The 144,179-nt window shown below is 38.5% G+C and overlaps 3 protein-coding genes across 15 annotated transcripts; 1 reads left to right on the top strand and 2 right to left on the bottom strand.

Annotated features, from left to right (window-relative positions):
* Positions 1-3,535: 3,535 nt before the first annotated feature.
* ESRP2 (epithelial splicing regulatory protein 2) lies at positions 3,536-81,367 on the bottom strand. Of its 13 annotated transcripts, XM_048958420.1 has the most exons (25): positions 69,839-69,925; positions 59,326-59,478; positions 58,917-59,057; positions 57,973-58,161; positions 56,907-57,027; positions 54,848-54,868; positions 54,611-54,657; positions 53,884-53,920; positions 48,345-53,783; positions 47,601-47,739; positions 45,703-45,855; positions 44,662-44,790; positions 24,393-24,506; positions 22,454-22,568; positions 21,727-21,825; positions 21,551-21,605; positions 20,239-20,349; positions 19,926-20,058; positions 19,711-19,753; positions 18,949-19,250; positions 17,180-17,401; positions 16,111-16,309; positions 15,124-15,316; positions 13,997-14,174; positions 3,536-4,927 (listed from the first exon to the last, which is right to left on the bottom strand). In XM_048958420.1, exons 11-25 carry the CDS (start codon positions 45,835-45,837, stop codon positions 4,769-4,771), a joined length of 2,187 nt encoding a protein of 728 aa, XP_048814377.1. In that variant the 5' UTR covers positions 45,838-45,855; positions 47,601-47,739; positions 48,345-53,783; positions 53,884-53,920; positions 54,611-54,657; positions 54,848-54,868; positions 56,907-57,027; positions 57,973-58,161; positions 58,917-59,057; positions 59,326-59,478; positions 69,839-69,925; the 3' UTR covers positions 3,536-4,768. The 13 variants fall into 13 exon arrangements, with proteins under 13 accessions (XP_048814377.1, XP_048814375.1, XP_048814371.1 ...); XM_048958418.1 differs by having other exon boundaries at positions 48,345-54,006; XM_048958414.1 differs by having other exon boundaries at positions 48,345-54,868.
* Positions 81,368-81,515: 148 nt separating this feature from the next.
* Positions 81,516-85,616, bottom strand: LOC125699180 (leukotriene B4 receptor 1-like). Its single transcript, XM_048958462.1, has one exon. The coding sequence runs from the start codon at positions 85,505-85,507 to the stop codon at positions 84,500-84,502; it is 1,008 nt and encodes a 335-aa protein (XP_048814419.1). The 5' UTR covers positions 85,508-85,616; the 3' UTR covers positions 81,516-84,499.
* A 15,753-nt stretch (positions 85,617-101,369) lies between these two features.
* Positions 101,370-121,415, top strand: PLA2G15 (phospholipase A2 group XV). Its single transcript, XM_048958450.1, has 6 exons — positions 101,370-101,608; positions 108,974-109,130; positions 111,691-111,809; positions 113,327-113,425; positions 114,763-114,987; positions 118,699-121,415. Exons 1-6 carry the CDS (start codon positions 101,467-101,469, stop codon positions 119,208-119,210), a joined length of 1,254 nt encoding a protein of 417 aa, XP_048814407.1. The 5' UTR covers positions 101,370-101,466; the 3' UTR covers positions 119,211-121,415.
* The last annotated feature ends 22,764 nt before the right edge of the window (positions 121,416-144,179 follow it).

Genomic DNA, 144,179 nt, shown 5'->3' on the forward strand with positions numbered 1-144,179 from the left:
TAAAAATTAATGCTTTTGTTACAACTAATATTAAATGTGATTTGCGTGGATTTTCTCAGTAAAATTATGGTGGTAGAAGGATGCATTTCATTAAACAGAAGACAGACCCACCAAGCCCAATGAGAATAAGACCCATGCTTCAGAGCATGTTTAAGAACTCACTGGATTAAGTTACAGCAAAATACGTCAGACTTCAGAGGAGACCCAGTCTGCCCCTTCCTCACTTCACCCCTCATGCCCTGACTGCAGACCAGGAAGCACCTGCAGCCAGCCCACCTCTTCCTTCAGTTCAGTTACACCTTGCTTATGCTGTTATCCTACAGCCAGTCTGTATCTGCCATTCACAAAGACGGATTTAGGAAGACACAGCCCTAACAGCAAATAGTGCAGAAAATGTTTGGAAAAGCATTCATGTAAGGAAAAGTAAGACCTAAGCACTAGCTTTTGATGTAACAAAAAGAGGTAAGTTCTCTTGCTACTCCATAGCATGGAAATATGCTCTCTTCATCCTGTTCTCACATACTTTTACATACTTTTCTTTTAAAAACACTCAGAGTAAAGCTTTTGAAGCTCTATACACACAAGCATTTTCTAAAAGCTACATTTGCATCCATTTAAAGTGTTCCAAGTTGTTTTTCAAGTGAAGATACACATAAAAAAATAACACATTAACTTTCCTCCCCACCAAGCAGAAAATTTAGTGCTAATGACAAGTGACCGTTAAAAGCAAAAGTCTCAAGATAGGGGAAGCACGAGAGCAACACTAAAAACCTCTCCTGTTTTTTATGACCATCACCATCACCTACAAACAGGAAGGGAGTCAACTCTTTGAAAGGGTAGATAACAGCACGACAAGGGGTAATGGTTTTTAAGTTCAGGAAGGGAAAATTTAGGTTGGATGTCAGGGGGAAGTTCTGTACTGTGTGAGTTGTGAGGTGCTGGAACAGCTGCCCAGAGAGGCTGTGGATGCCCTGTCCATGCCTGGAGGTGTTCAAGGCCAGGTTGGATGGGGCCCTGGGCAGCCTGGGCTGGTATGAAATGTGGAGGTTGGTGGCCCTGCGTGTGGCAGGGGAGCTTCGTGATCCTAGAGGTCCCTTCCACCCCTGGCCATTCTGTGATTCTGTGACCTTTCTTTCTACATGATGTACAAACTGTCCTCTGAGTGATTAGTGTACACAAGATCCTCACCAAAAAGAATTTATGAATGCTGTCAGTTCACAGCGGTTATTCCCTCTGGTTGAGCAGTTTTGTACATTTTTAAACACCTCTGTCAAACCACTGTAGGCAGAAAACATTTAAAATAATTAAGAAACTAAGAACAACAAAAAACAGGTACAAACTAAAAAAAAAAAAAAAAAATCTGGTTTTGTGAACTTAATGACCTCGGACTGTAGGAGCAGCAGACACGGATGGCGCATCGCCATTTGCACGTCGCTCCCGCTGCAGCCGCTATCGACGCTCTCGCACGTCACGCGCGCCGCTCGCACAGCCGGTGGGACGGCGCCCCCTAGCGGCAACACGGCTCAGTGCAGGCAGCGAACAAAGGAACGGGCCGGCTTAACGAAGTCACAGCGCCCAGCTAAAACCCACTGAAGCAGCTGAGAAATCTCGAGGCTCCTGTCGCTAGGCAGACCTCGACACAGATGAGGAGAGATTTCTGCTTTAGGCTTTTCCACCATCAGGTACAACCAACTCCTAGGAGATGCTGTATCAGCCCCAAAAGTTATTACCACGGACTTTGCCAAACATACATCTCTACAGAACAGGATGCAAGCAGCTAAACAGCAAGAGTTCTGATTTATTTTAATGGGCCAAAAAGATACAAAGAGCGCTTCAAAAAATAAGGAGTGGATTTTCACCAGCTAACGTTCACTGAAACTATCTTCATTAACATAAACAAGCAAAACTTATCATAGGGCAAGAGTTTGCTCTGCAGATGAAGCAATTCCAGCACAGAACACCTGAGCCAGAAGCACAGCTGCAGCCATAAGCACAGGGAGCTGCCTTTCAAAGCTCTTCAGTCTCAACTCACCTCAATCTCAGCTAATAAGCACACAGCACCTTCTCCCAAAACTGGGAGCAACACACGAAAGGACAAACGTATCAGTAATTCCTATGTACAACCATCAGCGTCAAGCAAACAGGAACACGCAAATAAACTCCTCAATGCATCCTCTGCGATGTGGCAGGTCAAAAAATTCAATTGCAAAGAATAAACGCGCACACCAAAGACAAAAAAAAAGTGAATTTCGACCTTACCGTGAATTCTCCAGCGCTGCAAGTCGTCATCTGGAAGCACGCGAGGGAAGCCGCGATCCGTTCGCACAGAGCTGTCGGCGTGAAGGCGGCCGCACCACGCAGCAGCAGCACGCGGCCCTCAGCAGCACGAGTCGCACCTGCTCCTGCGGCCTTTTTTTGGCCGCCCCGCACCGCCCCTCCCCTCGGCAGCACGCAGCTGTGCCACGGCGCCTCGGGCCGCCAGCCGGGCCTCGGCTATCCGGGTTCACGTGCACGTGGAGCGCTGCTGGGCGAGGGAGGAAACCCGGAGCGGAGGGGACGCAGCACGGGGAGGCTGAGGCGGGTCAGCGCCGCTGAGGCGCTGAGGGGAGCAACGGCCGCAGCCTCCCTCAGTCCTGAGGCTGTGGAGGAAGGCTCGCCTAGGAACAGGGAAAGGGCCGTAAGAAAGGAGATGCTCCCGGGTAAACGGAGCATCACTTCAGATAGCAGACAATCACGGATTTAATGCAGGGTACTAAGAGAACAACAAGTCTTTTCAACTCCTGGCAAAGCCACGAGATGTGGTCAACGGTGGTGTGGCACAATGTAGCAGTGTAATAAACTGTCTGCTAACCAAGTTTCTACCTTCTGTACTCCTCAGAAACACGAGAAGAGCAGTAATTATAATGGCGTGGTTCTATCTTCTGTGAAAGTTCCTCTCAGATTTGTTTCTGGTTGTAAGATTTGCCTGAAGCGAGCCTGCTGCTAACAGCCTCCGTAGAGCACCAAACAGCATCATCCATCACAGCTGTGAGCAGCAAGGCTTCACCTGGAGGTGGTAACGCTGACAGCAGCTGTGGCATGAGATAATTGGGTGTGTTTGATTTGAACCATCTTAATCAGATGTTTTCCCCTTCATTTTTTTTTCTGCAAAATTATATCGAGCTCTGTCACAACAAAAAGCCGCACTTGGATTGCACAGAAAAGGGAATGACCCATCAGCAGTGGACACTGTGTGCACTTTTGGATTTCAGGTTCCATACTCAATTTCTTCTGGCACCAAAATGAGAAGTGAGCATATGAAATGTTACAACACTCTCTGAGAAGAGTTCCACTGAATAAATAAGTGTTCACCACACACATTTCTGGCTTACCAGAACATTTGAAAAACAACAGACGCCCCTACGCCCTCCCTCACAAAATACATACACTCTTCTGAAGTCAAGGGGTGAACAGAGTAGATAATAGGCTGTTACCAGAAAATGATGCCCCGTGAAATTACGTTCAAGCATAAGTTACTTTCAGAAACCAACACACATCGTAAGCATCTCTTTTATTCGTTGTAATATAAAGAAGCATACATCATTCAGTTCCTTTAAGTACAACGCATTGTACGCTAACAAAACAAACAAAAAAAATCAATCCAGACATCCATGAACATGTCACAAAAGGACTCATGTTTTGCTCTGCTGGTATTGCACTTGGAATAGTTTTGAAGTAAGGCACGGTAAAAACAAAGTCATTTAGTGCTTCTACAGCAGATGTCTTTTTTTTTTTTTAAACACATGCTACATGACAAAGTACTTCTAGCTTATGTATATACACACAAAGAAAAAAGCATGCACTAGAGAATTTAGATTTCAACATATCTTGTTGTTTCATAATATACAAATAAAGTAGTTCAAAGATGTAAACAAATTGCATGCACATAAACTAGAGCAGAATCTTTAATACAGTATTTGAAAGCTATTATGCTTAAATAAAAAAATATAACTTATTAGTACTCAGGTTTATGTGCCATTTTTGTCCTGTAGAGATTAAAAATTTGGGGTTGGGTAGGGAATTCTGGTTGGGCACAGAAGATTCTTCCGTTTTTGCCATTGTTTTTATTTTTTGCTTTACACATTTGGCAGCAGTACATTGGTAGGAAAGACAAATATGGCTTTGCAAAACAACATAACGAAAACATGAGAAAGCACAACTGTATTTGGGGTCCAGCATCCTGGTATTTTCCAATCAAGAACAACCATGGAAAAAAAAAATAAATCAATGAGCTATATGCTTTGAGTTGGGAATGCTACACATTCCAAAAGCCCTTTATAAAGACATTTCAATTCTACAAAAAACAGACACTTTGCTGAGTGTAAACTCTTAAAAACTAAACACAGAAGAATCTGAATGACTCAAGCTTCACTTTCCACTTCAAATGCTACTGAACAGGCAATAGGTTCCTCCCATGGCTGCGACAGCTGAAGTGCTATTAGACTGTCTTCAGAATTAACAAGTTGCCAATAAGGGGTTCGCTTATTTTCAAACAAGTACATAAGAGAATAAGTAAATTAACTGCATATATTTTCCTGTTGCTTTATCTTTGGCATACAATACACCCTTTTTCAAATTAAATACAGGACATGTACCATTCTACATTCCAACACAGCATGTTGAAAAGGCACATTTGACGCTGCAGGGGTGGCAAGGGAAGACTCCTTATTTTGTAAAAGGCACAGTGTTCAGCACGACATTCCTTCCCCATGCCCCAGAGTGTGTTTAGTTAGACCAGCAACAGTTCTACACAGCAGCCTCCCAGGAGCTGTCCATTTTTCTCAGCCACTGCTTTCTTAGCTAGATCCAGGCTTGGAAAAGTCACCAATGCCTCTCCACTGGGCTGGCCACTAAAGTTGTAAAGCATGAGGATGGAATCTGTGTGGAGCTGCAACGGTACAAAAAGACAAAAGGAAATGTGCTATTAAAACCAGAGATGACATCTGGAACAGCAGTTTTTTCATTCTCTGTATCAGGTTCATTCCACTCCTGCGTTTGCAGTGAAGAGATTCTGGATGCAAGAATGAGAAAAAAAGAGAAGAGACCAAAGATTAACAGAAATATGCTTTCAGCAGCAGCTCCTACTCTGCTGGTGTACTGAACAGAATGATGTAGACATAATTCCATGCAGAGTTTTTGCTAGAGAAGTAATTCAGCTTAAAGGTTGACCGGAAAGACTTAGACGTTAATAAAGGGTTAAAGAAGCAAGAAAATGCAAGCATTCAGAAGGTAATTCTTGTAATATGTGGACTACTGGCCAACTGACAAAGGCTGTAACAGCATGTGACTTGCATGCAAAGATTACAAAAAGAGACAGATGTATTACAGCTCTGTGTTGCAAAGATCCGCTGATCTTAACCCAGGTTTACAAAGCAAGAAAGACTTCTCAGCGAAAGAAAGCTGAAGTACTGCACCAAATCTTACTGAACCAAGGAAGACTTTTTAATCATTTTAAGGAAGCTAAGAAAAAGACAGGATAGCAAATTAAATTAGTTATTTACTGCAGTGTGCACCTGCAGTGCCTGATATGGAAGACAGTTTCAAAATGCTGAGTTTAAAGCAGATGTGTCTGCTCCCCTGTGGTACCCAGCCATCTCTTACAGCACTGGAAACCTGTACAGGTTAAGTTCAGAAGTCCCACTTGTACACTGGACAGAAATGGATCTGAGTGAGATTTCTAAACAAAAGACTGAAGGATTAAAAAAAAAAAAAAAAAAGCCCAGCATACAAGATTAATCTGTTGCAGAATTCAGTGCCAAACAAAACACACAAGCTATGCTGCAAGGCCAACCATTTTAGGAGTATTTTCCTGACTTAAGTTCATGTGACATCTGCCCTCCTGAGCTTATGAAGGATCAAAATGCTGAAGTTGAACAGAATTCATGTATGCCTCACTGTCTGAAATGAATACTAGACTTCTCAGTTATTATCAGAAGAAGTTTTTGATCAGCTTTACATTCAAACATAGAAAAATAAAGCAACACATGCTGGAGCTTCACAAACCCAAATATTTGGCAGGCAATAAAATTATTCTTAAAGATAGAAGCAACAACATATTTTAGAAACTAAAAGCATGGACATAGCATAAAGACAGCTAGCACAGATTTCACATCCATTTCATTTTATAAAGTTAGTTAAGAAATAGCATGCAGGAAGAAATTCAAAGACAAAACATCATGTCTGAAGCCCAGTTCAGATTTAGAAATAAACTGAGTTTTATTCCAGAATGACACTGTGCTCAAAGAGAAAAATTGCACAAATCTGACATAAGATAGTCTGCTCTAAAATAGCTCTTTACTACTGATCCTTGTAACAGCAAGTCATTTTCTGCTGGTCCTCTATTTAAGCTAAATAATGCTGTTAAAAATCAGTTGAAAACATACATGGAGCATAGTTAGACTGCTGAGCACAGAAGACAGCAGGAATGGTATCTATAATCTTTGAAGTATGTAGAATTCACATTGAGCTACTCTACAACTTCTTTTCTAGTCAAAGACCATTTCCATCTAATACACAGTAGAACCCTATTGCTGGTTGGATTTCCAGAAAATCTGGGTAAAAGAAGAGAGACAAATGGATTGTCCCAGTCTACATAAACACAAAAATGCTCCAAGTAGTAGCAGGTACTCTGCATACCACAGAAAATGCAGCCTCTGCTCCGTCTTCTCCTTAGCAGATCTAATAGTAACATTATAAAGCAAGTAATTAAAAAACAACTGAGCAAATGCTGATTATATGAGAGTAGTTACGTTGATTATGGAGGGCATGAACATACTGCTATTAAGGCAAAGTATTTGATTACCCTTTTGTTGCACTGAAACTTTTTTTAAACCCTCCAAAAGGGGGAAAAAAATCCCACAGCAACTAATCAGTAGCATTTTGAATGGAATACAATAGAAATGATTAATTGCACCTAAGTATCAATGGCATTTCTCTTCAAAGTATATGGTAGTACTGAAAAGTACGCCATTAGTTTGTGGTATTAGAAAAGCACTATACCAAAAAATCTCTCCTAAAAACAAAACAAAACAAGTAGTTCACATTTCTTCAGTGAGATCAAGAGGCAGAGAAAAGATCCAGAGGTTTGGGAATTTTGTGCACACATTCTATAGTCACATCAAGAAAAAAAAAAAAAAAGACCATCTGCCTGTATGTTAGATACTGGACTGAAAGCTTTACATGAAAACAAACATTTTTGGAAGGCTAACACACTATCTGAGCAAAACCAGGCAATCTCACCACAGCCACTCCACCAATTACAGATCATGATTGGCCTTTTTGCTTAGGTTAGTAGATTTTTTTTTTTTTAATAGGACAAAAGCAAAAGATTAAAGCAAGGATCCCAACGCAAGCTAAGAAGGGGGAAAGAAAACAAAAACTGCATCAAGAAACCCTGCTTTAGCTTCCCATACACCATTGGAGATCCAGTTGCTTCGAGTTGCATCTTACCTTCTTTGGAAGTTACAAAGAGTTACAAACAGACCCACTCTTTCGGTGCTTGTAACACACTCCTTGCTTGTTCGCTCAGCTGAATAAGGCCATTGTAGTCATCAGGTGCATACTACAGTACAAGTGTGACATATGATAATCAGCAAGAGAAGGAACAGTTCTGGTACAGCAAGCCACACAGACTATCATTTGCAACCACAATTAAGAGCATTAGCTATGACAACTGGCAGGAGACAGTGAATTTGACAGATGCTATTTTTAAGCAAGATTGAAAAACAACCATCAACTGAATTACTGGTTGTAAAAATGGAATTGAAGTATAAGCACGTGGGGAATATTCTGAACTGTGTATTTGAGCTGCTCCTAATTAACAAAAGGAAACAGTTTAGACCATGAAGTATTCCTTTTCAACTTGTACTCGTGAGACAGTAGCATTAGTTAACAAATATTTTAAGTCTGCACAATCACGCTCCAGAAATGACTCTCACTGGGACAGCTAAGCATCTTTCAGCATGCATACTGGGATTAGAAGTACATAGATCTCATTCAGATCTTCTATGCAGTCATGGAAATAATCTGCTGCTTCCCTAGTGCAGAGTGCTAAACACACTTCAGCTGTATAAAATACTTGCATTATACAGACTTGACATCAACAAAGTCAAACAAAAATGATGTCCCAGCATGAATGTACTTAATAGATTTTTTTGAAGGCATTTATACTAATATAGCTTATTTCCACATAAGAAAAGAAAAGCTACTCAGGTTAACTGCATCACAATAGACTTGTAGAATATTTCAAATAAGAACACTGGCTGCACAGTACAGTCACACCAAGGAATAGAAGATAAAACCCCCACATATGTGGGTTTTATTTAAGAAATATCTGAGATCCTGAATCTGAACAGTTATCATGCACACTGCCGGGGAGCCTGGTACAAACATGAGATCTATGATCAGAAAGATTATCTTGGGAAACATGGAACATTGTTTTGCATGTCTCTCATTGTCTCTCCAAACTGACATATCCTGGAAAAGGACTGAGCATACTTGCACATGCTACAAACGCTACTGGAGTGGTTCCTGTAACCCAGATGACAATGTCTACCACAACTCAAGTTACAGAACAACCTTTCAGTGGCAAGGAGAGTTTTCTATGTCCCCGAAAATGGTTTTGCATTAATATTTTTAGAAGATTGCCAAATGCACACAAAGTACACATACTGCTTTCTTTGATATTTCTATAACACAAGAAGTCTCCTGCCAGCTTAGGGAGGAAATGATACTATACTTGGGTGTACAATACACACTGTATTCATCCAAAGCGAAGCTGAAGAAAAAAAACAAAACCAAATCAACCATCACAATATACACCTTCCACAGAGAACAAAAACCAAGAGCCCAGAGAACAAAAAAGAAAAGAGACTCTCAGAATTTTTACTACTATTTCTAGCCACCTCTTATATCTAGAACCATGCCAGTAAGTAAAAGACAAATATAAGAAGTATTTTCCAGATAGTCTCTGCCAGGGCAACCAGAACGTGCAAATATTAGATTTATCAGTTCCCAGACCTGCCCTTGAAACAAATCTACAAAATGTAAGTTTACTCTTTGGAAAGAATGTCTCAAGATAGTACATACTTTAGATTATCAGTAGATGTATAGTAAGTAAAGGTCTACAATTTCTACTGAGGGCAAGTGTTCAAAACACAAGCAATGAGGAAAACATGAAAGTAGGAAAATTACCCAGCAAAGAAACATGGAAGTTGTAGCTTAGGCCTAGCCATAGGCCTGAAAAAGAAAATGGAAATAAAAATATCTAATGATAGAAGTAGCTTTCAATCACAGCAAGTGAAAGTGAGATTGCATTTAATTAAAGCATAAGTTATGGAATAGTAAATTATTCAAATTTACAGGTTACACAAAAAGAACTATTGCAAACGAAGACTGAAAAAAGAAGTGGGGAACAAAAACATGTGAATGAAATAGAAACTACCTTAGTTTGCCTGATTAAAAACACAATCATGAATACTTCTGATTCTGTTCACAATTCAGAAACCCACGCAAAATAAAAACAAACAACTCAGGATGGACAGTGTAAAATCCAGGCTGAATCTATAATCCCAGTGCTCCAAATGAAAATACTGTTCTGCTGGTGGCCAAATTCTGCTTCCATTTAGATCTGAGAAATTCCACCCAGCGATTTAAACGCCTCGTACAACCAGTTGCAACTTCACTGAGCTAGGTTCTAGAGCTTGCTTGCCATAAATATTACTGAGACAATACGAAACTTCATACTGTATTTTTGAACTCTACCCTTAACAGACAAACAATCAATAAGAAATACTGCAATAGTTGCCTTTAAATGCAATAAAATTATAAGCATATCTCATTGTTCCAGTCTCCAGTATCCTCCTTATCATCTCAGTCCCACCTTCTTTGCTTCTCTGAACTGAAACACAGCTTCTTTCCTCAGACTGCTGCCTTTTCACCTGCTGAGCCCATGGCTCTTCAAGGGCTGGGCTGAAGTTGATGTGAAGAGTTCCCCTCCATCCTAAATGATCCTGTGATTCAGAAGCAAGCAATTTCTCCCCCACACCCACTCAGCAGGGACAGGGGGATGCACTATGGCAGAAGGAATATGCATACATACTGAACAAAGGGGACTGAAAAACAGGGACATTGACAGACATTGTCAAAAGTAAAGCAAAACAATGCTTGCTGAAGAATGTGTTGTTTCTTAATAGAGCCAGTGAATTATTGTACAAGTGTATCTACCCTTCTAGGTATTAACATTTGAATTGGCAGAGGCATTTCAACTCATGTATATTAAATAACACTATAATATTAAATAGTATCTATTATAATAATCTTTAATATTATTAAGTCGCAGATGTATATTAAAAAAAAACAACAACAAACACCTCTGTCCTAAAAGAGATGACGAAAATCACAGCTTGGAGTACTGCCTTACTTTGCTGCATCAAACGCAGGAGGCAACTGACAGAAACTGTAAGCACTAATTTACTAACCCCATGCTCACAGAGGCTTTACCTACAAGAACAAAGTTTCAGAAAGAAGATAAATTTAGGAACAAAGCAACAGTAAGTGGGATTTCTCCATCATATCCCCTTATTCCCTTCCCTGGACCGAAGGTGCTGAGCCAAGAACAGGCACACAGACAGTGGCTATCCCTCTCTGACTATGGAGCATCAGATTTCAAAAGGAACCCAATGGAAAGAGAGAATAGTTCTTTGTTCAAACATGCATTTCGGAGAAAAAGAACTAGTCCTTAAGAAGTCTGTAACAATGAAGCCTGATGTCCTGATACAAGGGAGAAAGGTTGTTAATGTTCTTGGAATTTAGCCATCCATCCTTCCCCCTCTACCTCCTTATTACGGTTTTAAGTACAACTTCCCACTCCAGCCAGTCTTGAATTTTGGGTCCCTGAAGAGTTGGAGGATTAACACACTGCAAGTTCTATACAGCTGCAGATAAAAGGCATGTAAGCCCTACATTTTTAAAGAACCGCTGTCTACTTTTAATTATAAACACTTTTTTGTTGTTGTTAATTATCTTCCCCTCTTCAAGCATCTTTTAGCTACAAATCCTGTACACGACTGGAGTGAAATCACTGGCCCAGCTACAACAGAACACAACTTAGAAAAAACAAACAACAGTTTAACAGAGTAATTACTAAATCAGAAAGTTTTAATACTGGCTATTTTAAATGTTACAGTGCACTACAACATCATACAGAAAGGTGATTGGGAAAGTTACTATCTCCAAGATTCGCTATTAAGATTATTCACAAGCTTTCTAAGATTGTTTAATGCAAGATGCATTAAACACATGCAAGCTGGGAGGAATTTTCAATGGTAAAAACAACAAAAAAAGCATAACTATAGGAAGAAATTGAGCTATGTGAACCACTCAACAAGAGAACTGTGCTGATAAAATAATTGAAAATGGAAATAAGTGATAAAATGCTGATCTGCAGATGTTTACGTTATTTACTATTAGAAGCATGTACTGATGTTGAGACCAGCTTGTTGAAGCCCATTATACACAAAGTCTGTCTTTTATGAGGCAGGTCTGGTACAGAAGGTGTTTTCACTTCAATAGCAACGTGTGCATACATGCAATATATGGAGCCCATGAAGACTGAAGGAAGAAAACAGAGCATAAAGCAGGAACTCAAAAACTTGTTCCTTTCAGACAAGGAGAAAAAAAATCACCCTTCAATTTCAGCTTCTCCAATCTGTTTCCCAAGCCCATTGAATACCAACATCAATTAGTTATGCAGAGATTAAAACCACGCCCAGAACACTGACAATTATTAAGGGCTCACTTTATAAGTGACCAGAAGCATCGAGCAATACATCCTTGGGCAGCAGCAGTAAGTGAAATACATAACATGAGGAGGAGGAGAAGGGAAAAAAAAAGAAAATTAGTATTTCCTCCAGAGACTCAATATTGTCCCAGTAAAGCAAGTCACCACCTCAGTTTTCCCCTAAAGGAATGAGGGATTATAAAACTAGCATTACCACATGTGGGATCCAAGAACAATTCAAAATAACTCCTTGGCTCCTTTAAGATATTGAACCCGAGCTCATTTGGACAACATCTTCTAAAGAAATCAAAGAGGTGACCAATTTAATAAAGTAACTGATGATGACACAAGGTTGCAGCAGAAGAATATAAATTGCTTTCACATTGTGGTAAAATTTCTATTAATTTCAAACATTTAACTGTGCAATCAAATGCTACAAGCTAATCTCTAAATGCAGAAAAAAGTACAAGGTCAAATGCAGTACCAGACCCAAAGTCCAGCTTCACTAAATTGAAGATGTAGTGGATGAAGATATTGGAAGTCACCGACTTGCTCCATTCCCAGGATAGGACCATGTCCTTTTTCAACAGCACACTTATACTTCTGGCTGAATTTCAGTTTAGAAAACAAGACAGTCCTCACTTAAGGTTTTAATTCAGCCACTGTCTATCCATCAAAAAAACAAAGTCAGGTGAAAAAGAGTGAAGTATCAACAGATAAGAAACAAATTATTATCGCTCTGCTGGGGAGGAGGTGTAAGAAGGGGGAGAGAAAAGGGAATAAATCCATGAACACCTGATTTAGTTTTAATTCTGTAGATGCTCTGTTGAAGAAAAATCCTTAAAGATACAACTAAGTTCAGCACGTTCTTAGTGTGTCAAAAATTCAGCACACCTGTTACAAATTGACCCTCACATTTTTCCACTGAAAAAAACATGTATGCAAAATTATTTGTGAACATAACTGTAACATTTTAAGAGATGCCTCAAGAGGCACGTATCTTCCAAATACTTAAAACTGAGGACAAATACTTAAAACTGAGAAATACTTAAAACTGAGGAGGTATATATTTAAGTACCTGTTCATATTCTGCATACATTTGCATAGCAAATACCTGGTTCTACAAACTAATGCCTACTGTCCTTCAGGATGAAAAAAAAATATATCATGCCTGAATGTTTCATGTTAACTGCTAAACAAATATGCTCAACAAAACAAAACAATTCCAGCCTTTAACAATACCACTGTTCACCAACCTATTGAATTTCATAAGACAAACTCATGCAAAAATTGCATTCTTTTTATGAATACCACTTAACAGGTGCTCGAGACACTCCAAGCAGATTCTAAGACAGGTCTTCTGAGTAGTACCAAAGGAAAGCTCTGGTATTTGTGCAAATGCTGTCACCCAAACAAGATAAATACTCATGAGAATACACACCACACTCAATTATCTTCCATTTTAGTAAATATCTGATGACAAAACATAGGTATATGTAGATACAATATCCTCCAAGATCAAAAGATGACATGGAAAGACCCATTCCACAAATTCAAATATAGACTGCTGAAAAAAAAAAAAGTCTTTGCACATGGTAGTTTTTTTTTTAAATTTTTTTTTTTTATTTTACTCTAGGAGATGAATTTCTATGCTTTCCTACTGATACAGTATTGAAGCAGCAGGTACTGACTGAAGTTACCTATAGCAGCACTTAGCATACTTGCTATCAGTACAACCTGCGTTGGAGAACACTGTTCTCTTCAGGTTGCAGTGTAATGCAGTTGGAATAGCTGTAATGCAAATGTGTTTATTTTGCTTATAGGCATGTGTTGCTGCCTACAAGCAAAACAAATGGCCCAAGCAAGAGTCTGACACTGGCATCTCTCCTCTTTTGTAACCTGGGTGTGGCGACTTGCATCGCAGCCTGTTAACTAGAACTTTGTTCTGAGCAGTCTTTAACAAGTCTTTCATGTGAGCACTAGATCATTGCCTTCAAATTCAGTTGTGTTTATTACATAAAAAATAGAGCAAATTTTACTACTACTGTCTGTCAATTAAATAGGGAACGCTGAAATTGTATAATTGTTGATCGATTTCCAAAAGCAGTCTTGCTTGGTTTGATCATTACTTAAAGGTATAAATAAAAAATCAGGGAGGGAGGGTGACTTCACACTAACCTGGTATCCCTGGAAGAAACTTAGAATCTCCTTCATTCCTGTGTTATACGGCAAACCCTGCATTCGGACTAATGCTCCAGGCTGGGGTAGAAGTGGAGTGTGGGTGGCAGTGGCAGCAGCAGCTACAGCTCCTGGAGGAGCTGTAAGATATCCCACTGTGGTAGGGGATACTGGAGGACTATAAGAGAGAAGAGGCAAAATTGTTATCAAAAGAAATAACTGATTTTAGCAGGCAGATAAAAACTGAAAGTTCAAATATAAGAATAAGGTTAAAAAAAAAAGGTAACAAGCAGCTTTGATATAGAAACTTTGTCAATTTTCCCAACTTCTCTTCAGCATTTAATGACTTGCAGAAGGGACATACAGGAAAACAGCCAGCATTTGTAGTTGATAAGGTAAAAAAAGCAGATGTTCCACTGGGGAGGAGAAAAACGAGCTGCAGATGACTTCTTCTAAGATCATTAACAAAACCATGAAGAAAGTATGGGAGAAAAATTGTAGAATGAAGATCAAGGGAAAAAAATCTGGTGCTTTTAAGCCACAAAAAGTGAGTATAGCAGCATCTCCATTCAAGGCCCATCTGACAAGTTACCATGTACTCAGGCTATTGTCATGAGCCTAGGAAGAGCCAATAAACTATTTCCCCACAGATCCAACCACCAGGCTACAGTAAACCATCTTGATAACATCAGTAAGGGAAGAAAGGCGGAGATAATTTGCTCTGTATACAAACAAAGTATTTTTTGGTCTCATTGATATTAAGTTAGTACGTATCTATTATAAGTATGAAAACAGTATTGTAAGTACAACATCAAGCTAAGAGAAGACAGTAGAGGCATGGCTTCGTATATAGCCAAGAAATAGAACTGCCTTGATGACATCACATCAATGCCAAAAATGCTGCTAAACATTAGAATTACATTATTGCGAGGTTCAACCAGATCCTATGGAGAAGAGTGAGCATCACTAAAAAGCCACAGAGTAGTTAAAATGTCTCCACTGATCAACAATTTCTCAGCATTATCTACATGAGACGTACAATTTAAATAGCTATTGAAAGGTAATTACACAGCTGCCTAATCTATCGCAATAAAATGACAAGAGAAGCAGCCAAGTCTAGGGGATACCTGGGATAGTAAGCTGTGTAGTTCATATAAAGCTGAGCAGCCTGAGCTGGGTAGTAGGTAACAGCTGGAGGAGCAGCAGCTGAGGCCTGGGGAGTCCTTGCTGTTGGCAAGAGGGCTTGTGGCTGGTAAAGCGCTGCTTCTGCTGGGATCACAGCTGCTGTTTGAAAAGCAGCATAAGCTGGTGGAGAAAGACCTAAAAACAAACCAGGATATGAGAACAAAAAGCAGTCAGAACGCAGATCCCTGGCTTTAAGAAAGGACTTGTTCATCCCAGTGAGCTTAACGTCCAGGTATGATTTATGAACACATACAAATACTGCTCTCTAGCCTCTCCCTGAGCCGCATTTCCGCGAATGAAAACTGCAGCATTTGAAGCAAGTTCTTCCTAAGAGTTCACAACTCCTACAGTTGAGCACCCCTGTCTATATGTAAATGGTAAGTAGGGAACTTCAGAGTTATTCAAAGAAAGCATAAAGCCATGTGCATAGAGAAAGCAGGCGTGCACACCAACACACCCTTTCTTCTTTCTAACAGAAGTCGTTCTCTGTGAGACAAGAGAACCATAATTAGCTATACCCAAAGAGTACCTTCTTAATGCTCTAAGGCAAGACAGCAAGAGCACTCATTGACAGCTAGAGTACAGAATTATTCCCTTTTTAAAAATCCCTCTAATTCCAAGTAGATTTCACAACAAGCAAGTCCACTGCAGAGCTCAGAAGAACAGTACACCCACAAAAAGCAAAGTGTGCAACTATTTCACTGGCAAGGCCTTGCTGCCCTCTATGCACCACCGAAAATTCAATAAAAAAAATGCCTCCAATCAGTCCCATTATTGCCCAGAGGGAACAATTCCAATCTCAGCATGTATACAGATGAATGATTATTGATCATGGCAAAACCCAAGTCAAAAGGCGAAAGGCCACAAAGCTTCAGCACCTACCACATATCAGCCTTTAGCAGCAGAGAGCAGAAGAAATGCAGACTTACATGGTAACTTACATGGCGGTGGGGATAAGCCACTACGATTTAAAGTGCCACCCATTAAAACAAAGTTCATCTCCTCTCCTGAACACTGGAATACTTCCACATAACGGTCCTTCATCATTTTTTTGTGACATTTTTGAGCCACCATAAAGGCTTTGTCAGCAGATTTCATTTGGATAAAAGCATCACCTGATGGTCGTCCCTTTGGAAAAGAAAAAGCAATAAGCTAATGTGTAATGTGACCATTCAGAACACAAGAAATGCAAAAAGTCCCAAGATAAATACCTACTTACATATTGTTCTTCTGTATCTAGTACTAATAAGTCAATAATTACTTTTAGAAGCAAAAAGGCAAGACTCAGGTATCCATCACCCAGTTAACTTAATACTACCTCCTTCTGCAGAAAAAAGACTAGAGCTAACATTCACATTACATCAGGCCACACATGATCTTTTCTGTTTGAATTTCAAACATCTCCAGGAGATGAAGATGCTGTAGATCTCTCTCATTTATTTATACAGAGAGTAGCATCTCAATGTTTCTGTGGTCAATGGTGCTTATTCTTGACTCAGGAAGACAAGTTAAAAAATATCCTTACAGCTGCACCAATAAAATATATCCAAAACATAAGTTAAATAAGCAGCTTCCTTTAAACTCCAGCAAGTCTTTAGTCATGTTAGAAAAAGAAGTCCAAAAATGCCACTCAAACAATGCAGCTACCACTGAATAAAAAAAAAAAAAAAAAAAGCCATTTCTATTCTGTGTATTTCCAGAACTTGTCTGAAACACAAAGGACTATTTCAAGGCAGCCTCCAAGACAAAGCTATTGTTAACAAGTCCTGCCACAAGCCTCCCCTACCTTAAGCCTACATGAACAGAAAGAAAAACAGATATGCATGTAGAAGGGAGGGCACAAGGTGGGAGAAGAAAAGACATATATTGAAGTATTTTCTCAAAATCATAGAAGACCTAAGGCATAGCAAATAATAGGTAGGGTACCATGACTTCTAACCATCTCCAATAACTGGAAATAACATGTTCAATAACTTAGCTTTCGTGCAGTGCTGTTACCTGTTGATTAAGGACCATGTGAACTCCATGAGGCTTTATATCAGCTGTGGCATCTCCCATGAAGTCCAGGATATCATCAATGCCAGCAGTATAAGGAAGGCCTCTAAGCCGGACACAGTCCCGTATGCTACCCGTGGCAATTGTATATGGTGGGGGTATAACAGGAATGATGGGAGTTGGGAGGGTGGGAATAAGAGGCGTTGACATGTATCGATTAAGTACCTGTAAGGAAAAAAACACTTGGATAGAGATTTACACAGCATCTAATTTAGCACAAATCAGTTTCCATGACGCTATTTCATACAGTTAAATAAATCCACGTCCAACATCAGAGAAAAACATTTTCTTAAAACCAATTTCTGAGGGCAGCTTTCTGTTGGGCATTTCAAATTCATAACTCAGAAGAAAGACAATACAGATCTGATACATTTAACCTGCTAGACTCTACTAACAGACTTTTGTAAGTTCATTACATTAAAAGATAACAGTTCATTTCTGACCATCCCAAAAAGAAGCATTTGGGAATAACATTTTCACTAATATATCAGTACTGCCACTTACAGTTTTTTCTTAGATTAGGATAAATTAAAGCCAGCCAATTTAAAAGAACTGAGACCTGAAATAAATGACAAGTAAAGCCTAGCTCTAATTCATTCATAAAGCTAACAGGTTAATAAACAAACACCCTTGTTTAACTAGAAAAACTATCTTGAGGCACAGGGTTTCTGAAATGAAGGTAAGAGCCATAGGAGGCCTTGATCTCAACATTTTATTTTCTCTTGACTCATCCCACGTGACAAAGGGAACAACTTACGATTGGGATCTATTGCTGAAAGATGTATTTAACAGTGATTATCAGAAACACCTTCCACTGAAAGAGGCACCAAATGAAGAGATTACAAATCTTTAGCTTTGTCAGTAACGATTCAGCAAAAGGAATTCCTCTCAATAGGAGTCTCTTTCTCAAGAATCTATTCTCAAAACACATTTCAGGCCAGAAATATATTATATACTTATACACATATTTTTAAAATATATTATATATATAAATGGCTATATAAATACAGCCACTGTTTTCTCAAATGCCAGATGCAATCTTATAATAGCACTTTTTGGCATTATTAGTCTAGAAATACTCTGTCAGGCAGAGAAATTTAGTATGTGATTCAGTACAAAGTTGGTGGTGCCAAAATAAACTGGTGCTTTACTGGTTTAAGAAGATGGTAATAGGAACTGGTGAAAGAAAAGAGGAAAAATATTGGAATTGATTGAGAAACATCTCACTTCCTTTCACCAGACATGAGATACCTGCAGCTAATTCTTAGCATCCAACAAAACAATTGTAGCAAAAGCTATTTTAATGTAGCTAGATTTAAATTTTGCATTCAATTCTGCACTGGAGATGAGTTTAAAGACAATATTGCAGCATTTCAAGTATTACTACCATGTAATTACTACAATCTTGAACATTTCTAGTATAATTTTTCAGGTTCCAGATTAATTAATTTCTTTTAATTAATTAATTTAATTATTTAAAATAATCCAATAATTACTTTATGGTCTGAGAAATGTGACAGTAAAAAAAAAAAAAAAAAGAAAAAAAAAATTTACACAATTTTCCTTGCCAATCAGTAAGCATATTTCCCTTCCCAGAACTAAACATCTTTAGTATATCAGACTCCCACACTTGTCCACAGGATATTTGTGTGCAAGTACTGAAAGGAGTCTTTAACTGTTAAGTTTTGAGTTTCACAGCCAATAGTTACAACCTGCTGAACTTCTGCTGCTGTGCTCCTGAAGAGTTCAATGTAACGCTTCCCAAGTATTTCTTTGTGCTTTTTAAGTGCATTCTGTGCATATTCTTCACAGGAAAACAACACAAATGCATCTCCTGTGGGCCTGCCATCTGGGTACTTGACAAAGAGAAGTCCTTCTTTCCCTCCTGTGACTGGACACTCTGGCCCCAGGAATCCTAAAACATCCTCCTGAGTAGCAGTGAATGGAAGACCTCTCATCCGGATGATAACTTGATTCTCTTTAGATAAGAACTGAGCCACTTCGTTGGAGGTACCTAGTACAAAGAGAATAGTGCATGGACAGCCAATTCCATAGGACACAGGAGCAGATGCACATTAAGGAGCAACACAGCAGTAAGTAGCTAGCAAGAAACCCACAGAAGACCAGAAGCACTACTTACTCCCAAACTGATTTATCTTAAAGTGGACCCTCTTACCCCTAAAGTTGCTCATATTTTAATGAAATTGAAACAAATAAGAGATTAATGTCAGGTACAAAGATAATTCTGCTGCAATGGCTCCTCTTCCTCTCAGCAAACTGAGCCTGCTAACATCACAGTCCAAACGCTCACAGCTATAAGTCAACCAAATGAAAGCAAAGTTTCACAGGGTCAAGGAATCTTAGACAGCAAAGCAGGAAAAGCTACCTCAGGAATTACTTATGCCCTCAGCCAACAGAGAAATCAGAACTATAACAATTTAATGAAAGTAACACTGAGCTCCGTGATCACTTACCTCCTGCAATTTTTAAGAATTCTTCCCCAGTTGCTTTGTAAACCTTAAAGAAAAAAAAAAAAACCATGAAAATTACAACATTCAACTCTTTCGTGTGTGAGGCAGTGTATTTTGCTTACTTTGAGCAACTTAGGAGCACACCTTGTTCTTTAAAATCATACTCTAAAATATTCAGATTGCTTTTCAAATATTTGTTTCAAGTTGCTACTTCTTACCTCAATGTATCTGCTACCCATGTGATGCTTATGTCTTTCCAGTGCCAGATCTCTCTGTTCAGAATTGACAAATCGAACTAATGCTTCACCATTTCTTCTTCCTTGAGCATTCAGACAAAGGGCCACGCCACCTCTGGAACGTAAAGCCAACAAATTAAGCAGTGTGATGTTGGATCTCACGCCGTTTGTCACTTTCTCAGCTTCCGCGCAGGGGAAACATTAGCATGGACTTCTGAGAGAGAGCACGCTAAATATTAAACACACACGATGTTAAAGAAAGTGATAAAGGCAAAACAAGTTCTTATCTTCTTACTTGGCAATATTGAGCCCTTTGAAGAATCGGGCAATATCTTGGTCTGAAGACTGCCACGGCAAACCTCTAGCACGTATTACCGTCTCACTATCCACTGTTTCTGATTTGCTGCTGCACAGAAAGAAAAATAAATATGTAAAATCAAGCTCTTGCCTAGGTTTCTCATTATCTTATCAAATTTCCATTTAAATTGAAAATCTAGAGTATATTCATCGTTGAGATTCTTCAATTCTGCTCATTTTAGTAAAGAAAACAAAGATAACTGGGATAATCCCTTCAGATACACAATGCCCAAGGTGTGTTGTCATCACATCCAGTTCTTTAAGAAAAATAAGAAATGTCTCAAACTGAAGTAATAAGGAGCTTCCAAATTTCATTCAGAAGTTCTAACAATCTTCAGGTTTTATCCTAAATCCTGAAATCACTGTAGATGATTATGAAGCAGTCCTAAATGTGAATTATTTATGCTTAGTATATTTGATTCTACAGTTCATGAAGTATATTTGAAAACTGAGAACTGCTCTGTTTGTTGTCGGCCTAGGCCAAATTCAATTTAAATCAGAAAAAAAAAAGGAGGAAAAAAGATTGCAGAAAAGCAGAGCTGTCTGTCTAGAAAACGAGCCCAAAACAAGAGACCTGCATACAGTTAAAATGCCTCCAAAGTTGTAATTCAAATCAAAATATGGTACAGGGAAACGCCCATTTTGATGAGCCTCTGAAGAGGCAGAACAGAAAAAACACCCGAAGTTGGGTAAGGAACATTTCTTTTAGTCAATAGCTTCCATTTTGACACTTGAACAAAGAACAAACTGAAAATACAAAAATATATCCAGGTACTCTTTGGCTAGACATCAAGGCTTTCACAAAAGCGTAAGTTACGCTTCTGTCAGACAGAAGAACCCCTTAAGCAGTCTCTCGAAATGATTTTCTTCTCATTTGCTTCAGCTACAGCTTCATAGATAATTCTTCAAAAGTATCACATAGCTCAGCTCCATACAGAGTGCACAAACCCCTGTTGACACAGGGAGCATTCACAAATATTTTTTCACGATTGGTTAGGATAAGTCAACCTCATTCCCATTCAAAACAGAAACCAGTGAACAGTGTTTCACCTGCTGTGACTTTAAAGGCAGAGTAAAACACAGAATTCAGTATACTAGCTATGGTCTGTGCACCAGATTACTGAATACACCGTTACTTTTCTCAGGATCCAACCTACTTCCATAGTGACAGCAGGGAAACACTTGCAAGCTTTCTCTGCTGCAGATGAGACTCAGCTTTGGTTGTAATGAACTGTGACAAAGGCACTTACCAAGGACCTGTTTCGTACTTGTATTTCACAGTTTCAGGGTCAGTAAATATGTGATCTGCAACAAAGCGGGAAGTTTAAACATAACCAGGGTCAGAGGTTACTTAAGAATGACAGTTCCACTGGCCATTCATCAAGAAAGAAAAAATTTCAGCATTCTGTGTAAATAGATCACTTACCACAATTTTCAGAGAGCATGCTGAAAATGATAGCCACCATTGTTTTTACTTGCCACACGCCAAAGTCCTCCTCTGCTTCATCTGTCCCTAAGCCTAGATCTGAACAGGCAATTAGAGAAAATAACAGACTTGAACAAATAGTTGTAAACAAGCCATAGGCTTTCCTGTTATTAACAAAAAATTGATAATCAAGTGATACCAGCCTTCACAGGGACACATGGGCATCAGGCATTTGTGACTATGCTCACAAACTGGTTAATATTCACTTTCACAGTCAACATTCTGAGAACTACTGATAGTGTTAACAGCTCAAAAAAAGTAGAATAAATTCCTATCACTTCAAACATAACTGAACTTTAGCCACATTCTTCTGGAGCCACAGAATTACTCCTAAAATTTAGATATAGAAGTGGCCCACCAATAGCTAAACCTTTCTCCATTAAGATAAAATACACATGCAAAGGATGGTTTTATTTTAGTGTTGGTGTGCACCTTAGTAACTTACTAAATATGGTCTAGATTCCATTACTAGAGACAAAGAAAAACCATTACAAACAGACCCTTGCGTGCGCACACACACACTTCAGCAAACGTTAATTTGATTTTACAGGCATGAGATTTTTTAAAACCCATTTTAATTTAGGAGAATAAAACCCATAACAATCACAAGGACAAAACCTAAAAAAGAGGAATCAATTCTGTTGCAAAAACTGCAGCAAAAGGATACATTCTGCCATGGTCTTGATAGTCTGGTCTTTCACGGCGGCTGAACTAGGGTAGCACGTGTGAAATTCTTTGCGCAGATCATAAAAGGAATAGAAGCATTCTGACAGCAGGAAATTCTACAAGGAAAGCAAAAAAAGCATTGTACACATTCCTTCACACTCTCATCAGTATTTCTGGACTGAATGATGCCATCTCAAGAGCTACATAGTTGCATGTCATCAGCCTGTCTAAGATAGACCAGGTTGGATTTTTTCCCCCTTTGGAACAGTTCAGACACTGCAGTCTTACAGAATTCTCTCTCTACATGAGCACACCCAATTAGCTGCTGAGAGGTAGGCCTATGCAAAACAACTCTACAAGACATCTAGGAAAAGTCACAAAACCCTCCAAAATTGTTTTTCCTGCTATATATATTCTTCCCATTAGGACACTTATTTCCTCTTTTGAGGTAACATTTAAAAGCAATATGGTACTGAGACGTGGTAACAGTACGTATCAATATTGTCAGAACGTACAAAATATCTTCACAAACTTAAAGACACTCCTTCTTCACTATTACATATTTGATAACAACTTCAGTTATATAACATTATTACACAAATATTTAAGCATTCTTTCGTTTGAACATTGGCTCCTGTCCCCATGTTATAGCCCAGAACTAGTTCAGCTAATAATTTCTCTTTTACTCTCCCCAACTGTTTCACTATATGGAAGTTTGCCTTTGCTCTGAAAATAATTGAGAAAAATCACAAAGCAGCCCTTGTTAGCAATTGCAAGAACCAGCTTCTGAGGCTTAATAATACTTAGTGTTCAGGAAAAATTAAACTGCAGCAAATGAAAATGTATTGAAGAAAAAAAAAAGAGAGAGAAAGAGAGAGAGAGAGAGAGAGAGAGAGAGAGAAAAGAAAGAAATGCAGTACTGGAAGATTAAGAATGTCATCAAGTCCATTGCTTGATCTGGTATGGGCAGTTCCAGTTCCAGGATACCTTTTTTGTTTGTCTTGCTTTAGTTCATTTGTGTCAAGACAGAAATATAAAGAATTACCCACAATCCATACAGCAGGATGGCATATTAAAAGAGAAACAAACAATGCTAACACATTTGAACACTAAATATCATTGTTTCTGTGTTTCATTCCCACAAAAGCATGTGTTTTTATGAAAAGTCACAATGTTATGATTTATAATACAACACAAATGCCAAACAAGTATTTGTAAAAACTCAGCATGACCAGTACACCTATACAGAGAAGAAAAAAACACAGCTGATCAACTCCAATGTCAGCTGCTCCCATTCCTATGGGATTTCTTCAGTCCCTGTCAAGCAGGTTAACTCGGCAGCCACCACCCCAAACAACGGCAAGCTTCTTCCTGTGCAAATCAGGCTTGATTGGGAACTGCTGCTTTGTGTGGGAGTAGCAAATAAGCTGTAGTACTGCATTCTGCTGAATAAATACAGATGGGAAACAACTGCCATTCTCCAGGCCAAGTCACTGCCTGCACATTTACTTTCTACAGGACACTGACATATGGTCCTACCAACTTCAGGTTTGGTACAAACACATAACCCTGCTCATGACCAGTGACTTAATTCAAACCTAAACAGAGGAACACTTCTATCACGTCCACTGAGGTCAGACCTTTGTAATCATGCCCTACAACACAGAATACAGGCAACTTGTAGTTCTTCTTCTAACTTGTCTTTCCTTATTTTCTCCTTCATAATGCTTGTCTGGGTGTCCTCCAGTGCTCTAGCTGATTTTCCAGAATAAGTGTTGAAGCACAGTAATAGTCTACAAGGTGAGGATCATCAGAAGTATTCCTGGAGCACTACAGTTCCCAGGGTGGAACTGTGTTGCTCATCTCAAACTCAGATGAAGGACATCAGAGAATATAGTTAAACACAGTAGTGCTCTTTTATGTCAGTTCTGATCTCATACCTTCTTAGATGTTTCTGGGTGGAGGACTTGTCGAATGAGTAACTGGCCATCACTGCAAAGGGTGTAAGAGTTCCTTCCAAATACTTTCAAATCACTGGATACCAGCTGAATAAACTGAAAAAGAGATAACTTGCATTTACTGACTGACACACGAAATGCAATAAAACAAACAGTAACTATAAAAACTCTTCTTTTAGAAAGGTAAAAAGTTCAATAATTCATAACTTTTGAAAAAACATGATATAGAACAGACGTGAGCTCCTAAGTAAAATGCAGACAAAAAACATTTTATATTCTGCAAACCCATCAAGAACACCAGCAATAAGACAAAAAGGACAACTAGGAAGAATTTAGTGATCATATAAAGGAAGTGGTATTGTAATAGTAAGCTTCAAAATCCAAACTAATAATTAAAAATTGCTGTGCTGTGTTTTAAAGGAAAAAAATCCCTCCAAGATCAATCAGAATACTAACTGTATGACAATCTTTCTTAACCTATGACACCTTTGACAACAGTTACATCCTCCATATTTTGCTTTAAATTAAACTTCAAAACAAAACAAAATCCAACCCATCACAATTTACTGTTTCAAAAGTTATATGCTAGGAAAAACAAACAAACTTCGGTCTGATGCCTTAAGAACTGAAATTATGAGCTAAAATCAAGTTATTCCTTGCATGTAGAATGGATTATCCCCAAAAAGGTCAATCCTCAAGAGGAAAGGGCTGCATCTGTCTCACTCAGTACTATTTTCCATCCTTGGACAACAGCTTCTGGCCTTTTATTAGCCCATATCAGGATTAAATTCCCTGTTCCTAATTGGTAACTAACACAGTATAGTTTCTACATATATGAAATCAGTACAAAGGAGCTTGTTAACCAACATTCAAGGCGACAAATATAATTATTCTAAGCTTCCCTCTTGATGCTACTCACTCCCAGGAAAGCATCACATCACAAACAAAGAAATAACTAATCATGATGCAGTAGCAGCCACCCACTGCTCTCAGCTATAACCTACAGCAGAAAAACACCTCCCCTTTAAATAAGAACAAATCTGCAACTGCAAAGATATATATATATTGTCTTTTAATCTGCGTATGTGGAAAATAACAGCTGGTTTGTTTTATTATCAACACATGCAACACTGTACATAGTTACAGTCTCTGCTTTCTAAAGACAACAGCCTAATGATCTGCTCTCACAGCTACACAATAACTTTGAACAAACATAGCAATTATGTCCCAAAGGTAAGTCTCACAAGGGAGAAATCTTACATTAGACACAGTGGTAGCAGCAAAGACAAGATTACCCAGGCTTTAATTTGAAGTAACTGCTTAAACCCAACATGGGTCCACGTAGAATCATAGAACCATAGAATCACTTTTTAGGCTTGGACAGCTAGCTCGTGTTCTTCTGCCAGTCTGAGTTCAGAAACACTGTAGCGACAGCTATTGCATGTCCCCAGACAGAGAACTGGGGACAGAAGTGAGTAAGGAAAGCTATTTACATCAGCATCTTGCGCAGCTTGCCTAATTTAAAGATAATAAAGATATAATTTGAAGATGTATCTACATATCTCTGTATGTAGGTCACACTGAAAGTAATGCCTCCTATTTATTCCCATGGAAACTACAACAGATAAAAAGAGGGCAATAACAGTACTTGGTAGAGCAAACTGTCAGCTACAAAACATTGTTTATCAACGTAGTCACCACCATTAGCATTCTCACCAGCAATGACCAGGAGCCTGCTTACCACACTCAAAATCCTACAGTAGCAGAGGTGACCCACTGTTACTGTCAACACTGCTGAAACATCACCCACTGCCTCCCTTTGCTCACATCCACTTTTTGGTCTCCACACGTGTTCAGCAAGTGTCAGTGAATGTCAGTGGGTGCCATTTTTTTTCCATCTGGAGGAGGAATTCAGCAACACACCTTTGGTTTCTTCACACTTCCCATGTCAGAAACCATTCCATCAGACTGCCCCTCTGCTGTCATCTGTTGCACAGCAACACAATGTAACAGAATAACAGTGGAAAGGTTCAAGCCAACATGATAAAATAGGAGGCATTACTTTCAGAGCAGCCCTGGTAAGTATATATATATGTGATATTAAATAACTTCATTTTATATAAAAACAGAAGATAATTGAAACTTTTTAAAGGGCGAAATATCTCCTCTAATCCTTTCCAAAGCAACTCTTTGCACACTATCAAAGCAAACAAACAAACCACAAGACATTCTTGCAGACCAGAATGCCAGTTTCCTCCCGACTGGTAGCCCAGGTTCCCACCACGAGCTGAAGGCTTGGAGAACCTGAGGCTGTAAAGCAAGTCATTGTTTAGGAATGATTTAAAGTCAGAAAACTGAGCTCCAAGAGTGCTCAAAATACCTCAACTGATGTGTAAACACCAGAAAAAGAAGAAAATGCCAGAGCTCAAAAAGAACCACTTCAGAAATGCTGTTATGGGGCAGCAACAAATATTCTCACTATAACAAATACAATGATAATTGCCTTCTTACTAAATGCAACATCTTTCTCCTGTTTTAACTTCTAGGCACAGTAAAAAGCAAATATTTGTAAGAAAGGATTGGAAATGGAAGTAGGCATTAGCCTCCAGAAGATGCACAGGAGCTCTTGCCAAAGCAAAGCAGAGCCTTACTGTAGAGCAATTACAAAACACTCCTAGATCTCCAACTTTGCACCCTATGCTTCTGAAGGTGCACAGAAGGCCATATAACTCAAGTGCAATTGGAGAGCTGCTCTGATCAGAATCAAGAAGTGAAGCAGGAAATGCAGGAGTGGAAACTCCTATTTATTTGTAAAGCAAATTGCTCTCAAAAAGTCTTCAAGTTAGAAAATAAAAAGGAAAAAATGTTTGGATAAGAGAGGAAGCACTCAGACCAAACAGTATCAAATACATTGGTAAAAATAAACAAATCAAGACTGTTGCACTGAAATATTAATCTTTTTTCTTTTGTGTTTCCCATACAACTGAGAAGACAGATAAAGTCTATCACACACATTCAGGAGTTAAAGCAACTAGAGCACATACATTTTAATGCAGCTTTATAAATACAAGTTCAGTGATTACAAGTTTCAGCTGAAAGGCCACTTGAGCCTCCTTTTTCACACTATAAATTTCAGGCAGCACCTCAGAACACAACCTGCAACGTTCGTACGCCGTATAAAAACACGTTAAGACCAGTGCCAGATTTACATTACAATTTTCTCTCACACCTTCAACAACTTGTCCACAGTTCAACCATTTTGTAAACTCCACCCACATTCCCTTAACTCCACTTAGAAAAACCATCTCAGCTATTTACCTCCTGTCATCCCCCTTCGTCCTGCTCTCCACAGCGCTGCCCCACATTCAGATTTCCCCCAAGCTCACACACCCTCTTGTCTTCCCTGTTCACCTAGTCATTTTGTAGTAACTGAGTTAAAGAGCGCTAATTATCGCTGTTTGCATCTTGCAACCAGTCCTCACTGCAGGAAGCACAGTGTACAGGCATCATCCTCCACCCCTTATGGTTCCGCCGCTCAGTATGTGCTAGAGTTCTGATGAATCACTCTATATTTAAAGGAACATGTTCAATAATTCGATACACAGATTAAAAATCAAGCAGAGAAAACAGAAAAAATTAAACAAGCTGTTCTATACATTTACCTCCACGAAACACAAAACATTTCTCAGGGAAAATGTGCTGAGAGGGAAGTAGGGAGTCAGAAGACTACTTTGAAAAACTGGCTAAACAGGCTTTTGGTCATGGAGCCGAGAGTACAAAGAGAGCGCAGAGACATGTTTTGCCAGCAGCAAAGCTGGATGAAAGCCAGCACAAGCTGCTGTGTTTCCACAAATGAATCCCAAGTGGCTGAAATGACACAGCCCCCTTCGTGGAGCCTTAACTGAACAAAGCTGTAGATCTTAGAGAAACACGAAGATTCCTCAGAGCTCTTTCAATAGTTACAGTGCACTAAAATAAACCTCTGGCTATTTGGATATTCCCATTTCCCTAACTAAAAATAGCTCCCATCCTTGAGAAAGGCCACTGCATCTGAGCTGTGTCTGTGGCTGGGATGGTAATGAAACAGACGTAATTCAGTTGCAGAAGCCATCTATCTGACAAGCGAACTGTATCTGAACTACAGACCTGCAAGCCTCACCTCTGTGCCAGACAACTTCATGGAACAAATCCTGCTGGACACTATGGCAGAGGGTAGAGAGGGAGGTGATATGGGATAACCAGCTTCACCAAGAAATATTCACCAGCTTGGCTTCACCAAGGACAGGTCCTGCCTGACCAACAACACTGTTTTTTAGGATGGTTTAACCATAACAGGACAATGGAAGAGCCACTGATGACATCTACCTGGACTTCAGTAAAGCCTTTGACACAGTTGTCCATAATATGCTTCTCTCCAAATTGAGAATATAAGAATTTGATGGGTAGACTGTTCAACAGATGAGGAACTGGTTGCAGGGTCATACCCAGAGACTGGTGGTCAACTGCACAATGTCCAGATGGAGACTGGTGACAAGAGGCATCCCTCAGGGGTCAGTACTGGGATCTGTGCTCTTTAACATCTTCACCAATGACATCGACAGTGGGATTGAGTGCACCCTCAGCAGTTTGCAGAGGACACCAAGCTGTGTGACGCAGTCAACACACCCAAAGGATGCCACCCAGACAGACCTAGACAGGCTGGAACAATGGGCCCAGGTAAACTTCAGGAGGCTCAACAAATCCAAGTGCAGCAGCTTGCATCTGGGTCACAGTAAAGTCCACTATCAGTACAGGCTAGTGATGTAAGGATGGAGCACAGCCCTGTTAAGAAGGACCTGAAGAGCACTGGTGGATGGCAAGCTGGACATGATCCAGCAATGTGCCCTCACAGCCCAGAAAGCCAACTGTATCCTGAGCTGCAACAAAAGGAGTATGGTCATCAGGTCAAGGGAGGTGATCCTGACCCTCTACTCTGCACTGGTGAGGCCTCACTTGGAGCACTGCATCCAGATGTGGAGTCCACAGCGCAGGAGAGATGTGGACCTGTTAAAGTGCATCCACAGTAGAGCCACAAAAACGATCCAAGGAATGGAACATCTTCCCTATGAGGACAAGCTGAGAGAGCTGAGGCTGTTCAGCCAGGAGAAGAGAAGGCTCTGGGGAGGTCTGACAGCAGCCTTTCAACATCTAAAGCGGGGCTGTGAGAAAGAAAGAGACAGACTCCTTAGCAGGGCCTGCTTTGATAGGACAAGGGAAAATGGTTTCAAACTGAAGGAGGGGTGCTTGACACTGGATAAGGTTGGGGCTTTTTTGTGTTTTTTTTTTTTTGTTTTTGTTTTTGTTTTCTGATTTTTTTTGTTTTCTTTTTTACAATAAGGGTGGTGAGTCACAGGAAAAGGTTTGCTCAAGAAGGTCATGGCTGTCCTGTCCTTGGAGACATTCAAGGTCAGGCTGGACCAGGCTCTGAGCACTCAATTGAGCTTCAGACATTCCTGTTCACTGCAAGGGAGTTGGTCTAAATGATCTGCAGGGTCCCTTCCAACATGAACAATTCTGTGATTCTAAATCCAAAACCAAGATAATCTGCAGAGGTTCTCTCTTCCATTCACCTCTGAAAATTAACAAACTTTTGGCTGTTTCTTTCTCATCAGGTTTGTTCCTTCTTCAAAACTGGACCATTTCTGTTTATAGCACTATCTGTTTCACTCTGTTAGCCCTACTGACCCAATACATCTAATGAAACCAGGTTAAACACAAAACTGTTCACAAAGCCAAAGAATTAAAGGCATCTTTGGAACTTAACTCTGGACAAAATCAGCTCCCAGAAAGAAGCCCAGCTTACATCCCACACTAAAGCTAGACATGCATCCATATCCCCACGTAGAAAGATGGTACTGGAAGATTCATCAATGTTCTCTGCACAATTGGATGGTCCTCACCACGGAAGAGCATCATTTCGTATCAGTGAAATTAAAAGAATGCTGCTAAATTACCTAGAGATTAAAATTTGGTGCTGAATACATGTGGATAAATAATCAATTTTCTGCCACATTATCTTATTTCAAAGTGCTCATTTTTGACTTCCATGGCATCTTTAGACTGCAGGAAGTCAAGTCACACCTGGTCCAGCCAAAAATTAAGACCACAAACCCAAAAGATGACACCTGATTTAACATGAAGCCCATAAAAAAAAAAAGCTTAACAGCCTCCATGTTCTAGAGTCCTTTGCAAAAGAGGTGTGGAGTCCCATTTTTATACACATACACAAATACACATTAGTGTTTGCCTCTTCCACAAAAAGAAGATTCTAACTGTTGCTTTGACAGAGAATATGCTTAATTAAAAAAAATAAACAACAACCTTATGCAGGAGTGACATCTTTTGGTCACGATTAAAAGGAACACTTTCATGAATAACTCAGAAAAAAAAAAAGTTATTTTAGCTCACCTAGAATCCTATATTCCATTATACTCCCTTGAACTTAAATTACCCATACACAGCTGTCCACGACAAACAGCAAAGATACACTCCACAGAATTTTATAATGTGCTGTTTGAGATAAAAAGTTTTATCTGAGTCATAGGAGTCGAGCTGCTTACGTCCCCTTTGCTAAAACCTTTAAAATTAGATGTGCCTTCCCTATCTCTTAAAGCCCCCATTCTTTCTAAAATAGAATAAGTTCTGACTCTAATAAGCATGCATCTCTATGCAAAACAGGAACTTAACATCTACTTCAGGTCTCTTTTGCAAACATATTCTTTAATCTATGTAAAAGATCTCCTCCATCAACAAGTTGCTAGAATGAAGAGTGGGACAGCATAGGCTCCATTACAGGCATGTAGCTCCTACATACAGATGACTATGTAAGGATCTTCTTTGTATAGAATTATGCATACGGACAAGTTAAACTAGGAAATCTTATCAGATCAGTTGAGCATCTGTGTTTGCATGTCTAATAACTCAGGCTTTCTAAATTTAAATTGAGGTTTCTAAATTTCACATCATTATTTCTCAAAGCTTTGCTTTGGATCCTGAAAATTATCACATTTCCATTACATTTTACTAGCATTATGAATTTTGAGAACTACGGTTTATTGGACAGGTTGACAAAAGGAATTTATCTACCTCAGCGTACCACTGACACTAAGATCTATTCAGATTTGCACATATAACAGTTTTATGTTGCAGAAACAACTTAAATAGCAACTATAAAGTGCTTTCTTCCTTCAACCCATAAACATCAGAGTCCATTTTCATGCAAACTCCCCCACTTTGACACATGTCCTTGGTCAAATGAAAGAGATACTAAACTTTCCTCCTAATCATAGCTCTCCTAGCAATGAGACCACACATTAGTTCACTGCAAAGTGCAGCCTAAATGTGCATCTCATATGCCTCAACTAAAGCCAGACTACTTATCACCATATATGATATTCAGACTTGTGTTTAGAAAAAAAAAAATACAAAATAACCATTACTTATTACACATTACTGTAAGTCACAACATCAGAGCTTTAAGCTGTCTTTTAGGCCTTGGTGTGAGTTATTCTTTGCTTGTAGCACACGTCACAAAACAATGATGTCTTCTTCCTGCTAAGAGAAGCATCAAACACAAATGAAATAACAAAACACAGGCAAAGATATCGCAGGCCTTGGAGACTGATTTCAGAGTGCCCTCTACAATTTATCACCAGAGAACAGCCTCAACCAAGCATATTCTTGCAGGTGCAGTTCCTGGAATGAGATTTCCATTGTCTGCCCTGTGAATTCGCAATCTCCCCATCCTTGGGGATACACAAGACTCAACTGCACACAGTGCTGGGCAGCCTGTTCTAGCTGCCCCTGCTTTAAGGGGTTGACCTAGAAACACAAGTCTGCTCCAACCTCAGCTATTCTATGACTCTGGTCTCTTAGGGCTCTTCGTTTTGTCTACTCTGCAGCTAAACAAGAGTGTTACATCAGTGTCACCTTAGCTCATATGTGGAGTCTGTGTGTGTCTTGAGAGAAAGGGTGAGATGCAGCAGAGTTCGATAAAATAACTCTCCTGCTACCAAACATAAGCAAGATTGGAGCATTGCTGGAAAAAAAAAGAAAAAAACCACCCAGGGAAGTCTCCCTTAAGAATTAAAGGCTTTAACAGCATGAGAAATCTCACGAGTAACAGCTCATCCGTGTGGTATACAAAGCTTGAACATACACACTATATCCATGTGTGACATGATGGCTTTGGAATATGCTCTCACCTGGACTTTGTGCCTTAGACTCAACACCCACAAGGGTTTCACATTTATTTACAATACTCTCCACTGGCAGTTTTCTACTCCTTCACTCTTCAAACCTTGTTGATAATGTCAGCTTTATCCATGCAATGGTGGAATTTAAAGCATGCCAATACTACTGGAAAGTGTGCAGACTGCATTTCAGCAGTATTTACAAGTATGATAACCCTTCATTGTGCTAGGTAACTTTTTAAACAGCAAACCCTATAGTAAGCCATTGCCTTTGTTCATCTGTTAACTGCTATTCCACATGGCTGATAATGGATGCATGGTGACCTTGTACTGAAACTGCTGTATGGAGAAAAAGCAACACTTGAGCCAACAAGCTGCAGCTGATTCCCCCCACCCCTTGTTACATAGAAGTTACTACATTTAGATACCATTTAAACGTGAAAGAAGAATTGCTTCTGGGCTTCATTTCTCTGTGGAGAAAACTTGAAGATGACACAAGCAGCCCAGGTCCACTCACCAGAAATACTAGAAAACAATACTGCCAGTTTGATTTTACTCTCTTCAACACCAGTGCCTGAGATTACTGAGCGACTGAAAACTAGCCTGGACAAAGGTGTGGCTTTCATTTCTAGCATGCCACAGATGGTATAACAGTGCTCAGCATGGTCACCTATAGCATGAAGGTACTGAAATGGTAGGCAATAACTGAGTAATCAATCACAATGGCCACCATAGGCATACCTGAGATGGTGTACCACCGTTAGTCCATGTATTACCCTCAGACAGCACAGTTTCCATCCAGCTTTGGAATTTCGAAGTGTAAGAACAGGTTTGCCTACCTCAGTCTCAAGGAGCTGCAGGAAATGGCACCCAGCATGCAAGCACTGTAAGCTGGCTTCCACTCAAGTCTTCTCTGCAACCTCTTTCTACCTACTAACCTTGTCATTTTGTATTCTTACCTGAACAGAGTTTCAACAACAGCAAAGCAGGCACCACACCTCCTGCTGCTTCTGATGCTTTTGCAACACAGTTTCATCTACACTTAGCATCTGTATAGACACAAACCCTTCTTGTTTCCTTTCTCATATTCACACTTCTCCATACATGGCACAAACTTCTACCAACAAAGATAGTGGGATTAAAGCCTCAATCAACATCTGCCTGGAGTTCTGCCATAAATTCCAAACACAGTAAGCCTTCAAAGCAACATGCAGCTAATAAATAAATACAGGATAACTATTTTTAAAGCTATCTGAAGATATCCATTTTCATCCTCGGTTGCTGGGAATTTGAAATTTCAATAAATAATACTACTCTGTCCTCATTACAACTCTATGGTGACCAGTGTGATGGCAAAGGCAGGGAGCTGCATAGCCACATACACCTCTTAGGGAAAAAATTCCAGTTGATTACATTCTTCCATTCAACAACTTTTAAATTCACCATATTCTTTCACAGTTACACGGAGAGGGTGTACATTTAGCTTAGATGAAGCTAACCTGCTGTTGCTGGTTCAGTAACCAGTATAATATAAATACAGAAACAAAGCAATGGTTGTCATGGATTGTCTGTCCCAGGGACAGCTTGTACACCATCAAAAATATTGCTGTGACTCAGCATCATCAGAAACTTTACACTTCCGAAACAGTTTATACCTTATTTATTTCCTTGCCTCATTTTAACTGGACCTGGGCCTTTGTGTCACAAAGTAAACAAAACTACCTAAAAGTTTAGTTTTTCCTAGGAAAGAATGCCTTCTGCCAAGACAAAGACCTGTCCAACCCACATCACTTGAGGATTTTATGACCATATTTGATTAATTATTTCTCAGATAGAAGTTTGCAGCCCTAGCTTGTTTGTATGCTTTCCAGCTACGGTATCTATAGCATCTAATTCGGGTAATGCATTACGCATAAAAGAGGAGAGCGTGGTTCAGGCCACCTAAATGTCACAGCAATCAGGTCACAGCTTTTATCTTCAAAAGCACGGTCTGTTTTAATAAGAGAGTGCTGAAATGTGCACAGGACCAGAAGTTAAGTCTTGTGTGAGACAAAAGAAGCCCAGTCCAGCAGCATAAGAACTGCAGTTTCTGGACTTACTTCACAATTGTATTATGTGTCAGGGAACCGACCAATAAGAAACACTTGCAGAGAAAAAGCAGGTTGTTTTTCTGTTTAAATTAACCCCTATGGAAGAGGCCACCAGAAAGCAATAATAAACAAAATGCAGAAAAATTACAAACCTTGCAGATCACCTTAGCATGTGTCTGTGTGGGTTATTCACAAGTCTGTCATTATACAAAAGATAAGATTCAGGAAACCTGAAATATTTGCAACAACAACAAAACAATAATAATCCATATTCTGTCAACCTTTTACATATATTTCAAGCAGGATTACAACAGCGTAGTGCCTCACACACCACATAGGCTGCTGGCTGTCAGTGCAGCTCACAGAACAACTCACCACAGCCTGAAAGAAAATGCTGGACATACCTCCTGAACTCTAAGTTTCAATATGGTACCACCAGCATTTCCTACTTTTTTTTTTTAAATTTAAGCACAAGCTCTCTCTCACAGTATTCTATATGACCCCCCACTCTCTCTTACCTCTGTTTCAAGGACAAATTTCAATAGCAATGTGATCTTTAGCACTGGCTCTATTGACTGTAATGCATGGTACTGCTCTATTTACTCAACTACCTCACTGTTTGTAGTGCAAGCTTAACCAGTTGTAGAACAGCCAATGCCTTTAACATTAAATGTTTTTTTCTGTTATTCTTCCCTTTTCTTTTTATAAGTTCTTTTTGCAGTAATGACCAAGGAAAGAAGAGGAAGTATAAAAAGAAGACGTATATATCATCCGCAATTATCTTTTCTTCTAGATTCTTTCATACTTCTGCCTCACCTTTAACCTGTACAGTAAGAATATAATACACTTTGACTGTCCTGAATAACAGACTTGAGATCCATTAAGTATTTTTGCTTATAAAAGAATTCAAGTAATCCTTGCACAAACTTACAAACATGAGCAAAAAAGGTGAAACTTCCATGAAACTGCTTCAAGTTTTCCCTTTCTTGTTCAACATGCCATTATGAAAACAAAAATGAGAAGCAGACCTCTAAGTCAGCTAGCCTTTAGCCTCTGAAATGTTGAAGTCACAGACTGAAGCAACAAGGCCACGCATCAAATATTAAGTTTGATAAAAGGACAAGTGAAAATAAGCAAAATAATTACCTCTGAGATTTGAGCAGTCCACTTACATTGGGCTTTCCAAGGGATTCAAACCTACCCAATGCAGAACAAGAACATGAATGGTAGCGTTATTTAAATGCTGTTTAATCTCAGAGAACTGCATTCTCTTTCCCAGGTAGCTTTTTGCTTCTGGAACTCTGTGACTGAGCAGACTGGATGGGAACTGTACAGAATACGAAACAAACCACACAGCTCCTTGTGATCAGTTATTTCTATCCGAGGTGTGAGTGTAGCAGTGGGAGATGATTCACATTCTCTTGTATTTCTTTATGTATATTACAATCGCAGCAGCTTTCTTCTTCTGCCTTAGATATTTACCTGATGTCCTTCAACACTCTTTACAATAAGCAGAAGTTCATCGTGTAACGATTTGTGATACAAGGAGTAACAGTCCTGAAATTAAGTTTCCTTCCAATATTTTAGCACTAACAATATCCCCTTCTGAGTACATTTTGCCCCTCTCTTGTATGGCACAGTAGCCATGGGAAAGAAAAACTCAAGAGTTTTCAAACTGAAGCGATGGCTTTTTCTTCTTTTCACAAGCTACAAATGCTCACAAACAGTGAGCGCATTAAAGTTTCAATTCCCAATAATTTCCTTGTAATATTTACCTTACATACCACAGAGTTCACAGCATGTGGATTTAATGAGCAAGGGACAGATAAGTAAAGCAGTTGCTTATAACAACGCAAAACAGAGGTTACCATACAGAAGTATATTGGAGTAAGCTGTGAACAGTTTAAGGAATACCAGCACATTTATCAGAGCAATGCAACAAGGTTTCCAGAGCAAATGTGGCTTCAGATCCTGTATCTACTGAGGATACATACACAAAATTGCCTTTCTAAGTATTGATATTTTCCTGGCTTGAAATGAGCATGTAGCTGGCAGAAATTGATGAAAAAGATGAATAACAATATGGTATCCTTGCAGTCTTCATGAAAAGCAGCAACTGTTATGGAAAAATATATTTCTAGAGCAATAGAGGGAATAAGATTTACAACAGGGAAGAAAAAAAGACCATTTGCCAAGATCTATATGAGGACAACACCAAATCACTAAACTTGCAAAGAATTTTAAAAGCAGCAAAGTAAGTTAGTTGAGACCAATGCAATTAACACATCCATCGGTTTTCAATTCATTGTTCCCATTTTTTTTTGCTAAAGATTTCTAACACAAGATTTGTTAGAAATCTTGTGTAACAAGATTTGTCTAAGACAAATCTTTCACTATTCTACTGAATTTCAAATACATATAGAAGTCCTACTTCTGGGGAATAAAATTACATGGCATCAGCTTTTTCCTCTCTCACTTGAGGATACTAAAATGGCCCTAGATTAAAACTTGCTTGCTGCAGTAAGCATTTCACCACGCAGTTTCACATAACATACCAGACACAGAGATCCACAGCCACTTAGATTCTGTGATGCTTTGTTAATAATCTTAAATTATTTGATATTCCATTTTCCTAATTATGATCCTGTCAGCTGTAACTATTCCACTTGTACGCAGTACTTCCATATTAGCCTGCTGGTTTTAGCCTTCTGGCTTCACCAGAAAGACTGCCAAACAGATAGAGGAACAGAGAGAGGAATCACTCACATTCATAATACATTCATAAGCTTTAGATGGCAACAATTTGCTAAGGAGAGGCCACAGATACAAGTGAGAGAAAAGACAGTGTTTCTATTTATGTTTCTAACTGAAAGACACAGAAGCTCTAATTTTAACCACAAGAAGCATAAAACAATACAGAGCTGACACTATGTAAATAGTTACTCCTGAACAAATCAAATCACAATCAGCATTTTTATGGCACTGGCCACAACTCTGCTCTGCTGGCAACATCAACTCCTGTCAGCATCTGTAACTGTGTCACTCTTAAACCTAAACATTCAGCAGGGAAGTGCTGCTAACACTCTGACAGAAGTGTTGCTCTCATTTGGAAGCATCCAGCCACACAAGACCTGCTGCATATTAACCTAAGGGTGCTTTTGTTTTAATAAAAATTCTGTGCAAACCAACACACTGATGCAAGAACAGCACAGCCCTCCCCCAAGCTGTGACAAGGGCCAGATTAAGCGCCAGTGCAGGTTTGCAGACATTGGAGTATCCACAGAGAATTTTCTAAACTGCTTCCATGTTAACATGTAAGGACTGGTAGAACCACTGCATGTATTTATTATTAAAATAGTGGAATCCAAGTCCTTCATTCTTCTTCTATTATCCTTCTGACAATTTTGAAAGCCCTGAAAATAGTTCATTAACACATTTCCAAGGACTTTTTCAGTAACTACTTATGGCAAGTAATAAAACAAAGTTCAAGAATTTTGAGGATCACATAATCACCACCAGCAATGCTTTCATCAACAAGCTTCCACCCTGTACTTTACCATCTTCCTGAGGCTTTTTAAAAGTTGCAAATACAATTTCAAGAGAAGTCCCAGTATTTGGTGTAACACAGCAGTGAGGACACTGCAAACTGCTAGGGATACAGCTCTAAACATTGAACAAAATCAGGCACTTCAAGCCACTCTGAGCAGCCTTTCTCCACACCTGTAATTGTAGTGTTTATTTTCTATATATTCTCGTCCATCTCATCCCAGTGAGAGAATTAACATTAATGTTTATCTTCATTGGAACAAGCAGCAGCATCCACTGCCACAAGCAGCCTGCTCAGGTCAAATCATTCACCCCTAATGAATACTGCCATCTCCCTTCATTTTAAGAGAAGGAAGAAGATAGCCCGTCTCACTGGGAATACCACATTTTTATGCCTTCAGAGAAACTAATACACAGCTTTAGACAAATTTCTTTATTTAATCCTCTGGTCATTCTAAAGTTAAATGCACCTGAACAAAGCTAGGTTTAAATACTCTAGCAATTCAGATAAAAGTTACAGCCTTCAGCTGGCTTTGTCCCATAAAAGCTAACAGAGCACAAATGCTGTTAACAACAAATGCACCCACATTACGCATATTTATGCATGCATTATAGATATAAAACACAGAGATTGTTTCTTCTATTAACTCTCAACTGTTTAAGAGAGCAGATTTCAGTGCTTTAACGATAACTCAGGGGGAGTTGAGTAGCACAGAGAACTTGAAGTAGTAAAAAAAATCTTTTACCTAGCCTACCTTTTAAGGAGGGAAGATTTAGGTTAGATGTTAGGGGGAAGTTCTTTACTAGGAGAGTGGTTAGGCCCTGGAACGGGCTGCCCAGGGAGGTTGTGGATGCCCCGTCCTTGGACGTGTTTAAGGCCAGGTTGGACGGGGTCCTGGGCAACCTGATCTGAATGTGTATGTTTGGTGGCCCTGCTAGGCAGGGGGGTTGGAACTACATGATCCTTGGGGTCCCTTCCAACCCGGGTGATTCTGTGATTCTGTGATAGCCCACTACAGAGTTAACAGAATCACTAGAGCTCTTTCACTTGCTGTCCATTTTCATTACTAAACAGCAAAACTCCAAACTGCAGAGGAGTTAAGCTAAGTTAACTAAGGGAGTCCTGAAGCTACAGGAAGCATTACCACACCCTTATTTCCCCAACATAAAGACTGACAATATTCCAGTATTGGTGTCAAACCATTTAACTAATGCTCAGCTAAATTTATCAGACAGAACAGGAAGCTATTAGATGCTAACACAAATTAAGAACAACACATAAGACTGTACGTCTCAGCCATCCTCCAGGAGCAGGGCTTTGTGTCTCACCTGCTCTGACAACCTGAAGGCCACCTTCTGTCTTTCAGGGGATCCTCATCACTTCTTGTTGACACAAAACCAAGGCCACACTACAAACTGCTTGGCATCCTACCTGCCTTAAAGCATTTCTCTCATTTCACCCGCATGCTTGCCCTCACCTTGGCACTGTGGCTGTCCTCAAACTATCTATCTGCTGCACTGCTCAGAAAGATCCACTCCAGAGCTGGTATTCAACTCAGAACTGCGTCCTGCTCCATTTGCAGCCCCCAAACCCCGTGTACTATCAGAATGCAAGGGAGAGAGGTCCATGTGAGAACCACTAAGTGAAAGGTGCCACAAAGTTTTTGTGCAACTGCAGCTTGAGAGCACGATGTGGGGGCAGAAATACTTTAAGCTGGCATCACCATCAAACAAGCTGGATCATGAAAGAAGCCGAAGGGTGTAGTTTCATGGGATGTAAGCTTGGACAGCAAAGCAGTTTAGAAGATCCCACCCTATCTGCTCATTTCAGTGATCCTGATCATAGCACAGCTTCACAAAAAGCTTTACTGTTACAACAAAGAGGATGGCAAATTATGACATGGGGAGAAAAAGCTGGCTTCACTGCTGAAGCCAAGTCTTGTGAAACTACACCCTAAATATTTGCTGTGGAAAGAACAGCCTGCTCAGTAACACTTGCCAAAGGTTTCTCAAACACCTGCTCCAAAACTTCCAGACTCAGACCCAGCAAATACTCCAACATATAGACTCTAGCAAGTGTTACATTGGGCCAATACAGTCACCAAATAATCTCACACTGGAAGACCAGACACAGCACCAAATAAAGAAATAAAATTTAGGCTGTTATCAGTTTCAATAAAATGTCTTTGAACACAGAGAAATATTTATATGCTTCTTTGTTCTTGAGTTAGCTATACTTAAGGTGGCCAAAACCAAAACAACATGAATTAACCTTCTAATCCAGGAGAACAGCCCAGCATTACCACTAACATACATATGAATCTCCTTTTTTCGTGCCCTGTATTTTTTGGGTTCATATTTATTTTGATTGGCAGTCAGCACACATTTTCAGGCTTCCTTCTCCAGTCTGAAGCCTAAGAGGTGCATTAAAAAAATATATATTTTTAAAAAAATCATTTATCCAAAGTGAAAGTGTGACAGCTGGAAAGAAGGAGCCAAGAACAGTTTCTGCTAGCATTTTGAGAAGAGGAGGCTGCAGAACAAGTTTCTCTTTAAAAAGTTGTAACCGGTTTATCAGGTTAGAGGAATTCAGTGGTTCTTCTACCTCTTCCCCCATTTCTTTCCCAACGCTCACCTAACCAGCTTGTTTCTTGCAGAATTTCTTGATACTTCAGAAAATAAACTGCCCCTGCAGCTGAGGTGAACTATCAATAAGCATTCAAACAGGCTTTAGAGAACTAGTACCTTGTTATCACCTGATGAAGTGACAGCCTCTCACTAGTTTCACTTTATGCACAGTTTAGCGAAGAAGGGCAAAATGAACAGGTCGGCCATTCTATGTTTAAGAATCCAAACCAAATGCATCACTAACATACTGCATCCAACACAGTGTGATGAAAGATCAGCAAGACTAGGACAGTCTTGCAGACAAATTCTTCATGCTGAAATGTCACTCCACAGGTGAAATTTGGATGCTTTCAATGGGCTCAAAGCAGACCCAGCTCTCATGAGAAACTCCCTTTTCATGTATATCGTTCAAAGTAAGAAGGTAATTACAGCTAAATACTTCAGTCAGATCTTCAAAATTGTTAGCTCTTCTGAGACTGTATCCTTTGTCAGGGTGACATGCAAATAACATCTTGCAAAAGGAAAGTAATATGTCTTAAGGCAAATCATGCTGATTCAGCCAGGTTTTCTGCATGGGAAGGATTAAGAAATCCACAACACTTTCAACTTCGTATTCGATCTTTAACTTAAGAATCCCCATGGCTATAATAAGAGAAGCATTTGAAGATGTTAGCCTTTTTAATGACAGAATCATGGGGATGAGAGAAAGGCAAAGTTCATTCTGGTTTTGCTCCTTTAAAGCAAGCTTCCAATCCTGTGAGGTTTCAGAGAGCAACTTGAAACCTCTTCTTCCCCTATAGTCTTTGAAACTGGGAAACCATAAAGTTACAGCAGGTATTCAGAAAACTCTAAATCACATCCTAAACAAGCCAGCGCTATGATTTAGATCTGACCCAAGTAATTTGGCAAGGAAGCCCTAGAAATGCAGGAAGCAATGTAGGACACTGCTCCCTTCAGTAAGTCCTGTAGGTAACATGTGCTAAGGGGTTTACACCACAGGTTCAAGACAGTTCCAGACATACATTGAACCTGAGATTTCCTACTTTGTTTTAAAAAAAAAAAAAACCTCATTTTTTTTTCTACCCAGTAGCATTCTTCACTTACAACAACACATTTCTGTCAGCAGTTATATGTTCACCATTTGTGGCTCAAAAACAGAGCCAAGTTACAACTTTCACTTTGAACTAAATACATCAAGCAGACTGCTTCCAAGGTGAAATAATAATAATAAACCCTAATATTTGTACACTGTGAGGATTCCCTCTTCCCCAACCAAAATAGCTATCTAAACATTCATGCCAAACATGGCACATCACCTGCCAGAACATACAGGTGGATCCCATAAATGCACTAGCACATGTGGAATCAAACATTTGTGAGCTTGGACAAAACCAATATTTAAAACCTTGCAGCAAAATGTACACAATATAAATGTTGTTTATTTAGGGGGCACTGAGATTCAGAATGTCTCTCTGTAAAGTTACACAGTAAAATATATCAGGGAAAACATCTATTCCAGAATACTGAAGTCAAATCCAAGTAATAAGTTGCGTAAGATGCAATGCTGCAGAATATGAAATACAACTGAAATGATGCAACATTTGTGGAAGTGCTTTGTTGGGGAGGGCAGACACAACCACACACTATAGGCTACTGGTAGACTCCATCATTCCTGGAAAGTGAACTAAAAATTAGCAGGTCTTCCACAGTCAGTGGAAAAACTCCAGGCCCACAGAAGTTCATCCACTGTTTATCAGTTATGACTTGCCAAATCAGAATCAAAGAGTGGTTGAGGTTGGAAGAAATCTCCGAAATGCAGACAGAAGTTACAATGGCTTTATGCTTGGAGAGTCTCACTTCCCTCTACATGCAGAGGCTGAGAACTGAAGGAAAAAGCCAGAAGCAGGCACTGAAAACGTTTATTTGTAAGGCTGAGTGTTCAAGTGAGCAATTTGCAGCTGCATCATCAGATTCTCTACCACAACCCAAGCAGGGTGTGGAAAGCTAATTTCACATACTCTATAACATTATCTCAAATCAAGGTACAAGCTTACTTCCTTTTCCTCCTCCTTTTCAAATAATCACTTCATCTACCTGTGCTTTGGCTAATCAAAATACTTAAATGAGGGTAAAAAAAAAAAATCTACATGTACCTATGAACACCTGGAACATCCTTAAAAATACACAATGCAGTTAAATCATTTAATGGACTTAAAAAAAAAAAATGCAGAAAAGTATTTTCTGTTAAAAAATACAGAATTCTACCTTTTGCTACAATTGCAGGTGAAAGGATGAAAGGATGAACTAATTCTCCACAAACTCCCAGAGAGACAGGAAGCATGGAGGGGCAGGGACACAAGCTGAGGTGAAGGGTGTTCTAGGAGACCCAGGACAGAACCAGCTGCATCACAACCGGTATGCCACAATTAACAGCAAAATCACTAGTTGCACAGATATGTCCAACAAAAGGGATAAAACTGTTGTTTTTCAAGAGTCCCTACCACACCTACACACAAAGGTAGTATTTCCTTTTATTTGCTAACGCAGACCCACCTACACTGCAATTTACAGCAATAAGATACAATCTCTCATAAAGTATTGAGTATAATTAAAGTGTGTCTGTTATAAAGGTAAACAGAGTGTACTAGGCTAAGCTGTTCCAGATGTCTTTAGTGCAAGATCTGGGACAAGACCAAACCTGCAGCTGTGCATTTTCTCAGGGGTTATTTTGAAGCTTAAAAAAAAATTCTTTTTTTTTAAATCACCTCTTGATCTTAGAATCCAGCAAAATGTGTAACGAATGGCATTCATGGCTGATGTCAAGAAATTCTAAGACACACTGCAGTTACATATTGCTGTTTTTAAAGATACCCCTCCAGAGTGAAATGTTAGCCGTTCCATATCAAAGAGGGTTAGGAGTCAGTCTGCCAAGCTATCTCTGTGTCACCAGAACTTACAGCAACACGAACCTGTTCTACTGCCTAAGCAAGTTTCTTGCTGAAACACACCTACAAGTGACTCAGACAAGGTGTGGAAAGCCAGTCTTATACGTTCCACAAAAATGCACTATTGTATTTTTCCACTCGAGCACATTTTGTATGTATAAAAGGGAAAGAAAGTAAAATTTCAGGAACTGAGTAAGTACACAGTATTCACATTAAAAGCTTTAAAGTAATTGATGGCCTCTAGAAGTGAAAGGACCATACCAAATCACACATCAGTGTGATATAAGTCAGAGTAGAATACAGAAACTGAAGAAACAATCAATCACTAATTAAGCTCATCAGGAAGACTGATATAGATCAAAAAGCTGCGTTCCACATAAGACAGTTTTTAAAGAATTCATCCAGTTTGAAGAATAACAATTGAGAGATGATTCACACTACAGCAATGAGCCCTAGATTAACACGTGCCACCTGCATTTCAAAAGTTTAAGCAGTACTGCTGTTATCATTCTACTTAAAAAAAAAGAAAGTCTCAGGCAGGAGAAATTTGGAACACAAGTGTGTGCCTATCAGAATAATCAGAAGCCAGAGCTTCTGAGAATCAGCTGGCATTGAACAGAACTCTTTCAGAATTCCAGGGCTCCCAATTCAACTGTTTCAGGTCTTGTTTAGGTTCACTTTGTCACAAACACAACAACTTGCCAATGACTTCAAAGTGAAAGACAGTTAAAGTATTTCTTTTACCAAATAGTTGGGTGTCGTCCCCAGAGTTCACCCTGAAGAGCCCCTTTTCCAAAGAGCAGCATCTCACCTGTTGAAGAACCCGGTCCAGAGGCTCAGCTTTGCCCAGTCCCTCTGGTGTTAAACCACTCACTTCACGACATTGGTCACTTAACTCCAAATTGTCTGCTTTCACCAGGGATTTGTGTAGCGTCCCTACCTAAAAACATTTAAGAAACAAGGGACAAAAGTGAGGAACAAACGAACGGGCTCTTGGTAACAATGCTTTCAGACTGCAGAAAAAAATCAGCAAGGTGCAGTATCTCTGCCCCGGTAACGATCACAATGAGAAAAAGCATTTGTCGATTTCACAAATCGAAACTTTTCGCCTGGGTTTCTTCCCCTCCCACCCGGGAGAGCCACGCTGTCTGCTCCGGGCACCAGAGCTGGCCTTCATGGCACGCAGAGCTCATTTTAGAGGGAGTTGCTCAACGTAAGGGGAAAATCATCTAGTGTTAAGGCAGCTTCCCAGATCTCTTCACAAAATGGATCGTTTTATCAAAGCAAACGTCTTCATTTTGTCAAAGCCCTTTATCTCTAGGGATTCTTATTCGCAATAGGGCTTTTTCTTTTTTTTTTTTTTTTTTCTTTTTTTTTTTTTGTGTGTGTGTGTGGGGGGGGGGTGTTGGAAACTGGAACACGTTTTCAGATTAGCATAAAAATTAAAGGAATTTAAGGTTCTCTTAAGCGTTTGCCAGACGTCGGTTAAAAAACAACAAAAGCCGCCCGCTGCAGGCCGCCCCGGGCCCGACGGTTACGCCGAGAGCCGCCGGGGCAGCGTGCGCGTCCGAGCTGCAGCCAGCTTTGTGCTGGGAGGTTGCAGACGTCCCCGAAGTGGGAACCACCGACGGATCGGCAAGGACGGGGCGGGGGGCGGCGGGAAGCGGCCTAGCTTTCCTTAAAATCGTTCTCTCTTCCCTTGAAACGGGCACAAAACCGACAAGGACGGAAGGGCTTTGTGAAGGAGTAACGCGGTGAGCGGAGGGCCGGTCTGCCCTGCCCGGGGTGCATTTGTGAAATGAACAAACGGCAGCCGCCCGCAACGCGCCCTCGCCGGGTGTCGAAGCCGTACCTTCTTGCTGGGGAGATCCACAACTTGCCACACCAAGAGAATTAGTTCCCTCTCATCCGAACCCAGTTTAGCCCCATATGCACCAGCTGTTGCCCCAAACAACACCACCAAAGAGTCACTGTGCGAAGCCGTCATGACCACAGGGGGAAACAACTACAATCAAAAGCAGAGGTCAAAAAAAGAGAAAAAAAAAGTAAAAGAAAGACACGCAAACGGACAAAAAAAGGAACAACAAAATCCCGCAAAGGTTCACCCCCTACCTCCAAGTGATCGAAGGGGAAAGGAGAGATGAAGAGTACGGTATTAAGAGGAGAGAAAGAGCTGTTCAGAAGTCAGGTCTTTGGAGACCAAAAAAAAAGGAAAACGGAGAAAACTCGCATCTCTACCTGTTCCCGGTGATCTCCTTTTCCCGGGGCCGATTGGGAGGTGAAATTAGCAAGCTGTGGGTTTCTTTCCCTCTGACATCACGGCAGAAGCCCAGCCTGAGCCTGTTTTTTTTTTTTTTTTTTTTTTTTTTTTTTTTTTTTTTTTTTTACCCCCCCTCGCCTCTCCTGAGTTACCTGCCCTCGGTGCGGCTCATGTGACTCTAGTCAATCTCCCAGAGGGACAAGGCCATTGGGTCTTTGGGAAAGGTGTAGGAGGGACAGAAGGAGAATCAACGCCTGGCTGATCTGGCCTGATTGGTTTTTGAGGGAGATCAGAGGAAAACTCCCTTCTGCGGTGCTGCCTGCAGGAAGTGTCTCTACCTGCTTTCAGTTCTGTGCGATCCTGGCGAGCCCGCCCGGGGGCTTCAATGGGGGCTGAGCGCTCCCCCCGGCCCTCTCCTCCTCCTCCTTTTCTGATTTTCAAATCTAGAAAGTATGCACGTGTGCTTCCCAAAGCACAACGTGTGTCTTAGCTTTGAAATCCTCAAAACGAAAAATCGTCACCTGCTTCTAATTAATTGCACTTGTGGACGTTGCTGTGTCCGAACTGAGCTATCAGTGCCAGAGTTTACGTGTAACAAAAGGTGCAATTGAGCACAGGATTTCTTTAGCGGACATCGCTGGCAGAAAGCACTTTGCATTTTAGGCCCTGTCCTGTATGAGGCTTCAATGCTGAATCCTGTTTGTTTTGAGAAGCTGTATGTAGGATGATACACAAAACAGAAAGTCCTGTGCTTTCTGTAGAAAATGGCTGGATAAAGGACTATTTCCTTGTCATTAGTTACAGTTCAAGATAAGCAGTTTTTCCTCTATAACTTTTCTGTTTCACAGGTGAGACTCTGCAATGGTAAAACACCATCTGGTTCAGCTACCACAGAAACGCTGCTCTAGGCATTTCTGCTGGGTGGCAGCAGTAGGAGAATCTGTAATGTTAGGGGCCACGAACATTTTTAGAGACACTGTCAAACTCAAATTTATCTCAAAGCAGCCATAACCAAAAAGCCTCTAAAATGCTCTCATTATGCTATTACTTTTTCTATTACCAGCACTAATAATCTCTAATAATTTTTAGATGACAAATATTGCAAGTTATACATTTTCTAATTTACTTGTTTAAACAGATTTTTAGTTTGTAATTCAATATCAGTGTTGGGTTGAAATACACTTTTTGGTGACCAAAAAACTTTACTGCTGCTAAGTCACTCCTAACACAGGGAAAATGCAGAGCTGGACATTTAACTGTGACTATCCAATGGATTTAAACATTAACATCTCATTTTCTTCCCTTCTTTTAATATATTAGTTTTATAACTGGTCAGTTTTTTATGCTGCTTTAAAGTCTTATGAAGTTATGGACCCAGCTTGGCAGACACCAATTCACATGCTAAAAGCATTATTATTTACATTTATTTCACTGAAAGTAAACTGCAGTTCAGGGATACCATCTTAGAACTCAAACTTACAAGTATTTACCTGGTGGAGACCACGCAGAGAACTTCACAGCACACAGGTGCAGCTCAGTGAACTTCACAAAGTAGCTGTTAAATGCCTCTCAGCTGTTGTCTCTGTTGCTCACGTGCAGCTGAAAAGCAGTCCTGATGATGTATCACTGCTGTAAAAGGGGCACATTCCCAAATACACGGAGGTGAAAACTTCAATCTGTAACATACTTATACTTACAGAATAAGAATATATTCAGTAGTGTATTAGTAGCTGCCTTTATGAGGGTGCCATTTTAAAGCCTTAATGTGTAACTACTTCACACAAAATGATAATTATTGGATTTGAATAGAAGCCTGTACACTTCATATATTCTTAGACAGCTTGACATATATGCTTACAGGCATCTATGAACTGGCATAAAGAATGCCAGTACCTCTGCACCTGTCTTGCAGGATCTAACATGAAAATAAAAGAAAAAAAGAATATAAAAATGAATTTACTTGAGCTACATCTCATGTTAAGGAAACCCAATTCACACCAATGCCAAAGACCTTGCTACATTTGCAAGTTTGGCAATTGTCTTCCCACTCCTCTCTGTGCATAACTCTGCCACATCATTGATTTAAAAAATGCAGAGGAATGACATCGCGTGTCTGCAGAGAACAGCACCAGGATCCACTTCCTGAAACACCACGTGGTATAAGGCCTGCACACTGGGCATTGGCAAAGTTAATTTGTAACCGAGATCTTGTTGAAATAAAGTTTATGGCTCACCTTTAGCTTTAATCCTGGCAGTCATGTTTATAGACGTTCTTGTTTGTAGGCTCCATACAAGGATAATGTCTTGGATGGCGAATAAAAGTTTTAAAGATGAAGATTCATCATTATCCAAGGTTAGCATTGTAGTCATTTTTTTTTCATTTATTTTTTATAATACAGCAAAACTGGAAAATAAAACTGTCTTAGGTTACATAAGAAAGTTGAAGAAGCTCATTTAATACATTGTGCTTGAAATGGACAAATCTGTGACAATTTCATTCTTACCATACACACTCCTCCCTCAGTTCCATAAATAGAAACAACTCAAAACAAAAACAAGGCCCTCTTTTACTACATTATTAAAAACACCACTGACCGAATGTTCTGACCACAGAAGTCTTTTTGAGATAGCCAAATAAAAAGAGGATGAAACTTAGGGACAAGAGATATGGAGTGATATCCTTGCTATGTTCAGATCTACAGCAAAACTTAACTTTCAGAGTAGCTAAAAGTCAGTCCTCTGTTCCAAACTTGTATCTCAAAAAGTTATTTGTCTTCCTCACTTCCTTCCTACTTTACTCATCAGTTAAAAGGAAGACAATGATTATGAATCTTGTCAAATAGCTTGAAGTGCCTTGAGAAATGCAAACTAACTATGAAGTCAGGTCTAACTTCAAAATTGGTCACGCTGAGACTGTGGACAAAATGACCTCCAAAGGTCTCTTCTAGAAAAAATCATTTTGTTTCTGAGAAACCAAGAAGCTAAGTTAAATAAGTATGGACCCTTGTTTATTTGCACAACAGTAACAGAATTTTTTCTGTGTGCCTCAGCCTCTCTGAAATGATTTGTCAGGGGAAATGTCACCTATAAGCAAACATAAAAAGACATCCAGGAGCCATTCAGTTCTTAGCTCCTAGATGAGATTATAAGCAACGGTGGCAACGCTTTCTGAAGGAGGAGCTTACTGTAATTCTTGAAACATAAACCCGTATGTTAAGAATTTTTTGGCATCCTTTCTTTAACAGCAAATGAGTGGGAAAGGGCATGGGAAGAACTGCTTTGCAGTGTTCTTTGATTGCTGTCCAGATGTTTTGAGAGATCTGATTTTTTGGTCTGCCAGGTAGGTCTGTAATGATTGTAAATGTAGTGTGGAGGCCTCAAAATCCCATTGGGATAATCATAAAAGCTTGGTAATATGCAAAAATGTGTCAGAAAGGTGGTTTCTGATGGATTGATACCCTGCAGATATTAGCCTCACCAAGCTGTACTGAAAGCACTCACAATTCTGCACCAGCTGGAATTTAATTTATTTTTGACTCAAACTAAAATGTTAAACTGATGACTAGGCTACATAAATAAAAATGGAATTGCTTTCTCTATCATTTTACGTAGTTTCTCTCCCTTATGGGCTGAAAATCGATCCGTTGTCCAAGCTTACAAAAGTTGTATTCATACTCAGCTCCCACTTAATTCCAATGAACTGTAAGTTGTTTAGTTGAGTTTCTGCAGATTTCAGGCTTTTGAATATCAAAATTCTATTTTTCTATGAAATTTATGGATGGACCAAAGGCACCTGCATGGTACTGTCCTTCATTAATATTATTATAAGCTTATACTAAGGTTACCAGTTTAAACAATTACACAGTAAATTTAGACTTTTGTCTCATTAGAAATCATGTTTCCCTTCAAATAAGTCTTTAAACAGTTTTCCGGAATTAGAATCATTGAAATATTAGCAGGTAGGGACCTCTGGAAGTCCTCCTGTCCAACACTGCAGTCAGAGCTGGACTACACCAACACCAGATTGAGCCACCAATGCTTTGTCCAGGTGAGTCCTGAAAACCTCCAAGGACAATGATTCCAAAACTCCAGGAATAACCTGCTCCAACACTGCAACTATGTTGCTGATGAGAAACTTTTTCCTACTGGCCCATCTGATCTTTCAAATAATTCACAGAAACTAGTTGAGACAGGATCTTAAAGCTGCGGTAAATCAGACAAGCCATGTGATAGGATTTCTGTTACCTAATGAGATGAATATGCAAGTACTTCCTGAACCTTTCAATCTGCCTTATTTGTGACTGCAAAATCACTTTCTGTAAAGCTTTACTGCCCCTAAAATCTGCCCAAATAAATTCTCAATGCAATCAGTAACATTTTGGATAGTCTCAGGTACAACATGAAAACGAAAAATTCAGCAGAAAATATTATTTCTTATGCAAATTAATATTTTGTCTTAGATCAAGACACATACTGATAATACATCTTTATTTGGCCACTGAAAGCATAATGCACTTTACATACGTCAGTGCAAACAGCAGTAAAAAAAAGAAAGATTTTATGTGAGATGTGAGTTGTTACTTCTGCTATAATGCAAAAAAGCCACTGCCACCTTCCTTGCCCCCAGCACCACCACCACAATTTAGTGAAGAGAAGCACATATATTGATAACTCAAACTGCAATAGCTAAAAGCCAAAGTATCAGCTTTCATTCACTTCTACGCCTTCACACTGGAGGTAAAGAAGGTTTTCAGAAATCCACTGAAACACGTAATCAGCCAAAGCTACCCGAAACATGCACTTTCAACTCCAACATAAACTACAATTCGGCAACATATGAAGTGAAAGTGTTACCATCCACATCAGAAGATCATGCCATACACTACTCTCACATACTGAGAGTTGACAATCAATTCTGCAAGATAGCAGTGATGAAAGAATTCATCAGCAAGGGAATACTAAAGACTGTATACTGGAAGTTCAAATGGCTCAGTGAAAAACAACAGACCAAATTGCACAACTAATGATGACTTAATACAAGTTATGCTTTCTCAGGCTTTACTGACAACTTGACACCAGCTTCATGAAAATATCTTGGCAGAGAACAGTAATGTGTATAGCTTTGGCTTTTTATTTAATTGTACCACAAGCCCTCAGTTGACTTAAAACACCGATAAAAATGAGGGTGTGTTCCTATAATGTTTCTTTCCCATTTGACTTGGCTGCTCTAATATTTGATTCTTCATTATAATTTAATTAAACTTATTCCACATGAAGATATGCTAATGCACATCTTTTTCTCACCAAAGAATGAACAGAAGTAAAACATAAATGCAAAACTTAAGCAAAACTTAAACAGCTGTTGAAGCACTTAGGCTTTAAGGATAATTCATTGATGAATTTTTTATAATATGCTGATGAATACAAGTATGTACATCCATATGAGACACCATAGGCCACCCATCGTACAGCGGTTTCTTGATCTTTCATCTTCATTGGGATTATTTTTTTCCAATCAACTTCATCACCAATTATTACATATTCAGGAATTGACACAGGGATTTCTAACATGCTCTGCATCCTATCACATCCATTCTCAAGAATGGAACAATCTTCTCCAGAAAATCAAGTCTCTTACACAACTTTTGTATTTTGGTTTTGACTGTGTTGTATTGAAAGTACATGGCCTTAGTCTTGTCTGACTAGTTACTAACAGACTGGCAGAATTAATATGCCATTTTGCTTCTACTCTATCATTTACAACTAAGTAAGACAACTACAGTTTTGGCAGGTATCCCATTTTCTTCTCCAGTTCCTCTAGATGCAATTGCTTGCATGGATACCGAATTGTACTACATATTTATGTGGATACAGTCATCAGATTCTCACTCAAATTAATGGCACTGCTTCTACTTAACAGATCATCTGTTCATTTTAACTTCTGAGTATGGATAAGCAAATACCATAGTTCCTTTGCCTTGATCATAGATTTTATTGTGCTGTGAAATAAATGATGGAAGTAAGATAGTAGTGTCCTTAGTAATATATTGAGTCAACATTAGAGTGATGTGAATTTCTAAGAAGAAACACTGCCAATTACACATATTGCAGTATGTAGATGTATTCAAGAATATATAGATACATACAATGCACACATACTAACATGTCTGTACTAAACACACATGTACTAAATATGTTCTTCCCTTTGGTGTACTGTAGAAATTTTTAATTTAAGATGTCATCTGATGCAAGTCAGTCCATTTTATCACTTAATAAGCACAGAATTGCTTTATAAACATAGATAATAAGTAAGCACATGGCATGCAGATGGAATTAGTTCTGCCCTTTCTCTTCCCAATTTGCTGGAGTTGTGATAAAATGCTCTGACAGAGCTGTTTTATAAGTGCCAATACTACCACACCTCCTTTCCACTGCCCTCTGTTAACGTGGCACACCCTTGTTTGACAGGAAATATCACCTTGTGTTCAGTCTTTCTTTGATTTTCTCAAGTAACTATTTCAAGTGCAGTGTGACATAGTTACAATACATTAAGATTGTGTCTTTTTTACACATAATTGTATGGTGGTAAGCAAAAGGGAAAGACTCCTAGGGCACACAGAAGAGAAAATTGCCTGGCATAACCTGGGTGTGGCTATGCAGTGAGAAGAGTCAACATACTGATAGTGCTCTAGGTAAAGCAGATGTCTGGGACACAACTTGGACTTACCATCATTCAGCTGCTGCTGCTAACACTGTGGGTAAAGTAGTTGCCTGAGACGTTGACTTAGGTTGACTTGCCATCGTTCAACTGTTGCTTCCCATTGTCCAGTGCTTTGCTTTATGTGGATGGGGAGACAGACAAGTCCAACCTCCTTGTCCACAGTTTATGGGCTGATTTTGGCCTCTCCTCTTTTTTTTTTTTTTAAGATAGATTAAATCCTTACATGCACTATAAAAAACCATACCTGCACTGAAGTAGCAGAAACAGGAGCTGGGTGGCCTGCCATAATATGTGACGAACTGTGCCCTAAAGCTGTGGGTTTAAAAGATAAACACCAGTATAAAAGATAAATACCAGTTTCAGGCATACCTTGTTCATCCAGACTCATTTATTCATTCTAATCCTCATTTATTCATTCTAAGTCATTGCTGTCCTCCCCGATCTTTCATAGCTACTATCTGTGGGGCTGTACCCTGAACTGGCTTTGAAATACCTATCCTGATCTAGAAAGCTAGATACAATTCATTTAAAACTGGTTTTAACTGTTTTGTTCCATTTGGAACACCACACCAACTCAGTTTGGATGCATATTCCTTAGGATGAATCCATTCCCCCATTTGGTTCAGAGGTTGGTCCCACACACAGTTATCCTAAGCAAAAAGAAGTGACTAGTGGGAATAGGAAGATATGGAGGGTACATATGTATTAGAGTATTATGAATCCATGGCCTTAAAGCACATGAAGTGTTTGTGTGGCAGTCACTACAGAATACCTGCAGCTGTCACTAAAGGCAGACAGACTGGCTATCGCTGTAACAGAGGAGTCATGTTGGGTAGTACTTTACACCTACTTCGCACAGGCATAAATTGTAAGACTCTGAAGATCAGATCTGGTCCCTTCAGATCTTTGGTTTACTTTCTATGTGGGTAGGAATCCACGTCTGATGATGTATCTACAGTAGGAAAAAGCATGTTTTAGAGGTGCAGAATTTTGTCGAAGGCAATTCCATCTTTAAATTCTTGCTAGATGAAAGTACTAGCAACCTGACTCACCTGCAAAATTGAAGCTTATGCTATTCATCTTTATTCCCTGGGAAGACAAACATGACAAAGGGTGTAGACTCTGTTTCGTATTAAGTGTTCTGCTCTGTTCCTCTCACTTTCAGATAAGCCGTTCTGTATAGGATGAGGTTTTTAGTAAATGGAACAAGGCTTTTCCCTTTAGCCACATTTTTGTGACTATATAAATTTATCCTCTTTTTCTCACATCTTGCAAAAAGGGATTTTTAAAAACATTCCTTTGCATTAGCATTGAAAGCACTGAAAGACATAATGCATCCAACCCCTGTGAAACTGCTGGATGCAGGGAAACAAGGTGCAGCTCACCACCTAAATCAAAGATTTTATGCTTTAATCAAAGAGACAGCTTGCATTCTCAGCTTTTGATTTCCACAAAGCTTGTTTGTTTTACTTAAGGCTAGTTTACTACACCCGTGTTACCATGGAATTGCTAGGGAGCTAAGCCACACCTTTATGAACATACTTAGCACTTCCTGCACAGAATAGCCTTAAGAGCAGTCTCCTATATGCCAAAGAGATAATAGGAAGAAAAAGAGCATGCATGACTACATCTTAAGATCTTGGCTAGCTGGCAAAGCCATTGCATGTCACCTGTGTGTTCTCATACAATAGTTCATGAAAGGTTTTTGGGCAGTGTTTACTGAGAGATGTATTTTTTCAAATAAATTTATACTTAGGATATTGGTAATATGTCTCCTACCCTTTCATCATCTGAATCCAGCTCTTCCACTGGTGACTGCTCTGTGACTGGAAGAAAACAAATGGTGGATTGCTCTCAAATCCTTCTGGGGTAATACATATTCTACTACTGTATTACAGTAATGGTAGACTGGCAGGATGAGGGTTCCAACAGACAGGATGAGGGTTCATTGTATGTAAACAACCCTCCTTCTCTCAGTGCTTTTTGGCAGTGTGGTATTATTGCTAGTTTACTTACATCTTCCTTTTCCTGGTTCACCTGCAATTTGAATTATATCAAAATATGTGTCAGTTTTGACCACTCCTTAATATTTATATCAAGATAAGGACTTTTTATTACATAGTAAAGACATAATTTTTAAAATACATATTCAGTACTATAAAAATCAAAGCACAAAACTTTCTGCTGAAACTTATGCTGCCTAGAGTTGCCTAAAGCACATTGAACACTCAGAAACCTCTCCTTACTGATGAATCATTCCAGTTGTTTCACAGATTCTTCCTTTAACCTTCTGACTGAGGATATAAAACTATCTTTCATTTTATTGACACAGCGTACTGCAAATAGGCCAGCAGTAGAGTTTGTGTAACAGTAAAGAAAAAAAGTAATTTCATATAAAAGACTGGGACTTCAGATCATTATTTCTTAGAGTTCTGGCAACATGCTACAGATGACAGTAGCTGCGAATGCTTGGGTGGATGGTAATGGTGACTTATATGGTAGCTACTGGCACTGCAGCAAGGTGGAATACATAAAAGCAATTGTATTCTGTAGGAACATGACCACTATCATCCAGTTTATGGACACAAAACTATTTCAAAATCACAACAGGTAAAAGAAATGACAGAAAATCAACAGCATTACCATGCAACATTCCCTTCATAATTTGTTAAAACAGGAAAATATTTACAGACAACACCAGAAACTTAAAAATTACACCAGAAAATTAAAAACATTACACAGTTACTATGATTATCCTCTTGCTATTAGTAGGATTAAACCTGCAGTATAGATTACCATGATACAGGCTCAAATGTAATAGGAAAAGATTCACACTTTGAGTTACAATTTGGTTCCACAGGCCTAAAAGCAGTATAGATATACTGTGCATCTTGGGATTTTAATTGCTGCAGAGCAACATCGTTCTCTACCCCCATACAGTCACAATGTACTACTGAGAAGTGGCAGAGAAGAGGTTGTGAACATACATACACTGAAACAAGGCAAGTGAATATAAAGCAACAGCCAGATTCATTTATTTGTGCAGTTTATCTGTAGTAGCAACCAAAGCCCCAGTATGCAAACAGCCCAGGCAATTGGGGGCGGAGGTACGTAGTCTACAGCCCTGCAAAGAAGTCATGTGAAGCAATACTCTTTTATTAGCAGTCTTTCTCAAGACTTGGCTCAAAGGGATTTACAAATCACTGTATACACAGTCATGGAGCAACTTCTTCATTGTTGTATGGTCAATATGCTGCATAAGGCAGAAAAGTGGTTTTTTTTTGTGCTCTCAAGTAGAATAGAAGACATCCCTTTCTTAGTAGAATCTTAATGGACATGCAAAACAGATTAGCAGGCAGGATTATATAGCCCACAAAAAAGTTAAATCTGTTTCAGGAAAAGGGCTAATTAAGGCAAGAGTTCTGTAAGTCAGGCTCACAGGTTTCTAATTCTTGGCAACAAATGTTCATTGTCATGTGCTGTTATTTAATACCAGATTTACTTTTCATTGTTCATTTCTTTCCACAGTGCAATCAAGGCTAGATTAGAAGCTTGTCACACCTCAACAATGGCATTTGCTTAGCTTTGGGCATGATGGTTTATGCAATGGATGAGGAATACTGAAGTAAAGATGTTTAGGAATGTGTTCTCAAACTTATAAAATCTTACAGCTGTGTCCCTGAGTGAGAAAGTTAATTTTAAGAGTGTGCTTTATATATGAAGCTTAGGAATCTGTATCTTCTAGAGCTAAAAGAGAAAGAAAAAAAAAGACATACAAAGCTAACTTCAATTTCAAATACTTCAATGGCATCAACCTTGAATTCCAGAGAAGGAAAAATATAAAAGTTCAATTTTCTAATCTATTTCCTAGAGCAAAATACATTATTTCAATAACATAATGTTAACATTGACATTGCAAGCTGACCAACGTAGTAGAATCATAGAATCATAGGTTAGAAAAGACTTCTAAGGATGTCAGGTGCAACTATCAACCCATCGCTATCATGCCCATACTGCGTACTGTACATGCTCATACACATGGAGCTTTGCTTATATATTCTTTTTCATTCCTTACCTTTGTGCTCCTTCAGCATCTGAGAGAAAGGCAGACACATGATCTGTCTCCCCTTTAGCCTTTCTGGCTTCCTAGAAATCTTCCTTTGGTTTCTATGTGTTCTACACTTTATCTCAAGCACCTGAAAACGCAGAATATAAACTCAGCATACAGCAACACAATGATTACAAGACTGTATATACCACGGTTTCCCACGATAATAGTGAAAATAAAATGACAAGTATAAATTGAATACATATTTAATACACTGTTTAGGACACACAGTACAACTGGCCTCTCTCCTCCAATGAAGGAAAGAAAGTGACACTCCATGAAACAGTGTCTTAATAGAATGAAATTCACACCTGCTACAGTGCCATTCCATTATAAATTTAATATTTACACACTTGATTTGAACATGACTTTTCTACCAGCAGTACATAGGAGTGTTCTTGGTTATGGTTTTTTTCCCCCATAATGTTTGCCTAGGAAACAAACAGTCTTTCCATTCAGAATGCCCCTTCAGGAAACCTTTCCTCCTTTCCTATCAGCAGTACCATTATGGAATATTCAAGAACTGCTTAAGTTACATTACTGAATTGTCAGCACTGCGTGAATTTTAGAATTAAATGGATATTTTTTATATGTTGATTATGACCTAAATAGTACTATTGGAATGGGTATATATATTTTTACATTGTCTTCCTTTTTCTCTCATTTCTCCTCCCCATTTGTGCATAAATGCATGCATACCCAGCATTGCCACAGTCATAGTCAAGATGCCTCACTTTGCTACCCTTGATACAACAGCAGGGTGAATAGAAGAATTCCCTGTGAGGATTTGGGAGCTCAAGATGCCTGCTCCTACTAGTAAAGAGCCCGAAATTGTATTTGAGTCACAAATGAAGAGGTGTTTGTCTTCTTTGGAGTGAGATGGAGATACGTTTCATTTAATTAGAAAAGTACAAAGGAGTTCTATGGCAGGTTTTAGTTCAGAGCAGGATTGTGACTAAATCTTTCTGAGAGTGTGCACAGATCCCAGATGTGAAGCACTTCACATGCCTAGAAAAGACCTAGTATTTCTTACCATTGAACCCATTTCTCAAGAAGTAGCTTGAGCGATGTGACTGATGTCAGCTGTGATGGCAGCGTCCTGCACATTGCTATTCTGATGTGCAGGGGTTCATCTACTGCTTCCTGCTAAGCAAACTCAATAGAAGTTGGCAGATAAAAGACTCCATTGTTTCACAATCTTCAGTAATGCAAGGGTGAATTTCTGTTGAAATGTAAAGCAACAATGGATTCCATTATTTTGAAATACATCAGCTATATTATAGTTATTGGACACTGGATCTGTATGAGAATAGATCAGGAGAATTGCTCCTGCTGTACTGGATGCATTTTATTTTGCCACGGTAGGACATGCAATGAACACAGGTATGAGGGTTATTCATGATACTGAACTTCATTTTGAAGAATTCAAAACGTTATTTTCTTTGCCCATTGCTAAGGAGAAGAATGATGCTAATGGAACTGTCTTTTAATCTCTACATGACTATATATTGGCTTGGACAGAGCTATGCTCTGAAGAGTTGAAATTAGTGGATGAGACCTTTAAGGGGACATAATATCATGATGCATTTGTGTTTCACCATGAAAATATGAACATCTTAAAAGAAATGCACTGGAAGATGGTGGTGGCACAGTACCCTACAGCAGTGCTCTGCATTTCAATCTCACATTTCAATCAAATGGTAGGTGCTATCATCTGAAACAATACCTAATTATGGAATTCCTCCTCCTATGGTCTCCTATTTAATTACGAATTTATATTAATTTGTATGAAATAGAAAAATGAACCGTTAAGCTGTACCTAGCCTACTTCTGTTGTTGGACCATTGGGCTAATCATACCTTATTCAGATTAACGAAGTCAGCCTTCAGTGACTAACAATCTGAAAATATTCTTGGTTTTGTTGGCTTTACAAAGCATAATGGAAGAAACCTCTGCTCAACAGTTGCACATCCTTACCCTTCTGTTTCTCCTGCTTTGTTCAACGTAATTCTAATAATTCTCCTTAATGTCTTGGGAATGATAAGACATTTGTATGTTCTCTGAATTTATTTACTTTTTTTTTACTCTGAAGATGTGTTTCAAAATAAGTAGTTGTACCTAAAAAATACAGGAGACATGTTTAAACAGTAGCAAGTTTCACACTTCATATGCACTACAAAGAAAACCACAAAATAATAGACATATCCAGTTTTAAATATAAAATATGTATGTTTACATACATGTAATATTGACATGTGGGAATCAGATATGAGACTTTCATAACATTGAGGTGATACATAGAAACTTTGAAGAGGCCATGGATATTCTTTTCCCATTTGTAAGCATGCATTTTTGTCTATAGCCCACACAGAACTTTGAAAGTCACCTTTGAAAATGTTCTTGTACAGTGGATCCACAATACACTCTAGCCAAGAGGACAAATGCTTCTACTGCAGTTGCTCTGCTGTACAGCTTGTCTCAATAAGGAGCATTTCAACTTGTTAGAGAAAGACTTTATCTTCTGTCTTGAGTCATAGTTCTGAAAAGGGGAAGAGGAAAATCTACATCATTGTTAGTGTTTGTTAATGGAAACTGTATCACATATGGTAAATTGAAATACCAGTTTGTTTGTTCAGGCTAGCTTTTATCATTAGTACGTTAACCCTTACTGAATAATGTGGAATCCTCTGCTTGAATGTTTTCTAGTTATCAGGATAGTCAAGCTATGCTCTAGAAAGTGAACACAATTCATGACTTAATTCACGTGATCTACAACCAATCATTTTTCAGAGTGAATTGTTGCTAGGTAATACAGAAGTAGGTACTAATATTTGGCCAGACAAAGGCATTTCAAAGATCTGTTCAGCCTTTAAGTAAGGAATGGACTTGCTATAGATTACTTTGAACAGTTTTGTCAACCATAAAACACATCCCATTTGCTTGTCAGAGCTTCTAAAAAAGTATGTATAGCCATTGTGGTCTTCAGACCAGGGCAGGACACACGATCCAATTTCTTTCAAAGTCATCATCTGCTTAGCTTTCAACAAAAGGTGTTTTATGACATCTGGGATAATTTTGCCCATACACTGTTAGGGAGTATTCACATGATCCTTTCTGCTGGATACTCTGTATGACAGGAAACAGAAGGGTTATCAGTGATAGCATATTAATACGCAGCACTGCCAGGAAAATGCTGAGCTAAGGTTTATTACTATCTTGGCAGTTTCTTAAACTGATACATTGCTCTGCCACTTAGTGTATGTGGTAAGATTACTGCAAACTTGGCTGAGAGCATTTGCATCTTTGTAAGCATTGTTTCATTGCATGATATCACCAAAGGAAACAAATGTCAAAGGAGAAGTCACACCTAAATCTGAAGCTTTAATGGTTTAATGAGGTATAAAACAGGCTCACATGAGCATCTGCAAGTTTGAATTGTATTCTGAACTTCAACTCTGTTTAGGAAATCTTTAGTTTGATGTTTGTCTTTTCAAGCAAAACTTTTCTTGAAGCAAAATATTACAGCTAAGCTGGTTTGACAGCTTGCCACCAGAAGTGGGAGGTCCTTCTTATTTCCCCACTCTTTTCTTTCACAGCTTCATATTTCTCATCTCTTTATACATGCGGTGGTTGTGGTCAGACCCAGGCTGAGCCAATGCAAGTTGTTAAATAATCAGTAAAACATATTTCAGTCATCAACACGACTTTGTTCTGCAGGGTTACTGCCAGAGCCTGCATACAAAGAGGGGCACAGTCAAGAGGGGGATCAAACCATAAAACCGTCCAAAGCCGCAATGCAACATTCTTCTCATGACCTACTGTACCAAAATAAATAAATAAATAGATAGATAAATAAATAAAAAATCTATACATGTTTTTGCATGTGTGTGTTTGTAACCAGGAGTATGAAAGCTGTTTATTACGGCCTAGACCCCCAAAACTATCCTTTAGCTAGACTAAGTTACAGTTTCACATTGTATGTCTTCTTTGATAGGCAAGTTGGGTTTAGAAGAGCTGCTTTTGGAATACTGCTACCAAGAAGAGTGATTGTGGCATTCTGACCTCATAGGGTCCCTCAAAACAAGTGTGTTAGTTTGAGGTGTGACAAGGAACAGACTAAGATTTTATTCCTGGAATATTAAGGTACACATTCTCATCAGTTCAGTATAGACCAAGCCTCCCTACTGGTCTAAAGACACAACATTTACTTCACAGATGCATGTACTGAAGGAGACAAAGCAACACAGTGAGATTAAGCAGTAAGCTGTCTGTTAGTGAATGGGTCATGCTTTCATAGTTGCACAGCGGTGTTATTTTAAATATCCACAGCAACCATTTTAGCCTCTGGGTAATCTTTCAAATTAATTACGGAATTTTACATTTTCAAACTTTTTTAGAGTGAAAACTAACAGACAGACGAAATGGCTAGACAAGAACAGAAAAGCACCATCTTTAAGCTTCCTATAAAAATCAAAGTATGGGACAGAGAAACTGATCTTGGACAGAGCTGCCAGTGTTCGATTCCCACAGTCTCACAAAAGCTTGCTGGTATGAAGGACAGACCTTTTCAACACATCAGACACACAAGCATATGCATTTTGTGTGTGCTCCCTAGGCACCTCCAAACAGATTTATGTATAGCAGTGTGCGTAGACAGAGCCTTTGAACTGTTGCTTTAAGTACAATTTCAATCTGCTATGAGGTGATTCCGATTTTTGAGAAAAGGATTCAATCTGACAACTGGAGTGGTCATTTTAGGAACATCCTGATCCTATCAGCCAGCTTTGCTCATGAATAAATACCATGCAGCCAGATTCTTTTCTTCCCCATCCCACCTCTTAAAAACAAAAGCAGCCTCGGGCTATTAAGCCTTCCCCCATCACCCGTTAATCCCCAGGAAACAGCTTCTTTCTCAACTGTTTTTGCTTAACTGATGCAACATTTAACACCTCAGATGAATCAACACTGGGCAACTAGTCAGCTTCTGACTTCACTGCCGTTTCAGTTCCACAACACTAAATTAGGATTTCAGGATTCAGATGACTAGCATTTTAGGAGGCCACTTTAGAACCCACAATCGCCTCTGACACCTTATTTGCTCTTCTTCCTTTGAATCTGTAGATTCTGGTAATGCAATTCAGTCCTCCTGCATAGACTGTTCTGGTAACTCATGACATCTACATTGTGTAAAATGTTTTATAAGCACGGAAGTTCTTCAATCAAGTTTTTTAAGTTCTAGGATTCATATTTACAGTTATTCCTTATATGACTTTAGCATCAAAATAAAATATTCAATTGATATATTCACTGAAGAGAAAGCAGTTTCAGTGAACAGAAAAACAGTTCTCTTTCTCAGTTGAGCTTAACAAGATATGCTGCTGGATGACAGAAATGGGAGGACAGGAGAAACAAAGAGAATCCCCTAGGAATCCTTTCTTCAGTGTGCATTTATTTTTTAATATATTATATATATTTGTACATACACATTTTTTCAAGCAGTTATTCTAAAGGATGGATATGGATGAAAACCCTTGATTTTTGCAGGAGTTCAATTTGTTTCTATGTGTACTTCTCCTCCACCTCCCCAAGCCATTTTATTGAGCTGAGTGGCCTCTATGTGTAACAGAAATAGCATTAGTCAGCAAGATCTTGTCTTTAGTTTTTAAAGCTTATAACCAGCAAAGGAAATGACCCAGAGAGCAGAAAAGGAAGTCTCTACTTTCTTTGTTTCTATTCCACCAACTCTTCACTGTCTCTACCAGGAAGAATGTATCGTCTTTCAAGCAAGTGATGTTTTTTCATTTCAGCTTTGCCCCTAACCTCCTCCAGCATCCTCACGGGGTGAGGCTATGGGTTACGTTTGCTTAGCAGCCTCTAGCGGCTCACCACAGAAGTTACCAAAGGCTGTATCTTCACGTGCAGCAGCCACAGCATATTTCTGCTCACTGTGCTTTGCCGGGATGCTCATAACCACATAGTAGCCTATGAACAAGGATGAAGAAAGAAAATAAAAAGATAAGCCAATTCCACTGAGCTGTGTGCCATAGGAGTTAATTTTTCTCTGAAACATTTACATGTTGGTGACAAAAGTGATAAATGGTGATAAGTGGTGATAAAAGAAACAGATACAAAGAAAAGAAGAAGCAATAGCCACAAGGTGCTTGATTTGTCCCAAGTGCACTACATATTCCTTACAGTAACATCTGTCTTGGACCTTATGAGTTCATTCTTCAAGTTTCAAATAGAAACAATAGATGCAAGATTTCAAAGATTTCTCTCACATTCTAATAAGAAACTCTTCTAGAGGTTCCTCTTCCATCCACAAATGCAAGCCCCTACAATTTGAGACCTTAAAGTGTTTCTAGCAAATACAGCAATTGCTTACTGGAAAACTAAAGCACTGTGCAAATCCTTGTAGATGTTCTCCCATTTTTAAGAGAAAAGCAAAGAATTAGAGACACCAGAATCACAAATCTAGCCAGACTACCTTTTGAGTCTTGAGCAGACAGTAGGTGAAAGGAAGGAGGTTTAAGATGTGTCCTGAAGATCAAAATCCAGCATGTTTACTAGGAATGATAAACCTCAGTTGCCTACACCTAATTTCATGCTATTAGGAGTTAATTGGTAATACATTTTTTTTTTTTTAATGAAAGTGCATCTGACCTGTATTATGGTGAACAACAAAGCGTTGAACAACATCCTAGAATAGAATGAAGTTATAGAATGAAGTTATAGAATAGAATAGAATGAAGTTATAAGCACAGTTTCTGACTTCTCAGCTAAGTTAAAATATTGCATATATTCTAGGCTACTCCCATAGGAATAACTCAGTTTACCACTGAGCATTGTAAAGCAGAACTGCATCTAAGAACTCATCTGTGCTTTTCTTCCTGTCTTATTTCCAGGTATCCAGATAGTTGATGACATGGAAACCAAAGACAAGGCTATTTGATAAGGCACTGCTACTCCCTGCATTGATAACAGCTCTCTCCAAGCTCGAATATTCTTCATCTCAGCTAATCCTCAGGTTTTAATGAAGCTGTACAGGAAAAAAGCATCCAGTTGATTTCAGATTTTCTGGACAATGCTGGTGAGTACAGAACAGTGAGATTTGCAATGTGAAGTTCTCATCTATATTTCTTCTTGAGAAAAATAAGATTAGTGTAATCAAGTGCGATATTTGGTCCTTTGTAATGGGTAAGAACTGGTTTATTTTAACTGCCCTTGTGGCCTTCCTGTTGATGATTTAGTATCCTGAACACTAACACAGCAGCTGTGTATACATGTAAATAGGCTTTCTGTTGTGCTAATTGGAATTACATTTACTTATTTGGACCTGATCTTCTTCTGAGATTCTTTCATATTAAGTCTGTGATGTAAAAAAAAAAGAACTATTTATTTCAGCCTACTATCCAGTTTAACCGACTGTAATATAAACTGCTTTTCAAAACACCCATAACCCAGCTGTTCTTTCACAAAAGCTGAAACTATAGACTGCTGTCAGTTTGTCTCACATTTTACCTTTTCTCCTTAGTTAATCTCTCAACTAATGGCCTTCATCACACTGAAAAACTCTGTCCTCCAAATTCTGCTTCAGAAAGGAAGTTTAAAACACTTTGTTTAAAAAAAGCAAACAACTTGAAGTCAGGAAATTCAAAGATGAAAATTCAGTATAATTAGGAAGAAAAACCCAAAACCTGTGACCTTACATCAATACAGCCATGGAATGAAGGCTAAATCTGTGCTGTGAAAGAATTTTATCAAGGCTCAGGCAGTTTTTTTATTTTCACAGGAAAGTACATTCATATGCTTAAAGAATTGAAAGAAGTGGGAACAAGAACAAAAGGACATAAACCACCTTAAAAATGCCATTTATTTATAATGCCAGAATTCAGGGACGCTGAAAATATTCTTTTCCATAATGCTGCCCAGGGCTGCAGCTTTCCTCATCATCATGTAATGAGGAAGTAGCTGCACAGTTTGATCAGGGAGAGAACAGCTCCACAATCCAGAGGCAAAGCCTCAGACTAGACCTCATAGGAGATCATCTGAGTGGACCAAAAGGATTTGTGGCAAAACAGATACTAGGATTTTACCTAGCATATTCCATGATCTTTGCTCTGTTTAAGAACTGTGAATCATAGCAGCTATATAACACAGTTGATGCTGTGTGACGCATCAGCAGGCAAGCCCTCAGGTAGTGGAAGTGAGGACTGAGATGTCCAGATTTCCATTATTATCTCCACCTCTGTAGTCAGAGTTCACTAGTCAAAACTTGTTGGAACTGATTTTTAGGTTTTGATGATCAGTCTCCTGTAAGTTAAGGTGTCTGTGTGTTAGCTGTTCCTTATTAGCTTTGTGTTGCCCTCCATTGTATTTCTGATACCTTGTCATATTTGGAATACAGAATACTTTCATTCTACTTAATATCACATGAGATGATATCTTATTAGCCTCTGCTCCTGTGCAGAGGCTAGTCCTGTTTCTTCACAACTGCATGAGCTTACCTTTCCCTTGCCTTTCATTTCTACAGTCCAGACACAGAAATTTCACAAAGCAATCACAAGGCATAAGCAAGATCTGCTACACTGAAGTACTGTCACCCCTGAAATGTAAGTCAGCTGCATGAAGGAAGGGAACCAGTAACAGACATCTTACAATAGAGAGCACAGAGCACATCTGCTGTGGCTGAAATCACAGGGGAAAATTTTGGTAGGAAATGCAATTATCGTACTGGAATTTGGCAGCACCACCTGGATTGACATTCTTCCTTCATAGCAAATCAGGGATTTTTGATGACTGGAAGTAAGAAAAGTCTTGGTTTTCTTTTCTTTTTTTTTCCTAAAAAGCTGCCACTTTCATCAAAAGATTGATCCAGTATTGTCAGAAGGGCTTCTCCAAACTAGAGCTTACATCCAAATACAAACTGGAAGAAATAACTACTTGGATTAGTAACAACAGCTTGGATAGTTTAGCATAGTGCTTTCTACAAAAATGTTCTAGTAACAATTAATTTTCATCAAAATACCTTTTTTTAAAAAAGTAAGATTTTCTTTACCACAGCTCAACACCTGAAGTTGTTAGAAAAGAACACTGAATAGAAGAACATGCATGATCTCTGAGTTTATCTGAAGGATATCTTCGTAGATCCTATAAGTAAGTCTCTTATTTCAAAAGAGTAAATTTTAGTGCACGAGAAGGACTACTTAATGAATCTTCATCCATCAAAGACTGAAAGGAAGGGAAAGATCAAAGTGTGTTTACAGTCAAGATGCTAAAACTATGTATGTTACCCGAACTACAAAGAAAGGCTTCATCCATAACAAGATAAATAATCCATTCAGAAAGACAGAGATCTCAATTAGTGTCTCATATGGAAGTCTCACACTTTATACAGCACAGCTAGTCATGTACAAAAGGTTTTCAGCACAGCAAAGGTATTGACTATATACGAATCATGTAAAACATTATCATAAAATTAATTACTAGGGTCTTTTAATTGTTGCCATTGTTTGTGTTTGCACATGTAAACTTGGTGTTCTGTTGTAACTTTTTGTTATATTAACTTAGAAATTCATTATAAAGGACTTCAGCTTTAGACAGAAATTCAGTGTTATGAAACTCATAAAACCATGATGTCTACTTATTTTGAGATAATAGATACACATTAATATTACTCAAGTTTTAACACTAGTTTTTTTCACTAAAGAGCAATAAAACAAAAGCACTGGACAACAGGGCTTTGGGTTCACGTTCCGTTCTGCACTGCCCTGCATGGATCTCTACATATAGCTGAAGTAATAAGGATCTTGTCCTTCACAGAATCACAGAATCACAGAATTGTAGGGGTTGGAAGGGACCTCCAGAGATCATCGAGTCCAACCCCCCTGCCAAAGCAGGTTCCCTACAGTCCTTTAGAGAGAAAAATCAACTAAATTTTTTACTTACTAGTTACTTTGCGATATGCAAAATATAATTATTTGCTTATGAAAAAAAAAATCAATAATGAAAAGTAGTGAGTATTTTTATTTGGGATTTTTCTTTGCCTTCGATACCCTACTAACACTGGTATTACTATAATACTATTACTATTAACATGACAGTAAGAGAATGAAACTCAGCACTGTCAAAGGAACAGTTATCAGTCTATTTTTCTCTGCTAAATGGAGATAAAAATAATATAACTTAAAAGTTCTGACCGCACAAATCTCTTTTTGTTACTGTCTTTAAATCTGCTATAAAATTTATTGGGAGCCATATTTTAATGTCAGCATGCAGCAGTCATGTTATTTTCTAATCAGACTACTTCAGGTGTGCTTCTTTCCTATACATATGTCAGACTGAGAGTCCTGAAGTTAGAATTACCATAAGGCAACTAAGCAGTAATAGAGGTGCTGATGAAAAATTGTTCCCAGCTATATTCTTCATTTCTGCCACACAGAGGTTCAGATGCTTATGGATCAAACACTGATCCACTGTAGTTTCAGAACACCTTGCTATAAACAGCAGTTTAGGAGGTTATCTGAGAGTGGCTTTGCAGTTCTGACTAACAAAGCTAAGCTTGCCGTGTGTCCTTCCCCTATGCTCTTTGTAGAGGTTCAGCACAGTTGATTGTGAAGCAGTCACTGCAGTGCTGCAATTTAGAATCCAACACTCTGAAGAGAATATCACACATTTTAGTGTTATTTAACATGGTAGGCTGTAAAACACAGAAAAAGTATGGCAGAAAAGCAACTGCTGCATGAATAGCTGTAGCATTCCCAAAGGGCAGCAAGGGCAGTGTGAACTGCAGTCAAAGCAAAGCGTCCTTGCTCATGAATCTCAGCTCTCAGATATCTTCTTGACAGAGTCACTAGCACATACACAGGTCTAGAGATGTCATGAGCCAACCCAAGCTTGGGCCAGAATATTAATCCAGCTCCTGAGGCAAACCTGAGAACAGAACCAAGTTATCTTCTCTTCATTTTATGCACACATGCACTAGTTTACATGTAAAAACTAGCGATTGTGACAATGAAAAAGGGAAACTGTATTTCAAGTATCTATTCAACAATTTATCTGGAGACCTGAAGTTTTAAACTCTCAAAAGCTCTAACCATTCTGTTCACGCTGTTTAGGAATCTGACAGAAGATTTTTCAGTTGATTCCTTCAATTTTCATCAGAAACAAATAAAAAGGGAAGAGCCAGTTTCACTGCTAGCCTGGCTAAAGCCTACTGTTGAAGCAAGACCTTCCCAGCAGCAATTACTCAGTGCAACAGACATGTTATTACTTACAACTGAAGATTCACCAACCCTGCCCCAAGGGGAGAACAGCTACTGCACCTGTCAGCATGCAAATATGTTTGGTATGTTCAGTTACATTCACTGGCAAGCCAGTGAACCCACTAACAAAAAGATGGGGTTTTACTACATTGAGGCACGTATTTTCAAGAAATCAAAACAGCTGCCTAAAGAGACACTCAAAAAACTGGGAAATAAAATTTGCAAGGTTTTACAGTTCTATAAAAGACACCCAGATCCCCTAAGAAAACTCTGTCAGTTCCAATGCATCCTGAGTGCAGTCTGAGTGTAGCTTCAGGCTGTTAACTCTCCCTAATCCAAAATGCAAAATTGCTTTTGGGTGACACAACCCTCATGCTTTTGGTTGACTTCATAATGTTTTGAGATAATTTCTTCTAAATCCAGAATCATTTAACCAATTGAAAAGCATTATTTAAGCTACATTAAAGAATATTTCTGTTTTAACATATTAAAAAAATATTTCATCATTTGCTGTGTACTTCAAATTTCTTGATATTTCAGACTGGTAGACAGGGATACTCCAGCCACGTAGGAAATGCCAGGAAATTCTGCCAACATCTTTGAAACCAAAGGATTAAATACCTAGTTTCACAAAACTGCAGGATGCAGAGGTAACCATGGAAGGAAATTGTTCAATAGTCTTTTCTACGTAGTGGTGTTCCCTAAGTTTTATACTTTCTAAACTGGGCATTGTAAGAGTTTACCCATCAGAACTGTGTGGTCTGAAACAAATAAGCTAGTGCCTCTTTTTTTTTTTATATTAACATCCAATACATACATTCATGTATATATATAATACGTACATACACATATATATGTCATTTACACCCAGTAAAACTGCATGTTGGTCTCTATTCTTCCTCCTTCGTGAGGATGACACAGCAGTGGGGTAAGATAACGTATGCTCTGCCTGCAGCCCTTTGTGTTTTTCTTAACTACAGCAATGTAATCCTGCATTCCAGATACTGCACAGCTTGGCCAGTGTATGCATTGTATACAGTGTAACTTAGCCTTATCATAAATAGTTTTGATCCTACCCCAGACACCTAAATAATGAAGTTATTTTAAAAGATGTATAACTACTGCCTTACAGTCTGAATCTGTCTACAGAGGATACGAAACAATCTATAATGGTCCACTGCTAGATTTAACCTCCACATCATTTAAGTTCCATTCCTCTGCTGGTGCTGAAAATCAAGGGGATGGATCAAACAGAGATTTGTGGTTTTTTTAGTGAGAACACTTAAGGACAAGCAGTATCTAAGAAAAATCTTACAGACATAAACCAGATTGTAATCTACTTCCTATTATAAGTCGGACTGGCAAATTTCCAAGCAGAGAAACTTTCTCACTAGCAATGATTTGTTCTTATGCCCCCTGCCTTTCAAAGCAATTAACTCTTATGTGTGATGATAATTAAGTACATGATTAAGTTTGAGAATGAACTGGATATAATTTTAATGGTCACTGAAAAGAAAGAGCTGCACCTGAAAATGCCTACTGTCTATTTGTAATTATGCCAAGAAAACATACAGTAAGTATCTGTAAGAAAAGGAGGAAAGCAGTGTCCCATTCTGCTTCTTTTACCATAATTACCTGACCAATCATTTGATGTCCCTTCTTCAGTGACATTTATGACTGGCCACTCTTGAAGTATTTGCTGCTCCCTTCCATATGTCTTCCATAAAAACAATAAGGCACATTTTTATTCTGAAAAAAGTAAGTGAAAATGAAAACTTACTTTTCAACTGCTTGAAGGAAGGGACTGTCTTGACGTTCTGCATTTTCTGTAGCTAAGTCTTGTTAATGTCTCCCTGCCCCTCTCCTGAAGTTTAATACAGTGGTTCGTACAACTACTTGTGGGGCTGCATGATGAAACTTACCAAGAAAGTGATCTGAGAAAAAATAGATAACCATGAGAGCAAGGGTTATTTCTGACATACATCAATTCCCTGGTCTGCTCAAACATGCAGACCCATAAACAGTTGAACTCTCATCACCAGGGAGCATTCATGAGAACAGAAGTGCAAGGTGAGCAAATGTTGTTAACTGCCTTTGCTACTGAGAGAAAAAAGGGTGTCTTCATGCTCAACATTCTTGTTTCCTAAAGCATTTCTGTGGACTGACTGCACAATCAGCTTTTGCTTTGGCAATAAACAGATTACTACTGAAACTAATCAGAACATGTGCAAAATAGCATAGACATGAGTCATACATACATTATGTTTTAAATTAAATCTTTCCAAAGTGCTGTTAAAATCAGCCAGTGGTTTTCTTTTGTGTTGTGATTTTTTTTCATCCTCAACTCATCTCTGCATTTACAGGCCTTAGTCACGATGGTCCTTCACAATGGTTTTTTGATTTGTTATCCCAGTATTTCCAGCCAGACACCAGTTTCTGCTTCTTGTTTATTGTTTATGCTGAAAACTGCCTTTAACATTATCCCTTAAACCTGGAAAACCCTGCCCAAATTAATTAGCATTCAACTTAAAACTGAGCCCCAAGACATGTTTTTACTTTGATGCTTACAGTAAACTGCCAGCGAACAGTGGATAGGAAGACTGCAGACAGGGAATTTTGATTCTATAAACACTGTTTACTTCCAGCTTCAGGAAGTCTATGAAGTACGCAAATAACTAGACTTGTTGCTCTGTGTTCTTTTGTATCTTTTTCCATTAAACTAGTCTGCTACAGCTATTAAAATATAGTAATTGAGATCTCTATGTGTTGTATTAATATATGAGGAAGAAAGCTGACTATTGCTATACATCTTCTGTTTGATGCTGTGCTTATATTAAGTAGCACTGATGTGTCAGGAACAAAGTTGCATAATTTACACATACCCTCATGGCAGCACAGTGCACACATAACCTTTTTTGTTTTTTAAGATCCATACTCATTTTTAATTAAACTTAGAAGCAAACTTGTTCTTTCTTTAAATTTGTTACTGAGCTATAATTAATTTTACTTTTATCTGCCTTGCTTTGGAAAAGGAGTTGGTCTGGACCAAAGCCAGCTCTTTTACTTCAGTCCCAAGGGAAAATTCAGTCACCTGTATGACAGGAAAAACGAGACTTAACTCAGTCAGATCAACCAAGCTTCACAGCAATAAACTAACAGATTTCTATATGACACTGCTCAAGAAAGACAAAAGTGGATAATACCAATACCAATCTTTGAATTTTAAAAGCAGAAATTCAGTTTATTCCTAATTTCTACTGTATTTTCTGTCTTTACACATTCATTGGAAAAGGGCTGCTCCCAATCCTGTAAATACAGGCCATATTTTGCTTATTTTCAGGAGAATCTATAGACCTACACACTGCAGCATACTACTAAACTGAACCACTTCCAAATGTCGTTAGAGCAAAACAATCCTTTTAGTACTGTCTTGTTAACGATTAACAATGGAAGCACTGCCAAAGTACATTGGCCTGGAATAGGCTGGCCCATAAAAGAGGGTAACTCTTTATGCCATGTTATGTGAATAAACAACTCATTATGAAATTCTTTGGAATTCCTGTCCTAGAATGTCATGGATATAAGGGGTAGACATGAAAACTTCCATAAAAAAACAGTAGCAACAGAACTTTCCTCAATATGGTTAAATGATAACATACTCAGCAAGACTAAAAACTTTGTTATTACAATAGCACTGAAGTCTTAAAGAGTGATTTGCAACCAGTCACAAAGCAGGTTCATTTTATGGTTAGAAAGTCTTTTCTATTTGTGCACGATGTCATTCATATATTTATGAGGATGAAAGGCCAGAAAACAGACCTACAAAACACTGAGCAGAATTAATCAATTCCATGTAAAAGTGTAGATTGTTTTCAAATAGTGCGTGAATCTGCTTTCATTTCAATTTCAAGTTATGACAGAAGGCAAATTTATAGGATGGCTTTACAAGAAGTAGGCTTAGCAGAACTTACATTAAGGGCAACTGACTCAACAGCTCAAACCAATCTTTTTATCCACCTTCCCATATTTTATATCGTGAGCATCCCTCATTTAGTATCAATATGACAAAGGTGGTGTGGAACAGGGAACTTCAGTGACTTGAAACAGCTAGGGAAACAAAGGAGAAAGGAAATGAGAATAGATGCAGGAGAATCAATTTTAAAAATATATAACTGGTGGAAGAGAAATATAGAGAACATGTGGGTGCAAAGGACAAGTACACTAAAAGTATCAGCAGAGTAGCAGGATGTACATAGGAAAGATGATCTAATGGGAAAAACAGGTGCCATAAAATCAGAAGGTCTTGATTATATTTCCAGTGTTCCTACTGTGGCCCTAAGAAATCCTAAAGAGGTTAGTCATCCACTAGATCCTCTGCCAGTAAAATCAGAAAGAGTACTTATGCGATAAGCAACATGGGAATATAAAAACCTGTAATAGTCAGGCCTATCAAGCTTTGTGCATGAAAATGAGATTTACCCAATTGCTTCCAAATACATTTTCTCCTACAGCCAGGCCTCCACTCACTTGTTATGCAGTGCTGCAGCTTCCCTCCCATCACTGGAGGAGGTGCCACTCAGTCACAGTTCTTGAACCCCTACAGCCTACAGTCCCAGCACTTTCCCAACATCCAAGTTGAAGCACCTGTCCTACCAAGCCTACGTCTCCAGGTAATGCCACTTTGTTTGATGGAGTCTCCTGGGTAAGGAAAATAACTGAGAGGTCTGAGCTGTAAGATGTCACAGAGCTGGGGAAATTAAAATCCCTCTGTTGATGGAGGTGTCTTAGCTCAAATAATTGGCTAGATGGGTAACACCAGAAGAAAAATCCCTGACTCATCCCTTTAGACAGGGGTTAAATAAATGTCTGGTTTGATACAAAATGATGTCTTACTTTTCCTGAGGCTTTTTTTCCTATTTGCTTGTGATGTCTTGCTCTGTTATAACTTACTGCATTTTTTTAATGGAAAAACTTGACTGAAAGAGAAAAAAAAATCATGGAAAGAAAAATACAAATTAAACATAATAGAGAATGTAAGCAAATATAGAGAGAATGATGTTCTCTCATATTCAAACACACGTAGCCACAGCAGCTGCAGAAGAATAAAAATATCAGGCAATAACACAGAAGAAGAGTAATAATGGCAACAAGATACATTGTTAATACAGACCATAGAGTACAAAGAATTAGAAATAGTCATACAGCATTGAAAGAGAACATCAAAAAAGCTCATGGAGATTGAGTTCCAAAGGAAAAATAAAGTCCCAAATATGGAATTGTAAACAAAAGGAGTACTGAAAGGAGAACATTTCACCAGAAAGAAGAGAGAGATGTCAAACAGAAAAGATTAACAAAGAACAAAAAGTCTTTGAGGTGCAGAGAGTATTTTCCAGCTTGCACTGGAGGCTGGATTTGGCATCGTTAAGATATAGGTGAGGTATTTATACCACATGTTAAAATTTTCATTCCAAAAGTTAATTTGGAAAGCTTTTCTCCTTTTTTTTTTTTTTTTAAATATACATACAGCTGATAGTACAATATAGTCTTTCCCTAAATTGCTTCAGGAGATACTGACTTCTTTAGGTTAAGCAGGGAACCCAGAGTTGCAGGTGGCTGAGCCAAATGAGCAGCTCTCAGAGGGAGGCCATCCAGTTCTGCTCCCTCCCTTTCCCCTTCTACTTTTCTCCCACACCTTTGTGTTGCATCTGGAGCTTTTCTGATTGATCTCAAGGTTGGGCAACTAGACTCACTAACTTGGCAAAAACATACACTTTGGAAGGTAGGCAAGGACAAGTTTTTACTGTTTTATCGGGCTGAAGAAGCTACAGAATTGAGTTCAGAGGTGACTCAAGATAAATAGTGAAATCACATAGCCCGGAACAGAGTGGGATACAGAAGGGCAGGAAAGGATGAGAGAAATCCACCTAGGAAGTATCAAACTCAAAACATCTCCTGAGGTCACAGGAAGCTGGTTTTGTAACTTAACCACCTGAATTGAACACTCTAAGTTAGATGGTGAGAATGGTGCTGCTGCCATCACTTTTGCATACAGAAGAGGGGCTGTTAGAAGTCTCGCACACTTTTCAAGCAGATATCTTCAGATTCTCATGTCTTTAGTGCCATATTAACCACATCATTCCACCAAAAGTTGGACTAAAAGAACATCTGTAATGTCCTGAACTAACAGCCTCCCCTTTCCTACTTTGCTCCACAGCACTGCTTTTGTATTATACTATCACAAGCATTACATGCTTTAAAGTGGAAAATCACATTAGATTTTCACACCTGTGTTTTTCATTGCAAATCTCATAATGACTGTTGAGTTTCATTTTTCAGCCTTAAAGCCTTAAATTATGCAAGTAAACTAAAACCTGTTTTCAATAATTCATTTTTCCTTGGTGTTCACAGTTCCCTTGCTTATAGAAACTCTTTATGTATAAGAAATTTCCCTACTTTTCTGATATGTTCTATGTATACTTAATAGATGTAAATCAGGAAGGGTCTGTTTGGTATTCAGATTAAATTCAGCCTAATTTCACTCTCAATTATTTCTCTTTCTACTGTTCTGGCTGCTCACACCTGCTAAATTAAGTTTGAGCAAATAGGTGAAACAAGGCTTCTACTGCCTGTAGGTAGATGTACAAACAAGCTACTGCAGGGCAAGCGAAGGTGTGAACACACAGCACATCCCATGCTTGACAGAAACTGTCTGCAGCCTGTTCTTTCCTTAGGTTGTTATGAGCTATTACTACATAAAAGCTGACTTTATAATACTATTTTAACCAATAGCAACATTACAACTTTTAGATACCTGTAGAAAGAATATGCATCTTTTTTTTTTAATTAACCTCTTAATTCACCTTCCATTTTCCTATTTTTAAACTGGGAGTAATAAACAATAACACTGACTAGTATCACCAGGAGCACAGCTTCTGCCAGCTGTTCAGAGAGTTTCTGCCTGCCTGCAGGCCTTCAAGGCAGCATCTGAGATCTCTTCTGACTGTATTTTGAAGCACAAAGGAATTTCTAAGAAATGTTTTATATTAAATAAAAAACTGATCGCTTTGTCCAGAATCATCAACATTTTTCTGGGAAAATGAACATGAAAAAAACACAGACGACGATGTCCTTCTGGATGCATGCAGTGGTGGGGTGTAAAAGAAGTGCCCTCCTGCCCCACATCTTAAGGCTTTGGATTGCTTTGTGTCACTGCCTTAGCTTGTAAAACTGGTCATAAAATTACAGCATCTTAAAGCTCCTGCCACACCTCTTGTTCCCATGCTCACATGTAGCCCTGGCCTCCACAGGCCCGTTGTAAACTGAGTATGGGAATATTTAGTTATTTTCCCTTTTTTTAGTATTACATCCTCATATTTTCTTTGTGGAATATAATGGAATCTCCTAAGTTCTAATTATTACAGCTGAAAAGAGGCAATTTTCCATTTCCTGACATTCTTTTTATACAGGTTAAAATTTCTCTGTCTTAAAGAAAGGAAATATATTGTTGTAATAGATTATTTCCTATCATGTACGCATTAATTACACATCTTCAGTTAGTGTTTAAACCACGTACTTCAGAGAGAGACAAAGAATTGTTTGAAGTAGTTTTATAGAAAAAGAGGCAAACCCTTAGGTTTTGCTGTCGTTGCATTCTTTAATAATTAGTATTCCCTTAATCTGTCTGAAAAATTGAATAAACTATAATGCTAATTAAAATATAGGAAACTGCTACTTAAGAGGTCAATCTTTCTTGTCTGATTCAGACAAATCAAATTCCTTTTTTGGTGGCCCACTTTACAAGAGAATAATGATCTCAGACATTTCCACACTACAGTTGGAGCCTATACCCAGGAACCAGAGACATCACTCCATTTCTTCTTAACCAGGAATGACAGTGAGCTATTCTGCATGTGGAAATGGGAAGAAGTGAAAAGGAAGTGGTTTTGGCTAAAGCAGCACAGGAGAAAAGTAAGCTTATTTTTACACGCAGACTCCAAGTATGAAACTTCATTTTCCATGCTTATAAATGCCATCTCATGTGGGTTCAATTTTTCCTCTAAGTGTAGGAAACAAGAGAAGAAACTTTGTTGCCATACAGAAAATATTGGCAACGTGGGATATGTGGGTGTGTACGTGGTATCACATTATTCCACTCAAACATTTAAAAAAAAAGAACTAAAAATGTGTACAATGAGGATCAAGTATATCTCAGCAGAGAAGGCAGGTCTGACAAAGGATGGAGCCGCATGGGCATAGGCTGCCAAGGTCCTTCAGAACTGGTGCTTCTGAGCTGCCAAAAGCATGTAGGAACTAAGTACTGTTACAGCAGCTGAAGCACTGAAAGAGATTCAATGCAATGAATGTAAGGAGGGGAAGCTGAAACAGATGATGTGGTCACATCAACTCCAGCTAGGGGCCTGTTCATCCCCTGTAGCTCCCTCAACAGTTTGTATAGAGAGGCAGGAAAACACTCTGTGGGCTATTGAAGAGTTTAATTTTCTTTGATGTAACTTAATACTCACAAATAATACTAGTAAACATCTATCTCTCTGTAAAACTATGTGGCTAAAAGTATTTGTGTGTGTAAAACTGTACAGAAAAAAGGAAACAAGCACTTTATAGATAACATAATATGAATTTGATGCTTGGGAAATGTATCATTATGCTTTTAAGCACATATCAAGCATTTTTTCTTTTTTGTTAGTATGCTCAGGACACTAAATACTTAACCTTATCCTATCAATGGCATTCATCTAAATGAAATGAAATGACAGATTGTATCACTTGGCCAATTCGAGATTTAGCTTAGGTTATTTAATTATCTGGCTAACTCCGGCTGAAGTTCAGTGATCCAAAACAGGTGAAATTCTTCATGCAGTCTGCGATAAAATCTTTATGATCAGAACAGTGTATACGTTTTTAGCTCCTTCTCTTACACAGTTACTATGTATTGTCAATGGTGAAAACATTAGACTTAATTTTCTGTATGTTTATGTCTGAGGAAGCAAAATATCTTTCTGTGTTTGAAATGAAAAGAAACTGCGGCAAGGCTTGAAGACATGAGGAAAAAAGGGCATTACATGCAGGAAGGAGTCTACAGAGTTCTTATGTTAAAATTCACAAGTGGATAATGAAATATTTAAAAGTATCTAAAGATATTACTCTAAAAATAACAAACGTTGACCTAGATGTGCCTGGCAGTTCAGTTCTGCTTTCTTAGCAGTGTTGCCTTAAGTCAACACCAAGCACTTTACAAGTTTGGCTCAGACCATGTATAGACTAAAAAAACTGTAAGACAAATTTCCTTTCTCATTCATTATACTGTCAGCATTAGGTGCAAAACCTGAAAATCAAATAGGATCTAATTCCATCCCTGAGAAAAAAAAAAGATCAAACCACTGAATGCATGATTTGCTGTCATCCCAACAGAGGAGCATCAGATACAGCTTCACAATTTCCTGAAACAAATATTGTTTGAGGTCAACCAGAGAAAACCAGCTCAAATTTGTGTAAACTTGCACATATACTTCTAAGAATCATTTAACTTTTAAGAGCCATTTACATGTCTTTTGTTTTGTTTGTACATAATAAAAGGAGTTAGTTTGGTCACAGTATTTTCTGTTTCTAATATATATATTTAATGAAATACAGCTTATCTATAGTTATATGTATAACATATATATATGTAACATACATTATATATATAACTATACATAACTATATATAACTATAATGCAATGGATGATATCTTACAATTTAAAGTCCAGGCTCTCCTGCAGTGAGGGTCTAAAGTTGCCATCTCTTGGCTGTATCAATATACCCTTATTAGCCAGCTGAAGCATACAACCAGTGAATTCAGTACTATAAGCTGACCTTCACTGTGTATATGCAAAAACTGAATAAAAATGTTTCTTTTCTTTTCCCATTAGTGTTTGTGCCCATTTGAAAGCTGTAATATTAAATTTACAAGGAACACAGACACCAGCAAAACAGCAGGTATCTTAAAATATTAAAGAGCAAAAATAACAAAATTCTTGGTGTATCCTCTGTCTAAAATATCTGCCCAACTTAAACCATTACTTAAAATAGTAATTGAGGCTTATAGGCATTATTCTATATTTCTTCTTTGATGTCTTCATTGCTGCTGAGACTCTACCATGAGTACATATAAAGTCCTTAAGGACCTTAATCAGTCTCCAACTGAGAGTTCAGCCCCACAGACCCTGCCTGCAGGCCCAGGAGCCCATACAAACTCAGGCCTGGGCATTCACTCCCTGTCTGAGCTCTGCTGTCAGAGTGACTGTTTTTCAGCTCTGCTACAGCTATGCTTGTGTTTGGCTGTGCACCTTGTTGGCTCTGATCCATGCATAGGCTTCTTGGCTTGGCCTTGGCCCAGACTAATCACTGCAATTCTGCTTTGTGATTACTGGGCTGTATTTGACCCTTGATAGACCTGACCCTGAACCTTATGTATATATATTGACTTTCTAGCTTGACCTTTGAACTGACCCTGTCTGGATAACAATGGATAACAGGAGCAACAAGGGAACCCACAGAGACTGAACATCTTGATTTCCAGTCTTAGTTTTGCCCTCACAGTACGAGTGAAATTAAGTTGTGCAGTACAGAATGGTAACAATGCTATTTCATTACTGTAATGTACAAGGCAAGTCTTGGGGTGAAGTATGTATTTAAGGAGGACATGGGTAGAACCCTTGAATGTATGAAATCTTTTTCCTCAAACAGCCATAAGAAGTTCTTCAGCAAAATCAGCTTCATAAGATTTTGATCTTTTAGAAAGTAGAATCAGCCTATTAGTGCAATGCTACTCAATGTGACAAATGTTAAGAGGATGAAGCAAAGACTTGTTAATAGACATTCTAAAATCATTATATTCAAACACTACAACAGAGGAAAAAGGAATGTGAAATTAAATCTTGATTGTTTCCACTTTACTCATAATGCTTCATCCTTTTTCTTAAGGGTGAAACTTTTGTGGTTTTTCTTGTTATGGACGCCTTCAAGACTGCAGAAACTATTCCTAATTTCAGCACAGTAAACTAAAGACCTTTTCATACTTTTTGGATGCTAAGGGAACACCTTAGAATAACACACAGTTTAGAAATCAATGCCCTTGTTGGGATGAAATGTGAGCTACTTGAATTCAAGAGCTTGGTTCCAGCTCAACATGCTTATTAATTTCTTATTTTCAACACAGGTTTTTCAAACTGGCATTTCTTGAGGAAATAGTATTCTGTCAAAAGTTCTTAGCCAGCTTAACTTGTGCAGTGCTTGAAATAAGCATGGGCTTGAGTTCCTGGACAGTAAGAGATGAAACAACTACATCACTCTGAAATGAATGGGACTTGGATGCTTAACACAGCATTGTGGATTTTGCAAACCTTTCTGCCTCAGTGACCTGAGTCTAAAAATACAATTTATAACTGAAAAAAAGTCCTGAAACAACAGAGTCCCTCACCAGTTCTATCAGAGACTTTTCAATATAAAATTAAACCCAGTTTTCAAAATAAGAGCCACAAGATGGCAGAAGAGAACAGGAAACGTGAAAAGATTGTTGTGCTGAATGCTTGTTCTAAATATATAACACTCCTCAATTCTAAAGCACAGCTGAAGGTTCCTGGCTCTATTTTAAAATCGAATGGACATGAATATAATTCATTAGTGACTATGTTTTAAAAACAGTCTCAGCTTTGAAGTTTCTGAAGGCAATTCTACAGTGAATGCTAACATTGCAATAACAGTTCAGGTTATGTGGTACAGTTAGGACATGGAACATGCACTGTGTTTGTAGATTGTCCATATTCCCTCACCTTATCACAGTATGAGGTGTCTGGTAGCTGTTTTCCAATTGCCATTCTTAATTTCTACTCAATTGACCATACAGTGAATTTTGCAGTTCTAGAAGACATAATCTTAACTCTTACAGTTATGACTATTTAATCTGTACTGGAAGACCTTATAGCATCCTTTCCATTAATTCTATCACTTAAATGACTGACATTTTACACATTCCATAAAAATAGCTTTTTTTTATCCGAAACTTTCCATTTATTTTAACCTAAATGAATGCAGTTAAAAATATTGAATCCTTCCTAAGAACAACAACCATAACTTTAAAAATAACTATACTTTATAAAGCAAAAGAAAACATTAAAGAATGAAACAAGATAGAAATCTATTATCTCTCAACCTATCAGTACAAGAATTTTTTCTGTACTTTTCTTAGTAATTGTGTTATAAAGCTTCAGAAATCTTAGATGCCATCACATCCTTGTCATACCCAACTTGTTATGTTAGCAGGAGCAGTGTAAGCCACTCAGCCTCTCAGCAGAGAGCATTATGACTTCATACCGCATTTTACAGCAATATTTTTCTTTAACCTATTAACAGTGGAGATCAAACTGAGTTTCCAGATAAAGAACATTTTTAGTGATTACTTGACCAGACAAGAAAGCATTTAGAAAAACCTAGAACTGCCTTGCAACAGAAGTTACTTCACTTCCTTCTCTGTTCCTGTATGCTTAGCTTCCACAGTCAAACTTCTCATTTTCATTCTAAGAACATATGTTTCTTTAATCTGAATTGACATACCTCTTTTGCTTTTCCTCTCCAACTAGATGCAAAACTTTCTTACTCTTCTTCCCTTACCCATACATGCAGGAAAGGAAGCAATGCAAGAGTCGTAGTTGTAGGAAATAAAGACAAACTTCACCACTGTTAATATTCTCTAATTTTGCATCTTCTCAAGTGCTTATTCTCTCACATGCTTGTATATGGGAGAATTTGCACATTGTCCATGATACTTGCCCTCTTCTAGGTTCTTTTACTCCTTTCACTCAAGTCCTGCCTACAATCTTTCTCTTTTAAGTCTTGTTAATAGTAACCCTAATAAAGTTCCGTAACTGTACTCTCAACTGTCCTTCAGATATCCCTTAACTTTTGCTCTGCTTCTTCCTGGTGAATGTTCTGCTGATTTGATTAAAGAAACAAAATTCTTTATTTAGAATAATGCAGCTCTCTGTTTTCTACCTCCAAACAAGGGTCTTCCATTTCTTTTGTCACAAAACTCCACAAAACTCCACTCTCCTAATCCGCACCTCTGTAACAACTATTTTACCATGATGTTTACAGAAAACAATAAAAGGCAATAAAAGGCCTTTGAGACCCGTATTTTTCCTCTGTTAGTTTTTTTTTTTAATGCTTGTTGAATATTGGCTTCAATCCTGTTAGTACATGATGAATTTCCTTTATGCAGCACGACTCTACTATAGCATATGTGATAAATTCCTGCTGTATGCCCATAGAATGTTCATCGGGCTGATAAGATTTAAGTTAGAGCTTGATGTTAGAAGATTCTCATTTTTTACAAACAAATGAGAAGTTCAAAGCACCTGGAATCTTTTTTTTTTTCTTTTTACCTCCCAGTACACAGTGTTCTGAGCAGTGTTGCATTGATTCCACGTAATGTTCCGTGCACTTCAGTGTAAGCTGAGGTGATTTGACTCAGGTGACTGAAGTCACCCCACTTAGCTCAGCCTTTCTTCTTGCTGTGTCATGAGAAATAGCTAGACACTGAAGCCACAGAGACAGGCTTCATAAACAAGGACCACAGAATTGGGAAGTAAGAAAAACAAGAGGAACTTAAGCAAGATGAAACCTCATTTTTCTCAGACAGAATTTGGAATACCTGAGATATCACTGAGTTATCTGAGTTTATTAGTAAGACTGCTTTTGTCTCCAGGTCACTACTTGGAACTGCCTGGGATCAAGGGAATTGTTTGCTATTAACATTCCAATACAATCTACAGAATGAACATAAAATGTAGTCAACAGCAGTCATGAAGTATCACCATCATAAGATGCAGCATTTTGCACCAGATCTATGCCAGGTTTTAGGTTTGGCTGGGATTCAGTATTTTAAGGCAAGAATATCCAATGTCTGCTGGCTGAATGGCCTGTTTTAGCGTGTAGTACTGTCAGACCTCAGGTTAGTATAAATGGAGTGGTAAATGTTGCAGCATTGACAGGTGTGTTGTATACATTTAAAAGGAAGAAGCAGTCAACCATGTCATCAGCTTATACGTCTACATCGACTCTTGTGGATCTGCTTATGTTACAGCCCTGCTGCCAAAATATTACATCAGTGGCTCTTATCAGTGCAAACCAGCATTTGCAAGAATTAGCTCCATCTGCTTTGTAGAAAGGTGAAATTAGTCAAGGCTGCTGCTTTAGCATCCTTTACTGCAGTAGGCAATACTGCACAGACTATGTATCTGGTCCCTAAGCTCTTTATAGTTCATCCTGGGTTGGGCATTAGGCATTAAAATGCAAGAAATGCACCTGGAAGGCTTCTTGAATAGCAAATAGCACCAGAAGAGATGGATGCCTCACACACACACATGATTAAACGGCTTAGCTGATCTCCTAGGATTGATGATAACTAGGTGCAGGACAGACTGATAGAAAATTCCACTCAGATACTGTTTTTTCCTAGATGTAAGTTGTGAAGGTTTCCTGTGCCCTAGGACCCTAACTAAGTTACACTATTTTTGTGCTTATTGTCCCTTCATCAGTTCTGTTGTCATTGAATAGAATGACTGTTATCTCAAAAACGTACTAGGAAATATCTTTGCTTTTTTATACAGTAGATAATAAAGTTGCTACCATTATTAGAAGGTACTGCTATATTTAATATGCTAGCAGCAATTAAGGAATAATTATTGGGGTGAAAAAAGTGGTAGTTTTATTGGATTAAATTTAAAGGATTTCATCTGCTTCTTACTCTGCTGTAAACAAGGTCCTGCTGAAGTTTTCTCTCTTTTAATCTCAGTGAAGGAGTCCAATTGATGGAAAGTCATTGGTGTGGGAAAGTATGGTGTGGGCTTCCTTTTCAATGAGAAGAAAAAATGTCTTTTTCATAGAAAGCAGGAATAACAAATACGTATGCAAAATGATTAGAAATATTCTATTAATATATAAGGATTTATTTCTCTGTGTTATTCCACTTCACAAGCTAAATTGATGTCACTCAAATTTCCTTGTCTTAAATAATAAGCTCTTCAAAATTAAGTTCTAGTTAGTCCTTCACAATTTCTCTGTAATATGAGTTACAAAACTATTTGCAGCTGTCCAAAACACAATCTGCAGGATATTACAATAGAAAGATAGTAACAGTAAGTCTTAGTAGTCAGTAGTTATCTTCATCTTATTACAAATCAATGATTAAAAAAATAAGCAAAAGAAAGTATAAAAAATGTCAAGCACAAACAGAAATTAAAAATACCCATTGAAAGCAAACATCTGATGCCATGCAGTTTTTTCAGTGAGTTTGCATTCACAAAAGAAAAATAAATTCCTTGCAAGTCCTAAATGTATTTGCTTCTTTAAAGCAAGTTTTACTCTATTTTACAAGAGAAAAAAAAAAGCTTCTATGTGCAAGGTGAAATTCTTAGGATATCAGGCACTTCATACTATTGCCATAACATTCTTACATGTAAAAGAATCTCACCGATGTCTCCTTCCCTCACTGTAGGCTTTGATTAAATTCCTCCAGAACTTTACTAGACATCTTGAGAGCTCAACTGAGTCAAACCATTTGAGAATACTCATACTATGAATATTAGATATATCAATAGTTCAGTTGCCACTGAGTTATGTATATAAACCAAGTATAGCTTGAGGTCTGTAACTGTCATGAAACACAGATTTCTTGTATCTTTTTCTGAAGATGCATGGCATTCCTAATACTTTACTTCACATTAACATAAGATTCTTCTGTAAATGAATTTGTGTAAAAGTTGTTACTTTTAAGCCTAAATGAAGTCCTGTATAAAAATTTTATGTGCCATTAATCATCTTGAAATCCATTCTTACCCATAATAAGAATCCAAGCTTGCTCACTTAGAACTTCAGATTATATATATGGGGATTTTTTGACCACTTCAGGTTTTGCTCCACAAAAACAAGTTTTAAATTTCCAAATTTTGTTTTCCATGTAAATGTTGTTTTCCACATTTTTTCTAAAAATCACAACTCTACTGCAGAGTAAAAATATTGCATTCCTTACTTCAAACCTCCAGCCACCTTGATGAGGTTCTCAGCATCGTTGAAGTGCCCGATTCTGTGATGTGGATACCAGCTTAGGAACCAAACAAGGCTTTACTGACAACTCTTTTAAAACATACAAAACTGTACTAACATTTACTTGTCCCTACGTGTAAGAACTACTGAGTGGATGCCCCAGGACCCCGTTATTAACTAAGTTTATGTTCTTTGTTAGAGATTTTCCATGCCTACTGAAGCAGTCTCTTGTTTGACTACAGAATGACTCTTCTTCTTGTCTTCGTCTGTTACAGTCTGACTCATCTGTTCAAAGAGTTTGGATATCTTGGCAATTCTCAGGTGATTCTGAAATTTTCGTGCAGCAAAAGCATAAAGTAGAGGATTAATGCAGCTACTGACAAACACAAGTGCTCCAGAGATATACTCTCCTATGTCTACAATTTTTTCCAGAGTCAAATACATTTCCTCAGAGTGCTCTATCTCAATTGAAATGATATCTAGGATGTTGAAAAGATGATGAGGAAACCAGCACAAAATGAATGCCACCACAATGCTGGTAATGAGCCGTTCTGATCGCTGCTTTGACCGGTAAGTCATTTTGCTTATTCTTTTTGCAACACACACATAAGAGGTGCATATAATTAGAAAAGGAATTACAAAACCTGCAAGAGTTTCCAGCAAAAGATACGACACTTTCTGTTTAATAGAGGAGTAGTTGCGACACGTGCATTGCTGCCCACCATTGATTTCGTCTGTCTCTTGAAATGGAATGATAGAAATACCAAGAGCTATAGACAGGAACCAAATGAAGACCATGATTATAGAAGTCTTTTCCTTTGTTCTGTATCTCTGAACAGCAAAAGGGTAAAACACAGCCATTAATCTCTCCAAGCTCAGTGCTGTAATCAGAAATATACTAGCATACATGCTGCAGTAAATAATGAAGACCAGTATTTTGCAGAAGATGATTCCAAAAACCCATGAGTCAGCAAAGGAGTAAATCCAGATAGGCAAAGTGATCAGTACGAGGATATCTGCAATGGCCAGGTTCAAGATCAGCAGGACTGAAGGAGACACTTGCTTCATTTTAGTACAAACAGTCCAGATGACAATGCAATTTCCAGGAGTCCCAATAATAAATGACAAGCTCAGTATCACGCAAACTACCAGCTTCACAGTGCTCCATGTCACATGGGTACTGGTTTCCTCAGCTTGACTCATTCTGGATATTCTTCAGGCGTTTTCGAAAGGTAATATCCTTGGCACTTTGCGTTCTGCTTTTATTCTGACAGTGCAAGCAAGCAATCTCAGAGAAACTTCCCTTACTGATATCATGTAGTCTAGTAAGGCATGTGACCTCACATCCTAATGCTCACAAACATCTGACTGCATACGTTCCTGTTGTTTAGGAAAACAGTATGCATTTTTGCATGCAAAGCAAAAATAGAAATACAGTGTTGTGTTGTGCCTGGCTTTCCTCTTAATTGCATATCCATCACACCTAGCAGATTTTACAGCATGAAGATAGTTTTTCAGAAGTCCCTTTTTTTAAAATAGCCTGCTACTTGGTTAAAACTGCCTGTGAGCAGAGTGAGGAATTATTGTACGCTCAGTCTTCAAGTAATCTCTTTTCTAAAAATTCAGGAGAGGTCTGTTGATTGTGCCTTAGAAACATGCTGACATAAAGAAACCAGCTTTTGCAGAGACAAGTGCAATAAAGTGAGAGGGAGTTGTTTTTCTAATGTTCTTCAATCAAACAAAACCACCAGAATGGTCTGCATGTAAGCTTAGGAGGAAACAGTCTGTTTCTCAGAAAACATATATTTCCATTGTCCTGCTGTGCCATCAATATGCTATCACATAAACCCCTAGAAAATTCGGTAGTTAATGCAGTATTCAAATCTTTTGTGAATCAGAAGTTCTTCACTGTCTACCCAAAGAATATATAAGTACTACTTTGTTACTATGATGTCAGAACATTTTATTTTGAAGTCTGGTTCCAAATAATTAAAAGAGGAACTAAAAGAACAGCACCAACAAAAAGAGGCAAGTCACAGAAGTGAAACTAGAACGGGATTTTCTTTAAAATAAGCACTGAAAGAAGGAATTATGCATACTGTGCTCTGCTTAAGACTGTGATACAGATCACTTCCTTAAATATTGAGGTAGAATTGCACAAACCTGGCAAATATAGCATCCAACATAACCAGAATGGAAAAAGGATTGCAATACCTCCTCCCAGCGCCAATCAGCTTAGCTGCTTTCGATCTCCTAAGAGTATAATGAGATCAACAGCAAATCCAAGAGTAACTCCATTGAAGTCAAGAATTACTTTATCAAAACACTGTGTGAGATTTTAATTTGGATTTCATCTGATACATAATGCCGCTTCCTTTTATTTTTAATTGCATTTATTACGCACTGGGCAGAGAAAAATGCAAAGCAACTGATTGTGTTCTAAAGGGAATTTCTGAAAACCATGCTTAAAAATCCATCAATGAAAAGAAGTGCTGGGCAGTGTCTCATCTTCCAATGAAATCACTGTTATGCATGTCATTATTTCTCCAGAAGTTGCTTTGGAAGCATTTTCTTATTGCCAGTGTTATATCTGTTCTGTACTACATTGCAGACACTTATTATTTAAAAAAACATTCAAGGTGAGATGCTGAATATATGCTGAATAAGATCTTCCTCTTCATAAATTCCCACTGTTTGCACAGATATTGACTCGTAGCAACATTGGTATAGTTCCTATTCAGTGATGTGTGGATCTGGTTCTACTTCTGAAGCACTTGGCCTTACATTTTTCAGAAACATGTTTCTTCCACTTCATTTGAACCATGCTTTCCAGGAGGTCTTTGCCTTCATTTGTATCTTTAATTTAAACAAGAAACCAGATGGATCTTGGAATTGCAGCAAAAGTCTGAGATTTCTCTTTCAAAAAAGATCTCAGACAGGTGAAATGCTGAGATTTCCTGAGTATCATTCTGAAGGCAGGCTTTTAGATGAAGTAATGTAGATTTTAGAGTTAACATTAGATGAGGATCATTGTTTTTTAAGAGCTCTCTGTGATTGTTGGATCACTACAAAAATTTCAGACGCACCTTAAGATGGCTCCAAATGTTCTCTAAAAGACAACTGTTATTTTTGAAATTTACCCTAGTAGGACACAAACCCTTAGGAAATGTAACAGGTATTTCCAATAGCAGCATAATATGCTTAACAACATACTAAACACATCACAAGTGTAGCCATCTAGTGTCCAAACATGGAGGGGTTTTTAACGTCTGAACACAGAGTTGGACTTCTGCCCTCATAAACTTGGTCTGTTTTAACAGCAGTGAATTTAGGCTGCATTTCTGTGTCTAAAAAACAACTCAAAATATAATTTTGTGTGTGTGCATGCATATTATATATTATTTTTATATGTGGTGCAACAGCAGAGTCATCAGCATGGGAAACTTTAAGTGTGAAAATTTACCTTTTGGTTTGAAAATAACTTCTGAAAACATTCAAAATGAGAATCAAGAAAGTCTGTGCTATTACTATGAAAAATTCTGAATTGAATTTGCAGTGTTTTCAGTATAAGGGGGATGCTTCATTCATCTTTCAAATTGTCTGGTTTTCTTTCTAAGCGTGTGTTTCCCTCTGGTGGACAGTTTGCAATTTGCTGAGCATTTTCAGACAGCTAATGGTTTGGGATCAATAAAGGTAAATGATAATTTATATTTCCATCTTTAGTATGCTTCTCCTTAGAATTTCATTCCCAGAACTTTTTAACTTTGGGCTAACAGCTTCTTCTCAAAGCACATCCATCCTCCCATCCAGTAAAAGCATCTCTTAACAGCTTGCAGAATAGCTGATGCGTGGGAAATTTGTATCACATGTAAAGGTATGAATAACTGTCCCAGAAAGACATTTACAATTCTCTCCAACTGTTTTCTTCAGAACGATCCACTGGATATTCAGCTTTAGAGTACCTGATGATTAATCAATGCCAACTATCATGTATCTGCTGAATTGCTGGAAAGTGACATTAGTAATCTTGTTTGCCTGCTGATCCTGAAGGAAGTTAGTAGTCTACATCTTTTAGTTCTTCAGCCATTGAAAGAAGATAGCATTTGTACGATTGACATGGCTGTCTCACAACAAACTCAGATAAATGGTGTTATAAATGGCTGTGTGGAACTCACACATTACTTGATCAGAAAATCATGGGCTAGTCCATCTCCTAAGCTAGGGTAAGTTGATATCATTTGCTAGTGAAAAGCTGCTGTAAACATTGCTTTCTTGCTTTCCTTGGTCTCCTATATAAATAATGCACACAGTAGCTAATAATGCCTTTGCTCTGTAACTACTGCAAAGGAAAGCACAGTCTAGGGAAAAACATATACTAGACATTTCTAAATTCTTGCAAACACTATCTGCAACAACCTGTGATGTAGCAAATACAACTGAGAATAGTCTCAGTGCTTCTTCATCACTGGGAAAAGTATCTCAATGAAGAGCTACCCAGGGATCAACTGCAGAACGTAATAAAAGGTTTGTACTTTGCACTATTAATAGAAAGTTAGCAACATTCCCTGCTGTGTTGTTGTTAACTGGACTTCTAATAATGATATTACAAAATAATATGCCCCTATCTAGCTCAGTAGCCAATAGCATTAATTTTGTAAGGCTGGACAGAGAAAAGAATTCCTGTGTATTGTACTCAGGAAAGCTGCTTTAGAACTCGTGATAGGAGGAGTGCTTATAAAGGCACACTGTACGTGCAGCCACACATGCTTACATCTGATACCTTTCTTACTATAACAGAATGACTGTGAACAATCAGATCAGCAGTTGTGAAACTATTAAAGTATATGTTGAAACACTGCCCTCGTACAACCAGACATACTAGACCTGTGAGAGCAGAGGTGTTAATTAAGATAGTGGAGATCTGTATTTATAATTCTGAATACAAGCAGGAATATGAATAAAAACTATGTAGAGATTTTTGAAAAACTATAAGAATTTCTTTTTTCAACATTATGAAATAGTACATTATTCAGAGTACAAGCTTTCAAACTGTAAATGTATAAATTTCCTACAGCTGAAGGTGAGAATTTGGCTTGTATTTACATTAGCTGCCAGTAAGTTGCTATTTGTATGTACACAAAGCATTGCTATCCAAAACCTTTACAAAGGCATATCTAGCATCATAATTACTACTGGATAAATCAAACAAACATGAATTGTTTACACACTCTTCCTTTTGTGAGTAATAAATTACTGATGACAAATACAGCTTGGGTGATTTGCTGCCAAAAGTTACTCAATTTTTTCTTTTTCTAAACCTACTGTCATTTTTACCTTGTTCAGAGTTTCATGTAGGTACTGTGTAACTCTGAAACGCAATGAGAGTCTTCAGAGCCTCTTAGAGAAAGACTCTTTATCAAGAATCTGCCACATTTTGGTGTACATGCATTGCCCTTGTGACAAGGATCCGTCCATGTAGTTGTGTATTTTCAACAGAGGGCAGCATTGGGGAACCATTTATTGTTTCCTCACATAAAAGTGCAGATGAGGAAGGCATAGCCACTGTCTGTGTGTGGTACACACAGTTCAAGGCTGAGACTACAAAACCTATTTCCTTTCATAAAGAGGTTAGATGACTGCAACTTAAATTTAATTACTGCAGATAACATTTTCTAGATAAACTTCCTCGATAGAAATCACTGCTGTTTCTACCTTGCAGATAATTTTATTTTCTAGATATTCTCATAATTCTAGGTTAGTACTGTTTTGGTACATGATCAATTCCAATGCTGTAATATATACCGAATAAAAGGACAGCTCTGCCATGAAAAATATAGCATCTGAATTATTTCTCCACGCGTCTGAAGCAACAAACTTGGAAAGGTTAGCAATATGAACACTTCCTTTAGTGCAATTTACATGATTATGTTCCTAGTCTTTGAAAAGCAGACTAAGTTGTGCTCTGGACCCTGTTCAGCAGATTTGGGCAGATTAAGAGTCATTTAATACATAAGCACTGAGCCACCAGGCTAGATATGCAGCCCTGGTTTCATGGCCTTTTGTCAGGAATCTTGCTAACTATGCTAAAAGTAGAAAGACTATACTCATGACAAACACGAAGCTACTCTCATACTCTATAGCAGCCACCCTTGGGTATGCAAAAGACACTTGTAGAGCAATACTGAACTCCCTCAGTCACTTAGTAATGAGCATACCTGGCATGTTGTTCTGCATGACCAGAAAGAAGCTAGCGTCCTACTGTGCCACTGATCAAAAAGATCTTGTCCAAGCATTCTTATTCTGAAATAAAAAGTAGTCAAGATTGATTCTGAGATGCCACACAGGTGCATTTATAGCTTTTACCAAACACATACATAACATTCTGTATGGAAAGCATGTAAGATATGCCATCTTTACACACTAGTGATCTGTTATCATCATTCTGTAATGTGACCTATTGCTTCTACAGGATTTTCATTTAATACTAGAAATGGCTGTGAATAATGATAACTTTTCCAGTGTTTTCACTGGCAGAAAGTGCTGGCACTTAAAACTTACTCTCAGTAGAATGGAGGGGTTTTTCTATTTACTATTTTCTATTTACTAATTTATAGATTGTAATGGAATGTAAGGCTATAGCATATTCTAAGGTCATCTGATCTCATGCTATTTACATTTGACATGAGCCTAATAATATGACCTGGATTTAGGCATTCTTATTTCGTATGTTCCAGTTTTGGGTCAGATCAAAAGGTCCTCTTAGCCCAGTATTTTGTCTGTAGTGACATGAAAAAGCAGGTACCCAGGAAAGCAGGTAAGAACAAGCCAAGTCTGACTACACTTGTCCCACACAGTTTGTGCATTTTAAAATGTTTGGTGGTCAACTGCTCTGCAGACCTGTGAAGACCACGCTTGAACTCATGAACACCTCTGGCAGCAAAAGTTACTGCAGCAAGACGTTCTGCAGCTTTAATACACTGCGTGAAGAAACACATCTTTTCGTTTGTTAGTCTCCTATCAGCTTCATCTGGTTAGTCACCATTCGTGTACTGGAAGGAACAGTGAATAGTTGATCCTATTCACCCTGTCTGTAGTCTTTATTCGATTAAACCCTTTATCTGTAACTTCTTCATTCCAAAGGTAACTCATTCATTCCCCATTTAAGCCATATGCTCTATGGTCATAGAGATCCTCTACTTTGTCATCCCATCTGTATATCACAGACTGTCCTTTGCCTAGTAGAGTTTTGTAACTTACTTTGCTGTATCTCCTGTTCTGTGCTTAAATCAGTAAAAGTCATGTGTCATTTAAATTATTTTGTATTGAATGACAGTCAGTTTTAATTTTGTAAGCTATTTTTCTTGGCTTTGTGTTTCAAGTCATGCCTGTGCAGGATGCATTTAGTCCATAATGGCATTGAATGGTACCTCTTTAATGTCTGTTTTTTTTCCTACACAACAAATGATGTATGACTACTTTTATTATGATTGCTGCTTTCCTGTCTTTTGAGTTGCTGCATATTAACCAAGATATGTGGTATCTGACCACATTATTACCAAATCTATTGCTATAGCTCTGATGCCTTGGTTCTTTTCTCTATTAGCTGGATGTACTGCACAACAGCATAGCAAAATGTTCACTATGTACAACACATCCTGATACAAAATCTTGGTTCTTAGTACATTTTGAGGGCTGTTACTGAGTGAATAGAGTACATAATGGGGAAATCATGGGTAGGAAGCCATCCTAGACACTGCTACTGTGTATCAGCTACAGCTGACAAAGTTCTGCCTGATGAGAGTTGTCCCCACCAGGACAGTTTTAAATTGCAAATCGCAGATCCAGTCAGAAATATTATCCAAGTTCTAGCTATCAGATTCAGAACTTGAACAATGTTAGGCTGAATCTATAGCTCAGGAGACTGACTGAAGTCTTGTTGATAATTATGTAATACTACATTCCACAAAAGATTATACAGACATCAAGAAGTTGACTGTAAAGAATATAAAAACAGGATTTAAATAGACATTTAACAAGAATTTAAAATTTTAAAATTCTAGCCTATGTTATCTGAGAAGAGTCGTTTATCTGAGCAAAGAATGAATTCAGTATAGTGTAGCAGCTAGCCAAAATGAGGAAATACCCAAGACAAGACAGTAATAAACTTTGAGAAAACCATTTTCTCCAGCTAATCAATACATCTCTGCAGCCCACAAATGCAGCAAAACTGTTTGTGAGCTATGTTAGGATAAGGTTCAAGCAGAGGAGTTCAAACCCCCTCAGAACAGAGTATTTTTTAACAGGAAATCATGAGACCAATTCATCTGCCATGTGAAAGCTCCTGTATTTCTTGCTTTCAGCAGAAAATGTGTTTTTATGTCACATGATAGCAGTATCCCTTTTCTATCACTGCTTCAGCCTGTAATTTGAATTCTTTGGTTTCTTCACTTTCAGCTGTCAAACACCAATAGCTGAATGACTATACCATGAAGAAACCTTTCAGAGTGTTATTCTAGTAACATATTTGAAACCTGGCATAACAGCAATATTTAAAGCTTCTCAAGCCATTTATAGCATATTCATTAAAAATCATTCTACTGCATCAGTTCTCTCAAAGCACTCTGTCAAGGCAGTCTTTGGCAAGGTTCCCCCTCCTTTTCTAAACATGTCCACAAAGGGATCCAAAGTATCATTTTGCAGTTTAAAACCTGACAGTGTCGTTCACTGACCCCTCTCTCGATCAAAAGGGAGATTAAATGGTGGAAAGTTACTAAAATTGTCTGCTGCTGAAGTTGTTTAAAGTTTCAGATGCTGAACAACACTGTAAAACTCCAGCTCATATTTGGAACCGTGCGTTTGTGGCTATAATCTTTCCTATGCTGAAGAGATCAGTGGGAAGCGATGATGTTAATCTGAGGATAAAATGGCACTGCGATGTGAAATATCTGTGCTTTGGCTTCCAAGGTTTGTGCATATAGAGCATTCAGTGATATAAATTTAACCTGCATTTCCACTTGTGTTTGATGCTAATCGCTGCTGTCAAAACTTGCGAGATGCTAAGCCTTTGTGCAATAGCAGGTTGTAAGATTGGGTCATTCTATATTCTTTGATCGTTGTTCTTGGGCATTTGATTAACAGGGCCAGCAGGATAACAGTCCCAATCTAATTTTGATGCCAGCTATGGTTTGAGCGGAAGGATTAGAACAGTGACTTCAGAAGTCTACCAGAACTTAATTTTGTTCTGACTCTATTTTTGCACTGACACACCTAACAGCCTCTGACACAATGGTACTCACTGTGCTGCTGCTTAAACCAGTTTCCCATGACTAATCATTGGTAGGTGCCTATGTCCCTCGGTCCAGAAGGGAACTGTGTTCTTACAGGGATCATCAAGCAACGCTTTTTAACTCAGCATGCCCAAGGGATGGGAGGGCAGGTGCCTGTGCGTAATTTAGATATGTTTATAGGCTATCTCTTTCTCAGAAAAGTGGTTTAAGCAAAACATAACAGACCAGGCATTTATTTTTACAGATTGACAGTCCATACACAGATCTGAACAACTCATTTTGTTATCCTGTTTGTTTTTATGCTACTTAAGGTACCTCAGTAAAATTTGAATCTTTTTTATTTAACTCTTAACTGTAGCCAGTTTTCCTACTCCTGTTTCATGTTTATGTGATAAACTGGACTAAAAGAATAGAAAATACATGGGTAGTCTGTGTTACATCTCCATATCTAAGGCTGTTTTACAGATGCATCTTTCATGGGTGTATGTGTTTCAAACCCAAAGAGCCATAACATAAAATTAAGATTAAAAAATAGGTATCTTTAAAGCGTCCCTTAAAAACTCAGTTAAAAAAACCTCTCTTACATTTTAAAGCACTCACTGAAGAGGAACTCTCAAATTATTTTCTATAGGACAAACCGAATTCTCAAAAGGTATGATCAGCATCAAAAATGAGTAAGTGAAACCTTAGTGAGGTTAGATACAGATCAACATGCCCCTCAGTAAATCACTAAATGACTAATGGGCACCACTTTCAGTTCTTCTGGATACACTTGTACTTCCAGAAATGGAATAGCTTCTGTCAGTAATCAGCTGGATCTAGTAGAAGCAGTGCTTTATCTTTTTAGAAGCAACTTTGAGTTAGCAAATTTCTGAAGCCCTGTATTTCTCAGCAGGTTCCCTGACTCCCAGACCACGTGGAACATCAATCAAGGTGTGACACCACGTGAAATTGCTGATGAAATGGAAGAATGGTCTCCTTGTCTTTTCATTACACATCAGCTAGAATCCTGAAACGCTGCTGTTTGACTCATGCCACATAACAAGCAAATAGAAATTCTTTTGCAATTCTTTGGCAAGAATGTCACTATGTCCTGGTCATTCTTACAGTCTTTTAAGACATGCTAGCCTTATAATAGCAGCATGTTGAACTTCCGCTCTATTTTTTCTCCAATTCCTCTATTTGTCTGAAATAATCTCGCCTGCAGATCATCTTGCTTGGAGATTAATACTGCCTTGTTAGACTCCTTAGCTTTTCATCTCAGAGAGCAGAAAGAGTTTCTCCGCACTGTACAAAATGTCAGACTCTATCATTCATGCAACATGCTGGGAAATTGCTGTAACTTAGGACTTGTGCAAGCCATAAGCTGTCCCTGAGGGTTCAACCTACTCAGTTTTCATCACACTGTAGATCATATTTTCAACTTTTTATCATACATTCCTCCTACACATAACTGTCCTCCAATTTCAAAACTCTTCAGTGGTCCTACCTGGAGCAAACACAATTTACAAAGATTCATTGGATCTCAGCAAATTTGGAGCATTTTTCAAGAAAGTGTAATCTCTGGGTCCTGCCAGTAAATGAACATCTCATAGTTTGTAACACTAAAAGGTCCAAAGATCAAGGAGATATTTACTATCTGTCTACTTTGCAAAACTACTTTATAGATGTGTGTTTCCAGGACTATAATTTCTTGTTGATCCCAAAGAGGAGTCAAATCAACTTGGAATGCAAGCTCGATTGTTCTGTTCAGTTGTTGTTTTAAATGATGGGTATGTGAGTTCCCCCAAGGTACTAACTAGTTCAAGTTAAAAATGTTTCCATTCTAAATGTAATTTTCTGAGTAGAACTATTGTTAAGGAGTACCTGCTACACTGGGCCAAATACTAGGATTACACTGGAAAGCCTCTAAATCCTCACAAGTGCAAAGCAACTATAATAGGCCTGGATTACCGAATGTATTAATAAAGTTCTCTGTCACTTTCTACCTTAAAAGTTTGTTTTAAATTGTTCATTAACATTTCCTGATTAGTAACGCATCTTTGCATGGCTTTATGCTGTCTTAACAGCAGGCTGCTCAAAACTTTGGATCTTGGCAGGCTTACTCGTCATTGGGTGCTCACAATGAACTGTGAAGCTCAATTACATGGATTGTTTGCAAACACTAATTGATGAGCTTTAGAAAGAGTAATATGATCACCTTTCTACAGATTAAAGGTTTGAAGATGGGAGAGATGACAGTGACAAGATATATTAATTGTGTACATCCTACCTTGGCTGAAGGCTAAGCTCTGATGTTCTACACTGATATTCAGGTAAGCCTGCACTTCTGCACCCACACTGCCCAGCTGCCTCCTCTCCTTTTTTCTGTCCACATTCTGCACTGTAAACTTACTATAAGGAGACTGAGGAACTGATCTCAAGTTTTGTTTCCTACCCTGATGCTAATGAGTAGCAGCATGAAGAACAATATGGAAGTGAATGTAAAGTGCTGAGGAAGCAGGTGAAAAGAAAAGGAAGGGAAAATAGCCTTGCAGACCTGGTTCAAATGCATGTCAGATAGTGTCCCGGGATTACTGTGACTGTATGTAGAGCTTGGGTTTAAAAACTGTTGCATTTAGTTGGGAACGGCATTCTAAAGTGTGTGCTAACTTGTGTAACAACGTATAAAAAACTAAACAAGTTGTTAAAGGTAAGGAAACAACAGTCTCTTCAGTAAGAGGAGAAATGGAACCCACCTCTGGCTGATTTAACAAAGGAGGGCCAAGAGTTGAACTGAATGTCTGGGATATTTATGGATTCTTCTACACATAGCTTCACTCTGAAGAAATGTTATTAAAAAACCCCGTGGTGCTAAACATATTGCAACATATATAGACCAGCATACATGTACAGCGTGCATAGAATAGTTATTTAATAGCAAATTAAAAACCACAGTAGCAGCCTCCTACAGTGCATTCTATAAGCTCTTGAGAAAATAAATGTTTATGACTGTCCCCCACTGAGGTCATCCGCAAAATGTGTTGTCACAGGTCAGCCAAACCTGCACTGAAACCAGAATACATTGTTCCAGTGTGACTGACTTCAACTGAACCTCAAACTATTCTTGACAAGGAGAGAGCAAGCTTCCTGAGCTGAGTCTAAAGGCCTGATATTTGTTTCAAGAAAAAGGCAATTATCTTGCTTCACAGAAAGTGAAGAAAGACCATATCAGTTTTGTGTAATGCAATTTTTGGGCTTCTTTTACAAACTAAAGTCATGTTTAAACAACGTTCAGGATTCCTACCAATGCAGAACAATGTAGGAGGGTAAATCTGTTGTGCCAAGGAGCTCTAGAAATCTTCACACTACAGACAGAATTACTAGGGGGAGAAACCTGGCAACCTCCTTAAGAAAAGCTCTATTTTCTAATGATGTTTGAAAGTGGACATGTGTGGACATTCTGAAAGTGAACCCTATGGAATCTGAATACTTGTGGCAAACTAATTAAATGTACCAATCTTCCTAAGTCCAGTATATATGTTTGGTTCATAGGGTGCATGGGTTACAGGCCTGGCTTCTCCCTAGAGATCTTGATTCCTTCCTGGACTCAGGAATGAGTTCAAACTTGTGAGAATGAATATAACTTATTTATAAAGCAGAACACCTGAGCTAGTCTACGATGTTTAGCTGTGTAGGGGAAAAGAGACATCACAGATCCTATCACAGTATTTTCCAAAGAACATGTGGGGGAATTCAGGAAGGGATGTTATAGTAAAGTCTGCAGGAAAAAATGAGATGAGCAGCAGATGTTTTCTGTACATTCAGCAATGAGGAAGATGACTAAAGCAAACCACTGCAGCACACCACAATATTGGTTTTTTTTTGTAAATATAATTAAATCTTTTACCTTCCTTCTTGTCTATGAGACTTTTGAGAATGTTCAAATTCTACTACTCACGTTTCCATTAAGGTGAGACTCTGCATCCCAGGGTAATTTTTACTGCTGCAAATTCAAACGCAAAAACTAGGGTGGCTGGTGAAATCTTGTGAAGCAATAGCATGTTTCTGAAAGACCTGAATGGTGAGGATTTTGTTAACATATTCTGAACTTGATACATTTCTCAATGAAACATAGTAATAATGGAGAAAGCACTGACACAGGTCTCTGCCTACAGGGCAGACCTGGGCCAGTGTCTTGGTCACCTTTACATCTTTCTTTTAAAATCACCTCAGTTGTAGACAGTTTATAATGAAGTTTCTTATTATGTTAATCATTTATTTTGTGTATTCCTTCTCCTATTGTGCATTATCTTTATTTGATATGAACGTGTATCTTTGGGATAAAGCTGCTTTTCCAGCAGTGTGTCTAGCACAGTGCAATCATGCTTGGGAATATCTGAGCCAATACAAGCACTGCTTAAATGCTAAGGATCAGAGGCAAACAGGGAATTCTGCTCAGTCAAATAAAAGGTGTGTAAGTAAATACTACGTTTCTGGAAAGGATCGTTTATTTTAAATGACTAGTCTGCAAACTCATATTCAGTTCACCCTTTTTGCCAAGCTGCCAGTCTAAGCCCTCAAAGAATCTTAAACAAAGATAATGGTACTGATATTCTCATTTTCTGCGCTTAATTTAGTTTAATTCTGCTGTTTGTTTGGGAAGAAGAATATTTTGCATGCTGATTATACACATCAAAAAGAATTCTCTACAGTGATTTAAAAAAAAAATAAAGTGGTCTTTGGAATATAGATTTTTTCTTATATAAAGGTGATAAAGGCGTCTTACTGCTTTCACAAATATTTTCAATTCTAACAACTTCCTTTTTCATGTCCAGACAGTTTTTAATATGAGGCACATGAAGGAAGCAGTGTATAGTGTACCATTTCCAAAAATAAGCCTGCTGGCACTTCAGTCAGTTCAGACTTGTAGTTGGTTCTGATATTTATTACATTTTCCTTGAATCATGACAAGTAGAATTCTGTTGTGTGAGCGTGCACCATCATGGTCCTGAACTGTTCTCTGTGAATGTCCTGCTGTCAAGTTCTTTGTAGGGGCAGAGGAGGACTACTCTTCTAGGAAATACACTGCATCGACTTATTTGCAGAGCATCAGCTAACTGGTGGAAAGAAACGTTAAGAGGCTTCGCAGATTGTCTTGGTTCTTCCTATTTCTTAACATCAAAGGAGCTGGGCATTCAGTGTGAAAACAGAAACTTGCTGTTAGTACTTAAACAACCTTATAAAGACAAGGAGCTTTGTTTGCTTTGTTTTCCAGTGTTAATAGTACTGATCTCCCAAAAGGAAGCAACAAAAAAGCAGCAATTGTAATGGTACTTGATTCATCAACTGAGAGACTGTTATCTAAAGAACCAGGGCTTGCACAGAAGGAATAGCAATTACGTGCTTAGGAAGCTTTTCCTGGAGAAAAATAAGAGGAAAAGGTGAGGATACTCCCTACTGTTAGAAGAGTGCAGGGATTCATAACAGAAATATCAAGACTTGTCTGAATTGAGTACAGAAACATCTGTACAGAATTAATAAAATAAGGGTTACAAACATGACACATTTGATAATCAAGGCCACAAATAATGCCACATTGGTAAACACTGAGAAATGAGGTGTTCAGCATCACAGAATCACAGAATGGCCCAGATGGAAGAGACCTCAAGGATCACGAAGCTCCAACCCCCCCCGCCACAGGCAGGGCCACCAACCTCCACATTTAATACCAGACCAGGCTGCCCAGGGCCCCATCCAACCTGGCCTTGAACACCTCCAGGGACGGGGCATCCACATCCTGTTCCAGCACCTCACCACTCTCATAGTAAAAATCGAAAGGCCTGCGCTCTCAGAGGCTTACAGCAGAAAAGCTACATAGCAACAAGGCAACAAGGTTACAATAACTCAGATATACAACAGGCAGTGAGCTTGCTCAACATTTAGAAGTTGAAATAAAAAACTAAGACAAAACAAATTAACAAACAAAAGCACACCAAAATATCTGCATTCCTAAAGGGCACAGCAAATCTGTTCAGAAACTGCCTCTGCTTCTACCCAGGGGAAACCAAGAGGGGTAAGAGAGGATTTGACAGGTGGCATTATTTGAACCTCATATTACAACACAAGTGATCTCGGCCTGACTACTTAGTCATGTGCATTTTGGTGGTTTGGACTGAACATAACAATATGGGAGAAGGACAGAAGGACCAAGTGATTGAGATCAGCTTTCTTTAAACACTGCTCTGCCTTTCCATAAGGTCTTGCACTGCATTTTGTAACATTTAATTCCTACACCAGGATCAGTGTTGCAACCAGTTTTACAGTCTGTAATACTTACACACCCTGTAGTTTGTTTTAGTAGGAGGTCATTTCAAGTCACCACTTGTGTGGTGACTAAGCACCTGTCTCTGGACAGACCAAGGCCTCTGCTTGTATTGGATGTTGTCATCTCTTCCCTTAGCACAAATACAACAGGTGTGGCAGATGCCAGGAAAAACACGATCCTAGATTTAGACTTGGCCTTAGCTTCCTCGAGTGATTCGTTGCATTTTCTTCCCCTGTCTTATTTCAGGAGGAAAGATGTCGTCCTCATTCCATGTTAATGCCACACCATCCCCAACCCCACCCCATTTTTCTCCATTCCAGTCAATTGGCTGTGTGCCTGTTTTTCATGTGCATCTTTTTGATGCCTCTTTTTGCAGCAGCTACAAACATTGAATGCTGGTTCAATGAGGCAAGAACAGCTTCATTTTTTCTACCTTATAATGCATGTAGCTGGTTGAATTACATAAGCCAATGAAAAGTAATTTTCTACATTGCATTTCTACATTCCACATCTACAGATTTCTGGTATCTCCCACTGATTTCTTGGTTTGAGATACTGTTCACATCAGTACGTAAACCATTCAAGGCATACTTCTGCAATTTAGCATCACACAGGAATACAGACTGTAGAGCCCTTTTTGCAAAAAGACCCCAGCAGCTTTTCCCTGAACGCGAAGCAAGAACACCTGGCTCAGAACGTGGAGTGCATGTATGAGTGAAGCAAGGAAGTTTCATCTTGTTCATTCACAGCTGGCTATGAGTTGAGATCACAGTGACTCTGGGCACCATTTTTTCTTTCCTCTGCTCAGTTTCTGCTTGTATGGGTACCCTTGCTCCTCTCCACCAGTAGCCAACACGCACCTCACTCTGAATGGGCAGCTTCCACTAACTGCTGCGGACCAACCACAAAGGCTTACATCCTTCTGGCTTTAAAACCCTGTAATTACAAGTCCACCTGTTCTTGTTATACGTGTGAAGGTCTAATGATTTTTTTTGAGTGTTGCCAAATTTCTGGCCTCAACGATACCATGAACCAATTAGCCGCTGCATTAGCCAGGTGTCGCCTGAAGCACTGCATTGCTTTTGTACTGGCACTCATCCCGTGACTTTGCAACGAGAAAAGCTGCAGCTATCCTAAGGTTTATTTGCTTTTCCTCAAAACACGCAGACCGCACGTCTGTGCTAAGTTTATGCACAAGTCTGACACGAAACGCCCCTCACTTCACCTCCAGGACCCACCACGACCGCACAAGTGCGCACGCAGCGGCGCGACTCAAACCCACCGCCCCGCAGCACCTCTCTCATCTCGCGGCCCGGAACCGAGGGGCCGCCGCGGAGCCGCACCTCGCTACCAGCGGAGCAGGAGGAGCGGCAGCCCGGCTCGACGATCCCCGCTCGGCTCCGCGCTCGGCTGGTGACGCCTGCGGGGCGGGACCGGCCGCGGCCGGGGCGGGGCGAGCCCTTTTCAGGCCGGGCCGGGCGGCGGGGCCGCACTCCGGCGGCGGCCCCGGCGGAGCGACGGGAGGGGAGCGGAGGCGGACGCGGACGCGTGGTTATGCGCTGGGGGCGATGGTGCCGCCGGCCGGCGCTAGGCTCCTCCCGCTCCCGGGAAGGGGCCCCCTCCTCGGCGTGCTGCTGCTGCTGCTGCTGCTCTGTTCCGGCGGTGGGTGCGTGCCGCGCCGCCGGCCCGCGGGGCCGCCCGTGGTGCTGGGTAAGAGCCGGGCGGGGGGCGGCGCGGGGCGGGCGCGGAGCGGAGCCGTGCCCGTGTTTATGCCGCGGGGCACGGCGGGCTCGGGAAGCGCCGGCCGCCCCGGTCCCGCGGAGCGCCGCTTCGGGGGTCCGTGGGGAGCGGCGGCTGCGTGTTACCGCGCTCACTGCGAGCGGCTGGAAACAACGCGCTCGGCTCAGAGCGCTGCGCAGGCAACGAGTGTTACCGGCCTGTGCTGCCGGGAACGCGCGGTAGCTCACAGCAAATACGCAGAACCTGTCTGTCTGATAGGTCCTACGGAGTTAAATGTCAGCTGCTCTCTGCGTCCATTGATAAGCTCATAAATAAATCTTAATTGTTTGAACAACTTGTCTGCTGAAGCTGTAGTCCCCAAGCATTCCCACGTACTGCTCAGGTTCACTGATGTGAACGGTCAGTCCTGTAGCCATGTTCTGTATGCTCTGTGTTCTCATTGCATGAATAACAGCAATGATAAAGAGAGGAAAAAAGGTAAGAAAATAGAACATTAAGAATGCTGTTAGCATTAAGCTCTGTTTGTATACAGTAGTTTAGATTCTGTTGTTGACTGTTAGTGCTGCTACAAACTTCTGTCAGGGAAGACTAAGTGCTGACCAAGAATTCTTCAAGAGGCACTGTGCGTGTGCCAAGCGTGCTGTGTGTGAGCTCACAGCTATAGTAGATGGCTGAGCTAGTTGAGAGAATGCAGATTCAGAAGAAGAAATCAGGATTTCCTTGGAAGCTGGAGTTGAAATGTGAGCAGAAGTTCTCTAAGTGCTGTCCCTGAAGGCTGGAAGCAATCTTTTATCCCATCTCTCTGCTGCGTAATGCTGGGTTTAGCAATAAGCCTTGGTGCTTACTTCGGTGGCAAGCTTCTTCCTGACAGAGGTGAGAGTGTTTTTGTTGCTGATCCGATATTCTGCTCTAGCTATGAAGGGATCAAAGAAGATTTAGAAGCAATTGGGATAAGGGAATACTGAATATAGCAGCATGAAGTTACTACTGATGGATGAATTGTAAGCTTATACGTTACTTAAGAGTGGTCTTAAAAGCAGTGACTGATCTATGTATTCATAAGAGAAGTTCTGGTTAATGCTGTGTGGCTGAGTACAGATACATCAGTGAATGGATTAAAAAAAACAGATTTTCTTGCTCTTAAAGTTGAGTTTTTATCACACAGTATTTAACTTGCGTCTTCTACTACTGTGTCTTAAAATATGCTCTTCTTTGCTGTCTGGTCCTGGCCTGTCCAGAAAGTGAAGATTCAGTGTTTCCAACCAGCATCATTTTTCAGGCTTCTCTGTGTGTTCGGAGAGTGTAGGCACTCTTAGGCATTGACCTGCTATAATTTGCTGTTGCAGAATCCCATGAAGTTTTTGATGCGTATAAATTAATGTCTTTGTAAAAACAAACAACAAAAAAAAACACCTGCACTGGGAGCTTAGCTTCAATTGGACATGACATGGCAAGTGAAGGTCAAGCAAATAAAGGAGGAGAAGGAGTGACTGTCGGTCATGTTTCCATCTTGCTTCTAGTTTGCTTTTCATGACCTTTTCTTCACCTTTCTTGTGTCTGTGACATGTTATGTTGAGATAAGCTTTTTAGGAATTACTGTGATGAGGATGGTAGAAAGGTTTAAGAGAAATCATTTTTTAGGGAGGCATTCTAAGTGCTGGCTTAACAGAGGTGTTTGGGAGAGAGGTGAAAAACACACATTGCACTAAAGTGCCAAATGCAGAGGAGGCTGAGGTACCTGCAGGCTGCATTATGTGAGCAGTGCAGGCCTGAGGTGTTTCTGGAGTCACTGTGAGGTGGGTATGTGGAGTTGATCCTCTCAATTTATCAGGCTGGCATCTAGACTCTCAGTTCTTCATATGCCTTCAGCTTTACGTGTGATTTGTAGTAAATGTGGTCTCACGATCTGACTATTCCCTCTTGGTCTGCTTGGATGTTTTGAACTCCTTTAAGCAGAAAAAGGAGTTGAGATCTTACCGTACTCTGTGGCAAGTTAGCCATCTGGTCTTATGGACTAAAAGAAGAAAGGAATGCTTTTTAAAGGAATGTTGTTAACATAATGATTGTTTCATAAATATTTTAGACCAGTGATGGTCATAAGACCCAGTGTAACTTGTTCTCAACATTTTCCTGTAATGACCCTACTTGCAGCTGCAACCTGCGCTTACTCAAGTAATGGAGAAGGAAGTTCAGCCACAGCTTGTAAATATGGGGCACTGTTATTATATGGGTAATGTTTTGCTCTCTAGGCAGTATACTTAAAAAAAAAAAAAAAAAAAAAAACCAACAACAACAACAAACACCTCTGAGCCTCTCTAATCTGAAAGCAGATAAGCTGCTTGAATATAACCCTGTAACAATTGGCTGTAGCTACTGACACATTAGTTTCTGAATTGCCAACAGATCACAGCTCTATGTAGAGCTGTCTAACTAGCTGAAGTGAGCTTCTGTAAAATAGCTAAGCCAAGCTAATAGCTCATTAGTGCTCTCCCTGCTTTCCTTGTGCAAAGTTACTGGTCATTTTGTGGAGTCATCTGTCTGCTACAGCACTAGAAAACTAATCTGTTGAGGAAGAAGTGAGCAGTTTTGCACTTGAACTGCCTTAATGGAAAAGAAGCTGGCACGTGTGGAGGCATGTGGACAGCAGTGAAGCTGTTTCCTTTGGGAAATGCTGGTCTGTGCACCATCAAATGGTGCCTTAGTAGCAGGAGCTAATGTCTGCTGAGCATGCTTGTACGTACAAAGGTAGAAAGAACGGGGACTAAAATGACACAAGTAGAAAGCAAAATACTCTAGGGCAATTGCTCGCTTTCTCTGATATTTAAATAAAGCATCAAAGGTTATTCACATCGTAGTGGAATAGAGAATAAACACGATAAAAGTCAAAACCTTACTTCCAGAGTCTTGCCTAAAAGCTTTGTATTCAGGACAAGGTTGACTAAAACCTAAGCTGATAGTTTTAAAGTCCTTCCCTCGGGTTTTTTAGGGAAGGCAGGGCTACTTAATTGAAAAAAAAAAACTGAATCGTTTTCACGCTTTCTCTGACTTTGTATTCTTCCAGGACAATGTGTTCATACTGGGAAATCTGAAAGAAACAAGATAACCTATCCAACACCTTGCTCTATTGACAGTATCGATCTCAAAAAAACCAAAAACAATCTCTGTACGAGTGCTTTGAGAGACCTGCCTCATGTTTACACACTACTAGAATTAATCTTGCACTCTTCTTATCAGTTCAGTTATATACTTATTCCACTTGTCTTCTAATAAGAAATTCCTGTGTTCTGTGGCTGTTCTCACCTCGTTTTCTCACACGGCATGCAGTGATGGTAGATGGCCTATCTTATGCCTTATCAATTTTGGGGGCTGATAACCTGTCCTTATAAGATCAGCAGTGGATTCACTGAACTCTTTACCTTTTAGAGCTGACTCAACACAATTACTATATCAATGTTCTGATACCTTCTGCAAACAATTTGTTAGGTACTTGGCTAAAGTTTTCTAGAAAGATGCCTAAATGAAGTGTGTTAATAATTGATTTACATGCAAAAGAGGTTTGTCTGAATTCCTGCTGACTGCTAATTGAGGAGTGTGTGTTTGTGTGGTCAGCTGGCTGGATGTCAGCAGTGATTTAACTGTTTATGCCTCATGTGATCTGAGGTATCTAGAAGTATCATGTGAGATCTTGTTTGCTTTCTTGTTCCTAATTTTAAACACAAGCCTTTTCTACAGCACTGTATTGCTGACTCCATTAGCAACTGAGGCATTCAACCTGAAGAACAGCAGTCAGTATTCTGAATCAATTTTTAAGGAAGTGTAGTTTGGTTTGGAGGAGGGCTAATGTCTGGAACTAAAAACTTGACAGTTGTTTGAGGGAAGTTTTAACCTGTGAGAAATATTTGATAGTTGTTTTTTATCCAAAGGAATTTGTACTTCAGATAAATGTAATAAAAATATACAGTGGATTATTTGCTCTACAGACATAGATTTGCTATTTTTCAGTTATTAATATATTGGTACTTTTTAGTTTGTTTTTTTAAGTTTGCAGAGGACTATTCAGGGAAGTTGCTTCCCAGATTGCCATTTCCTTATTGCTCCCTAATGGGAACTGTTAGTCAGTCATTAATTCTTCAGTAGGGGTATCAATGTATCCTAAAGCTAATTGTTTTAATTTCTGAATTTGGAGAAGTTGTAGCCTCTTCTAGGCTTTCAAATCTGTAAATATGTTTTCTATAAAGCTTAAACAAAAATGCGTTCCAGAAGATCTGGTAGTGTTATTAGTGCAGTTGAGGCAAAGAAAAAAGCAACACAGAAATGAGACTTTGTAACATTAAAGTGAACTGGGTTTGTCAGTGTATCAGGATGGGTTCTGTTGGGATTAATCTTTCTGAAAAATAGAATATGCAGAAAGTGATCATCAAATCTGATGGAAATGCTCAATAGGAAACTGTTTTGTTTCCAAGTGTAGCAGTTCATTAGTTAACACATGCATTGCAAGTTGCAATTTAGGGAAGCAAGGGTACTGAGAGATCTTTCCTTGGATGCTTGTTTTTTTTTTTTTTTTTTTTCTTTTTTTTTAACTTGTGATGCTGTATTTTGCAGCATTTCATATGGTAGTTATTTTGTAAAGGTATGGAGTCAGTCTGCAGGTTTTAAAAAGTAAGAAACTCCTGTAATATTTTTCTAAGACCACCTAGAAACCAGAGGTACTGGGAGATGTGAGGACGAGGAGAAAAACTGGAGTTTTGTGTGTATGGACTAAAAGCAGAGGGAAATGTTCTTTTCTACAGCTTGCAAATTCTATCACAGAAAATTCAAAAAGGTGAGTCCTTGTCCTACAGAATTCATCTTCAGTGAGATCTTTTCTAACCTGTTACTTATCAAAAAGTGATTAAGTAGCTCTGTAGCCAAAATGTAAATCATTAACACCCTTAAGTTGCATGGGGTGAGGACTGAAGATCTTGCTTGCTCTTTACATAATTTGGAAAATCAAAACTTGTACTTTGTTCCCTATAGCTTCATCACCAATCCTTTTTAGCTTGCAGCATATAGATTTGAAAATAACTCACTACTTGTGAGTTTACACTGATTAGTAGCTTCACTGTCAATATGAACACGTGAACATGACAAAGACACTGGTGTTAATATCTGCTTTATAAACAGACATCATACCTTTACATGACACTTGAACTGAAGTATCATATCTTTGTGCAGGTGGAACTTGTTTCTTAGCTTTTGTTTAGCATTACATAGAAGTACCACTTCTGTTAACCAACCTCAGCTGTCATTCCCTGAGTTAAAAATTAGGACAAGATGTTTCTCTTTTTTGCATTGAATACATGAATACAGCCTCTTTCCTTGAAGCCTGAGGAGAAAATACACAAACCAAATTAAACTTGCAGTTAATCTAAAACCACTCCTATAGGTCCAAGGGAGACTCTGTGCAGTTTCCTGCTTTCAATGTTCTTGTCACAATTATTTGTGTTGTTTGGAAACTTATGCTCTTAAAACTCTAAATAATATTGCAGGTGCTTATTTAAGCTTTTGAAATGTCTTTGCTGGAAGAATTTGATTTTTACTGAAAGGAGTATGTAGTGAGTTCCAAGGTAAAACAAACAATCACCTGTACACCTCACTTTGCATTGGAACTGAACACAAAATCAACCTGTTTGTCCTTGGCAGGTCTGCTGCTGAAGCTGGTCAGCCATGAATGATTGATATAAATAGAATTACATTCCGTTCTTCCTGTAATTGAGAGTGCTGATACAGCAGCCAGAACAGGCACAAGATTGTGGAACAAGCTGTTGCCTTATAGTTCTATAACCAATAACTAAACAGCTTTTTCTGAGGTTACAAGACTGAACTTCAGTAAACTTCTTCTAGAGTGTGATGCAATGCTATAATCTTCCTTATTATGCTTTCCAGTATATCAGTGTCCTTGAAATATGACCTAAAATAAACTGTGGTCAGCTACTGGAGCTTTTAACATTTCACTTAAGACTACAGAAATAAAAACACTAAAAACCTAATGAGAAGGTGGGGTAGGCAGTGAGGAACTCTGGAGCTATATTTTCTGTGACGGGAGCTGAAGTGGGAAGAGTCTGACTGTCACTCTGTTTAGCCCCAAGTTCTGTTCTTTTTCAGTTCTGCAGTAAATACTTTTCTGAAACCATATCTGGCTTTTCAGCTAAATTAGCTGTTCCGCTGAAAGGCAGCATCATCCTTAAAGCTCTTGCTTTAAGGGGTATAGAAAACTTAAATTGCTTTGATTCAACTTAAAAAAGCGAGGGGGGAAAAAAGCAACTGTATGGGTGGGCCTGCATCTACAAACTTCAACAGCATGCAGTTGTGCACATGCAAAGAAAAAGAATTGGGCGGAGGGAGGAGCATCTTGAAAGGTAGGGGAAGAGAGCTGGGGGGTGGGAACACTAAAGTGCCCATCTTCTAATTCTTCCTACCGCACAGAAAGCTTTCAGTTACTGAAGCTCTTCACTCTCCTGGTTCTTGAGAGTTGAAAATGATTTAACAATGAAATGCAGGAAGCTCCTCTGGAGATAAGAAACGCTCCTAAAACTTCTCAGAAGTTTAGTTTGAATTCGGAAATAAGAATTTCATGTCTGTATTTTCTGTTTAAAATAAGAGACAATAAAACTTAAAGGAACCCTGGCATTTATCGTATGCTAAATTAAAAACAGTACACTTGAGAGAAGGTGCAAATAGAAGACCTTTCCTTCCAAGTACTCTTCCATTACATCAATAATGTATTAAAAATATACGATACAAACTGTTGCATCCAAACTTGAATGTAAGTGATAAATGTTGTATTTGGATTAGTATGCCATATTAGTAGCCAACAAAATTTTTTGTAATCCAAGTGTAATAAGAGGTGATAACTTCATGTAACTTTTTGTATCTACTTTGCTTTCACACTTTTGTCAGATTAATAGTTTGTAGGCATCTCTTGAAGTACAGAACAACAATCAGTTGTAGTACCCAGAAAAAAATATTTCAGAAATACTTTGTTTTAAAACACAGATGATTCTGATAAGAGCTGAGATGTTTTTCATATCTGTGCCTTAACCTGACCTGATCTTATACTATTTGTTCTTTGAAGCTGGGAACTATTGATCCAGGGTTATTTTACACAGGGGTTCTGCAGGTCATGCTTCTATAAACTGAAATCTTTTCAGTGAAAAATAAAAATGCAATATGTTCTTAGGTAATATTTTTATCCAGTTACCAAACTATCTCTGAGCACTGCAATGTTGCATATGAGGACCGCAGTGATGCAATTTGTTATACTCTTACATTTTAGTGTCTTTTCATGTTTTTCAGTTCCAGGGGACTTAGGTAATCAGTTGGAAGCAAAATTAGATAAGCCATCAGTAGTGCACTATCTCTGCTCTAAGAAGACTGACAGTTACTTTACACTGTGGCTCAACTTAGAATTGCTCCTACCTGTCATCATTGACTGTTGGATTGACAATATCAGGTAAGACTGCATCTGTTGCTCTCTGCAGTTTTCTCCTTCCCTTAGACTGACATAGATGGTACACAGCTTCCACCTTGAAATTTCATGTTCAAGACCAGTGAGAAATGACTAGGGAGTTCTGCTGGGTAGACTAGCAGGCTGAACTGAAGGATGTGGCTTTTGCAACTGTGGTACTTGCCATCAGTGCTGAAAATCAGATTCTTCATTTCCTCCACCTCCCTCTGCTACCAGTTACTGTATGTTGGTTTGGGCACTTAGCAGACTTCCATAGGCTTATCTAAAGCAGAACTTTTTCTGTTGCTTTGATGAGTTACTTAAGTTTTGATGAGGTAAGTGGGAAGGAGGTGCAATGGGTAGCTCGGAGGAGAGACTGGAGGAATGAGAACTTGTACTTCCCCAGACTGTCATTAGAGAGCAATTTCAATAGGCAGCTGAGGTGTGGAATCCTTTAAGTGCAGTTCAGAAGTCTTTCCTTAATTATTTTGTTATACAAATTGTCTAATTAAAAGCTTCTGGACTATTTTATTGTAAAAAATCGTAAACATATTTAAGACAAGAAATGTTTAGCCTGTGCAATTGGAAAAACACAGCACCAGCATGTTGTTCTTTTGTTTGAATGTATTGAGCTTGGTGGCAGTTTAATTTTAACATATCCTTACAGACTCCCACTGTTTTTGATAATGTGGTTATGGATTTGACAAACTCATAGCACACAAAAGGCACTGACATGAGACTGAAGTCCTAAATCCCTTTCTCTTTTTTGGGGTGATAATGAAAATCACAGTATAGCAACTATCAATTAAAAGACTCTTTCAATAATGAAATTAAATTGCTATAACCTTCTGTAGTATGGAAAGACAGCGTAGCAGCGCCCCCTCAAAAACACTTCTGCTCCTCCTGGTTAGGTAAAATCCCCTGCAACTCTTTTCTGGTTTATGGACAACCATATTGAGCATTCAAGGAAAGCAGAATGTGAAAAACAGAAATACTTTCAAGAGTAGTGCACGAACACATTCAACAATGCAGCAATGTGAATGAGTTTCAACAAAGTTGGAAATTCAGGAGTCAAAGCATGTCTCTGCCTGCGGCTAGAACTGATAAACATGAGTACTTGCTGGAGGTCCCAGGTTGCAGGCACTGCAGTGTTAACTATGACATGAAAGGATGCATTTCTTTTATAAAGACATATAGCATAAATTGATCTAGAGGCTGCTTTTCCCCCTTAGTCTGTGTGTTTTGACACGTGTGCAAGTAATATTTCTGCAATAAGCAATTGTTTTTCTGGAACAGGGGGAAGGTAGTTCTACCACTAGAAACCTCTAAAAATCTCATGCTACTCATTTTCCAATTTCAACTTTGTGTGGCTTCAAAGTAATTTTTGGTCCTAGCCTCTTCTGAGTCATGCTATGTCTTGTGCAAATCTCTGCCTGTAGCTTTCTGAGAAACATAAACATATGGACCCAAATATATTTTGTAATATAAATAGAATGCCAGAGGGATGTCATTTGCTTTTTTTGGCTGAAAATATTTTAGATTATCCATGTTCCTTCTGTTAAAGGTAACATCTTGTAGCTTTCATAACTAGCTTTCATCACATGACTATGCATATAGGAAACTGATTCTATGTTGCTATTTCATAGCAGCTTAGTGCTTTCTGTTGAAAGAATGAACAGATTGATCAAATAAAATAACCAAGGGCAGGGAGGAGGAAGATGGAAGAATGGTAATTAAAGATCTTCAAATTTGTGGGCTGCTGTAAAATAGATCTTAAGTTTTAAATTCCATTTCTCACAGCCTGCAGTTTGTGGGGAGGAAGGGTGTGTAATAATACCTCTGCTTTACTCTGTGTGTGTGTGTGTGTGTGTGTGTGAGTGATGATTTGAGCATCAATTCAGGTTGTCAGACCTTCATGTGGGGGTAAAAGTGCTCAGGAACTGCAGTTGCATTGATGAAGCATTAAAACAACCAAGCAAAATGCTCCAGACCCTCCATGTTCTTCCTATATGAAGAGGATTTTTAAAATACAGCACACTCCATACCTCTGCTTCCTGAGACACTAGTTGTTACTAGTCAAGAAATTTCAAGAGCTTCCTTAGTACTTCATGGGGTCTATTTAAACAGAAGTGTGCATTTAAACATAAATGAATTATTTTTAAGTAGGGGACTTTGTCTACTACCTGACTTTTTGGAGGTATGTTTTCTACAGCCTCACCTCCATTTTTACATTCTAAACAACTTTCTCCAATCTGTGGCTTGATGCACAGTGAAATGGTGTAGAACTACACTAAGTAGCTTGTACTGTTCCAAAACTGAAGTCCGGTTGTAATGCTATATGCCCTGTTCTACAAGGAAGATAAGTCTTCAGCATGCAAGGCATAAAAACTTAAAATTAAAATGGCTGTTTGTGTAACTGCTTAGCCATTAGAGTACACTGTTTTCTTTTACTTATTGGTAATTGCACTTGAAGTTTTTGTTTCTGCACTCAGGATGTAAGGCCCAACACAGCTAAAAGCTGTCATATGGTTATATGATGTTTCATGGTTTGTCTCCTCTCCTCTAGGCTGGTATATAATAGAACAAGCAAAGTAACAGAACCACCAGATGGAGTGGATATCAGAGTTCCAGGTTTTGGGCAGACATTTTCCTTGGAATTCCTTGATCCAAGTAAAAGGAGCGTTGGTATGTAGAAGCTGTGTCTGAAATCTTTGTCACTTGTAGGATTTTATGGTATGTCCTTTAATTTGAAATCACATTTCTGTAGCTTGTTGCATAGTTTTGTTTGTAAGTAGCAATAGTTTTTTTGTAGAAGAGCAGCACGTGGCTCACTTCGCTTTTCATTTGCTTTTTCTATTGTATGTCATTTTGTCTCTTAGTCTGATGAACTGAGACAGGAAAACTGCTCATTCTTGTGTGGGATTGAAGGCCTTTGGATGAAACTTGAAGGGCATCTTGAAGATGCTCTAGAAAATGAGATGGAGTAAAAAATCCTGTGACTTAAGCTTGACAAGCAAAATACCAAATACTAACACTTTCTGCTTAGTCTTGAGCAGTGTTATTTGGTGTCAAGTATGAGTTGAAGGATTTGGGTGGAAATGGGAGCCTAGAGTGGCTTGGCTTGGAAAGGACCTTAAGGAAAATCCAGTTCCAACCGCTCATCTCTCGTTGGTGTCAGAATATTTACATAGTTAAATTTGTGCTGAAAAATATTTCTGCGTTATTTTGTTTGTAGGCTTTTTAGCGTTGCTTTTGCAGAAGTCATCTTTCAGAAAATGCTGGTAACCTTGCCAGGAACTGTTAGCTGTGGCTGATGTAATTTTATAGCCAGCTAGGTGCTAAGCTTCACTGTAGAATGGGCCCTCTTGCACTGCATATATTTCTTTTCCTTAGAGGCAGCCTTTAAAAGGGCACTACTGTGTTTTGTGACCTGCACTTGATAATCCTTGTAAGAACAGAGTCATATTTAAAACTTGCTTCTGTTTGTGTCAGGGACTATATAAGCAATCAAGACTAACCAATGAGGCATTGTTCAAAATGTTGAAATGGCTGTGATAATAAACAAGATGTTTTGATGCTTCACTTCTTATGCTGTTACTAGATGCAATTTAATTGTGGTAATACTTGCATCCTGTTTCAAAACATGTAACATACAACATCTTAACAGATTCTTGCAGCCAGTCTGCAAGTGTTTCCCTTTGCTACAAAAGCCTCTCGTTTCAGTCTGTCTGAACTGATGGCTAGAAAAAGGATTTCTAGTGGTTCCAGAATTTTGCCCTTTGGTAAACCTTCAGTTTTTGTTGCTTAATTCATTTGAATGTTGGCAAAACCAGGGATAATCTTTACAAATATATTATGTACCATAACTGAAATTCATCTGCAATCAATATAAGCTATGACTCTATGGTAGTTACTTTAAACAGTCCAATGGTCTGACGTAGAAGGGGTAACTTTTTTTTTCCAGTAATGCTGTGTTTGACAAGTTTTGTTGTGGATTAATAGGACAGCAGTTAAGAAGCTTTAATAATTTTGGCAGACAGTCAGCATAATTCATTTTGCTTAATATGCAGGATCCTTGATTGTCAGATTCATAACATTAGGACTTCAGTATCTGTATATATGGAATCAGATGTAATGCATCCAGGCCTCCTTTCATAGCACTAATATTTTGCTGTTATGTTTCTTTTATCTGATTTCTCCAGGCAGTTACTTCTACATGCTGGTGCAGAGTTTAGTAGACTGGGGCTACAAGCGTGATGAAGATGTAAGAGGAGCACCTTATGACTGGAGAAAGGCACCAAGTAAATAATGTCTTATTTGAACAAAACTTTCTTGACACTTCCAGTAAGCAGATAGTTTTGGGTCTCTTCCCCCATTCCAGCCATACAGTTTTATTAAAACATCAATTTTTAATTATCCCTTGAGGACTGGATATCCTAAATCCACATAAAAGCTCTGCTATGATATTTTTTTTTGCTTTAAACAATTTGCTACTTAAGATTTGCCTAAAAAACCCAAACCAGTGAAACCTATAAAATTCCCTAAGAACACCCTCAACATACCTCACTGTGCATCAGAGGCACAATCTCTGACCACAGCATGTACCAGTTCTGCAGATAGAACTTCAGTAAGACCATAGTTTTCCTGGTTCTAATGTCACACCAAATCCAACAGTTGCTGTGATTACATCCTGGGGAATAAATCATTTTGTCCTCAAAAATGAAGAAGGCTTTCTACGTTTTTCTAAATCTATCTTTATTCAAGTATTAGACCTCTGTATTCTTCATCTCATTATATTCCATAGGAGCACAAGTGATTTGTAGACTCTTCATACAGTTTGTGAGCTTGTACTGAAGAAATAATGTATCTACTATTAATGATAATATTCTAGTATCAAGTTTGCCTTGGCCCACAGAAATGAAGCATGTGGTCTTGGCATCCAGGAACACTGCTTGAAGAAAATCAATAATGCTGACTTTTGCTATTGATGTGACTACTTCAAAGTTATATTGCAGTTGTTACACTGAATTGGTATCTTATTACAGGGCTACAGAAATGCATTTTATTGATTTTTTATTTTTTTTTTCTTTATTCTTTACTTTTATAGCTCATTTAATTATGTGTAATAGAGATAAAGCATATTGTGCCAGCAGGAATCTGCTGGAACTCTCACTTAACCTTGCCGATAGAAATTGTCTAACATAAGCTGGTAACTGGTTTATGTACCCCTTATTATATCTAACAAGTTTTATTTCTGTTTTCCATCAACTCGAAGTCTTTCTGGACTTGTCAACTTCCTATCTTCTTTGGGGTGAAAAAAATGTAGATTCTAGAGAATATGGATGGATTTTTGTGGGAGAATATTAGCATTATTCCATTAGCATGGAATATTTCTGAGAAAAATTTGGGCTTAAATTTATTTTTAAAGGTGGGAGAAATTGGAGATCTTTTTCAAATATATTTGTTTCAGAGACGTGGGAAACAAAAGAGGTTTTAAAGACTCACCCTTTTGTAAACTAATGATGTAAAGAAGCATTGGGTTTTTCTGAATCTTCAGAATATAACCTTGTAAAGAATTGTGTTAAAGGACAACATTGACCTTTAGTGATTATAACCATGTAATGTGTATTTTATTTAGATGAAAATGGAGATTATTTTGTGGCCCTTCGCAAGATGATAGAGTTGATGTACGAGCAGTATGGAAGTCCTGTTGTCTTAATTGCCCACAGCATGGGTAATATGTATACCCTGTACTTCCTCAATCATCAGACTCAGGAATGGAAAGACAAATACATAAAAGACTACGTGTCATTAGGTGCTCCATGGGGAGGAGTGGCCAAAACTCTCCGTGTGCTGGCTTCAGGTATGTAATGTGAGGGTTTGCAATGTATTTTCTTAATAGTGCAAGATACTAAACATGGATGATACTAAAAATGGAGGATGAAAGTTGAAGATAATATGAAATTAAAAACAGCAGTCTTTAGGTGATCGCACCTTATGGTTTCAAGCCCTTTAACCTGACTGTCTGTCTTGGACAAGAATGGAATTGACAAAGCCTTAACATCCTCTAATGATGAGCTGTGTGCTTCCTCTTGATTCTCCTAACTTCTTTACAGCAGATGAGACAAGCTGCTGTTTGGCCTGGTGCCTTCTGTTTTTGTCACTTCTGCCTTCAGCATGATTGTTCTCCGTTCAGTTTTGCTGAGCGGACACAAACAGCAGATCATTCAATAGTTCCCTTTGATTAAATATCACACAGCTGCTGAACATAAAGGGAAACTTGTGGATGCAATGATGAAGTGGTGTGCTGCCCACAGCACAGATGCCTGCTGAAGTTCAAGGTTTGCAGAAAAAGGAAATGAATCTGAGATCTTACATTTAGAATGCTGGGTATGCCTTTGACTTTAATAGGGAAAAGTATGTTCTGCCAAGCAACTCTAATAACAGAAACTTGCTTACCACATAATGTGGATCATGTAATACCATAATTATTTCATGGCAAAACACTATGTTTTGTGCTTTGGCATTTTAATTGTGTTGTCTGATTTCTGATTTGCTTTTGATTTATTAGCTTTGTTTATCAGTCTTCCTTCCCAAACAAAGCTGAAATCAGCAACTGGACTTGATCAAAATGCAGAGCACGTGGCAGTTGCCAGCCATGCATGGACAGATCAAAAGAATGCTTTGCTTAGCAAAGGAATTTGATTCTGAATAGGAGTGCACAACTCAGTTAATGCAAAATCCAAAAACTTAAACTGGGCATTTGTACAGAGTTATACATTATTAATTCAACTGCAGTGGCACTGTCAAAAATTGGTTTACCTTTTCTGTAGCATACAGACTTGTCAGATGAAGCCTGTGGGAAATGGCAGGAAGTAAGCAGTATTAAAATTGCCTTCATAAAACTCCAAAAGACTACACAATTCCAGTCTGATTTCTTCTGGATTTAATTTTTGTGCCTCATATTTTATCCATTATGAGTTTCATCCAAGATGGCTAGCTATGCAAATATACAGTGAATAGTTAGGTTTAGGGTAAAATGTAATCTCTATCTGCATGTCTGTGGTATTACTCCAGATTCTGGAGCAGAAAGTTAAGAATGATATAGGAAACTGAAGTGGGCAGAATATTGTATCAGAATGTGCATTTTTAGGCTAGTTACGTCTCTTAAATATCCATAGGTAAAAAATCACCATAGGTGTTCATGTTCGGATGATGATAGTCTAGTTATAGCTTGTGAAATTATAAGAGTGCTAGTATGTAGAGGGGTTGTTACTTGAGCAAAAACTACTGCATTGCTAGAAAGGCAAGGCTTCAAGCAGGAATATGTTCTCCCTGCTCCTATTCCTGCTTATAGTATATAAATGACCAGGAGCTTGTTAAAGCTGCAGTTTTTGTTAAAGCGGTAAGGAGGTGGAATTACTTTCTCTGGATCTTGTTTTGCTTATTGCTACGTACTCAAGTGCTCCACAGGATCAGAGCTTATAACAATTCTATTGCTAATAGTAAAGTTGTTCTTTCCGCTCCCTGGCAGACACATATGCAGAGTTCAATGATTCTTTTCTCTGGCTGCCAGCTTGGGATGCTAACAGTGTTTTTTCTTTAGACCTAGTATTTCATACACTACAATGTCAGTGCCTGCTGACTGAAGTGTGATACCGACCTCAGTACTTCTGCACTTCAGGAGAAAAGTACAGGACTTAAGCATTGATGAGCTGTTCTGGAAGAAAAGGCTGGAAAAGAGTCAGACTTTGTACTTATTGTTCCACAGGAATTAAATGAACTTGCTGCAGATTCCCTACCTTTTTTTTTTTTTTTTTTTTGAGGAAAACATGCAAATAGTGTTTGCTAAATTTGAGTGTGCACAGTTAGGTACTTAAACAGCACAGCAATGTGAAACAAACTTAGGATGTTTGCCCTTTTTGCTGTGCTCTTGAATTTCATCTTTGTCCATTTGACAGGATTATGATTGTAATGTCTCCATGCAGTCCTTCTAAAAATGGCAGTGAAGACTAAACTGTACTTCAGGTCCTCTTGCTGAACCAATAGTGCCACCTTGTGGAGTTGAAACATACATACTTTAGTGCTATTTCAGGAACAGTGGTTTTGGTTTTGAGACTCTTTAAGTTTTTCTAATATAGTTGATTTGAATTGCTACCTGTTGCAGCCCCCTGGACCTAATAATGAAATAACCTGATTCAATTTCAGCTGGTAAATGAATTGAAGAGTGCCAGCAATTGTGATTATGGAGAATAAGTCTGATCAGCCAGTCACCATGAATGACTGTCAGTCTTAAGTAATTCCATAATCACTGTATGTGCCATGTATAAATGGCTTTGTTTTTTATGGGGAAAGACAAGAGGAATAGTTAAAATATGAAGGAACTTGGGTAAAAACTATAACTTATTCACTAACTGCCAAGGAAAATGTACAGCCTTCATATCTACAGGATATTTTGTTCTTAATTTTTTTGGTCAAACAGTTATGTCTTAAGTCTAAACTGTCTAAAATTGTTCAACTTTGTTTGAGGTAAATGGTAATATAGACATGTGTTGTTCATAAAGTTTAGCTCTCTAGACTTAGATTTAAAAAGTCTTAAAGCTTGACCAGGTGAAAACTTTTCTCAAATAAAGTAGTTACTAACTGGGCTTTGAAGAACTGTTGTTTTCCAAGTGAAGACAAAGTTCAGATTACAAGAGATGCTTGAAAACAGTAGTGCTACAATATTACAGAAAACCTATATTCTGAGAAATACAAGTGTTTCAGCAGTCTTGAAATGCTGACTGGAATGGAAGATGCTGGTATTGGTGGTATCCCATGGTCTCTCCCAGATGCTAAGAAGTATCAACTCACTGACTCATGATAGGAGACTGAATTAGTTGTGGAACTTAGAATTCTTACTCAATAGTATTTAAAGCAAGAATTGTCTCTGCTTTATACTACAAGAATCTCCTGTTTTCCTTCAACTGTAGACATGTCCTGGTAGATCTCTTTACAGAGGGCATGCATGTGAAAATGCTCTGCACCAACTTGTAGAAAAAGTTACTGTATGGTTAATAGCTATTCTGAATGAAATACTACTCTGCTTGTTTTGAATGTGCAAACCTAAAAATGTTCAGCCTACAAGATCTCTTCAAGAGTTATTACATGTCTAAAATAGTAATCTTTTCTTTCAGTGAAACCATGGTCTAGGTACGGAATAGTTACAAAACATACTTCTGGAATAACATTTAAAATAAAACTTTCACATGCTGGAATTCCTAAGAAATGCTGAATTCTCACTTGGCCAGTAAAGGAAGTATTTTGTCCTTTCTACATGGGTCTATCAGAATAGAAGCAGTACTCTTAGTTTGTCTGTCAGGCGTTCATCCACTAAGTTTTATATAAAATTGTAAGTTACCAGAAATTACTCTGCAGAAGATGATCACCAAGGTGGTCATAAATGAGGAACTCCTCAAACTTTCACTGTAAGCAAAAAGTGATTACTCATGTTGTCGCTGAGTGGTACTAATTGCTGCTGGTCACAAGATCCATGCATTGTTTTGTGTGTAATAACATTCTTCCTTTTTTTAAGGTGACAACAATAGAATACCAGTCATCAGTTCACTCAAAATTCGAGACCAGCAGAGATCAGCTGTTTCTACAAATTGGTTGCTCCCCTACAACTACACGTGGCCTCCAGATAAGGTCTTTGTAAGCACACCTACAGCTAACTACACCCTACGAGACTACAGAAAATTCTACAGGGACATTGACTTTGAAGATGGCTGGCTCATGAGACAGGACACTGAACCCTTGGTCTACCAGATGATACCACCTGGCGTACGCATACACTGTCTTTATGGTACTGGTGTGGAAACACCTGATTCCTTCCATTACGAAAGCTTTCCTGACAAAGAGCCCAAGATTATTTACAGTGATGGGGATGGTACAGTGAACTTACAGAGTGCCTTGCAATGTCAAAAATGGGTGGACATGCAGAAACAGGAAGTGGTGGTATTTGAGCTTTCAGGAAACGAACACATTCAAATGCTATCCAATGATACTACTATTTCATACGTGAAAAAGCTGCTTTTTAATTTGTGATGTTGTTGACAGTTGTTTTCCTCACCTGTGATGCCTTCCCTTAAATATGGGAGAATGCCTTTTGATCTGTTGATACTTAGATATTTGAATTATTTATTTTGTTTTTTTAAACTATGTTCAAGGATTTGGTTGGTGTCCTAAACAGTTGTTTGTCTCTGATTTGTGTTCATGAAGTTTCATAGTATTTTCATATTCTGAAAGCCTGGTCAAATATGCGTTTTGTTGCCTCCAGTGTTGTCCAGTATTCATACGAGCTTTCATTTGGAGACTGCGCAGCCCTGTGCACATACTTTATAATTTTCTTTGTGATCTTTGAAGGGTTTGGAGTGGGAGGGTAGAAGCATTACAATCTCACTCCCATAAAACAAGGGAAGGATATTAACAATTTGGGAAGTCCATACAAATTCTTCCCAAAGGGTCTTGTGTATTCTGATCCCACAGCCCATTAACTTAGTTTGTAAATGTTTGTATCTACTAGGTAAAATGGGTGTGAGGTCTGTCTGGTACTGTACTATCTTTTTGTCATATCCACTCTTGCTTTTGTTATGGTTTTTAGGGGGGGAACAATGATGTCTGAATTATTTTAAGCTTATTTTAGGTACCTTATAGCTTAAAAAAAGAAAAAAAAGGCTTGTTTGTTGACCTTGAAAGCCTGATGACTTAAAATCTGTAGCCTAAGGGATTTTCACAGTGTTTTATTTTCCATGAGGGAAAGAAGCTGAACTGTGGTTAATGCTTTGCTGTGTGGAGTAGCACGTAAATTAAAGCTAACAGAATTGAATACTGGCAAATGATGCATACAGTGCAGGATTGCAATTCTGAGTGAAAATGACCATCAGTAGAAACGGACGGTGAGTATTCATGAAAAATGAAAGTGACCTTCCTGAACTGGGGCAGGGAGTGGAAACCAGTGTAATTCAGTATGAAATACAAACCTCATTCTCAGTCAAATAATTAACCTCTAATTCAATTACTGGCCAAGTAGGGATTGCATTTTCAGGAAGTTGAGATGTATTGTTCCTTAAATGTGTAGATAATCAAACACATAACGTGTTACATTCTTACAGTACTGTTTTCAATGTTTAGAAAAACCTCTTTCAGCTTTGGACTCCACAGAAATAATAGCCTAAGGGCCATGGCATGTACAACTGTGGGAGAAATAGCTTCACTGAAAGATTCTCTTTTGTTGGATCAAAACTAGTCACACAGTTAGATTGCACTTTTTCAAAAGAGAATTTCCAGTGCTTTCAAAATGCTAGATCCTCCAGGAAAAATGGCTTAATTTCAGAAACTCATCAGAAATACTGAGAATTCATTACTTAAGGAACTGAAGTTCTCTGAAAGGTAAAACTATAACTATTTTGGTAAAATCCTTGCTGCCATCACATGTAAGATGAAGGTACTTTTAAATGACAGGTCTGAACTTCTCTTGTAAAATGCAAATACTTTGGCACAGGAGGTAGCCTTAAAGCTTTAAATTGTAATTCAGAAATCATTTGTAAATCTAAAAAAAAAAATTTGAGCTGGAGTCCTAGATAAGCAAAGTGTCTTCCTAGGTTTGTAATTGCTTATTTAGCTTTGCTTTCTCCCTGTGTCTTGTAAATGATGCTGCATTTTCCTGATGTTTAAAAAGGAATTTTGTCATCTCATCAGCTGCCCAGTTCAGCACCTATATTGTCTACACTTTCCTAGAGAATAACTGTGCTGTCCCAAGCCACTTGTAACTGGTTACTGCTGAAATGAAGAGGGTTGCAGGGAAAGCACACAAGTCTTTTAGTCAAGTGTTCTATGATGTGCAGGGCTGTTAGCTGTGTGTTCCAAGACTGCTCAAAGACAAAGCTCTTCCTGTGGTCTGACTCTATTTTTTAATAAATTGCTACACTACTGGCTTGCAACAGAAAGAAATTACTGACAACAGCCTTTCAATAATCTTTCTTGCTGAAAGAGAATGCCTGTCAATAAGCACTCAAATGAATAGAGCTGAAAGCTTAATTGGTGCCACCATCATGGACATAAAGGGCTGAAAGATGAGAAGAGCATAAGCAAACTGTTATTAACCTGATCTGGAGAATGTATCTAAGCTTCATTTAGAGTCTTACCACTTCAGTCAGTCACATTCTCAGTCTCAGACAATGAGTTTAGTTTAAGATCCAAAACAGGTCATTCCAAAAGAGTCTTTTTAAAACTTCAGTATTTTTGGGGGGGCACAGAAAGAAACATTCTTTTCTAATTTTGGGAACCTCATGCTGAGCAGATAACTACATCTTTTTACTTGAAAGCTTGTGAACAATTAATCTATATTTATCCTTACCTGTCCATGAGGAGGTAAGTGTGATAGTCTGTTTACTTAAACCTGTCTGTTATCCTGGTACAAAAAAAAGTTTTTTCAGGTCTTGGTTTTGTCTCTTATTGTTTGTTACTATAAAACTATGTTGTCTGAGAATGTGCGTGTGTTAGTGCAAACCAGTGCTTCTGGTGAGAGTCTGACCTGATAATTCCACAGACTACAGTTTTGTTTTACATCCACAATTTGAGATTTTTTTTCTACTAGACCATCTTCAGCCTCTTCATTTTCAATTTCTTGCATATTAGGATGGAGCTCCCCTTGTAAAGGGAATGCAGCAAGTAAGTTACATTATTCAAGTTGCTGAAACTGAACCACTTTACTCAGCCCCTTGAGAAGTGCTTACCAGGTAACTGAGGCATTCCTCTAAAAGGCAAGAGTATTTAGCATTACTTTACAGGCCTGCCAGAGCCACGTGTGCTCAAGCATTAGAGACTCTTGTGGGGAGTTATTGTTCTGATGCATTATATCTTTAAGGAAAGAGGGACATGCACCAGTTACTCACAAGGAGTAACTTGGCTGCTTTGCCATGATGCACAGTTGACATCTTTGAATTTACTGACATGTTTTTGTACCTAACACATGTGGATCATCTCTTTCTTTCCGTAACGTTCACTTGGTTTTATTCTTCTAGAATGTTTTTAGAAACCAAAATTAGTCTTGAGGACCAAACGTGTTTCACTTTGACTAAACGTACAGAAAACGCTGAAGGGGCTTTTATCCTAATACTTCTGAGGAGGCTCAGAGTCACTGTGTGATTCTGTTTAAAAACAAAAGGCTTCAATAACTAGCAATAATTGCAAAGGACTAGCAGACCAAAGGAAGGAATGTTTGGTATTAAGGTAGTTCTTGGAACACAGTGTGTTCAAGGCCCTCTTAAATTCAGGGAATGTTTGGCAAAGACTTTGCTGCTCTACGTTTAACAGTATTTTGTATGAAACGTATATTCTGAGACCTAGCATTTTCTATGCCCTTTTTGTGTATGGATGCGGTCAATAGAATTTGAATATTTTACTGTCGTACTTTGATAACATAATAAAGTTGATCTAACAGAACTTGCTATGTTGTAAATGCTGTCTCGCCCCTCAGATGCAATGTCAGCTGGGTAAGAAAACTGAGGTGTCTCACTTTCTCACACTTGTTTCTTAGTTCATTACTCAAATGAATCTACTGTCTTTAGATGTTATTCCCTTCCCCTGCATTACATTAGAAACTCTCCTGTTCAAGAAGCTATGAGGCTGAGATTACTCAGCTCATTTTTTACTTTCTTTTCTGCTTGTTCTGTATGCAGAAAGTATTCTCAGAATGCTCCATGCTTGTGTACATTCTGAAGCTGAAATATTTTGATTCACCATTCTTCAGGCAAAAGTAAACTGCAATATGAGCTGAAGAAACCAAAGATTCATATACAATATTCTACTCACAATACTGCTGTTAAGATTGCCTTAATTGTTTGCTAATGTTAAGGCTGCTTTCTTTTGTACCTAAACAGACTCTCCCAATACTGCTATCCCATCCTGTTCACAGAACTGGTGACCACTAGTTCTGTGTGAAATGATCTGACAAGGCCCATTCATTTTAGGCTTTAGCGTTAATTTTCAAACAGTTGAATTTCTTCTCCTGGGGCCAGCGGATGTGGAAGCAGAAACAAACAGTGCTATCACACCAGTACTTCTAGAACTTTTGCAGGTTGCAGTTAGCGTTACCAGTTCAAGCCCATCTTACCACTTAAAGCACTGTTTGCACTTTGTGAGCACTTAAAGGTGTTTGATGAAGATGAGTGCTGCTCTCAGCTATGCGCTCAGAATGTGATCTTCATTATTTGTAGAACAATCTGAGTACAGGAGTAAATTTTCAAATTTGGTTTTTAACCCAAGAATACGTGGCATATTACAGGTACTTGTTTTATGCTTTGAGCAGATTTTGACCATCAGTTTTACTTTCCCTGCCATCTGTTCATTAAGGCTACACTAACTCAGTGTTTGCACTGTTTCTCAGAACACACTGGTGTACTTGAATGTTCAAAAATCACAAATTCCTCAACTCTTCCAACTGTGTGAAGTTATGAAGCTTGCTTGCAAAGACTGCATCTGCAACAAAAGAAATGGTATTCCCAGGGGGTAATGGCTTTTGAGCTCTTTGTGTTTGTTCTTTTAAGGCTTGTGTTTTACTGTAAAGGCTTAGAATGGATTTTAGTTTGGGGGGAAGGAGTTATTACCCAGTGACAGCATGATTGTGAGGCTGTAACTGCTTCATTGGACTCCCATGGAAATTTTTAGAGAACATACTTCAATTCTGTGTGGAAATAACTGGGATTAGAATTCAGACCTCAGCAACAGTATCTAGAATTGCAGCATCTGGTGCTTCTATTAAAACAGTGTGCCAAGGACTCTTATGCCATAAAAATCAGTGTTAATTTCTCTTCTGGGAATGAATAACAAGATTTCAAGCACGTTTCTGTCAAGATGAACAGAAGGCCATTTTTAGTAAACTTCTGCTCTGCCGTTGTGGTTTAAGTATAGCCTCTAGAGGGAGCAGTATCTCCACAAACGTTTACTGGAGCATCCTGGCGATCAGTGATGAAGCTTGGTGGCGCTTGTGTAAGTGAAAATGTTCCCTTCCCTTGTGTGACAGAACCAAGGGAAGTTATCATCTGACCTTAATCTAATAAATTTTACTGAGAAATACACAGTACTTTATATTTCAACTTCCGTCCTTCTATTCTCTATTAGAAAAAGATGATATGGGAGTATGCATGAAGCTTTCCAAGTATTGGAAGGTGCAACAAGTCTGAAATGCTTCCTGTCCCCCAGAAATCTTTCCTACACTGAAACAAAACTTCAGTTGCTGGGGAACTGAATTAAGAGCTTAGTTTCTTCTGAGATTAGCAGTTTCTTTTGACACTTGCACTGGATGTAAGTCAGCTTCACTAGCGAGACACCTTCATGGAAAAAGGTTGTTTACAGCCCTGCATTTGTTGCTTTTTAGAAGTCAATAGCATTTGAGATGTCTGGTCCTCACTGATATAACAAGGCATTAATAGTAGTTATAGTGCATATTTCAAATCTATAATGTTTTTTACTGATCTTAAAGACTTGTGTTTGATCAAGCATCTAGAGCTGAGGAATGTACTATTCTAAAATGAATGTGATCTAATTTTCTAGATGTAGTTGGGAGCAGGAAGATGGGAGAATTCATGAATATGAATTGGTTAATGATTAATTTGGTTCAGATACACTGTGATTTTTCTTGCAGATCTTTTAACACGTTTTGGTTTACAGCTTTGCTGTGCAGGTGGGCTGGTTTAAAGAACCTTAGAAGAGTTTGGACTTGACAGTATCTACTACACTATAATTCACTATAGTATTTTACTAGTTACTATACTTTGGGGCAGGTTTCTGGTAGATCTGTGGTTGAATTACTGCGAAATGAAATCATGAATCAGCCTGGGGAATACGTCATGAAACGCAGAGAAGTTCAAATTTTCCAGTTTTTCTGGACTCTTCCTGATTTACACTTTTGTCTCTGCAAATTTAAGAGTAACGTGCATACATTCATGGTTAATATTAAAAGTATGAGGGCGGCAGTACATAAGTTTGGTTGAAAGGCTTACATGTTCATTTCACCTGAGAAATTCAGGGTCACATGAAAAGTAGATTTGAAATCCGTGAAATGTTTCCTATCCTTGAATACTTGTCCATGTGTGCATCTTGCTTTTAGAGGAACTTTAAGTAGCTGGGCTGGCATTATTCCATCCAGATGTGAAAGGCAGGACCCTTCAAGTTGATACAAGCTGAATTAAAAGAACGTGAGGCATGAATTTTGTCCACTCCCTTCTACACTCTCATTAAATATCAACTGTGTGATTTAACATGTGATTCGCCAACAACAGAGCGTGCAGCTACTCTATTGAATTTTTAAGATCTTGTCATTTGGGCACGTGCTTCCCTAACATGCATTCCTTTTGAACAGCTAGATGGAATTGTGTATATACTCAGTATACAGTAGAAAAGAGAGCATATATTAAAAAATAAATAAATCTAATAACACTGCTGGATCTGTTTTATTACTCTGCTGCTGAAAAACAGACAGATCTAAGTACCTTAAATTTTTCACTTTATTTGTAGTCACTGACTCATACCTAACAGCATTTCTGGGAGGGCAGAATTATTGACCAAACTGTAATTGACACATATAACTGAAAATGTCACTTCATGTGAGTAAAGTATCTGTAATCATCAAGCCAGACGTCAAATTCAGCTGCATGAAAGGCTTACAGGCTAGGTATTTTCATCACTATTATTATTTTTAAAACTGCTTTATCTGAGGTGGTCAAACAATGATTGTAGTATAGGTCTCAGCAGTCTAAACAAGCTGAGCCAAGAAGACTGTTATTCTATCTTAGCTGTGATAGCAGTCTTTATACCTATATAAAAAAACATAAGATAGAAGAAATCTCATTAAATACTTAAACTTAGCCCAGACGAGAAGAAAATCTTTCTACAAGTGACTTGGCAGTGTTTTTCTTTACATGAACAGCATCAAGATATGATAGGAGGGCCAATGCTATTTATTATGCACATTTCAACAAACAGCTGTCATCCTAGATAAGTAACAGCAGTTCTTGTTTTAAAGCACATGATGCAACTAAACTGAGGTGTTTGTTTTTTTTTTTAATTTGTTTGTTTTCTTTTTTACAGCATCTCTGTGTACATGTGTATACAAATCTATTTCTGCATGTGCAGTGGAAATGCTGAGTCATGGTCTGAAACGGTGACTGAGCACCTGCCTGATGGGAAGGCAGGGCCAACCCAAGGCAGCTCAGGTGCAAGCAATGTACCTGAATAACCAGAAGGGGTGGAGCCAGGATCCACCCCTTCCCAGACTTCATTTATGGGTTGGCAGTGGAGGTGAGAGTATCTTGCTGGAGATCCCTGCATACTTGAGGTCCTTCTAGGGTAAGCAGCTTTTTTGCTTTGTTTTTCTGATTCTGGCTGCTGTAGTTCAAGTGATGTATTTTTTTTTAGCTGCTACCTGGAGTTTGTCACCTGGAGGTGATGGATGTATAAATGTGTGTGGATAGTAATGGAAGAGGAAGGAAGGGTGCTCAGTTGCTGTGAAGGCATCAAACTGCAGAACCAGCAAGACTGACAGCCACACTTGGAACAGATTTAAGGTGTCTGATATATTTCTTAATGCCCTGCTTGAAGAAATAGTGGGAGGTATCTCAAATGTGCAAATAAAACTAGTGACAGTCCAACAGAATGTCAACAAACTCTAAGTAGGCACTTCATAGCTGAAATGTGATTGTTGCCAAGCTGAGTGGGTATCATTATTTGGAGGCTGCTTATTGTTGTTAGTATCTCCTTTGTTTTAATGTAAATGGAGACTAGTAGATGTCTTTTTCATTGAGATAATGACCCTAGCAGAGTAAAGATGACAGCAGAATCTGAAAATGGATCTGGGATACAAGGCTAAAAATAAGGGACCTCTTCCTATTTGCATGACAGTTCCATGGTCCAAATATGCCCAAAACAAAAATATGTACAATTAGATCACAAGACATGAACTGGTTACCGCTGTTTTACGCAATTCAGGTCTTTGCAAGAATCTTTGGAAGAAGAAACTTATACGTGAAGAGGTTTGAATGAGGGCAAAATAATAAAGCAACTAACGTCAATCTCTCTAGGTGAGATCCCCGCTTCAGTTGTACATGCTTAGGTCCTGCAATTTCTCTCAATGCTGCAGAGAAGCGCTGCTGTTCCTATCTGACACAAAGACACAGATAACTTGCTCAAATTCATCTAGCCAGAATCGAATTGCTCTTTTAACTCCAAAGTTAGTGTCTTCTCACTGAACCAGTTTTGGTCTACAGAACAAATCATCTGCTACAGCGTAATGGCAAAGCTGGTATGCTCTGCTTCAACTGAGAAAAGAATATATGAGGAAAATATATGAATGAATGTATTTTCTGTATAATGTTCCTTGTTAGCAATTTTGTTTTGCTGAAGTAACTAATCCCATGCGAAGTAACACATCATTGATTTTTCATCTATTTACAGGTATTGTTGTATGTGCCATTTCATATTTTCATAAAAACGTAGGATTGTTTGGGTTGGAGGGTGACCTCATTGCAGCCTATCAATACCTGAAGGGAACCTACACCCAGGAGGGGAGTAAACTCTTCAAAAGGGCTGACAACAGCAGGACTAGGGGAAATGGATCCAAGTTGAAGGAGGGAAGATTTAGGTTGAATGTTAGGGGGAAGTTCTTTACTAGGAGAGTGGTTAGGCCCTGGAACGGGCTGCCCAGGGAGGTTGTGGATGCCCCGTCCTTGGACGTGTTTAAGGCCAGGTTGGACGGGGTCCTGGGCAACCTGATCTGAATGTGCATGTTTGGTGGCCCTGCTGGGCAGGGGGGTTGGAACTACATGATCCTTGGGGTCCCTTCCAACCCGGGTGATTCTGTGATTCTGTGAGGGGACCTTAAATATTATCTAGTTCCAACTCCTCTGCCATGGGTAGGGATACCTTCCATTTGACGAGGCTTCCCAAAGACCCATCCAGAGCGCCTCATTCACCCTCTTCTTCCACAGAGGGGGCATCCACACCTTTTTCCAGTAATCTGTTTGGTACCTCACCAACCTCCACATGAAGAACTTCCTTATGTGTCATCTACATCTACTTTCTTTTAGTTCAAAACCTTTACCCCTTGTACTATCAATACATGCTCTAGTGAAAAGTCTTTCTCTATCTTTCTTAGAGGAGATTTACTGCAGCTTTTCAATAGTTATAAGGTCTCCCTGGAGCCTCCTATTCTCCATGTTAATTCCCAGCTCTATCTAGTTTTCTTTGTAGAGAATGCGTTCATGCATTTTGTTTCCAATATGTCCTTTCGTACTTCTATGACAGGCTATGATGCAATAAAGAAAAGTATAACTAGAATATAAAAGACAAAGCTAAAAGCACATCTTCATTTAAAAATCCTTCAATTTAATTTTGGTTCCTAATCCTACCATGCAAGAGCACTCCCCTCTGGCTTTGATTGTAGCCTTTCTGACTTGGTTCTTGTCAATGAGCCCTGGCTTTTTTTTCTCCACAGCAAAATTTCAACATCTTAAGCTCAAATAAACCTTCTAAAGACAAACACTACCTGAAAATCCTCCACACAGACAGAAGCAAATAGATAACAAAGATTATACACAGTTTCTTTTTGGATAGAGACCAAATGTTTTATTAAAGATTAACAAGGATCAAAAAACCTATGCTTTCTTAGCAGGGAAATACAGAGTTGCAAGAGCAAAGCATATGCAAAGATAGAATTCAGCTCAGAGCTCAAGGATGCTATGAAACCAGAAGAGAAAGAAATGTCATTTTAGTGTCAGAAAAGCAGGAGGAAGAGATGGGAGGCTGGGCTGTCGAGCAATGTCTGTCCAGGTATGATGCATTTGTGTTTAAAATGTACGTCATCAAAGCAGGAAGAAAATTCTGACTCTCCCAGAGATGAGGAAAAAGCTAGTAGCTAGTTGGAATGCAGTTACTATAATTTGACTGGACTACACCACAATTTACTTAGCAAGCTAATTTAAAGCTCTCTGAGCTCTCAACTAAAAAACTCTGGCCAGCAAATACTGATGTTGGCTTGAATAACATAAAGCCTGCAGCTGTCTGAGAATCTTTATGTTATCAAATATTTCCATATAAATCAAAATGAATCTAAAACTTAACCAAAGTTCCAGAATTATCTTCAGAGCTTGCCATATATAATTATGGTAAAACTTGTATCCTTCCCTACCAGTAAGTAGACTACAGAGGTATTTAGTTTTTCAACTAGATTGCTTTTGTAATGCTTCGTAAGGTGCAACATAACCAAATTTCTTTACAATGGAAACAGATTTCTCTAGGAGAGTTCTTTGGAATAGATACTTAGTATCAGGCATATAAGAAGCAGGATACATCATTGGATTACAGTAAAACTGCATAAGCATGTTCCCTTTGGAAAGATTTTTGTAAATGCTAAATGTGTTGACTTTTTTTTTCAAATGTTTCAGATCAGTAGAGGAGGAAACAATTTAATTTGCTATCATTTGTTCTTTGCTTCTATTTTCTGTACTCCAGTTAGTAAATTAAGAAATTAAACTGACTATTCTAGTTTCACTAATCAGCAGAAGGCAGGGCCAGGCTCAGGCTGACTTCTTAGTAATGCACTAACATGACATATGAAAACTACTTTTTTGCAGAAAAGTGATAGGGTGAAAAAAAGGATTGTATTTCAACTGCTGGTATTAAACAAGTTATGATAAATAATGAGAGACTGTGCGTTTAAACCTGTCCTTACATTCTACCAGTTTAACAGCACCGAGCCCCAGTTGTGAACCAGGAACCTGCTACACAAGTAGACCTGAAAACTCTAGCTGCCTTGAGCTCTGACTGCATATCAGGAATACATTCTGCCAGATATGGATCAGAACCTCTGGGTACTTCCAGGAAACAGGGGTTAGCATCTCCTACAACAGAAAAAGAACTGAATCGGCCCAAAGCACATATGCTCTTAAGATTCATCACTAAATTATACTGCTATACTGTTAACTGCTTCCTCAGGGTTGACTTACATCATCTTTGCTACTGTTATGGAGTTGTTACAGATACGTCTGTTTTCTGCTAAGCTCCATCTATGATCCACGCAGGCAGTAGTTCAACACCCAAACATGTTTAACTTCGTTGGACAGGCTCTTTTGCAAGATACTTGTTTCAAGATACAGCATCTGTCTTCCCAGTCCTCAGCACAACATCACCTTTGCACAAGTTATGACTGCTTCTAATTGGTGCACCAACATCTCAGTAACAAAGGACTGCCAAGTAATTACAAATGGATGTAACACGCCATTGTCAACACACTGCATTTGTAGTTTGGGACGTATCTGCAACACTCATTAACTTTTCTAAATAAGGGACCCTATTTCAAAAGGTGCGTAGGAAGCAATGCACAAATGTAATCAGTAGGAATTTGCATGCTAGCCTCCCACATTGCATTAAAATGTCCTGGACCACAGGAGGTGGTATGTAGGAGTGGGTGGGTAAACTTTAGAATAGAGGAAGGTTCTGAATCACTTGAAAATTTTCTTGCTCTTTATTTACGTATTCAATTACTTGTTCAAATTATTACCTCCTAAGCATTCTTTCTTTACAGAGTTATTTCAAGGCTGAATAGAAGTGCTACATTATTGATGCAAACCTGTCTTTACTCCCACTTCTTCTTCTCTTTAAATTTAACAAACAAAATTGTACTGAAAGATGATGAACTAGCTCCCAAAGCAACTCAAAGCTTGCAGTTGTCAGTTGCTATCCAGAATTCATTAAGATGTACAATTCCACTACAGCTAAGCTGAAAAACATCTGTATCTTATGGTAGACTGGCACATACTAGAAATCACTAGAAATCACATGGAACAGAAGAAAGAATAAAGAGCAGAAGAGCTTATGTATTTGAAACATGAGCAAAAAAACAAGGTAGGGGTCAACACAAAAAAATAAAGGTGAAAAAAATGGGTATGGCTTCTATGTTTTATGCAAGCTTTAGTAACTATAACTGGAAAAGCTACAGTTCTCATAAAGAAAGTAGAAATGAGTATTATAGCAATTAGGCTTTGAGGTGGTAACAATGACAAATTTAGGAAGTATTACTTTTCAGAAAGGGTGGTCAGGCACTGGAATGGATGCCCAGGGAGGTGGTGGAGTCACCGAGCCTGGGGGTGTTCAAGGAAAGGCTGGATGTTGTGTTGAGGGACATGGTTCAGTGGGAGCTACTGGGAATAGGTGAACGGTTGGACTGGGTGATCTTTTAGGTCTTTTCCAACCTTGGTGATTCTATGATTCTATGAAAATTTTATCAGAGTTTATTCAATGTATTAAGGCAGAAATGCAGAGTAGGGCTTTAAAACTGCACCTTGCTTAGAGATGCAGCATCAACCCATCATCTTCGTTAATGTATGAAAAAGCTTGCTTCATTCAACTAGCATTGTTACAGTCACTTTTGCCTGTTTGTCCTATCAAAGATCTATTCATATCAATCTATAATGCAATCTACAGATCATGCATAACCCACAAGGCACACGTTTTCTTCCTAGAATCTAAAGGTGTGTTAGAAACACCTGAGATCTGGAAAAATAGGATATGAATTCTAATGCTGGGCAGCTATAGAAGGGGAAGACAGCTGTGATTCTAGAGCAGCAAAGCATCAAGCCTAGCCCTTCGTATTCATATCCTGAGTGATCACTGCAACCTCAGGCAGTTACAGTTGATTGCAAATCTGTGTGTTTATTTTTACACAAAATTGAAACCTCAGCTTACTACACTTAAGTTTTTATTAGCTTTGCTATGGATTTCTGTTCATTGAGTAAGATTTGCACTTAAATAATAAGCTATATGTAAAAGAAACCATAACTTACAACTTGATACTGAATTGTCCATTTCTAGTAATTGACAAAATTTATGCCTTACTTCTACTTCTATCTCAGAAGTAATTATTTACATGATACTTTAAAATTAGCTTGTGGCTTTAAACAGTAGTTCCAGAATGCACTGTTTTGTCACAGATGTTTCCAAAACCAGTAATTACTCTCAATAAGCACCTGATAATATTGTTTATAATTGGATTTACAAGGGAGACCCAATTATTCCAAATACATTAGGGTGTACAGATGCCTGCTTATCTACTTGACAAGGCTGAGGGGAGAATAACTTGAATATTATAGAAGCATTTAAGTATTCTTCATTATTTTTTTTAACTCCCTAAAATCTCTGCACATAGCCTGCCTCATTTATTTCAGTGCTGCTTTTATGATCTACAGTACAGTTCTAACCTTCAACACATCCACCAGGAGCAGAGTAGCTCCATGGAAACTAAGATTTCTTTTGGGACTGATTTTTTTTTTTAATCTGTCAGTTAACAAATGATCTGGCACAGCCAATGCATTTCATTGAGACACATTGAGTATGAAGACAATGTATTTTTCAAGTTTGCTTTACAAATTATTTTCCATATTTAAGTGGTACTAATAGCTTCTGCAGTTGTAAGGTGAAATAAGAAAGCTACCAATTCCCTATTTGATTTCTGTTACAGTAAACATGCTTAAGAAATAAGCAAGCTCACTGCTTTTGCTGCAGAACAGAATGCAGAGTTGTGAAATTCTTAATTATATACTCACTGTACAAGTTCACTTAGGACTCCCAAGGCTGACTAATGATCAGATTCTTATCTTCATTTTTAGATAAAAGTAAATCATGTCCTGGAAAAATAAACAACTGCTTTGCCCTGCGTCCACAAAACTCCCAAATAAAAAAACGATTAATAAAGCATCTGAGATTGACTGACGTAAAAGCATTTGGATCTCTCTCTGAATTCACACCCAAGTTCAGAACATCGTATGAAACAGCCTTCAATCAGATACAGGCTGGGCTTATCTTCAGAAGGCTTGTATTTTTAAGATATAACATTACAAACACTAGGCAATTCAAATGGGTATTTAGTTACTTAAGGGGGATCCCTGCAAAAACATTTTGCATCAGGAAGATGTCCGTTCAGCATAGCTGGTTGCCTATTATGCAAATACTTCTTGAAATACTTGCTAAAAAACACTCTAAACTTCTAAGACAAAGCATTTACAACAATTTTAAATAGTAAGGAGGGAAATTTTATTTCATTTACAAAGCCACTTCCACTTCAGCAGTGGTCTAAACGCTGAAAGCAGAAAATGTAACTATTTTAATGTGTATTTCATATAATTCCTCTTTTTCTTTGGCATGAAGGTAAACCTCTAGCAGTTACTGAGAAACTTCAAAGCAGTATTAATCCTTACTGGTGTGCTGTAGTAAAGCCCTTTGAGATTTAAGGATACATTATTTTTGCAAGATCTAAAGGAAATCTAGGAAGTCATTAGTCTGCAGAGTAACTGTGCAGTGCAGCAGAACGGGGAGCGGGAGGAAGAAGGAAAGTTGTCTGAAATCAGTGTGTATATATTAGGTGTAAATCCAGATCTAATTTTTTTTGTTAGAGAACAGAATTACACTATACCATATACTTCACACTGTACCAGTGTAACACCTGTAGAAATTGCCATTAACTTTTACATATTTAAGCATAGCTTTGTTTGTTTGTTTTTTTTAATAAATATCATCTTTGAACCAAGATGCCCTTCTGTTTGCAGCTGTAGTTGTCCTAGATTAGGTCTGACAGCAAGCTCGTGGTAACTAACATCACTGTGACCTTTGTACTTCATGGTTTACAAAGCAATTCCTGAGAAAACACGCGGAAAACTCATCTTTAGCTCACTTGCCAAAGATTTATGACATGCAGTAAGGTTAAATAAATAATGATGTACAAATGTATCTCTGGTAAGAACTGAAAAACCTGCCTATAGCTCTTGGACCTTTTGAGGTGCATCCTTTCACTGCGGGATGCAGAGCAGTTGTAGAAGCAGATATTTTTATCTGTGAGCATTTCCTATGTGATGTTTGAGGGGAATTACACTCTTGAGAACTACTGTCCAAAATTTCCTGCCTTTTTAGGTATGTCCTGCAAAATTGGCAAGGAGAACAAAAAACACATATGCTTACTTTACATGAAGGTAACTTTCTGTTTTTGTGGCTATGAATACTCATTTTCTGATTTAGCAGAGAATTACCTATCACAAAATGCAAAAGCTAAAGGACAAGCTGACTTTAACTAGCTTTCATTTTGCTGCATGTTTAAACAATGCACATAGACAGACATTACAAATGTGGGTTTTTAGAAAACAAAAAAAAAAACCTTAAAATTATTACTGTAAAGCCAACTTTGCTTCCTTTTAACACTAGTTATACAAAGGATTCTGATCATGAGAGTACTTAAACAGGGGAAGCTTAACAGGAACGTCAATACACCAGCATCCTGTGTACTACAGTGCTTTTCTTTTTTTGTTCAGTAATTCTATTCATAAACACATTGTGTGTTAGTTTGAAGCTAGGCTAAAGTTAATCTGCAACCCCCAAAAGTATTGTAAGAAAAAAAATGTTTCTTTGCCATCAACTGTTTAAGGGGAAAGTATAGCAGACACGTGCCTTAAGAAATGAAAATCACAGTTCTTAGAGCTCATATTTGTCAGAAAGCTGAAGCAGGGTATTAACATCCAATAGTCTCCATTGCCATAGCAACGTGCGCTTGTCAGATCAGGGCTGATTTGATGCAGGCACCTTAAAGGCAGAAATAATCTTCTAACTCTTAATACAAAGCTCCAGATTTCAATAGGATTTTCATCTCATTTCTTTTAGGAAGGTAATACTGTTATACAATGCAAGGTGCACGCCTCAAGGTAAGCTATCTGATCTGGATCTGTGCAACCTGCTCTTTACTACAGCAATGTTCTCAGGTATGTAATGCAGCCAGGCATGTAAGAGGAAACCCTGGCTGCAAGTTTCTTGTGTGGAAAATTGTAAATGAAAATAATCTGGTCTGGGTACCTAATTAGCATTTATACAATTGCTGTTCCCCTTGGAATCAATAGAGATCCTGCTCCCTTTATTTCAGGAAAAGCAAAGATTTGTTCAATTTTGACCTACAGTCAAGTCAGCCATAAGATAAGCCATAAGGTAGCATAGCATATACAGATGGACAAAGAGGGAGAGAAGTGCAGAGTTATGTTTTATGCAATTTTACATAGAAAGTTGGCATGAGAAATACTGTTATGCAGCTTTGAGTCTGTTATTACTCAATTACTATTGCTACATATGCAATAATTTCTTTTCTTTGTTATTTGATTAAAATAAAGAATTGCAATGCAAAAAGCTCTCAGCTAATGCGGCACAATTTAGAGGAATTCATCACACATTACTAAGCTTGGTTTCCACTGCAGTATGCTGTAGTTTTGAACCTTTGCACATTTTTAATAAATCAAGCATTGTGATATTCAAAAATGCATGCAGATTGAAATGTTAATGTTTTGGAAACTGAGGATTGAATCTTGCTTAAGTGTAAGCATTATGTATATTCAATACTGTGTTATTCGTGCTTTTTGATTGTACGTTTTTCCTTCCAAAATTGGCTCATTCCTTTGCTGGAGGACAAATACAGAGATTCCCATGGAAATATTACCTCAGTCACATAACTGCATCTTACATTGCCTGAATCAACTTGCATACACATGCTTATTCTGTAGCATAATCTGTCTGTAGAGCAAATTATTCAAAATCCCAAGTCATTTCTAACAATTCACGCAGTAAGAGATGGTTTTGCTTCACACAGTTATAGACTCCTTTAAATTGACCCCATAACTTATCTAGTTTGCAATAGTACTAAGAGTCAAAAAAATTATGCTGCTTTGTGATCCTTCTTCAAACATGAGCAGTCAGTGTGGTTTGCTTTGAACTAAACCATCCTAAAACAAAGATCCTTTCTTCAAATATAGTTTCATACTTCTGTGTTCAAACTTCAATGGTAGGTTTAAAAAAGTTTCTTACAGACTTGCTGAAAGATTTTTCTATGAATCCGATTAAGCCATTAGCAGTACATGTTTGAGACACACACTGAGATACCCCACAGAATGGCAAACAGATAACCCAGTAAGTCACAGCAGGTACTTTCCACTTCATATTAAGTAGCACTACTTGCTCGTTATGTGTCTTAATCATTACTATAAGGCTTATGATGTGCTTGGACTTGCAATAATTTAAAATATTTTACAATGTTTATTCATATCAGGTGGTTTGCAGGGTCACCTGAGCATTGGCTGCTCAAGGCAATATGAAATCAAAAAGATTCTAGTGAGATGAGATAGTTTCTCACATCTATTGTTTTCTGGATCTTTTTTAACAAAGCCTGCCAGCCATCTTCTTTCCTTTTAAATAAGGCATTAGACAGGAGTACAATAAAAACTTCTTTTTAGAATTTAGAATACTATTGAATGCTATTTAGAATACCAGTTTCAAATGTTCAATTTGAAACCCAACTACAATAAGAACTGTAATCGTAATTGAAAACCTGTTGGATTTATCTCTAAAACTAAATTCCCTGTAATCCTCCAACTTGGAACTGAGTATTTATAGGAGTCTCCTACTATACTTGACTCATCTTTTAAAAAATGTTGTTAAAAAAGTTACCTTGAACACATTTTGCAGCACTCCACGTTCTTCCTTCACTCATTGTTTCTGGGGCGCTTCATCTCAGGCTCTCTTTCTTGGTCAATGGCTAAAAAAAAGAATGTATATACACAGTTAAAAAAGAAAGAAAGAGAGAAAGAACAGCACCAAGACAGCAACACATAACACTTGTTAGTAAAACAAAAATCCTTTACAGAAAAAAAATTCATGAAAAAGCTGATCTTTCTAATTCAAAGAAAAGTACTTATTACAGAGAAACGTTGCATCAGCACTGTTAAGCACCACAGCTACTGTGCCTGGACTAAAATATGATGGTGGGATACAGTCTAAAACAACACTTCAGAACAACAGAAAAACAGGGCTAGGGAAGTGACAAGAAACACACATCTCCTGGACTCCACTGGCAAAGAGCACAGATCACACACATCTAAACTGTCCTTAGCAGCTACTAAATTTGTTTGGTCTATCTCAATAGATTCCAGTTGTTTTAAGAGTCTCACGTTTAGCTACAAGTAAAAAGCTTTATACCAAAGTAATTCCTAATTGCTAAAAAAGTACACAAAAGTCCTGTCCTCTCTCCAGTAGGTACACAAAAACAATCTCTCACTATCGCCTTGTACATACCAAAAGAGTATTACCATACCATCTGAAGCTTGAAGCAAAGAACAAGTCTCCTACCCTGTGAGAAATGCAGGTCCTTCATTGATACTGACGAAGGGGAAATGAGTACAGGAATACTAGTCAGAAAACCACTTAACCTGCTAAATATGCATTAGCATGACTGCTGTCAATCATAACACTCTGCACTGACTAGGTGCAGAAAGCTTTAAGCCTTAATAAACTGACATATACTGTCAGTTACAATTTTACCTTGTCCTTCTAAAAGGGTAATACAGAGCGTATTTCAAAGTACTGTGTGAAGTACAGAACACTGAAAGCATCCAAAACTGTTATATAAGACCAACTAGAAGGCAGGAAATTGCAAAGCTCCATTAAAGATTAGTTAATTACTTCACAATACTCACCTGGGAGAAAACAATGTGGGTTTTTGTTATTGTTTGTTTGTTTCTCCACTCTCTGCAGCTGCTGAAAAACAGCTGCCTGTTTTGCAGGGTAAAATTGAGAATTACTAGTTTCTGGGCAGCTGCTACACTTGCATGAAAACACTCAGCTTTTTGAAAGAGCTGGAAAAGATGTGGAGCTACATCTGTGGTGTATTCAAGTAATTCAGCATGAGATAGCAGTAGCATGTCACATTTTGACCAATACATGAAGGAAGAGAGTTGGTATAAAATTTAGTTTTTGCCCTCTATGTACACTGTGTGTTTACTATGTTAATTTCTTGTTTGCTGGTTTTGCATCCTAGAATTCAGACCAGGAATTGTTACACACACCTTGCATTTCCACCAGAACCTTTCATTAGAATTCTAGTTTCAAAATCCAGTCACTATACTTACCTTTTGAAATACCCAATATAACCTTTTCAAGTAGGTAAAATGACAGTGGTCTTTACACTGACTGCAGAGAGAGCCATGGACAGATTACTTAGAAATAAATTTAATTACAATGCTTACAAGTCACAATCACAGAACAGCTTAGTTCTCCACTAAGGCAATCAATCCAGTGTGTAGTACTGTACAAAGCCGAAATCAGGTTAGCACAACAGTTGTTCAGACGTAGCTTATACCTACCTAAGCCAGAAGTTAATCTTTAAGAGACAGAATTCCAGATTTGCAATACATTATCTACTTCCACAGAATATTTTTTCTTTTCAAATAATGTTTTGAAACCTCTTAAAATATATAGCTCATTATGAATTTGATCTATAGTTGGATATCTTCCAACTTTAGGGTTGGTGGTATTACTTAAATGTATTTCTTCCTGAAGTTACAGTATGTAGGTTGCTACCAAAGCAATGCCTTCTATTTATTTCCATAGAACCTACAAGGATACAAAGTACACAATAACATTATTTGATAGATCAGATTCTCAGCTGTAAAATTCTGTTTCTCAACAGTCACCACCACTAGATATGCATTTTTGTCAGTGATGAACAAGAGCCAGCATGCTGCACTCATTAAAATCTGCTCCAATGGAGGTGACCTATTGCTGCTGTCACCACTGCTGAAACACACCACCCACCACATCAGCGTGCTCACATCCACTGCCTGATCTCCACAAACACTCAGCAACTATCAATGAATGTCAATGGGTGCATTTCTTGTCCTGCATGGAGGAATTCATTTCCACACCTTTGCTTCCTACAGGCTTCTGTGTCAGTTGCCATTCTGTCAGACTGCCCCTCTGCTGCCATCTGTCACAGAGCTACAAAACGTAATGGAATATTGGTGGGAACACTCATCCTTTACTGCCATACCACCACCATCTGCCTCTGACACTGTGGGCCAACATAATAAGATACAAGCATTACTTTTGGAGCAGTCCTCATATTTAATTCAGGGTAAGAAAGGATACCAGCCCCATATCCTGGACTCCTAAACGTACATACAGGACACCATCAAAATACCAGCATAATGTGGGTGTGTGTTTAAAATCAGATAAAGTACGTACACACAAATGTAATTTCAACTTGCTAAACTTACATACCCAGCGTGTAATACAATAGCAATGTTGCTATGGGAACAGGCTCTCAACAGAAGTAGATCACTAAGCAATGACACATGACAAAAGCACAGTTTTTGATCCTTTCTGTACACGTTAGAGTGGAGAGCAAACACACCAAAGCTTAAGGCTAACTGATACAGAAGATTCTTGCGGTGATCACTTTGCTTTACGCAGTAAAGAATATTACTTGCTTATGGCTACAGTCTTTCAAGGGTGTAAGAACTTTTTTCCCTCATCTTAATATTGTTTACTTTTCATTTGTAATTTCCTGTCTTATTATCAAGTCCTTCCCTTTCTGCTTTGTTTCCACATAAATGCATTTTAAATGCTAATACTTCCTTCCATTGAATGCCTCTCTTTCTTCTCTTTGTGTAAATTTCTTTCATGACTTTCAGTCCTCCTTTGTATGTTACGCAGCCTACCTTTCCTCAGAGCTATGCACAACTCCTCCAACAGGGAGGCCTCCATGTGTTCAGAACTACAGTAAGATTGGTATTTTCATTCAACAAAATGAATGCAAATTTCTTCTTCCTATCTCCTCAAAAGCCAACAGACAGTCTCTTCCCTCGTGAAAAGAAATCTCTGTTTGCCCTCAAAGTCAATTCTACTCTCCCTGCTTTATTTTCAGATCCTCAGTACAGCATGCCTGGCAAATAGGAGGCCACTGCATAGGAAACCAAATCACTCGAATCAGCAATTCATCATTAACAGCAGATACCATGTAGTTGTATGGAAATAATCCGAGGTGATCTAGGTATGAAGATGATAATCTTATGCATGGTTGGTTGGGAGTAGGTTTATAATCACTCATAAGGTAGTTCTCTTAGCTTAACTGGTGTGTCAAATGAAAATGAATGGCAAGATGTGCCCTGGATATTGTCCCACACCCTTGTAACACGCACTGATGGTCGACGTGGCATCAGCATTCTTAGTAACGAGTTATAAAGCTACCTCCAACACTACCATTTTTTCTAAATAGATATTGTCACTGCTTTTTGTCCCATACAGTGAGTGAATTTCAAAGGTACATTCTCATCTGCTCTTTCAAAAATATTTAAGCAATTTCAACTGTTCATTTCTTCCTGCCACGTACAGCAGCAGGATGCCTTATGTAACAGATGCTGTACATAAACCGATACAATATAACCCTTACACCCCAGTACAGTGTAGCCAAGGACAGCGACAGTGTAGCAGTACTCCAGAAATTTCTTTACTTAATTCCTTCCTTTCATTTGTCCATTACAATTTTATTCTAGATTTTTGTAGATATTTCACGTTTGCTTTTTCTTTTGAATACTTACTGAAGCCTATAAACTAATAACTTGCACAAATAGGATCCCATCCTTAGGTCTGGAAGCCATCCTGTAGTTTATCTGACATTTCAAACTGTTAGTCAGACATTGGCAGCAACAAGAAAACTTCAACTGAAGTGGAAGGTAACATTTTCAGTTTTCTAATTTCTTCTTGTTCCACAATTATTTCTCTGCATCAGCATCCTCAGGAATTTTTAAGTCAAATATAGACTTTCTAAACTGCCAATAGCTACACTTCCATCTGCGATCTGAACAGTCAAGCTGAGCTCCTTCTGCTACACATAATACTTACACCACCATTACTAATAAGTATTGTGAAATTAGAATTCTGCAGACATTTTCTAACGATCTACAGGCAGAACATAACAATTCACTCTTTCACACTTTTACTGTTCCTCCAATTATAGATCTCATAAAAACTAATTCTGTAAGGTAACAGTTTTAAATCTCAGCAAAACTAAATGAGAGAGAACTAAATTAATATGCTAACATAATAAATATTTCAGAACCACGAGTATAACAGCACGTCTGCAGGACTGTCCACTGAACAGGTGAATAGCACCAGTTTGGCAGAGCGACAGCCACCAGCATTCATGATTCCTTTTTTTTTTGCTATGCAGCAAATAATAGCTGCTGCAAAATTGTCCCAGCAAAATTACTTTTCTATGACTTACGGAGACTCCAATGAAGTGATCAGTTCTCAGCCCCTACCTGGGCTTTACAAGTAAAGCATAGCCTTCTGCTTTGAGCAAGTGTGAAATTCAGCACTCTCTGATAGAGAAGCTCTCAGCTACAAAACATTATTTATCAACATATTGAACACAGTTAGCTGTGTGTTTTTGCCAGCAATCTACAACACCCTGCATGTTGTGCTTGTAAAAATCTGCACCACCAGAGGAGACCCACAGTCACCACTGCTGAAATGCACCACTCCACCACCTCAGTGTGCTCCCATCCACTGCCTGGTCTCCTTAAGTGTTCAGCAAGCTTCAATGAGTGTTTATGGTGCCATTTTTTTCCACAGGGAGGAATTCAATTCCACACAATTCCACATCAGACTGCCCCTCTGCTGCCATCTGTCACACAGCAGTGTGTAATGAAATACTGGTGGGAATGTTCAACCCCTACCAATATCCCACCTCTGACACTGTGGGGCAATATAACAAAACAGGAGGCATTACATGCTCAGCAGAAACAGAAATAAATACCATCTCCTCACTCCCCTGTAAGTACACACAGTATTCCTGAGCACTTAACATATCAGAAAATCCACTAACTATACAACTGCCGTGTTGATAAAGCTGGTTTCATAACTTTGCAGAGTTTTGCTGCCTTTGGGAGATGTAACACTAGGTGGCATTCCACACCACAGAATGTGTAATGAAGTGTAAGCAAACTACATCAGAGCAGTCATTTAAGAAGCTTAAATCAATAGAGCTACACTTTCGTACTCGTTCCTTCTCTTCTTTTTAAAAGATACTTCTGTTTTTCATGTGTGGCTGAATGGTACAGAGGAAATATAATAGTAGAAAATCCAATAGGTCAATCTCTGAAAAACATCCTTGGAGAATGAATGTCATAAAATATTCATAGATAGATGTCTCTCTTCAGCTTACCACTAAATGAATTCAATCTGGGTTGGAACACCTCCCCTACGAGGACAGGCTGAGAGACCTGGGGCTGTTCAGCCTGGAGAAGAGAAGGCTCCATGAGACCTGTGAGCAGCCTTTCAGTATCTAAAGGGAAAATAAGAAAGAAGGGGACAGACTCCTTAACAGGGTCTGCTGTGATAGGACAATGGGAAATGGGGAGACTTACGCTGGATTTAATGCAGAAGGTTTTTTTATAATGTGTGGTGAGGCACTGGGACACATTGCCCAGAGAGGTGGTGGTGCCCCATCCCTGCAGACACCCAAGGTCAGCGAATGGGGCTCTGAGCAATGATGGAGCTGTGGGTGTCTTTTCTCACTGCAGGGGAGTTGCACTACATGATGTTTCGGGGTCCCTTCAACTCAAATGATTCTAAGACCAGAAGGTATACTAAACATCTATTACATTAGCTGATGCAAGCCTATACAAAGCATTATTTTAACTCACAATTTATAGTACTGAACATAACTACCGAATTTGGAACTCAAAATTGATTGCAACACTGTGACTTTTTCATACTAAAAATTATTAAGCCCATAAGTTGAGCTGCAATATTTAGATTTATTTTTTTCATAAATACGGAAAGATTACTTACAGAAAAAAATAAATCAGAAAAGCTCAAAAGCTAAGCATGCATTATTTTCAAGTGATGCTTCAGTTAGCTCATATAATACAAATACTCATAAACTCATGATAGGTAAAGCCTGCAAGTCAAGTACAATATCATATACATTGTAAACACGTGAATTTTGGCACTTTAAGTAAGTTTTTTCACTTCAGAAAATAGAAAGCGCACCAGAAATAATTTGTACATCATTTAAATGCACCAGATGTATCATAACAGACACACAGTGATTCCTGCTACCCAGTAATTAAGTGTTGGTACCTCCTTAACTTACTGGTCTTTTCTCCTTTTTACGTCCTTTCTCCATGAAGGAGCTGAGATTTCAGCCTCCAAAATGCAAATTTATTTGTGCAATTGCAGATGCTGTGGCTGTGTACTGCAAGCATAACTTTTAATTGTACAGTGGTTCTTATTGTGAATGCTTTACTGCTCAAGGTTTGGAGTTTTCTAGGCTACCAGCATAGGTCCCCAGTAAATGTATTTTTAGATCTGTACATAAATAGCTAGGATTCACCTACGTATTGTATTTGTGATGCAAACTTGCAAAAAAAAAAAAAAGCAACCTAAAAAACCTCTTAAATTAGATCTGTATTTCATACAGATTCTGGAACTGCTTGGAATCACTAGAGCAGGAATCTGGCAGGTAGAGTACTTTTAAGCTATCCTTATGTCTGATGCATAAATCCTATGCAGGATGCTCACTGAGTAAGAACTGACTATGTACTTCTTTTAAAATCTACCCTCAAGAACAAAAGAGCCCCTCCTTTCCAAATGGAAGATCTTGTAGGGAAACAATTTGGTCAATCAATGGAAAGTAATCTTTACAGACACCTTATATAAAAGCAAGGAAACAAGTGTTGGGACATACTACAAAATGTTATTTTTCCCAGTAGAAAATAAATAAATGTTTAGAACTCAATTTCATCTAAACTGAGACCAGACCAAAGCCTACAGTGTTTTAAATAACACTGTAATTGCAAGACAGAGAAGTTATACGGTTGCCATGGCTGCCTTCAAATGCCTTTATATGCTTTCACTTCTTCATATTTTAATCTCACCTCTGAATTAACTCTGAATTTATCTGTTTCTGCCATATCAGCCATTTTTTCTTTAGATTGCTTAATCTTCTACAGGGTAAGGCCAGATAGTCATGGCATAACAAATCTCACTGTTCAGCATTTCAATTCAACATTTTATTCTTTCCTATCTTCGTTTCTGACATGTACTTTAACACTTCGCTCCATATGCGATACAAAAATAACTGTGGTTAAACAGTTAAAG

This window comes from Lagopus muta, chromosome 12, assembly GCF_023343835.1.
Source record: "Lagopus muta isolate bLagMut1 chromosome 12, bLagMut1 primary, whole genome shotgun sequence".
NCBI classification, from domain to species: domain Eukaryota; kingdom Metazoa; phylum Chordata; class Aves; order Galliformes; family Phasianidae; genus Lagopus; species Lagopus muta.

Coding starts and splice junctions, on each gene's coding strand:
- ESRP2 (XM_048958421.1), bottom strand. CDS start 45,837: ATGACGGCTTCGCACAGTGACTCTTTGGTGGTGTTGTTTGGGGCAACA. Junction 24,507..44,661: donor TGGACCGGGTTCTTCAACAG/GTGAGATGCTGC, acceptor TCTCTTTTTCAG/TTTATTCAGCTGGTATCCAG. Junction 20,059..20,238: donor AAAGGGCTCAATATTGCCAA/GTAAGAAGATAA, acceptor TTTACGTTCCAG/AGGTGGCGTGGCCCTTTGTC.
- LOC125699180 (XM_048958462.1), bottom strand. CDS start 85,507: ATGAGTCAAGCTGAGGAAACCAGTACCCATGTGACATGGAGCACTGTG.
- PLA2G15 (XM_048958450.1), top strand. CDS start 101,467: ATGGTGCCGCCGGCCGGCGCTAGGCTCCTCCCGCTCCCGGGAAGGGGC. Junction 101,609..108,973: donor GGGGCCGCCCGTGGTGCTGG/GTAAGAGCCGGG, acceptor CATGTTTTTCAG/TTCCAGGGGACTTAGGTAAT. Junction 114,988..118,698: donor TCTCCGTGTGCTGGCTTCAG/GTATGTAATGTG, acceptor CCTTTTTTTAAG/GTGACAACAATAGAATACCA.